Source organism: Miscanthus floridulus, chromosome 6, assembly GCF_019320115.1.
Source record: "Miscanthus floridulus cultivar M001 chromosome 6, ASM1932011v1, whole genome shotgun sequence".
NCBI classification, from domain to species: Eukaryota; Viridiplantae; Streptophyta; class Magnoliopsida; order Poales; family Poaceae; genus Miscanthus; species Miscanthus floridulus.
In genome coordinates this window covers 10,910,809-11,054,399 of record NC_089585.1, presented here as the reverse complement: position 1 = coordinate 11,054,399, position 143,591 = coordinate 10,910,809, and the positions used below count along the sequence as shown (strand labels likewise).

At 47.7% G+C, this 143,591-nt stretch overlaps 5 protein-coding genes, 1 long non-coding RNA gene, 1 other non-coding gene and 3 pseudogenes across 11 annotated transcripts; 3 read left to right on the top strand and 7 right to left on the bottom strand.

Moving 5' to 3' along the window:
- Positions 1 to 26,587: 26,587 nt before the first annotated feature.
- LOC136460209 (AAA-ATPase At3g28610-like) lies at positions 26,588 to 35,281 on the bottom strand (annotated as a pseudogene).
- Positions 35,282 to 36,238: 957 nt separating this feature from the next.
- Positions 36,239 to 44,078, bottom strand: LOC136457623 (ubiquitin carboxyl-terminal hydrolase 14-like). The gene is made up of 19 exons (XM_066457648.1): positions 43,888 to 44,078; positions 43,607 to 43,784; positions 42,725 to 42,837; positions 42,314 to 42,650; positions 41,386 to 41,480; positions 40,784 to 40,917; positions 40,636 to 40,692; positions 40,467 to 40,544; positions 39,908 to 39,962; positions 39,465 to 39,545; positions 39,121 to 39,319; positions 38,991 to 39,048; positions 38,791 to 38,913; positions 38,064 to 38,152; positions 37,531 to 37,620; positions 37,280 to 37,453; positions 37,031 to 37,155; positions 36,728 to 36,854; positions 36,239 to 36,612 (listed from the first exon to the last, which is right to left on the bottom strand). The coding sequence occupies exons 1-19, from the start codon at positions 43,981 to 43,983 to the stop codon at positions 36,434 to 36,436; spliced, it is 2,388 nt and encodes a 795-aa protein (XP_066313745.1). The 5' UTR covers positions 43,984 to 44,078; the 3' UTR covers positions 36,239 to 36,433.
- A 1,093-nt stretch (positions 44,079 to 45,171) lies between these two features.
- LOC136457622 (transcriptional corepressor LEUNIG-like) lies at positions 45,172 to 47,486 on the bottom strand (annotated as a pseudogene).
- Positions 47,487 to 56,769: 9,283 nt separating this feature from the next.
- On the top strand, positions 56,770 to 80,941 carry LOC136460208 (uncharacterized; annotated as a pseudogene).
- A 633-nt stretch (positions 80,942 to 81,574) lies between these two features.
- LOC136457621 (uncharacterized) lies at positions 81,575 to 84,859 on the bottom strand. The gene has a single exon (XM_066457646.1). It carries the CDS (start codon positions 84,857 to 84,859, stop codon positions 81,575 to 81,577), a length of 3,285 nt encoding a protein of 1,094 aa, XP_066313743.1.
- A 7,560-nt stretch (positions 84,860 to 92,419) lies between these two features.
- LOC136457620 (transcription factor NIGTH1-like) lies at positions 92,420 to 95,098 on the bottom strand. The gene is made up of 4 exons (XM_066457645.1): positions 94,645 to 95,098; positions 93,904 to 94,536; positions 93,728 to 93,804; positions 92,420 to 93,558 (listed from the first exon to the last, which is right to left on the bottom strand). The coding sequence occupies exons 1-4, from the start codon at positions 94,895 to 94,897 to the stop codon at positions 93,022 to 93,024; spliced, it is 1,500 nt and encodes a 499-aa protein (XP_066313742.1). The 5' UTR covers positions 94,898 to 95,098; the 3' UTR covers positions 92,420 to 93,021.
- A 6,858-nt stretch (positions 95,099 to 101,956) lies between these two features.
- LOC136457619 (uncharacterized) lies at positions 101,957 to 104,071 on the bottom strand. 2 transcript variants are annotated; one of them, XR_010759768.1, is made up of 5 exons: positions 103,664 to 104,071; positions 103,016 to 103,209; positions 102,786 to 102,889; positions 102,469 to 102,519; positions 101,957 to 102,281 (listed from the first exon to the last, which is right to left on the bottom strand). It is a non-coding gene; the product is annotated as an uncharacterized lncRNA (long non-coding RNA). The 2 variants fall into 2 exon arrangements; XR_010759767.1 differs by having other exon boundaries at positions 103,016 to 104,071.
- Positions 104,072 to 111,610: 7,539 nt separating this feature from the next.
- On the bottom strand, positions 111,611 to 114,478 carry LOC136457617 (synaptotagmin-5-like). 4 transcript variants are annotated; one of them, XR_010759764.1, is made up of 7 exons: positions 114,405 to 114,478; positions 113,473 to 114,053; positions 113,319 to 113,383; positions 112,568 to 112,715; positions 112,326 to 112,476; positions 112,024 to 112,251; positions 111,611 to 111,937 (listed from the first exon to the last, which is right to left on the bottom strand). XR_010759764.1 is itself a non-coding variant. In XM_066457644.1 (6 exons), exons 4-6 carry the CDS (start codon positions 112,639 to 112,641, stop codon positions 112,078 to 112,080), a joined length of 399 nt encoding a protein of 132 aa, XP_066313741.1. In that variant the 5' UTR covers positions 112,642 to 112,715; positions 113,319 to 113,383; positions 113,473 to 114,053; positions 114,405 to 114,478; the 3' UTR covers positions 111,611 to 112,077. The 4 variants fall into 4 exon arrangements, 1 of the variants encoding a protein (XP_066313741.1); XR_010759765.1 differs by having other exon boundaries at positions 111,611 to 111,930; XR_010759766.1 differs by having other exon boundaries at positions 111,611 to 112,251; positions 113,468 to 114,053.
- A 45-nt stretch (positions 114,479 to 114,523) lies between these two features.
- Positions 114,524 to 134,118, top strand: LOC136461640 (2-hydroxyacyl-CoA lyase-like). Its single transcript, XM_066460931.1, is given in 3 exon segments — positions 114,524 to 115,575; positions 115,578 to 116,243; positions 133,706 to 134,118. Coding segments are annotated over 3 exon segments (1,743 nt in total). The 5' UTR covers positions 114,524 to 114,813; the 3' UTR covers positions 134,021 to 134,118.
- An 8,788-nt stretch (positions 134,119 to 142,906) lies between these two features.
- LOC136461969 (small nucleolar RNA R71) lies at positions 142,907 to 143,013 on the top strand. Its single transcript, XR_010760502.1, has one exon. It is a non-coding gene; the product is annotated as a small nucleolar RNA R71 (small nucleolar RNA).
- The last annotated feature ends 578 nt before the right edge of the window (positions 143,014 to 143,591 follow it).

Here is a 143,591-nt window from a genome sequence, read left to right as displayed (position 1 = left end):
CCAAGATCGTAATAAGTATAGCGGTCACCATCACATATTTCATAAAAGTTTACATCTCAGATACATCAGAGTTTAAACATAGTTATTACAAAACGAGTTCAAATAAAAGTAGCGGAAGCCGTTTGTTCAAACCACACACACTCACACGGAGTTCAAATACAGTGCCAGCTAATGATCATCTCCAACAAAAGCATCAGACGAGATGTAAGGAATGACCATGCCCATGGTCCTAGGCATCACCCATCGCAGGATAAAGGCAGTTGATACAGTAGCCGTAATACATCTGCCCATCTACAACAAGTGGGAATAAAACCCTGAGTACGAGAAGGTACTCAGCTAGACTTACCCGACATAACCGAAAATAAGTGACACCAAGGATTATGAAAGCTTTATAGTAGGGTAGCTGACTCATTTACAAAGAAAGCATTTTTAGCATTCCAAAAACCTTTCTAAAAACATTATTGCCAAGTTAATTAATTGTAACCTGTCGACTAGATTTGCACCTATACTAGAGCAAACATGTGATTAAGCCAATAATGATAACCAATGATCATTAACCACTTCCATATTGTCATATGCATTATAACTGTCCAAGTGTTCCATTAACATTACTACGATAAAGTAACTCAAGTCAAGTGCTCACTATCCAGGAGCGATGACGATTCGAATCGATTCCTAACCAGCTGGTGATTTATTCCTTACACAAACCTCACTCACCCGCTAAAGTGAGATATTGATCACCGAGTCAACTATCCAGGAATCTCGAGTTTGCCAGGAACCACATGTACTCGGGGGCCGACTGACTGCACTTTGGTCTTATCATCTCGCCCCCATGTCCTACCACACCTGCTCCGGCACAGTGCGCTGTGGGCAATCTACTCGGCCCGAATAATCTCCCAGCTTCGCGGTCGGAAGGTACTTTATCCGGCCAGCTAAATGTAAGGCATGCGTTCAACATGACTCGAGGCCCAACAACGGTCGGTCCTTAATCGACACAGACGGAAAGCACTACAGTCTAAAACTCTATAAGTCTCCGTCCGGTCTCAACTTCATTTAACACTTAGTTATACCATGACTACATAGTTATCCAAGCAGATCCAGGTAACCACCTATAGCTCGCAGGTGACAGGAAATCACCCGACTTCTACCGGTCTAAACCAGCTAAGCATTGACTTGACTGCGGATACTAGGGTAACAAGGATATAGTATAACAAAGGTAGACAAGGTATAATGCAGCAACGGTTGCAAACAACTCCTGAACGTAATGCATCAATTAAAGCAAAGCATTGAATTAATAATTGCAAACCGAAAGAAAATGCTCCAGGGCTTGCCTCTCTCGAAGGAGCTCGGGCGGTGATTGGGGCACTCCGGAAGTTACTCAACATCTTCCTCGTCGGCTTCGGGTACTTCCTACGGCTGCACCTCGAGCTACTCCTCAGGCTCCTCGGGTATGACGACTGGATTCTCGGTTTGCGATCATGTATGATGTAATGTGCGTAAGTGCTTATGCCATCGGTGCATTGGATGAGATGAATATAATGGATATGCTTGAATGCAAGGTAGTCAACATCATCCAAGAACATATACTACAAGCACATGTCATCTACTGCATTCTCTTCTACTACTAATATGCTAAGTCAACACATCTCATTAAATGCTTCAAAGATACACCAAAGCTTCACTAATTTCTTAATCACACATAAAGCAACACTTGATTAAACCCTAATTAATAATAGGTTTGAATAGTAACATCTATTTTTATTACTTAGAAAAATCTTAGAAAATTACCATAGCACAGTACTACCCTAAGTAGTTTACCATCAGATTTTCATGGTATTTGAATGAGTGGATTATCCTACACAAAAATAACAAGCTATGGCATGATTATGAACATGAAAATACTTTGTACTGTGAAAAGTGTCCAACAACAGAGGAAATATTTTTCCTATGTTCTACACAGCAAATAACCACTGTACAAAAATTATCACATGCATGTTTTATACAAATTTTGTTCTCTAGCAAAAATAACAAAAATCAGCCATTAAAGGCACTTGAACTACACCTCATACTTTTTCTATAGCACATGCATGACACATATTTTTCCTAGGAAGTACATTACATAAGAATATTAACAAACTTGGAATCATATTTTTCTGAAGCCTATAGGTTTTTCTACACATTTTTTAAGTTATTAGCAATATCAAGGATTAAATAAAGCTCTACAGAAAAGTATCTCAAAAATGTCATGCAATATTTTTATCATGTAGATCTGGTGACAAGGAACGTAGCAAAATTTGTTTCAATAGATTTTGAGTAAATTTGAGTATACAAACATTTTCTAATTTATTTAAATAGAAATATGAAAAATCATTTCTGAAATCCTTTTAAACTTCATGCTCAAATCTGCTAGATCCGCCCGGTTCTTCACCCAAAACCCGCTCTAGATAGATAGACAGGCGGGACCCAGCGGTTCAACCGGCCCCACTGGCCAGTCACCCGAAGGCAGGGGATGGCCTTGACCGGTCGGATCTCACCGGCGGTGAGGTTGCCGGTGGCATGGTTGGCACTGTCGGACTCCACACAGCGACGCGCACCCGTTGGTACAACTTGCAAGGCCAGAGGACCACCGGAGCAAGGTGGCCGGTGGTCATGGCATGCGGCGGCGCTGCAGAGCGATGGCATGGGCTCGTTCCGACGCAAGGGTGGCCGAAGCGGCGTCGTTGACTCACAACCGAGCTCCGCCATTGTGAGGCGGGCACGATGCGCGTGAAAATAGGAAGAGAGGGAGGCGGAGCAGGGCTAGCCACGGCAGGGTGAGCTGCAGCCGAGCTCTAATGAGCAACAGCGCGGAGGAAAAACGCGCGATTGGGCCTCACCTCCGGTCGAATCACGTGGCGAGCTGGTCGGCAGCGTGGTGCACGAGGTGGCGGTGCTGCGGGCGAGGTGGAGGGTTCAACGGCAAGCTGTGGTGGCCGGGCGAGCTAGTCGGCAAGGCACGGCGCGCGGTGGCGATGGCAGGCACGCGCACTGCTGTCGCTGCTGCTGAGTGAGTGAGTGAGGGAGGGAGTGGAGAGCACAGCGCTGCTCGACAGGTGTAGGCGCACGCGTGGAGGGCGAGGCAGACTGGCTACGACGCGCGATGGGCGTCGCTGGCGCATGGCCGCCATGTGGCAGTCATGCTATGGCGCTGGTCGGAACGGCGAGCGGGAACGGGTGCGGCGTGGCACGAAGCAGGCCGGACGCGGCGCTGGGCTGGGCCGAGGCGAGCGCAGCGCGGGAGGCGGGCGCTGATGCAGGCCGGGCCGACTTCGGCTGTGGGCCGAGAAGCGAGGCGACGGCCCGTGAAGGGAGAAAAGAAATTTTCAAATTATATTTTCAAGAAATTTTCAAATACCAATTTTCAAATATCATTTTGAGCAAGAAAATGACATCTTTTGAAAATGTCCCAAAAATGAAAGTTGCTTAGAATTTAATCCTCTACATCTTTTCTTTTATGACCAAAGTCCAATTCTATCTAGACTTTGAATTATAAAATTAAAGTCAATTTTAACTCAAAACCCTAATTTTTGGAGAATTATTTTTAAAGCAAAATTTGGCAATAATTTGAGTACAAACTTTGCTCCAAAAATTGTGCTAAATAACTCTAGATGATTTACAATCATTGCCAAACAAGTTCTACTAACCTAGCAAGCATAATTAGGGCAAAAACAACCCTAAACAAGTGTATGCAACATTTACGTTTCACAAGCATGTTTCATATGTTTCGAAGCAGGGTTTCAGTTATTATTTACATGATTAGGTATGTATGATTAGGATGCTTGATGATGCATAATATGCATGATTGCAGTGCCTAAATGCTGGCATAACATCGGGGTGTTACAGCCCTCCCCCTTATAAAAATCTTGTCCCGAGATTTGGGTTACGAACCATTTGTAAAAAAAATCTTCATAAGCTTTTTGTAGATATTCTCCTGTTTTCCAAGTTGCATCTCACTCATCTTGATGATTCCACTGTATCTTGTATCTTTTCACCACACTATTCTGAGTAGCACATTCTTTAGTGTCTGACACATGGACCGGTTGTTCATGGTACATCAAATCTGATTTGAGTTGGATGCCTTGAGGTTCTATTCTTTCCTCCAGAACACGCAAACACTTTTTAAGATGTGATACATGGAAAACTGGGAAGACGATACTCATTGTCTCAGGCAACTCTAACTTATAAGCTACTTGACCTCTTTTTTCTAAGATCTTGTATGGTCCTACAAATCTCGCGGCAAGCTTTCTTTGGACTCCAAACCTTTTCTTCTTCATTGGCGTGACCTTCAGATAAACATAGTCACCAATTTCAAACACAAGGGGTCTCCTTCTTCTGTCTGCATAACTTTTCTGACGCGATTGGGCCGCCTTCATATTTTACTGAATAATATGAACTTTCTTCTCAGCTTCTTCTACAAAGTCAATGCCATAATACCTTCTATCTCTAGGCTTGACCCAATTCAATGGTGTTCTACATTTTCTGCCATACAAAGCTTCGAATGGAGCCATCTTGATGCTTTCTTGATAACTATTATTATAAGAAAACTCAGCTAATGGTAACCATGACTCCCATGATCCCTTAGAAGCCAATACGCAGGCTCTTAACATATCCTCCAAAATAGCATTCACTCATTTAGTCTGACCATCTGTCTGAGGATGATAAGCGATACTACGAATCAAACTAGTTCCTAAGCCTTTGTGTAAATATTCCCAAAAGTGAGCTATGAACTATGATCCTCTATCAGATACTATAGTCTTTGGTATACCATGCAACCTCATAATTTCTACGATATACTTCTTGGCATATTGAGGTGGTCGATATTCTGTCTTGACAGGCAAGAAATGAGCGGTCTTAGTAAGACGGTCCATAATCACCCAAATTGAATCATATCCTTTTTGAGTAGTGGGCAAACCCGAGATAAAATCTATACTTATATCATCCCACTTCCAACTAGGGATTGACAAGGGTTGCAACATACCGGCAGGTTTCATATGAATGGCTTTCACTCGACAACATGTGTCACATCTGGCAACATATGCTGTAATTTCTTTCTTCATTTTGGTCCACCAATAACGAGGTCTTAGTTCTTGATACATCTTACTACTTCCTGGATGGATAGATAGCTTAGAAAGGTGAGCTTCATCCATGAGTTTATTCCCAAGCTCTCGATCCTTGGGAACCACAAGACGGTCGTCAAACCACAACACGCCCTATTCATCCACTTTAAAGTGCTGAGACGGCTTTTCTTTTATTTTCTCTTTGATGTGGAATATTCCCTTGTCGGTTTTCTGGCCTTCTATTATCTTACTCTCCAAAGAGCAACTAATCTTCAAGTAATGGCTGCACACTCAAGTAATGTGACTTTCTGCTCAAACCATCTGCCACTACATTGGCTTTTCCAGGATGATATTGCACATTCAAGTTGTAATCTTTGATCAATTCCAACCATCTGCGCTATCTCATGTTTAGCTCGGGTTGGGTGAAGATGTACTTGAGACTCTTGTGATCCGTGAAAATGTTGCACACATTACCAAGTAGATAATGTCTCTAAATTTTTAGGGCATGCACAACTACAGCAAGTTCAAGATCATGTGTTGGATAGTTGACCTTGTGCTTTCTCAATTGACGTGAGACATAAGCAATGACTCTCCTTTCTTGCATAAGAACACAGCCCAATCCAGTTTTCGATGCATCGCAAAACACATCAAATGGTTTCTCAATGTCGGGTTGTGCGAGAACAGGAGCAGTGGTCAACAGTTTCCGCAAAGTGTGGAAAGCTGCTTCACACTCCTCTATCCACACAAACTTGTGATCCTTCTATAGCAGACTTGTCATCGGTTTGGCAATCTTCGAGAAGTCTGGTATAAAGCGACGGTAATAACCGGCTAGTCCTAAGAAACTTCTAATCTCAGGAACTATGGTCGGTGCTTTCCAATCCATAACCTTTTGCACTTTACTTGGATCGACTGAAACTCCATTTTCTAACAGAATGTGACTAAGGAAAGGAACTTTCTTCAACCAGAATTCGCATTTGCTAAACTTAGCATACAGTTGATGATCTATAAGTCTGGTCAAGACAATTTTTAGATGCTCTTCATGATCCTTTTTGTTCTTGGAGTACACCAGAATGTCATCGATGAACACGACCATGAACTTATCCAATTCTGGCATAAAAACTATATTCATCAAAAACTTAAAGTATGCAGGAGCATTTATCAAGCCAAAGGACATGACAAGATACTCATACAACCCGTATCTGGTGGAAAAAGCAGTTTTCGGTATATCTTGTGGCCTAATCTTGATCTGATGATAACCGGATCTCAAATCTATTTTTGAGAACACCTTAACCTTGGCTAACTGGTCAAACAGAACATCAATATGAGGCAAGGGATACTTATTCTTGATGGTTACAGCATTAAGTGGCCTATAATCTACGCACATTCTCAATGTGCCCTCTTTTTTCTTCTTCACAAACAAGGCGGGACATCCCCATTTAGACTTGCTTGGTCGGATAAACCCCTTTTTCGATAACTCTTCTAGTTGCTTCTTCAGCTCAACTAATTCATCTAGAGGCATCCGGTAGGGTCGCCTTGAAATTGGAGCTATTCCAAGGATTAACTCAATTCCAAACTCAATATCCCTATCTGGCGGAAGACCATGTAGCTTATCAGGGAATACATCCGGAAACTCACACATTACCGGAATCTGCTGAATAGGAATAACTTCAGTAGCACATGTAACACTTACAAGGTCTGTTCTCTAAGGCAATGGTACTTGGAAAGTACCCTCACCCAGGGGATCCTTAAGGGTAAGTACTCGACTTCTAGTATCTATGACTGCTCCCCAATCCTTCATCCAATTCATCCCTATAATGACATCCAAAACTAGTCCAGGCATAACTATCAAGTTCACTCAGAACTTCCTGCTACCTAATTCAAGGGTTGCCCCTCGAAACATCAGCCCCTGCTAAACTTATACGGTAACCATAACCCAATTCTGTGCATAGTTGTTCATGTTTCTATGCAAATGCTTGACTCATAAAAGAATGCGATGATCCAGAATCAAATAGAACAACTGCAGGGTTTTCGTTGACAGAAAACTTACCAGCGGTTATGGGCTCTCCCTCAGGAATTTCATCCACAGGTGTACTATGCACCCTAGCATTATAAGTCTGCTGCTTCTTCTTGGGCGGATAAGGACAAAACTTCAAGAAGTGGCCAAGTTGATCACAGTTATAGCAGGGTCCCCTCACTGTCCCAGCAGATCCCATAGCTCCCTTGGAACTACCTTGTACCGCGGTTGCGGCTGCCTTGTTAGACTATACTACCATCTTGTAAGGCTTCTGGGGTCCACAGAAATTCTGACTTCTCTGCTGAGGTGGCCTGAACCTAGCGCCAGGTGCAGATGAACGATAGGGAGGATGACCTCCCGTAGGTGCTCTTGCTTGGGACGGACCACCCTCTAGGGCTCTCTTGCGAGTCTTGGCTGCGGTGCTGGCGTTGTTGTTCTTTTCCTGCTTCAGACAGTCGCTGATGAAGTCATTGAATCTGACACGGTTGTTGGTACCCACATGCTTTATCATTTTTGGATTGAGTCCCCTCTTGAAACTAGCTATTCTCTTAGCATCAGTGTCAACCATGTCGGGAGCATAATGACACAAGTTGTTGAAGGCATGCAAATATTGCGTCATGGTCTTGGTGCCCTGATTCAACGCTAAGAACTCTCCCAACTTCATCTCGGTCAGCCCGGATGGAATATAAACTCCACGGAAGGCCTTAGCGAACTCTCTCCACGAAATCTAAGCATTTGGAGGGAAGGTGGTGCGATGGTGCTTCCACCACATTCCCGCTGGTCCTTGCAACTGATGTGCAGCATACTCCATTTTCAATACCTCAGTCATCCTCAACACACAGAATTTATCTTCCATAGTGTTGATCCATTCCTCAGCATCGAGTGGCTCTGTTGCTTCCTTGAATACTGGCCGTCTGGTGTCCATAAAATCTTTGAAGCTGCTATATTGGTTCACCCCAAGGCCACCACCCTGATTGTTACCGCGTTGAACGTTGTTGGCGATGGTACGCAGAAAATCCTCCATGTTCTTCTGGGATTGTTCCGCGTTGCGCTGACTCCCGAGCAACTATGCGAGGAACATCTCTGGGGTAAATGGGGGAGAAGGTGGCAAATGCGGTTCATGGAGAGGCTCATTGTTGTTGTCGTGGTTTCCACCACCACCACCGGTCCCCGCACCATTAGCACCGGTCTCAGCGGCCTCATACGTGGTACGATGAGTGTTTGTCATCTGCATATTTCAGCAACAAGTAATGATTGAGTGAAGCTGTAATAATTGCGAGTGAAGGAAAAATTATGTCGTACTGAATTTACTAGAGAGAATAAATTCATACAATAAAACAGAGACACAACAATCGCATCCCAATTAAAACAACATCACTTAATCAAATTACTTCAATAGCAAACATCGCGTCCATACAACCAAATTGCCAGCATACATACACTGGACTTTTATGTGTTCAGATATCGCATTCTTAATCAAGTTCCAACCACATGCCAAGTCTCATAAGTTCGAAGCAAAACACATTAGGTTACATGCCAACAAAAGAAAAGTCATCGCGATAGGACCTAGATACTAGCGCAAGGTAACTAGCCTACTCCTCGGGGCCATCGTCGGGATCGGAGACGTCACCATCGCCCCTAGGTGAAACTACAGGCTTGTCCTCGTTGTTGTCGTCGATGTCCATGCCAGTGGCGTCTGGTGGAGCATATGGGCCAACCCCATTGTAGAGCGCGTGAAACTCCTCATGCAGGTTGCCGTTGTACTCCTCTAGCTCATCGACCCTCTGCAGCATAAGGTCCCTCTCGTCTCAGGCTTCATTCCTTTCCTAAACCAATTGTCCAATCATGCGGTCTGCATTATTGTTGGCTTGAGTCAATGTATGCACCCGCTGCATAGCTCTATCACCTCTCTCAACCGCCTGGTCTCGCTGTAAGTTCATATCAGCCAACTGCTCCTGCAAACTAGCTATAGCACATGCCTGTCTCTTCTTCTGCTTTCTCCCCTTGAGCTTATCCTGACCACACAAGCCAGTCAAAGTCCAGTATGTACTCTCAAGACCCTCATACGCTCTGATGGCGGCGAACATCACACTTATAGCCTGATTATCGCTAGCCTGTCCCTCAGCTGGACCTCTGACCAACGCACTTCCCTAAGGCTAAACCCAAATAGCATCACGAAGATCATCCCTAGGAAAAGTGCCAGCTAGAGCTGCTGCAAGCTCACTGGGAAATCTGCTCATGATATCCCTGATGACACGGAAAGCTGCTCCCTCTGCACCCTTAGTAGGGGTGCAACCCTCAAACTCCAAGTGCCAACCATCCCAATCTAGAGCATCACCGAGAGCAGAAACCATGATCTCTACCACTGCAAGTCCATCCTCTGCTAACTGGCTCTCATTTCAAGAGTACACCGGCTCTTGACCCTCTAGGTACCCCACATCATGGAGCACTCTCCAAAGCAAGGTCGACATGCCAAACTCGCTCAAGAAGGTGTCCGTGGTGTGGTGCTCCCTTAGGGCCAATGGACGTTGAGGTGCTCTTCCTCCGGTGGACTTACAGGCGGTCTGCTTCGTGTGGGCCATCTGTAGCAAAAGTTCTTTTATTACCCCGTAGAAACATATTTTAGGTGATACAACTTTTATCAAAATGAGATAATCAATTTATAAGGGGAGGAATGCATGATATGAATGAAATGCACAATTAATATGATGTATGTACGTGTTGTACGTTCTCACAAACTTATGAAATAAATAATTTCTAGCGACGAATTCGGTGGCATACAAACGATCTCTCAAATACGTAACTAATACGTTCTACACGATAGCGTTGTTATGTGCCTACAGAAGATTTATTTCAGCCCAATTCCTAATGAATGCATAAAAGCAGTAAAATTTTATCTACACGCTCTACACGAATCCCTAGATACATGTACAACGGTAGTAACTACCCGAACCATCGTCCTATTGACGGCATCGCCTCAACAGACGGAATACCCACACATGAGATACCTTTGTAAAACATGCGTAGAACATATAATTACTCTAGCATCATCTAAGCATTCACCCTAGATCGGTGGTGTATCCGATCATGCTCTCACAACTCACACTTACCGAGGCATAGATGCAAATGATCCATACATTACCACTCAAACAAGTGGCACTCATACAATAGCACGCCGTATAAGCGACGAAAGAGAAATATGATGCAAGAACCCCAAGTCAGTACTTAATTAAGCCACCTAAAGTCCTTAACTGGGCATAAAGGATATGACCACTGGCATACTTTATAGTTTGGAAATCACATTTTTGAAATGCCTTTTTGTTTTAAATACACTTGTAAACAGTAACACGCTAAACCATGCTCTGATGCTAACTATAACAGAACCGACCAATTATACGAAATTAAGTAAGAAAATCATCCGCCAGAGCATACAATTTAGCAAACTTAAGCCCGTATAACCCGGTAGTCCATGAAATCATGAAGGATTTCAAACCAACTTCCATTCTAGCCAAGATCGTAATAAGTTTAGCAGCCACCATCACATATTCCATAAAAGTTTACATCTCAGATACATCAGAGTTTAAACATAGTTATTACAAAATGAGTTCAAATACAGTGTCAGCTAATGATCATCTCCAACAAAAGCTTCAGACGAGACGTAAGGAATGACCATGCCCATGGTCCTAGGCATCAACCATCGTAGGATAAAGGTAGTTGATACATTAGCCTTAATACATCTGCCCATCTGCAACAAGTGGAAATAAAACCCTAAGTACGAGAAGGTACTCAGCTAGACTTACCCGACATAACCGAAAATAAGTAACACCAAGGATTATGAAAGCTTTATAGTAGGGTAGCTGACTCATTTACAAAGAAAGCATTTTTAGCATTCCAAAAACCTTTCTAAAAACATTATTGCCAAGTTAATTAATTATAACCTGTTGACTAGATTTGCACCTATACTAGAGCAAACATGTGATTAAGCCAATAATGATAACCAATGATCATTAACCACTTCCATATTGTCATATGCATTATAACTGTTCAAGTGTTCCATTAACATTACTATGATGAAGTAACTCAAGTTAAGTGCTCACTATCTAGGAGCGATGACGATTCGAATCGATTCCTAACCAGCTGGTGATTTATTTCTTACATAAACCTCACTCACCCACTAAAGTGAGATATTGATCACCGAGTCAACTATCCAGGAATCTTGAGTTTGCCAGGAACCACATGTACCCGGGGGCCGACTGACTGCACTTTGGTCTTATCATCTCGCCCCCGTGTCCTACCACACCTGCTTCGGCACAGTGCGCTACGGGCAATCTACTCGGCCTGAATAATCTCCTAGCTTCGCGGTCGGAAGGTACTTTATTCGGCCAGCTAAATGTAAGGCATGCGTTCAACATGACTCGAGGCTCAACAACGGTCGGTCCTTAATCGACACAGACGAAAAGCACTACAGTCCAAAACTCTGTAAGTCTCCGTCCGGTATCAACTTCATTTAACACTTAGTTATACCATGACTATATAGTTATCCAAACAGATCTAGATAACCACCTATAGCTCGCAGGTGACAGGAAATCACCCGACTTCTACCGGTCTAAGCCAGCTAAGCATTGACTCGACTGCGGATACCAGGGTAACAAGGATATAGTATAACAAAGGTAGACAAGGTATAATGCAACAACGGTTGCAAACAACTCCTGAATGTAATGCATCAATTAAAGTAAAGCATTGAATTAATAATTGTAAACTGGGAGAAAATGCTCTGGGGCTTGCCTCTCTCGAAGGAGCTCGGGCGGTGATCGGGGCACTCCGGAAGTGCCTCAACGTCTTCCTCATCGGCTTCGGGCACTTCCTGTGGCTACACCTCGAGCTGCTCCTCAGGCTCCTCGGGTATGACAACTGGGTTCTCGGTTTGCGATCCTGTATGATGCAATGTGTGTAAGTGCTTATGCCATCGGTGCATTGGATGAGATGAATACAATGGATATGCTTGAATGCAAGGTAGTCAACATCATCCAAGAATATATACTACAAGCACATGTCATCTACTGCATTCTCTTCTACTACTAATATGCTAAGTCAACACATCTCATTAAATGCTTCAAAGATACACCAAAGCTTCACTAATTTCTTAATCACACATAAAGCAACACTTGATTAAACCCTAATTAATAATAGGTTTGAATAGTAACATCTATTTTTATTGCTTAGAAAAATCTTAGAAAATTACCATAGCACAGTACTACCCTAAGTAGTCTACCATCAGATTTTCATAGTATTTGAATGAGTGGATTATCCTACACAAAAATAACAAGCTATGGCATGATTATGAACATGAAAATACTTTGTACTGTGAAAAGTGTCAAACAACAGAGGAAATATTTTTCCTATGTTCTACACAGCAAATAACCACTGTACAAAAATTATCACATGCATGTTTTATACAAATTTTTCTCTCTAGCAAAAATAACAAAAATCAGCCATTAAAGGCACTTGAACTACACCTCATACTTTTTCTATAGCACATGCATGACACATATTTTTCCTAGGAAGTATATTACATAAGAATATTAACAAATGTGGAATCATATTTTTCTAAAGCCTATAGGTTTTTCTACATATTTTTCAAGTTATCAGCAATATCAAGGATTAAATAAAGCTCTACAGAAAAGTATCTCAAAAATGTCATGCAATATTTTTATCATGTAGATCTGGTGATAAGGAACCTAGCAAAATTTGTTTCAATAGATTTGGAGCAAATTTGAGTATACAAACATTTTCCAATTCATTTAAATAGAAATATGAAAAATCATTTCTGAAATCCTTTTAAATTTCATGCTCAAATCTGCTAGATCCACCCGGTTCTTCACCTAAAACCCGCTCCAGATAGACAGACAGGCGGGACCCAGCGGTTCAACCGGCCCCACTAGCTAGTCACCCGAAGGCAGGGGATGGCCTTGACCGGCCGGATCTCACCGGCGGTGAGGTTGCCGACGACGTGGTTGGCACCGTCGGACTCCACATAGCGACGCGCACCCATTGGTATAACTTGCAAGGCCAGAGGACCACCAGAGCAAGGTGGCCGGCGGTCATGGCGCGTGGCGGCGCTGCAGAGCGGCGGCATGGGCTCGTTCCGGCGCAAGGGTGGCCGGAGCGGTGTCATTGACTCGCAACCGAGCTCCGCCATTGCGAGGCGAGCACGGTGCGCATGAAAACAGGAAGAGAGGGAGGCGGAGCAGGGCTAGCCACGGTGGCGTGAGCTGCGGCCGAGCTTCGATGAGCGACAGCGCGGAGGAAAAACACGCGATTGGGCCTCACCTCTGGTCGAATCACGTGGCGAGCTGGTCGGCAGCGTGGTGCGCGAGGTGGCGGTGCTACAGGTGAGGTGGAGGGTTCAACGACAAGCCGTGGTGGCCGGGCGAGCTGGTCGGCAAGGCGCGGCACGCGGTGGCGATGGCGGGCACGCGTGCTGCTGTCGCTGCTGCTGAGTGAGTGAGTGAGTGAGGGAGTGGAGAGCGCAGCGCTGCTCGGCAGGTGTAGGCACGCGCGTGGAGGGCGAGGCAGACCGGCTACGACGCGCGGCGGGCGTCGCCGGCGCATGGCCGCCACGCGACGGTCGTGCTCTGGCGCTGGTCGAAACGACGAGCGGGAACGGGCGCGGCATAGCGCGGAGCAGGCCGGACGCGGCGCTGGGCTGGGCTGAGGCTAGCGCAGCGCGGGAGGCGGGCGCTGATGCAGGCCGGGCCGGCTTCGGCCGTGGGCTGAGAAGCGAGGCGACGGCCCGTGAAGGGAGAAAAGAAATTTTCAAATTATATTTTCAAGAAATTTTCAAATACCAGTTTTCAAATATCATTTTGAGCAAGAAAATGACATCTTTTGAAAATGTCCCCAAAATAAAAGTTGCTTAGAATTTAATCCTCTACATCTTTTCTTTTATGACCAAAGTCCAATTCTATCTAGATTTTGAATTATAAAATTAAAGTCAATTTTAACTTAAAACCCTAATTTTTGTAGAATTATTTTTAAAGCAAAATTTGGCAATAATTTAAGTACAAACTTTGCTCCAAAAATTATGCTAAATAACTCTAGATGATTTACAATCATTGCCAAACAAGTTCTACTAACCTAGCAAGCATAATTAGGGCAAAAACAACCCTAAACAAGTGTATGCAACATTTACGTTTCACAAGCATGTTTCGTATGTTTCGAAGCAGGGTTTCAGTTATTATTTACATGATTAGGTATGTATGATTAGGATGCTTGATGATGCATAATATGCATGATTGCAGTGCCTAAATGCTGGCATAACACCGGGGTGTTACACAGATGTTTCAAAGGTATGTTGCAAGTATTTCATATGTATGTTGCAATGGTTGTATATATATGTTGCAAGAGTGTTTTATGTGGATTTTGTATATGTTTCACACATATATTGCAAGTGTTTTATCTAGATGTTGCATATATTTGAAATGGTTTCTAGTTTATTTCAGGTGTTCTTGCAAGTGTTTTCGATACGTGTTTTAAATGTTTTATTTGTCTTCATACGTATGTCGCAAGTGTTGCATATAGATGTTTTAAAAGTAGATTGGGTGTTGCATCTCTCTCCTCGTCTTCTGTTGCCTCGTTTCGTTGTCTCCTCCTCACCTTTTGCTGCTTTGCATCCTTCTCAGACTACGGAGGGGGAGCGCCATGGGATGGCGGCGTGGACGCAAGCGCGCGCTCTCCCCTTCTCTGTTACGCGGGCAGGGCAGGGACACCGCTTCATTGTTCTGTAACTACGAGCAGCCTGAGATCGGACTCCATTGGCGGGCCGCGATGCCAGCCACGGTTGGTGGAATCGTTCAACAGTTGGCTGGTGGGAGCTGCGTACGGACACGTCATGACGCCGAACGTCCGGGTGCTAGCATCTCCATTTCACATACACCCACCCACCCTTTTACATGTATGTAAAGCAAAAATGGTAACAGATTAGTGATGTGTTGGTAGAGTAAATATCCACCCGTGACAAGATCCGTAATATTTTACCATAACCACCAGGTGTATTAATGGCACAAGTAATACATTATTATGACCATATCAACAAGGATAGAAAGTTTAAACAAACATTTATTTTGTATATTTATATTAAGGGAAAATCGGTTGTGGGACACTAGAGAAAAACGTAATTGGCCAGTGAACATTGTCAAAGTCAAAATTTGCTGGCAGACATTTACAAATTCGTGGTTCTTTGCCGGAAGACACCGCACCGATTATTATATTCATTTTTTAGTTTAGAGGAGAGAGAAGGTGGGGGGAAATATCTAAACTGCTCTTGTCTTCTTCAACCTCTGGTCGTTCACTGGCCGGTCAAGCAAGCCAGTAGGGGGCTGGTTGCCGGCGGTGACCTGGGCAGCGCCCCGTGCTAGCAAGGTCGGTCGTACGCCATGGCCGCGCCACCGGCAAGGTCGCGCCCGTGCGTCCGCGCGCCGCCTTGGCCTCCGCCGTTTGCCATGCTCGTGCCTCCGCCCGCGCGTTCGTGCGCCGCCCTGGCCTCCGCCGTCCGCCATGGCCATGCCTCCGCCCACGCGTCCGCACGCCACCTTGCCTCCGCCCGCGCGCCTCGCTCGCTGAAGCACTGCCCTAGCCAAGAACCGGCGAGCAGCCGTTGCGGGATGCTCCTGCCCGATGCGCCACCAAGGCCAGAGGAACTGGAGCGGCTGCTGGCGTGCTACCTGTGCAGGGGAGAGAAGAAAAGGGAGAGGGAAGAAGAAGAAGGCTGGGGCAAAAATTACATTTCGCCGCTCTTCTCCCTTCTCTAAAGTCAGAAATAAATATTTTAATAGGCGCAGTGTCCGCCAGCAAATTTTACAAAAAAATAGAGTGTCTTTTAGCAAATCTGATTATTTTCGGTGTCCGCCAGCTAAGAGAGGTTATTTTCGGTGTCCCGTGGCCAATTCATATCTACTCCATCCAAAAAAAAGGGTTATTCTCGCTTCCCAAAAAGTCAGCAATTTTTAACTTTGATCAAATATATTTAATAAAATATTAATATTCATGGTACATAATTAGTATCATTAGGTAAATCGTGGAATATGCTTTCATAATAAACTTATTTGGAGATATAAATATTGCACGTATTTTCTACAAACCTAGTTAAAGTTGAGAAAGTTTGACCAGCATGATTCCTATAGTGACTCTATTTTTTTTTAGACGGAGGGAGTAGTCATTTAACACCTCGGTATCAAACGATTATATACAAGTTTTCTTGAAATGGACTACACATCTAACACCTATGTACCGTGTACCGAGAATAGTGTAGGGAGCTAGACGTACGTGGGGTGCTTGTTTACATAATGGACTTGTATTTCATGCCCTTGGAGATGATTTAGCACCCTCACCCAACCTGCATTCTTAGAGCGAGCACAATAAGGGGTTATAGATGAGCTGTGTCCTAAGGTGGAGATACCCATCATTACTGTATGCGACGAGCGATAAATCCAAGGGTGGAATCCTTCAAAACAAGATGAGCGAGAGTCGTCAGTGAATAGAACAGCCGGGTGAATGAGCCAAGTTACAGTACGGGGCGACCGGGCGAGTAAATGGAGAGCAATTAATTCTTCATCATCACCTGGAGGGCTGGACGGACGCGTTACAGAATTCGGCTGTTATTAGTTTGGGTGAAATTTGACAATTTGACTACTGTAGCACTTTCGTTTTTATTTGGCAATTAGTATTTAATTATGGACTAATTAGGCTCAAAACGTTCGTCTCGCGATTTCTAATCAAACTGTGCAATTGGTTTTTTTTATGTCTACATTTAATGCTCCATACATGTATCATAAGATTTGATACGATGACTACTGTAGCACTTTCTGGAAAAACTTTTGAAACTAAACCTGGCCTCCCCTCGTTCTCTCCATTCCTCCTCGCTGTCAGCACTCAGCTGCAGACCACAGACGAGTAGCCATTCAACACAGCACAGGTGGTGGTGTAGAGCCTTTGCAGGGTCAGATACTCAGATGACAGAGGCAGCAAGTAAGCAACCAGCTACGGAGGAGTATTGTTTGCACGGATCAGTGAACAGTTCGATCGTGCTCTCCGGCCGGGACCGACCGGCGATTAAATTCGTCGTCACCGATCAAGCTTGTTCTATGCGTAGCAGCTTGCATTGTTGCCACTCTGACTGACTGATCACTGATGAACCCAATCCTCTTCATCCCGTGGAGTGGAAGGATTGTGCGGGAAAAATAAAAAATCGTTAGGATTGGATTCACGAACGACCTGCGACTGCGAGGCGCCTGAACTTGAGGCCCTGGCATGGACTAGCTATAGGGCGATTGATCGTGGGACGGTGTACGACCTGCGACTCCGGTTCGTTTGGACTGGTTTGGCTTATAAGCCATGACTAAAAGTACCGTTAACTGGTTTGGTGTGAGAGAAAAAATACTGATAAGCTATGCTTATAAATCAAATACGATCGAGCGAACAGGCTGGATGGGTGTTGGCGGCGGCCACTCCCCCCCTGTCTGGCGCCTGCCGGGCCAGCCCAGCCCAACCTAACGCAGCAGCGCCCCGGCTGTCGTCGCTCGCCGGAGCCCCCTCCCCGGCACGGTGGGGCCGCAGGCGCCACTCCCCCGCTGCCCGTTGCGACGCGATGAGGCCCGGGTGGGGGGACAGGCGCGGCACAATAATGCACCAGATCCGTCGTGCCTGCCCTCTTACCGGCCCCGCGCCATCGTGATGGGTGGTGGTGGCGCCGCGCGCGCGCGCCGAGGACACCCCAAGCGAAAAGTACGGGCGGGGGCAGGCAGGGGTGGGTTCGTTCGTTACGGGAGGCCGGGAGGAGCATCGGACGGACACCGGAGGGCCCGCCCGGTTCGGCACTCGGCGGCAGGACGTGTGGAACGGGACGAGCCACCCAGCTGCCGATCGATCGGATCGGTTCTGCCCGTCAAAACCACCGCAATTACGCCGCGAAAAGGCCTGGGGAAAGGTCTCGGTCTCGTCCGATCTGATCTCCGTCTGGTAGTTATCCGGATGCCTGCCTGCCTGAGCCTGACCGACGACCTAGGAACCGAATGAAGCGAGCGTGCGCGCGCGTGGCCGGGTGGGTGGCTTTCACCTCCGACACCGCGCAACATGAAGGAAAGCGACGCCGTCCGTCCGGCCGGTTCGGCCTGCGCGTCGCGTGCGCAGCCGCTGCCGCTGCCGCTAATATCTAGCGGGCGGCCTAATAACGGGATGCCTGGCAAGGGGCACCCGGCACCGTGCCGTGCCGTCACCTTCGTGGGCCGTGGCTGTCGCGGCGCGGGGGCGCGGCGCCACTTGTACGGTACAGGGGTTCTCCCAGCGCCGCGGGCGGGCGCGCCGCTGCGCCACGGCAGGCAGTGCGCAGCCGGGCAGCCTGGTGGTGCTGGTGCCGTGGTGGATTCATTTCGTTTCATTTAACCTTTCTGCCCGCTGCTGCCAGGCGTGCAACTGGCGGGCGAGCAGAACAGAGCAGGCAGCAATGGCGGGGAGCGCGCGCAACCATGCCAGCTGACCGATGAATAGAGGGAGCAATCGGTATATATCAACAAGGTTTCAGCCTTTCAGGGGTCCAGCTAGGTGGGATTCTGAAGCTCTGAACTGGGTAATCAAGGCGAGGGCGCGACGACGACGACCCACATTTATGCCATATGCCGACTGCCGAGGAGGAGGGGAGGAAGGGCTCCATAGATGCCCTCCCGTTGCTTCTTTTGAAAAGTCAGGGGCTCGCTGGACGACGGGATGCTTTTGCTGCCTGCGAGCGCGCTTCAGTTATTGATGGCCGCGCAGCGAATTACTGGCCGGCCCATAACTCCTCCGGTTTGGCCGCTTTGACCTTGGCTCCGTTCGGCGGCAACCAAGACGAAAGAGCAGCCCCCGGCCGCGCGCGTCGCGTCGCGCCGCATGGCATGACGACCACGACCACGACCACGACCACGACCGCGCCGCATTCACAAGTTGGCGCCGACCACCAATCATTTCCTTCCAGATGACAATCAGAAGAGTTTACTGCTATGCATGAATGACTGAATGCTGTTTTTTTTAAAGTACTGAATGCTGAATTATACATACATACTCTACATTATTAGATCCAGCCTGGTCCAGCCTTGTGAGATTCTCCATGATGAGAGAGAGATTTGATCACGTTCGCCTAGGGAACAGCAGTGCTGGCTGGCTCGCCGCCCTGCAGCAGCTGTACGCGCTCCATTTCATGGTGCTCAGGGCCAGCTCGAGCTCGAACGGATCAGAGGGGGCCACGGGATCAAGTGCTCGCCACCCTCCGTCCGTCCCCATCCCTGAAATGATCCGCGGCGGCTAACCAGGTAGGGGCAGCCGCCGCAAGCCCGGCCCGCAAGAAACGAGAGCCAAACAACGTGGGAGCTTTGCCACTTTTTCACCGCGGCGCGCATGGATCGGTCGCGCGCCAGCGCACTGTAGCCGCCTCGTCCTGCGCCGACCGGCGCCGCGGCGCGGACTGACAGGCTTGGCGGCTGCCTGAGTGCCTGTCTGGCTGGCTGGGAACGGCTGTCGTCCAGTCCAGGCATGCAGATCGGATCGAGCTTTGCTTTGCTCGTGTCCGGATTCAGATGTGAACAGAGCCAACAGTGGAAGTGGTTAGCGAGCGAGCGGCATCGTCGATCTGCTGGCCTGCGGCTGCTGCTGGTGGTGGTACGTTGGAACATCGAACATGCCGCATGGCGGGAAAGCAGGGGAGAAAAGTCGGCGGTCACACTTGCACTGCGTGCGCTGCTCTCTCTGGTACTGATAGTAGTGAGCTTTAAGGAAAAGAGCAGATGCAACAGTTCTGCACAGCTCCCAGCTGAGCGTTTGTCCCCGTTCGGCGCTTACCTTATAATTCACGCTATTCAGCTTATTTTTTCAAATAGAACAGTATTTTTCTCTCACAACAATTCAGCTAAAATAGTATTTTTCAGCCAATTCAGCTAAGTTTCGGCAAGCCGGACAGGGCCTTTATCAAGTTGAAGACGAGACTCTAGCTAGAGTGAATTATTTGTCTCGCCTATCTTCTGTCTGTTTTCCCCCCTCTGTTCCTTGCTGTTATTTTTTCTTCTGCAGTTTTTTTTTTCACCTGCTCAAACTAGTTAGTGACCAGGCACTACGAACGAAGGACTTGGTGATAGTAGACCCTTTTTTTCTACAAAGCAATAAAATTTAGAGTCTCGGCCTATCAGTGGTTTCATATGGCATGATCTGAAAATCAGCATAAGGAATATGATCTACATATAAAAAAGGAACGGTCTAGATAAGGTATTTCAGATCGAATATTCTACTCTAAGTGTAGTTCTAAGGTTCAAGATTTATTTCACGGTTAGTGCAATTCTGGCTCTTGGCCCACCTATAACTAGTAGGTTTAGCTATTTCCAGTTTTCAAAGTACAGTTATTATACGTCATGACACCTTTTGTACGAGCACATGCGCCATTTTTCCCCTAACACTAATTTATCCAAAAAAAATCCTAGAATTACATTTATTTTGCGACAGTGGAAGTACGTTTTCTTCTATGTTATATGCCCAGTAAATATTTTCTTGGTTGTTTTTCAAAAGGGAAAATACTACACCCCACCTATCCACGTATAATGCAATCCTATTATCACCCCCGTTGCGCGCACTTCCGTTTCCTCCTATTGTATATCGCCACCATTGCCCTTCCCCCTACTCCTGCACGTCTTTTTTCCATTCTCTCTATTCATTTTCTTCCACTTGATTGTTTTTACCATGTGGTGTTGTTTGAAAAGGAGCACGACGAGTAAAGCTCTAAACAAAAAAGACACTATTTAGACGTCACTCAAGCATTATAGGTCTAATGGCCACTTGTCCATGGTTGTTGATCAAGATCCAACACTCTACGTACCAAACTTTGTTTCCTACCTCTAAAGGAAATTTTGCCCTCAAGAATATGTGCTCTCATGTGATCCGTCGTTGGATATGATTTGAGATTCATGAAGAGTATGACATCGATAGATATTCTCCGACATAGATCTAATTGTGTATCAAATGAATGCACATGCTCATAAAAGGCGTATTTTACTTTACCCTGGATTCCCTCCCTCTTGATTGAACTTGCCCCTACTATCCTTACTTCCTTAGCATTGTGCCTCCACTTGACCACTTATCGCTTGCCTAACACCAGCAAGCCATACTTAACGAAACCAAGTGATCTCTCTACTCCTAAAACAATATTTTTAATTAAAATAGATTAGTCCTCTTTCAGCGTAACAACAATAATCGACTATTCCATCATGTTGACAAGCGTGCAGCTGCCTCTTGGAGGATCGCATTTTGTAGGATGGCATCAATTGAACCATTTATGAGGATAACATTTAATTATGTGAACCATTTTTATGGCATCAATTGGAGTACTAGTTAGTGCTCGTCTCCCCCCCCCCCCCCCCCCCCCCCCCCCCCCCCCCCCCCCCCGCCTCTGATTATAACCTTCCAGGGCTATACTATTAGTTTTATTATTATTATTATTGTTTGCTATACGATAGAAACGGACACCGTCCTCAAAATTAAAAAAAGAGTGCTGAAGTGAACCTAAGAGCTTCTTCAAAATAAAGGTTCAAAGAGGAACAAAGTGCAGATTTCCTACTAGGCCAGCTTGGATCGGAGAGAGTTATGCACATGTGCCTGACTAACAGAAATGGCAAGAAAGTTGAGGCGCGGAATATGTACGATCGATCTAGTGGATAATAACTACTCGCTGTCACTAGAAAAACAAAAACGCCATGCATGCAACGTCTGGGACTATTTCCAATAAGGCATCGTTCATTTGTTTGGGAATGATGCCCTGGAAGTAGCCCATGGCAAAATTAACCAAGAACCAAAAACTAAACCAAAATAACCGGAACGAAAAAATTCGGTTCCTTATTCGGTTCCTGATATTGAGGAACCAAAATAACCGAAGCGGGTAACTGAATTAACCGAAAAACCGAATTACATGAATTATACTTCACTTACTTGTATTTTGTAATATTATGTTTGGTTTATGTGGGGTGTTTTATATTTGACCTGCTATATATTTGTGTTACTATATTGCTATTGTTTTCTTATAAATTATTATTATTAAAAATTAATGTAGTGTTACATAAATTTGCCTTACAACACGTATATTTATTGTTGTCTGGAGGTCTTCTCAGAAAATTCGGTTAGTTTGGTTAGAACCGGAACCGAACCGAAATAACCGAAAATCAAAATTATCAGTTCCGAGAATTTTTTTAGAACCGATCGGTTCCTATTTTCTAAGAACCGAATTTATTTAAAAACCGAGGAACCGATCGAAACCGAATCGAGAACCGAATGCCCAGGCTTACCTGGAAGGATTCCACAAGGAATACTAGGCTTATTTACGTAGCCTTTGATGAGGTGGAATGAATCCTGGACAGGAATCCGCCAAAACGAACGAGCCCTAAATAAAATGCAAGATGATTGTTCATAAACAAGCAGGAAAATAAAAAGAAAAAAGTGGATTGGAGGCGTCACCATCCATGTATTAAACCTGCTGGGCATCGCCCTTTAATTGCTGTTTGTTAGTGTGAACAGATTTAGCTGCGTTGATGAGTCTGTTGCTTTCACATCTCGGCAAGCGTAGGCAGGTCCACAACCACAATCTAGGCGCGCCTTAGTTTCAGGAACCTATAACTACGTCCTCAACGCTCAACCGCTGATGCAACCGGCCGGAGACCTACAGTCCGCTAGTCCGCTGCACAAAAGCCATGATCCCAGCACGGTACACGTAGCCCCGCGCTGCTCCCATGGACTGAGCACATGCGTGCTGATGAAGTGATGAGTGATGATGCCCAGGGATTCAGTTAACCAGCGACCTCAACACTGCTCTAGTACGTCTCCACTGGTAGCTGCTGGTTAGCTGGTACGTGTATAATAGACTAATAGTGCATGGTGCCTGATCCCACAACTTGTATACTCCATGTCGCTCGCACGTCGCACGCACATAGGAGTACAACAACGGATCCAGCGTCCACGTAGTGTAACCAGGCACCATATATGTACATACATGAGAAATTGTCCTGGTCCCAAGTTCCTGCGGCGTCCCAAAGGGGTCCTCTGTCCCTGTCCGTCCCTCGTGCCAATGGACACGGTGGGTGACAGCAGCCCGCGGATCGATCGCAAAGGTGTGGAGATCGAGTTGTCTAGCTGATTGGCTTCTGCTGCTGCCTGCCCCATGGCAGTGTGCAGTGTGCAGTGTGCGTGCCATGTCAAAAGCTGAGGAGCGCCTGAAACTGCCCCGGTGCTTGCAGCGGCGGGGACTCGCTTGCCTGAAAAGGGATCCAAGCCCCAACCCGCACCGGGGTCATCTCCTCTCCCTCCCTGGTGGGTGTGGCCTGCCTGGTCCTGCCACGAACACAACACCACGCCGGGGCCTGGGCCTGGCCGACTACGACGTGAACACCAGCCGTCCCACGCCCACGACGACGGAGAACGTGACGGCGAAACATATCCATCTGTTCCCAAGTCCGAAGTCAAAGCGGTAGCTATCACCATTCATCGCTGCATCCTCGCGGAGTCGCGTTCACCACGTTTCAGGCTTCCAGCTGCATGCATCCATGGGTCAGCGGGCCGGGCAGCGCGCCGCGCACGTGTTTGTTTCTTGGCCGTTGGCGCCCGCGCCTAGCATGCGCGCGTGCACGCTCACTATTTTTCCGGGCGGGAAGGATGGATCATGTAGGCATTGAAGGGACCGGTGCCGAGAGCAATATATGCACCGCCGCGGCTCCGACCTAACGCGCCGCTGCTGGCTGGCTGGTTGACGATCGGCATTGATCCACGTATAGCCGGCGTGACGACTCCGAATTCCAGCACGTGCTGCCTTGCCTACACTGCCACTGCTACTGCGAATTACAAACGGTGCCGACCTGCTGGTCCGAGCGCTCTACTGGGTAAGGTAGGCAGCACAGCAGAGCAGCCTTTAGTCTGCCGCCTTGATGAACGGGGAGGGAGGGCGGCGACCACCACCACGTGCGTGGCTGCGCCGACTCTCCAGCCCCGGTCCGGTGCTCGTTAACGCTGCCGGAAAGCGCGTACCGGTCCTTCCCCGGCCGCCCGCGCCCCCCTCTCGTCTAGTGTAGTACTACTAGACAGAGGGGGTGTTTGGTTCTTTAGGCGCTCCTAAAATTTATGTCACATCGAATGTTTAGAGGCTAATAAGGAGTATTAAATATAAATTAATTATAAAACTAATTACATAGATGGAGGCTAATTTCCGAGGCGATTTTTTTAAGCCTAATTAATCTATCATTAGCACATGTTTACTGTAGCACCACATTGTCAAATCATGGACTAATTAGGCTTAAAAGATTCGTCTCGCAAATTAGTCGCAAGTTATGCAATTAGTTTCGTAATTAGTCTATATTTAATACTTCATGCATGTGTCCAAACATTCGATGTGACAGAAATTTTAGGAGGTGGGGAAGGAACCAAACAGCCCCAGAGAACACGTTTTCCTCGGAGAAACATTTTTTTTTGAAACATTTGTTGGGGTGGGCCGGGCCGGGCTGGCGAAAGCCAAAGGCAAGCGGGATCGGCCGGGCGCATGTCCAGACAGAGACAGCGGCGGCGTGCGATCGACACGTATTGACGCGCATCGGCACGGGAGCGAGGCGGACAGGCGGCTTGCCCTGCCCTGCTCCGCGCGGACGACGGGACACGGGACGGGACGGGACAGCCCACAGCCCGAGCCCGACCGAACCACGCCGTGTGGGCGTCTCCGCGGCAGAACGACGAGACGAGCAGTCGACCAAGCAGCCAGCAGAGCAGGGCTCTCACGACCACGACGCGATGGGGCGCTTGCGGAGCGGAGCGGAGGGCATGTGCGCGCGCCCCCGTGTCGCGCAGCAGCTGAGACGACAACGGATGGCCGGGCCAGGGAGGACCAGGGTCCAGCCGCAGCACCGCGCGCAGCACCAGGCCAGCAGCGCGGCGGCGACGCCGTCAGCGTCAGCGTCAGATCAAAATTGATCGGCTAGCGATGGGGGCTGGGGTTGTGCGCGGTCATGCGGCCTGGCCCATGGGCGGCATCGTGGGCCTGGAGTGCGCGGCTTTTAGTGGGCCTCACGTCTTGTTTTGCTTTTTGGCCCACCGGGTCCAATAACAGCAGAGCTGCCTTTTGCTGGCCCACACAACTCCACTGAATTGTGCCGCGCCGCCTCGCGCAACCAAGTTTTCTGAATTTTAGTCCATGTATATTGAAAAGAATATCGTTGTCCGAAGTTTAAATACAGTTACTTTACGAAAATTATAAACGCGAATAGTTTGGTTGGAGGAAGATATGAAGTAGTTCTAAAAGCTTCAACCCAAGATCATGAAATATGTGAGGCGACTAACTTACATGGTATGTCATTGCTCTATCCGTTCAAAATTGTAGGTCGTTTTAGCTTTGTTCTAAACTCTTATTTCTTTGAACAAAATCATAGAAAAATCCACAAAGATCTACAACATCAAACAAGATTCATTATACACCCCCATATAATATATTTTGATATTATATTTAGTTGACATAGTAGATGTTAAATATTTTTCTATAAACTTGGTTGAAGTTAGAAAGTTTTGATTTAGACAAAACAATTTATAATTTAAAACAGAGAGAACAGTTGTTTGTTGTTGCTTTTTTTTACGTTGCTCCTTTTTGTATACTATCTTTGTAAGTCATTTTAGTTTTTTTCTAGATACATAACTTTTGTTACGTACATAATCTAGAACGTTCAGATTCAGATCTTTATGGAATCTTTATGGATTCTTTGAATCGGGTGAAACTAAGGTCAGACTATTTCTCTTTTGCAGTACAAAAATAAGAATCAATTCTGATCGTTTCTCTTTGAGAATCCGAAACATTTCATGTTTGTCTAGCACTGATTCTGATAATTTTGCAAAGAAATCCGAAATGTTTCATGGTGCCAAAGGCACCCTTATAAATCTCTACAAAACAAGTGGTGAGCAAAGTTCTCTCCTTACAAAGAGAAGGCACTAGATGTCCAGATGGATCACGGTGAGTAAAGCTCCAGTAACTGTTTGCATGAACTGTCTCGCACCAGTCATGGTTGTGTGTGGCTTGAATGCTTGATCCCCTCCCGGGGTCTGTAACCAGATCGCGATGAAGCTACCTGGACTGGTGACGAATGAAACAAACAAAAGTGCGTTGCTCGAAAAACAATAACCAATTGTTTAAAGACACTATCTAAAGTTCAACTCCGTATAAACACACCATCAGTCAGGACTGAGCTATCTAGGAGTACTTCTCATGAAAAAAAATTAGTCAAATGTTTGTTGGTGTATATGTATGTACTCCATCCGTTTCAAATTATAAGTCACTTTATTTTTTTTTGATACATCCATTTTATTATGCATCTAAATAAATAATATGTCTAGACATATAGCAAAATAGATAAACAAAAAATCAAAATGACTTATAATTTTTAACGGATGACTACTCGTCGTCCGATTCTTCCGAGGACTCCGAATTTTTCATCCTCTTCTCCTGAATCTTCTGACTTTTGCTCATCATCTTCTTGCACGGTCATTGTCCGTTTTGGCCGAGTTTGCCTCCGCCGAAGCCTTGGCCTCTTCCTTTTTCCTCTTCAGCTCCTCGATCAGGTACTCAAGACTGGCATCCTCCTCGGAGCCGGCGTTCTTGGCTGTGATGAGGCACTCGGCGACGTCGGCCGGCGTGATGTCCACCTCCTTCAACAGCTCCTCGACGGCGTCGAACAGCGGGTGCGCGTCGATGCCGAGGTAGTTCTTGGCCAGGGTCCTGAACGCGTCGAAGCCGCAGTAGGACATCTCGATGTGCATGTCCATCCGGCCCCGCCGGATGAGCGCCGGGTCGAGCCTGTCCACGTGGTTGGTCGTGAAAACGACGATCCGCTCGCCGCCGCAAGCCGACCACAGCCCGTCGATGAAGTTGAGCAGGCCGGATAGCGTCACCTTGCTGTCATCCTCGTTCCTGCGGTACGATCGATTCTTCTTCTTGGACCTCCGGTCGCCCGTCAGGTCCAGGGAGCAGTCGATGTCCTCGATGACGATGACGGACATGCTGGTTGTCTGGATGAGGAGCTTGCGGAGGTTGTCGTTGTTGTTCACGATGGTGAGCTCCACGTTGTAGATGTCGTAGTTGAGGTGGTTGGCGATGGCCGCGTGCCCGGCGGGCCGTAGAGCAGGTTGTAAGCATCACTGTTGACCTCTAGACCATAGATTCGGGGTAGAGCCTCTATTAGATGGGAAAAACATATGGTGTACCTTTGTATGGGTTATCCTTTTGGTACATGGTCACCGGTGTCGTGGCAGCTCTGGCGTAGACACTCGTACTGTGGCGTTGTCCAGTGGCGACGTCGTGGATGTCCAGTGGCGACGGTGGTGACCCTGCAGAGACAGCGACGGTGTGGTGGGGCATCTCGTCGCTGGCAGCACACTGTAGATCGGATTAGGGTTTTTTTAGTGTATCACAGTGGCTCAGACCAACCTAATGACTCGAGCTGTGATCCACACCTATCTTTATATGTGCTGTGCGACAGGGGCCCACCAACCTATTAAGATTGGACGCCCCGATCAGGGCGCAGAGGCAAGGGCCCAATAGGCCGACATTCTCTCCCTTGATCTCATTCCATCTTTCAATTTTATATCATTTATTTTTGTTCATTCCATTACAGATTACCGCATAGAGCATGTCTCATCGTCACGGTCCATTGCCGATAGATTTAACAGCTACAACACACTATTCTGTTCTGAAATAAATACTTATCTTTGGACATTCTTTTGTTCAGGAATTTTAGGTCTTCCTTAAACCCATGCTAGCTACATGTTCTCTGAACACCATGTTCTCTGAACACGTTGGGTGGTAAGCCTTTTATAAGCGGATCCACGAGCATCTTTTCTGTACTTATATGCTCAAGACTTATGACTTGATCCCGGACTTTATCTATCACAACATAATACTCTATGTCAATGTGTTTGGCAGCACCACTTGACTTATGTTGTGAGCATACTGTACTGCCAGATTATAATCGCAGTATAACTTAAGTGGTCTATAGATGTCGTCAACCACCTTCAAAACGGGTATGAACTTCTTTAGTCAGTTCACCTGTCCCGTTGCCTCATATCACGCTACAAACGGTCATACATTGTGGACGATGTAGTGACGGTTTATATTTGAGCTTTTCCATAAAATAGCTCCCCTTTTCGAGAGTGAATACTATCCCGTCGTGGATTTTTTATCATCTCTCACATAATCAGAATCTGAATTTTTCACAATGTGGAGTGAATAAGATCTTCTATACGTCATCATGTGGCCTTTCGTTCCTTGCAAATAATGCAAGACTTTCTTTACTAATTTCATTGCTCTGTTCTAGAATTGCTCTGGAATCTGCCAAGTAACCCGGTAACAAATGCCAAGTCAGGGCGTGTACATACTTAAGCATATTGTAAGCTTCCGATAGCTGAAGCATATAGAATTACTTTCATTTGATTGAGCTCATATTGGTTCCTGTGGTATTGAAAATCCCCATATCTATCGCCCTTGACTATAGGAGCAGGTGAGGGACTACATTTATGCATACTGAAATTCTTTAAGATTCTTTCTATATATGCCTTTTGTGACAGTCCTAATACCTCTTTTCTTCTATCTCGGTGAATCTCGACCCCTAGAACGAACGAGACTTCACCAAGATCTTTCATATCAAGTTTTGAGGATAAAACTTCTTTGTCTCTTGTAGTAGACTGACATCACTACTAGCAAGTAAGATATCATCCACATACAGGACAAGGAAGATAAACTTCCCATTCTTAAACTTTGTATAGACACAATTGTCCTCTACATTCTCTTTAAAACCCAAAATTCTTTATTGTCTGATCAAACTTCAAGTACCACTGTCTTGAAGCTTGTTTTAATCCATAAATGGATTTCTTTAGACGATATCCCATTCGTTCTTTTCCTTTCATGACAAAACCTTTCGGTTGTGCCACGTAAATATTTTTCTCCAAGTTTCCGTTGAGAAATGCCATCTTTACATTCAACTGATGTAATTCTAAATCGTAATGTGACATTAATGCTATTATGATTCTGAAGAAAACTTTACATGAGACTAGAGAAAAGATCTCATTGTAATCAATCCCTTCTCTTTGCATAAAGCCTTTTACCATAAGTCACGCTTTATATCTCTCTATATTTCCTTGAGAGTCAAGTTTTTGTTCTGTAGACCTATTTACAGCCTACTGTTTTGGCTCCTTTAGGAATTATTTTTAAGTCCCAAACTTTATTGGCATTCATTGATTTCATTTCATCTTCCATGACCTCAAGCCACTTTGATGAATGATCACTTCTCATGGCTTCTTCAAATGAGGTGGGATCATCCTTCATTTGAAATTCCTCAGTGTTGTACACTTCATAATCAGCAGGAATAGCTGATTTTCTAACTCTTTGAGATCTTCTAGGGGCCTTCACATTTGGCACATCTTCTGTTTGAGGCTGTTGTTGCTCCTCCTTATGTGTGGCAATAGGTTCTATAGAATCCTGAAGAACATGTTCCTCATCGTCATTTATTGTTGCCACAGGTGGGATAACAACAGGTGCTGGCACCATAGTATCTAGCACTATCGGTGCAGTGACAGTAGGTAGTGAGAAAAATGGCTCATGAATCATTGGAGTTGGCGCATACACCAGCTTCACTTCAAGATCAATTTCTCGAGCTACCATGCTCCCCCTCATCAATTCATCCTCTAGGAAGGCAGCGTGTCTCGTTTCCACAAACTTTGTATGTCGCTCTGGACAGTAGAAAACGAAAAACGTTTGACTTTTCTGGTAGCCAAATAAATGGCAACTTACTGTTTTGGGATCTAACTTTCCAATGTTTGGGTTAAATACTTTAGCCTTAGCAGGGCTCTCCCCCACACACGCAAGTGGTTTAGTGAGGGTACTATTTCTGTCCACAACTCATACGGTGTTTTTGGCACCGACTTTCTTAATACTCTATTGAGAATATGAATGGCGGTTTTTAATGCCTCCATCCATAGGCTCAACTGTAAGATGGAGTAACTTATCATATTGTCTACCATATCCATCAGGGTACGATTGATTCTTTTAGCTACTCTATTCTGTTGAGGTTTGCCTAGTGTAGAATACTAGGCTACTATGCTATTCTTTTAGGGTATGCCGACCGTAGTACTCCCTCATGGTCAGACCTAACTATCTTAATCTTTAATATCTTAAATTTATCCATTGCTTCTGTTCTTTCTTTGATTGAATAAATGTAGCCATAATGAGAGTAATCGTTTGTGAATGTTATGAACAAATCATAACCATCCACATTCTTTATAAGAAACTGACCACAGATGTCTGTGTGAATAATCTATAGAATTCCTGCGCTTAGTTTGTCATATTTCTTTACATAATTTCCTTTTATGCATTCTGAGAGCTCTAATGGAGGAAGAATATTATTCTTAACTAGTCTTTATATTCTCCCCCTCGAAATATGGCCTAAACAACAGTGTCATAATTTCGATGATGCATCGTGAGCTCTCTTATGCCATTATTATCAGAGTAACACTCTGTCACCAGCTGCTTTATCAGCTAGGTAGCATATGTCTTTGAAGAGCCAGTGAACTGACTTTTTATTTTATCGAGGTACTCGGTGACCGTGTCACACTCTGAAATTGAGCCCACAATTGCAGGCTCAATCGTTTTCTTTATCACAGCCAAAAATTTATTGTTGGCAGTGACCCACTTCCTATGCTCAAAGTTATAGGACATCTTTTGGGATTCAAAATCCCTCTCTTTAGTTGCCCAAACGGCATCAGCCTCGTTTATCTCCCTCACCGGTGCCATAGACTCAGTGGAACATGGTAAGATGACTACCTAGTTCACCTTAGACAAGATGAAAACCAGGACAAACATTTTCTTAACATAAAAATAACACCATTTGCATGCCTTGATTCCAACGTTGGTCAAAACCAAAACATACAACTGTTTGTATACACTCTGTTCTTTCTTTGATTGGATAAATGTAGCCATAATGAGAGTAATCATTTGTGAATGTTATGAACGAATCATAACCATCTACATTCTTTACAAGAAGCTGACCACAGATGTCTGTGTGAATAATCTATAGAATTCCTGCGCTTAGTTTATCATCTTTCTTTACATAATTTCCTTTTATGCATTCTGAGAGCTCTAATGGAGGAAGAATATTATTCTTAACTAGTTTTTCTATTCTCCCTCTCGAAATATGGCCTAAATAACAGTGTCATAATTTCGATGATGCATCGTGAGCTCTCTTATGCCATTATTATCAGAGTAACATTCTGTCACCAGCTGCTTTATCAGCTGGGTAGCATATGTCTTTGAAGAGCCAGTGAACTGACTCTTTATTTTATCGAGGTACTCGGTGACCGTGTCACACTCTGAAATTGAGCCCACAATTGCAGGCTCAATCGTTTTCTTTATCACAGCCAAAAATTTATTGTTGGCAGTGACCCACTTCCTATGCTCAAAGTTATAGGACATCTTTTGGGATTCAAAATCCCTCTCTTTAGTTGCCCAAACGGCATCAGTCTCGTTTGTCTCTCTCACCGGTGCCACAGACTCAGTGGAACATGGTAAGATGACTACCCAGTTCACCTTAGACAAGATGAAAACCAGGACAAACATTTTCTTAACATAAAAATAACACTATTTGCATGTCTTGATTCCAACGTTGGTCAAAACCAAAACATACAACTGTTTGTATACACTAATTCTATATCACCGTTGGGTAGAAATAGAATTAATACATAAATCATTAACTTTTACAACTGTTCTTATACACTAATTCTATATCACCGTTGGACAGAAATAGAATTAATGCATAAATCATTAAAATTACGATATTGTTATTAACAACGTTGGTCAGAAAATAACAACATTATAATCAAGTCAAAATCTATTTTTCTCCAATTAAATATCATGTTGATTCAAAATAACTGGAGAATAAACATTTCTTTAGCAGCAGAAAAACTTTCTTTTTCTCCAATTAAATATCACGTTGGTACAAATTAACTGGAGAATAAACAATTTCTTTAGCAGCGAAAAAACTTTCAATTTAATAGATTTTGCCCACAGGACAAATCTTTTTTCTATTTTCTTTAAGCCATTTATTTATTTTCCAGGAAATAAATATTTGCTGGAAAAAGAAAAAACAAAAAACTGAATCATTTCTTACTGTGCATTCAGCCCAGCCGGCAAAACGGCCCGGCCCATCTCCCTTGACACGCGCGCTGGGGCTCCCAGACCGCAACCTGGGCCTGGGCCGCCAAAGCTGCGCGGTCGCGCGCCCCCGCCTGGGCCGATCGCTGGCCCGCTCGATCTGAGCCATCCGATGGAGATCGACGGCTGCACGTGCTCTTCGGCCAAACAAAAACGGCAACAGCGCCGCTCTCCTAAAACCCTATCTCATTCTCCCCTCCCTCTTCTCTCTCTTCGCCTCGTTCTTTCTTCCTCAACGCAACCAACAACGACAGAGAGCGAGCGAAAGCGGTGGAGCGAGGCAGCCATGGCGCCGTCGCCGACCCCCTCACCGACGCGCGTGCTCCCCAACGGGTGAGCACGCTGCCGTCGAGCGGCTAGGCCATGGCGCCCCCTTGGCCAAGCCCAACGAAACATCTCCCCTGGCTCGGTCTTCTTCTCCCGCGCCGGCGAAGGGTCATCCCGACGCATGGCGAGGTAGGTTCGTTCCCCCTTTCCCCTTCTCTGATCTAGATCTGCTTTTCTCTTATCCAAACCAGTGTTGGAGATTAGGGTTTAGCTCTAGGGTTAGGGTTTCTTTTCTGATTCGATTCGTCCGATTTGGTTTTCTCTTCTTTTAATTTCTTTTCTTTTCGGAGTTCATCCGAATGGGGATCTTGGGTTAGGGTTTCGCTTTTCTTTTGATTTCTTTCTTCTTGGAGTTCATCCGAATCGCTCTCTACCCCTTCTTTATTCGAGTTAGGGTTAGGGTTCGGTTGAACCCGATTTGGTTTTTCTTTTAGTTTGATTCGAGATCTCCAAGATTATCCCCTTTCTCTCTTCCCCTTCTTTTCTTTTGAATCTGCTTCTTTTGAATCAAAATCGAGATGGGGATTTGTTCTAGGGTTCTTGAGATCCTTTCCCCTTTCTCTTCTCTAGTTTAGGGTCCGGCTTTGATTCTGTTCTAGGCCAAATCCTTCTTCCTTTGTTCTTTCTTTCACCCAGCTAGGGTTAGCGGTTTGGTTGAACCTTTTCTTTTGATTTCTTTTCACGGTTTTTATTCCAATTGGGATGAGGATGGGTTAGTTCATACTAATTGGGTTCATAGTTGTTCTTCCCCTTCACCCAGTTAGGGTTAGGGTCAGGGTTCTTGAGATCCTTTCCCCTTTCTCTTCTTTGTGTTTCACCCGATTAGGGTTAGGGTTAGGGTAACCCTCTTTATTCTCAGATCCGAACGGGGTCATTTCTTTTCTTGTCGTGCGCTGGAGAAGACGGCGGTGCGGCATCTTTCCCCACTTGCACGGTGGCGGTGGTGACTGGCAGTCAGTGACGTCCGCCACCCTCGGTCTCTTTTCAGTTTCTTTTACCCAGTTAGGGTTAGAGTTTCAATCCGAAACGGATTTAACCCATGTTCTTTCTTTTCTATGCTCTACCCAATACCGTCCTTTGGCTATGATACCATTGTAAGCATCAGATTTGGGGTAGAGCCTCTACTAGATGGGGAAAAACAGTTGGTGTACCTTCGTATGGGTCACCCTTTTGGTACATGGCCACCGGTGTCGTGGCAGCTCCAGCGTAGACACCGGTACTGCGGCGTTGTAGGTGTCGTGGTGGCGATGCCATGGATGTCCAGTGACGACGCCGTGGATGTCCAGTGGCGATGGTGGTGACCCTGCAGAGGCAGCGGCGGTGTGGTGGGGCATCCCGTCGCTGGCAGCACACTGTAGATTGGATTAGGTTTCTCTTGGTGGATCACGGTGGCTCAGACCAACCTAGTGACTCGAGCCATGATCTCCACCTATCTTTATATGTGTTGTACGACAGGGGCCCACCAACCTATTAGGGTTGGGCGCCCCCGATCAGGGCGCAGAGGCAAGGGCCCAATAGACCGTTGGGCCTATTGGTGGAGATCAACTAACATAGGTACCCCTGTTTCCATGGCTTGCCGATGCCCCGGTAGAAGTCCCAGTTGTTCTGGAACGCGTCGAGGTCATCCATGATCTTATTCTTCTTGGCCGGGTCCATGGCCAGCGTCTCGAACGTCATCGGGTGGTCAAAGTTGACGAAGCTCCACGCGTTGTCGTCGTCGTAGCACGAGAACTGCGAGATCATGTTGTTGCTGTATAGCCTACGGCGGCGGTTGCCGAAGAGGACCTCGCAGCCTCTCCGGCGAACGTGCGGCAGGTACTCGTCGATCACGAGTCGGTAGTGGCATTTGTGGAACGTGAGGCGCTGGACCTCGCGCCAGCGGCTGCTGTTCTGCTGCCCCTCCCTAGACGCCTCGTCCGTCACGGACGACCACATGAACGTGGCGCCCCGGAACTCGTCCGACACGTCCTGGTCGTCATGCATGCTGATGACGAGGCCGTCGCCCTCCTTGGCTCCCTTGTCGCGGAGCTCGCTGGCGTCCTGCGAGCACGAGGCGCTCAGGTACGCCTTCACCTCCTCGAACGTGCTGTCGCTCGTGCCCGCGGGCTGGTGCCTCAAGGACCATGGGGCGACGCCTGGCTTCTTCGAGATGTCGAGGTTCACGTAGGGGTCGGTCGACGACAGTGAGGACCCGCCACGCGTGGCGCCGGAGGAAGACGTTGAAGTAGGTCAGGAACAGCCGCCGCGGCGCGTACGCCGCCAGCAGCGGTGCCAGGAGGAACCACGACGAGGCGAAGTTGGCCAGCACCCACTGCCGCAACCGCGCCATCGCGCCGGGCTCCCCCGTGGCCGTCCTAGATCTTGCGTGTGCCGACGCTGTTAATCGCCCACCGGACGTAGATTTATACGACGGGAATCGCCCGAGTTTGTTTCGAATTCTCACACCCCTGCTAGGGCAGCGAGCATACAGGAAGATCAGAAAGTGCCCGGGTTTTCCAATTAAAAATTAAAATTAAATAAAAAGGGAAAAGTTTCCGAATTTGTTTCGAGTTGAGAACCCATTGGCCACACGGGTGGCGTTGCGATTGCAACCGGAGCGCGGCCGGCGGCGCCACGGCCCGACGCCGACGGCACTGTCCACTCCCTGATGGCACTCTAGTGTTACTATGCTAGCATGGCACCGCTAGAAGAGATCTGAATGACATCACAACTCGAAAACAAATTTTTTTTAGTGATTAGTAGCTTTGAAATCACAGTAGCAATTACTAATTTCGAATTGAATTCCATTTTGTCGGTACGAAGGAATGACATGTGATTGCGTTGTTATATCCGTTCCTTTATAACTGCCGTTATCACTTTCGGGAAAGTCTGAAAGTCAAATTAATCAAATATTATACAAGAAAACATTAATATTGATGGTACATAATTATTATTAATCTATTTTCATAATAAACTTATTTAATGAGATAAATGTTGTTAATATGTATATAAAACTTAGTAAAACTTAAAAAAGTTTTACCTACACAGATATCATAGCGGCCATGCAATAGCGACACTTAGAAAGAAACATGAGTATAGTAGAGTGACGATTTACAAGTAGGTCTCAATTCCTTTTTATTTATTGTGAAGGATGTTACAGCCCCTTCAAAAATGGACATACTAACACAGTAAGATAGCAGACTAGCGGTGATTTCGATTTTTCTAAGTGATTAAGGCCCTGTTCGCTTGAACTGTACTTTTCAGCGAACGAACGGTATTTCTCTTACAAGCATAAGCCAAATTTCAACGCAACGAACAGGACCTAATTCATTTGATTGACGATGTCCAATGCCTGCAATTAGTGTATAACCAACATTAGGTAGAAAAGCGTAGCAAATAACCGATGAAGTTGCCACCGTGAAAATGAGGTAGTGGTGGAGGCACCTATTTCCAATCTATAGCTATCAGAAGAAAAGTATGGAGCGAGGCAGAGACAAAAGGCAACCACCAATGCAAATCAGCAATAACGAAGCACAGATGTAACCAGAAGTTGCCACTCGCTGTCTCAAGGAAAAAGCAAATATCCCAGTTGATCAGTGGGTAACAAGCATGGCAGGATGTGAGCAAACAGTCGCTTTAAAATCAGCATGACAGCATCCTAACAGCCCACCATTCTTTTCACTGTGTGCATGAACTATGAATTCAGTAAAGACGGTATTTGCCTGTGTGATGTGCCTAGTTGCTAATCCTCTGAAAGAAGTAGAGGTAGCCCATTTCCTTGGGCAGGTCAACAGATGCTGCGACCTTGCTGTCGTTGAAGATTGTCCACCTCCCATCTTTGAGGACATGAGCTACGTAGTGACCGCAGTGGGTCGAGGTGCCCATATGGCTCACGAACGCCATCAGCTTGTATCCTGTACATGTCAGAAAGCATTGTTAAGGTAAACAAATCTCAAACGAACGCCATCAGCTTGTATCCTGTACATGCCACTACACGGGCTAACAAAACAAGGGGTTAGTGAAACTTACTGCCACTTCCATCTGGAATGTATGCGTCATCAGCATTAGCATTGCTATTGGAAGAATCAGCAGATACTGAGCTCGATGCTTCGGGGTGGCTGAAAATCCAGTCGGTAGCTTTCTCAATATTACCGCCCTAATACGCATCAAAACAAGAATCCCACCAGAAAAGAGATAAGAACATTGCAAGGATGATTGATAACGTTGGAATCAGGAGACAATAATTAGAACAGATAAGCAATCGCTAACTTTCTGAAGGTTAAGAATCAAAATAGTTTACTCAGAACAACAAATCATAAAAGAGAATCTTACAGAAGCTTTCAGGGCCGTTATGGCAACATCTTCCTGAAATCCAAAGGAAACGAGAGTTTGAACGCTTGCTTCATCAACAGATGGCTCAGAAGCACGTGAATCTTTTGATATTGGGTCATTTATATCTGCATCACAAAATAATTTGATGGAAAACAGTTTCTTCTCTCAAAATTTCGACTTGGAAGTTGCAAGTTGATTATTTCATGATGAAAAGCATGATTAACTACAAAACTGCAGTGGCAAATCAACCTGGATCATCCATGTGAGAGAGGAGCCAATTCATCGCCTCCTCAACTCCTGTGTTTGATGTGTTAATAGCAGCTTTCTGACAATGAAGGTAGTTGAAGCCCATGCTTGCAAGTTGGGACACAATATCCTCACTGGCAACGGGGTGAGCAGGCTCGGCACTGTTGTCACCAGAACCTAAAGTGTACATTGAAAGTCACAAAAGCTGAAGAGAAAAATTTAGGGGAAAAAAAACTAATGAATAACAGTCTGACCTCCTTCAGGTAGCAGCTCTTCCCCAGGCTGTACACCTTTGCTGCGCATACGTGTGATATCAATCATATCTGGCACATCTATATAAACATCTGCGAAGAAATAAACTGTCAAGACCAAGTGATCCTAAATTGAAAGAAAAAAATACCCAGACAGAACGAAAATTATTAGAGTTGTGGGTCATGTAAGTAAGCACAACTTGGAATCAGTACTAATGCTTACTCTCAGACGAACAGGAAATGATAAACCAGAGCTGAAATACTAGCAAGATATTGCCAATATCATTATTTGTAGATGATATTGTTGATACAAGCTGATTTTTTAATCAAATTCAGGACCAGGTCTAGTTGAACTGAGTTGTAGGTAAGGCTAAGATGGATTACTTGCTAAGACCAGCCTGAAAAATGTCATGTGGACACTGGACATGTGCTGTGCCAGAAGCTCTCTACTTAGTCTCTAATGGATTTGATCATTTGAATACCTTTATTTCAACATGCAGCATTTATGCTCAAATAAACAGCGATGGGGGTATTACCGAGTTTCTTTGGCACCCATCCTGCTTTCATTACAAATTTGCGCATGTGCAACACAAGGTAATCAGGAAAGGTGTTGAAACCAGCAGTCCTGCATGAAACATTTCTTCCTTTAATTAAAACCCGATTCATGCTAACACGATAACAAGCAGCTATCACATAGTTCTTCAGCATCAATTCACATAAATAACACAAACATGTCAAACACCTAGTAGTCCATACAAATAAATAAAGTGTTGTCATCAGTGCATACCACCAGTGTAGAAATAAAATATGCTCTTTGATCAAGAAAACTCAATCAACAAAGGGATCAATTAATGTCAGGAGGTTTTCCGCAATTTATGCTACCTTCAGGGAGGTCAAGCATTAAAATAAATGCAAATACTAGGACTGATCAGGGAAGTCAAGCACAGGTGTGCAGATCATGAAATTAATTCATGGTACCTTCATTGGTCTGAGGTGCCATGCTTAGTTGCTAAAGTATTACACAACTACACTGCATTTTGACCTAGTTAAACTGGTCTCCAATGATTTTTCATGTACAAATGTGCTTTACTATAGCCACTGATGAACATTGATATATAAGGTTATCAATAATATCCAAATATTTATTAATTCATTGGAAACAAAACTAGAACATTGGTCAAATAGCAACAAAGCATTGTTCTTCGATACGAGAACCTTATGTCATGCTATCCTTGAAAATTGAAGAGCTCAAATTGTACATACTTAGTGGCGGTAGTCTTCGAATTTAATGCAGTGCTATAAAAATCCGGGATTTCCTCTGGCCCCGAAAAACTCGCTAAGCAAGCCTCCAATGGGACTCTAGGCCTGACAATATCCTCGTTAGACCTGTTATGGAAACACAGTAATCCATAAGCCGACACTCACTAGGTACTGGATGAACTATAAATGATTGAATGCCTTACACTTCTTTTCCATCCAAGTCCATTGCAGCTTTCTTCTCATTAAAAGCTTCTAGCTGCTCTGCACATCCAACAAATGTCAAGGATCTAAAATACATTATGTTTAATTAGAAGTCAAGATTTTAAAAGCTACCTTTATTAGTTGCCTCATGCAGTGGTATGCTCAAAGAAAGAATATAGTCAGACCGTTTGTTGTAAGAAACTTTCCCAGAAGGGCATTGGACCCTCTCTTCAACAACGAACTTGAAACCGGAACAAGGATTTTGCTCATGGTTCCCAGGGTTTGCCTTCTCAACTCTGTCAATAAGGTGAAGGAAGAAGTCGAGGGCATCCTGTATGAACACATTTCAGACCGAATAAGATTAAGACACTTATTTCAAACAAAATACTGTAGTTATTGATATAAAATAGAAAAAAAATGATCCTTAATCAGCACAAAAACGGTTGTTGTAGCTTATGAGTTGAAAAGAACATTACCTGTTGTCTCATACTAGAAAATTCAGGATGGTTAGCGGCAATAACTGACTTAAACATGCGAGGACGTATCCCTTCCTGCCCCTATCAAATTGCACGCACAAAATAGTAAAAACAATCAGAAACAAAGAACCAGATTTGCTTATTAGAACACATGTGATGACTAGATAGGGCTTGTAATCTCAATAAACTAGAGGTGCAGCAAGAGTACATGGTGTTTCACTATCAGTTGAAAGAGATAAAAGCCAATAATAAAAAAAATGTTTAGGCCCGCAATAGCATTTGTACAATTGAGCAGAGCAATAGACATGTCAAAAGAAGTCTACGCAAGACAGAACCACCAAACCATCATTAGTGACATGCTGAGAACACCAGGATAGCAAAGGGTACGGACTGGCAATTGGAAGCCATAACAACAAATCAATATGAAATGAAATCCATTATACCTCCTTTGCTGGTGCAGAATATTTACCAGAGAGCAAACCATGTCCTAGTTTTGTCCTATAAAAAAACAAGCATAAGAGCAAATAAATTTTGATCAGTTCGTGCATAGAAAATATAACTGCTAATTATAGCTTGAATGGAAGGTGGAACAAATTACATTTTCCTGTGAAGTGCTATATGATTGATTTTAACATCGTTTAACACTTGTGACAAGACTCTTAACTAGCATCCTGCCCAGGTGATAAGGCTTGTGTTGTCCATTGTGATGGCAGAGAAAAAAGGGTTGGCTCAATGAAATTTGATTTTAGAGGTGATCATTTCATTTGTAATGTTGTTGCGCACGTAATGCAATTATATAGCCATTTTATGACACTTTCAGCATAAGGAACAAATGATCAAATACTAGATTAATGTATTGTCTTGTTAGGCATATCTTCAGCAATAAAAACTAGAAAAACAAAATGTAGACAACATATACTAAATAAACATCAACATTTATCACACACGCACATCAACAACAAAGATGCATAGATCGGTACTTTAGCAAGGCTATAAACTTACATTTGCATGTTTAGGCCTACTGTTGGATCAGCTGGTGCAGTTGCAAATGCAGCTTTCAAACTCTGTTTCTCAAAGTATCTGAAATGAAAAAAAGAAGAGTAGTAAAATAAAAGAAAAAAAATACGAATGTAACAATGTATCAAAAACAAATGTGAAAAGTAAAAGCAACCTTGATATGAAAGGATGGGTTGAAAAGATGACTTGCATTATAGAAGCCATATAGCAACTGTAAAAGAGGAAGAAACAGGAGTGCTAAATTATTTGTTACAAGGAATTGTCAGAAAAGAAGGGTATTTCATGAAGTCAAATCATGCTACCTATTCCCAAGATTCGCAAGACCTGTATAGCCAGGTCCAAACAAAAGTTCAGCATCTTTTCCACTTTCTTGTATTCTATTCCAGTCATAATTTGTGTTGGCATCAAGTTCTCTCTCAGCAGTAGTCATCTCAGTCTGCAAGAACAAATTTATAAACCATGTGGTCAAGCATAAAATTGCTTCTATGTATATGTTGAACAAGAAAAATACTGTATTATGCAACACCAGCTGTAACATATATCTGCCTGACGAATATTACGTTGAATGATATCTTACTCACTGTTTCCAATAACTCCTAGAGCAATAGCATCTACTGATAATCAAAATTTTCAAGGGTTCAAGAAAACAGTTAAGAAGTTGGCGAGCATCCTACAATGCATACTCAATGTGATCTAAAGCCTAGATCCTACAACCACAAAGTACTTTAGATATTTGTCATTACTATTATTCAGATCTGATTCTTCTACATTTTTTCAACACACAAAAGGCTCCATAAAACAGAGCTAAATTATAATAAGCCTTTTAGTCCATATCAAGTTCGATTAATCTAGAAAACTATCACAGATAAATCATAAATGACATAAAATTGATATAATAACTCACCTTTTGAAGTGAAGAAAAATCGATACCGAAATGTGATAAGTGCTGAGCTAATAGCGGATCTTCAACGCTATCATCTTCAGGGTATGAGAAAACATCTGAGCTGTCACAGAAAATATGGCATCAATAGGTATTTTAACAAGCAACCAAAGCGACCACAGCGATTGCATATATTAGTGAAATAAATTAAGGTGTTCAATAAAGAGAGCAAGATAAACATGTGCTGTTTTTTAGAGATTAGTGTTTGCAAAACTACTTTAAGGGTGTACCCAGTGCAGAGAGCGCCCGCTGTGTGCGGGGTCTGGGGAAGGGTGTCAGTGGCAAGCCTTACCCTCGCCTGTGCAATGCGAGGAGACCGCGACTCGAACCCGGGACCTTCCGGTCACAGGCGGTAAGACTCTACCGTTTGCAAAACTACTTTCCTTCAGATAAATTCTTTTTTAGTTTCCATGCCCCTGAAGGCAACTTTGAGCATTAGTTTATGACACTGCATTTATTAAACTATTTAAATATAACAATCAAGATAATTGGGTTGAATCTATCAATATTATTTTTACATGATCCACGAAGATATTCAAAATTGTACTAATTGGTAATTGGTATAATAAGAAAACAAAAGGCTAAGTGTTTGTTTCCACACATTAAGCTTTGTAACTGAAACTAGTAACATGCAAATACTAAGCAGCCATTTAGTTGTATCCCATTATCCAACCTTAAAGTGATAAACAGCACAACCAACCAGTGACTCATAACTATATCTATATGAATGCTTCAGCAAATAAATAGAACTGGGTAGTGTTTTTTTGTGTTTTTTTCAATAAAAATCGCAATACAGGTTTGATACATAGAATGGAGACAGAATTTCATTTCCTGGAATTTCCGAACCAAAAAAACAAGAAAATAAATTGTAAAAGTTCAGTTGTACAATTACCTGCTGCTTCCAAATCAGCAGTAATTGTCCCAAGCTTTACCGCAAGAGGGTATTTAGTCTGTTCATAGTGTTCAATGGCATGATTATTCCCACCGCTCCCATCCCAAAGCTTCCTCCCACAAAGGATCATACCATCAGTTAAATTCAACCAGAGGTTCTCAGTTTTATCGCATTTGCTACACTTCCATCCAGTAGGAGGCACAATAACACCATTGTCTAGCTGTTGCAGGTCCATAGCATATGCACTAATGTTCTTCTTGTCAGCAACCCAAGCAGCCAATTGTTCTTTCCTATCAGCACTTTCAGCAAGTAAAACTTTATCAACCGCAAGCCTAACCTGCAAATACGCATCCTAAATTAAAGTACATACAGCTTTGGTCTTTTGCTATTTGCATAAAGGGTAAAGACTACCTTCTCTGGCAAATCAACTGACGGAAATGGAAGAGAGATAAAATCAGGTAAGATGACAATTTCAAAAGTATCGTCATATTCTGGTTCTTGATCACCAAAACCTCCTTCCACACCTATCATTTGTGGGAAAAAATCATTAATACAAACCGAAACGGTCATTCAATACGTAGATTTAACGCTAGTGTTTATTAGATCCACATCCTAATATTTGTAAGCCAGGAAACACAGGAACACACTGTAGAACATCCAGTTCAATTATGAAATTTCAGATTCAGATATGGAGGACATTATAGTGTACACATACTAATAATAATAAATAAATGATGCAACAAAATTAGGAACCACCCCCATAAGGCCAAAAGTACTCTAAATTCAAAAGTCCACCAGTCTTCATTTTTTTTAATAGTAAACAGCATAGTGCCATACCCCGACCTTGCTTACTAAAACGGCTTCAACAACAAAGCACAGAACGAAAATATATTCTACTAGTATTCCTGTAGTATTATGGCGACACTGCTACACAATTGACACATTTCATATGAATCCAGATGCAATGCACCCCTTTCTGTCTATCATAGTTCAACCAATAATCATGTAAAAATTAAACACACAATTCAGTTACATAGCAGACAATGAAAAGGATTTAAAGCATCATTATGCCGCACGATCACCATAAGTACAGCATACCCATTTACATAGAAGGATTTAAAGCATCATTGTGCCGCGCGATCATCATAAGTACAGCATACCCATTTACATAACAATATTTACTATCTGATGAACTGTTGGCGACACTGCTACACAATTCACTCAAGCTAGGCAGAGCATCAAATATTTACTGCCTGAACTGTTGGCTTCAATCAAGCTAAGAAGAACACATACCTATAGCGAGGAGGGTGGGCTTCTTAAGCGGGCGATCCGCCTCGTCGGGCTCCGGCTTCCGGCGCTGCACGATGTGGAGGTACACGGGGTTCCCCGTCTTCTCGAAGTTCCACTCCACGTACTCCCTCCCGAACCCCAGGAACGAGCTCATGTCCACATACAGGCCTCCCCCTGACCTCTGCGCACACGCAAGCCACACATATTCAAGTCGCCTCAAACCCTAACCCTAACGAATCGAGTTGGAGCTGAGGAACGGGAAGGGATGGGGGCATGGTTGTTACCGGGGTATCGAAGGAGACGCAGCACTCGTCCTTGTGGATGCGGTTCGTGGGTTCCGGGATCCGGACCTTGTGGAGATGAGAGCGCAGGAGATCCATGGCCGCGGATGGCGGCGAGCGGCGGCGGGAGAGGGTGGCGTCTAGGGTTTTTGGGGGTGGAGACGGCGAGACGAAGAATGGGTGATTAGATGAGGGGGAAGCGAGTTATTAAGAGGAAGCTTGATGCGTGTAAGCTAAACCCAAGCGCTCGGCCGGCCTCCTCAACCCAAAACCGGAGCAGTTGTCCTCATTTGCGTTTTTTTTTTTTTTGGAATATAATTTGAAGGAAATATTCGAAAGCTTTTTGAAACATTATAGTTCTCTTGTGTTAATGCTAGGATAATTTTTCTTCGTTTGAAATTATGCAATTGTCACTCGATCTGAGAGGGCTCTTTCGAACAATTGATACGTCTGCCTCGGCAGCAGGAAAAAAACATATGAAATGAGTTGGATGGCTTGCCAAATCCTACGAATTTTTTCTTTAGAAAAAACACATGGTTGCTCACGCTCACGGGAAGTTCATTCATGTATATACATGTACACCCTTACGAACACACTCACGCATACATCTCCAAGACACCGTAATAATTGTATACAACACCCTACTTACGAACACACTCAGGCAGATTTCAAGTAGTAAACCACAGGAAAACGGAAAACGCTTCGCAGGAAAAGCATACAGATAGATTCTAGATGTAGGTTTCGGTAGTATAGTAATAATAATATATATATATGCAACATCCAAATTCCAGAGATATGAGAGAACTATCAAAGAACTTACGTAGTGATCTTACCTCGAACAAATTTGCAGACGAAGATGATTCGACGCAGGCATAGCAAACAAGTCCATAGAACTTGTATGACCGGAGCTATAGCTGTTCTTCCTGGCATTGGCGTCGAGGAATCGGAACTGCAGCTCTACATTTTCTAAGTACGTGTTGAATACGGGAATCTTGTTGCATTAGGCATCACGGGCAATGATTCCTTTCTTGTAAGTTGGGACTACCAATCTTGCATCTTTCTAGACTTGAAGCATCTGCTTTAGATGCAACACTACATCACACACGACACAAGCACAGATTATCCCTTGCCGAAGCCGAGTTGCAGGCTTGCAGCAGCAAAAGCTTTCGAGCCATGGCCATTTCAGATGTCCAGATAGTGACAGACATTACAGACATTTGATACTTAATATAACCCGTGTTCTAATTTCCTATACAAAAGCTAATGTTAAACCACTTGTTCAGGGTTTACTGCATGCTACTTCCACGGCCACATGTTCAGTCAGGCGGTAGAGTAATATATGTAGTCACCATCCTGAGTGCTACTGCAACACACCAGCAGCATGCACAGCTGAGCAGCTGGCAGCTGATGGTGCCAAAAGCAAAAGGGTTGGGCGTCCAACGTAGTTAACGCCAGGGCGCGCTAAGACTCAAGGCAAGCTCATCTCCACAGCTTGACATACTTGTCATGGCTTGTGGAAGCAACCAGGCCAGAGCTTGACGAGGCCAAGGCTGAGACGAGGCTGTCTTTCGCTGCAGTGGTCCGCTCCGGTTCTCTGACATGTCCCACAGCTCCAGAGACTGCATTCAGCACAGGGCCACAAGATATCTCAGAGATGAATGAAGGGTGCAGAAAAATAGCAGTTGCAGTGGTCATGGAATTGTGCTAAACTATTATTCACTCATATATATCAGAGATACTTCATGGCAGCAAATGTTCAGAGTTGTCCTACAACAGCTGCGACATACAACAGATTGATATTTTTGTGACACTTCATACAGTATCACTTCTTTTAGAAGACCGGCATTTCTCTATCCTTACTAAAAGTGGAACTAGTAGCAGTTGAAATCTAGATATTGAATAGTTGAAGGTCAGTGTATGAAGTTGAAAACCACCATTCGAAGACAGGCACCATAGGTCCATGCAATATAGTTTTGGAATGAACAGTCAACAGTGAGTAAAGACATGCAAGGGAAAGTAACTTGCCTGGTAACAGCCAATGATAAGCAAGGATGGATAAGTAGGATGGAAAGTACATGAAGTGAACTTTCTCCCACTGCAGTTAAGCTCATTCACAAAGCTCTCATCGTTCAAAGACCACACCTTCACTATGTCTTCACTGACAGACACCACATATTCGCCAGTGGGATCCCAGCACACGGAATCAACACCCTGAGTGTGGCTCTGCAATTTCCAAGAAATCAGATTATCAGGGTTGCTTTAAGTGACCTCTTCTCAATAACAGGGGAACTATAGTGATTAATATATAAATGAATGCTGACTACAGTTAGCAAGATTATTTTTAGATCAAGGATTGTTCCTATAATAAGGTTCCAGCCTCTGCATCAGTAGGGGCGCACAGCTAGCAAGGTGTGACTTGCAAACATATTCAAGTTAAGCAAACTGTCCTTGAGTGCACCTCAGTCACTTACGAACCTCAAATCTCCTCACGCAAGTTTGTCTCCACATCCAGGATAGAGACTACATTATCTGAAGCTGTTGCAAGATATCCTCCATAACGTGGTTGGAATCTCAGCTGGGTCGAACCTCCCTACAAAAGGTATAGCATACAGAAAAATCCTCTTACTACAATGGCCGTGCAGCTCTCTACATGTTCAAGGAAAAAAAATAGAAAAACACAGGAGATAGTATTGTCACATTTGAGACAAGTTGCTGATTATGCCTGGCGATAGCTTACTATTTTACAGCATGCTACTCACAACGGTATACATATATTATCAATGCTTGCTACTCAGGTGGACAACTCTTTTGTGTGTTAGCAACAAGAAGAAAATTACAGGTCGGCAAAAAACTAAGTCAAGCTGAGAAACCTTGAAAATTCGGACAACATTTCCATGCTTGATGCTCCAGAATCGTATCTCATTGTCCCCATCACAAGAACAAATGAGGTCATCCTTGTTTGGGTGGAAATCAAGTGACATAACAGATGCTGAGTGCCCAGTGAATGTACGAATTGAATAATCATGCTGCAAAAATCAATTCCACAGAATTAACTATGAGATATAGAAAACTGAAAAGCAGTAAAACGCAAACATACTTTGCTGCAATTACAGGGCAGGCATCTCTCATGTAACCAAATGTTTAGAATTATCATGCATGATGCACATCACCTATTAACTCCATTTCATAATCATGAACAGGATTGCTAACTGCTTTCTTTGTGGCTTCACACCATAATCAATACACATAGTTTCAGTGGAAAAGGGCAATGTAAGGCATCCTTAGATTTCAAAATAAAAAATGAGCAATGCAACATATCATTGAATGTTACTGGCAGGTGTATTAATATACCATAACTGCATTTCTCGCAAAAAAAAACATAACTGCATATTACATGACAGAATGTGATCATCAAGAGAAAATTATCACATATGTGAAGCATGAACTGCAGAGTGAAAGAACCTAGAGCAAGAAAGAAAATAAATGCAATGACATATATTAGTATGTGTTAATTGACAGTTGTGCAATGCAGCATGGTGAAACACACGTCACCTGACATAAGGACATGATCATGTGGGGGAAAAAAGGCAGGAAAACCTGGACTGATAATAACACTTACGTTAGCGGCATCCCAAACCCTCACAGTTTTGTCAAATGAAGAGGTGGCAAGGCGCGGAGTGCTTGGGCTGAAGCGCACATCAGTTATGAGCAGAGAATGCTCCTCTAGCATTGATTTTTGTTTCACATTGTCAGCATTCCACAGGAAAACCTGCATTGCCAGATACAGAAGGTAATTAGCAATTACATATTACTACAGCATTAATGGTGATTTTGAACAAGTTTCACAGCTATCAAGTCCACTAAATAGCTTAGCAAGCACAACAACACGTCATTTTACCTTCTTATCATGACCTCCAGTAGCAACTAATTTTCCATCTGATGAGAAATGACAACACAGAACACTGCTTGTGCTTGCTTGGGCTGAAGAAACCTCTCGAAGGATATATCCTGATATCCTGAATACATGTAAGAGAAAATCAAAGCATATACTACTAGCCATTTATGACAGAAATAAATATCCCAAATCACTAGGATGTCCTCAAAGAGTTTGTGTCAATTTTTAAGAATGGGGTTTTTCTGCGTAGGTCTAGTGCCGACAGTTTTTGTTACAAAAACTTACACAACTGATTGTTAGGTTGATGTATAACTAAACAGATAGTCAGATAGCATATGCCACAAACCTTTTCCAGAACTGATACAATGGCTGCCAGCAGCTCTTGGGTTTGTGCCATTATGTGACAAGAATGGTTCTAAATTCTCTTCCATGGAGCCATCCTCCACGTAGCGATCCATATCAACCTAGAGTTAAGAAATATCATAAATAAACAAAAAAAAAAAGGGACGTACCTAGTGCAGAGAGCTCCCGCTCTGTGCAGGGTCTGGGGAAGGGTGTCAGTGACAAGCCTTACTCTCGCCTGTGCAATGCGAGGAGACCGCGACTCGAACCCGAGACCTTCCGGTCACAGGCGGTAAGACTCTACCGCTGGCACTAGGCCCACCCTTCAAATATCATAAATAAACAAATAAATAAAATTCAACAAAACAACAAACTTCCCAGGCTTCCACATAAATGTATGTGCAGCTACCTCACCGAAGAGTGTACTAGCATAGAGCAACTTACAAGTTGGTTGGTTGGCGACCCTATTGGCAGCACCGGGCCCTCAGAACCATAAACAACTAAAGCTGTACATGAGCTCGCATTTTGGTGCTGCAGTGGCGTTGATATGGTCTCCTGGAGAATGTGCGGAAGGAGTTGAGGGTGTCGAACTGGGGGAAGCACCAGCAGTATTTGTAGTACCAGAGCTATTGGCTTGGGCCAGAGGAGGAGATAGGATGTTTGCGCTTTCGCCCATTTTGATTCTTAGAAACCTGTGAGACAAACCATAGGAAAATATGGATTCTTATGGTTTTGACAGAAACTATAAAATTAAGAAAAGAACAGATGAATAAGATTGTGATCTGACGGAGGGAGGAGGGAGAGGGATGTTATGAACGACGTATAGGAATATTTAACGTGGAAAACCCCTTCGATGTGAAGGGGAAAAATCACGGGCACCAGCCAGCCACAATCTCACTATCTCAAGAGTTTTGGGTTACACGCCTATGGCGGCTTACAAAAGAATCAAATCTCCACGAAACCTATATACGCTCCGGCCCAAGCCTCCGGCGACGGGCCTCCGCTTCGCTCCATCAGAAGCCCGGCCTAGATCCTGGAGTGAATTTGGAACAACTCCAACAAGGAAGAGAGGGAGGGGTGGAGAGACCTGTTCATTTCCAGCAAAAGCCACGGTTACAATTCCAGCACCCATTTTTTCCTGCTCGCCAGCAAGATAATTTGAGCTTTGTTGTTGCTGACTCAGTAATGGATGTTAGAGTAAATATTAGATTAACATAGGTTTTAACTAATATGTGAACTATGCATATGTTAACCTTGCACTAAACAGAGAACTAAAGTATTAGTGGTTATGAACAGCAAATGCAACATTTGAATACTCATTCAGAAGAAATGTGAAATTAAGAATTCATGCTATTTCAGCACTATACTGTAGAAGGGTGAAGCACCTTGAAATTATTGCAATTGTCTTCCAAATTTGCCTCATCTGCCTACTTTTCTTTTCATGTTTACTGATAACTTCTCCATTCGATTCAGTTGCTCCTGCAGTAGCAACAGAAAGCTATACTATTAGTGGTAATTCTGAATAACAAATAGATATTATTTCAGAAGAAGGATGATATACCTTGTCTGGGTGGATGGTACCTGAAATATAACCATTTTGAAAGTGAATAGGTCTCGGGAAATTGTGATAGATTGATATGGGTACATGGAGTACATTATATTGACAAGGATCAGGAAGGGTTTATAGAAACACCCAATCAACGATGATTCTTGCCTAATCAATAATCATCTACCATAATCCCTAGAGGCAGCCCAGCCGATAGGCTTAGGCGCCAGGTCCATGACCAGCCCATAGGCGCCTATTCTAACACGCCCCCGCAGTCGAATAGTCAGCCACTCTGTACGTTTAGACTGGACCTGTCGGTGCAGAAAGTGACCAACTAGTAAATATTTGTAGTTTTGTTGTACGTTGTGATCGGAGGTGGCCTAGCACTCAATGACACAGAATTTATACTGGTTTGGGCAACATGCCCTACGTCCAGTCGGGGTCGGTCGGTGACTTTATTCCTGAGCCCAGGTGCTCGAAGTCTGTAGTGGGGTTACAAACAAGAAGGAGAAAGGAGAGGTGTTCAAGAGGCCCGGTCGGGTCCGACCGGAAGGGCCGAGGGCGACCGGAACTCCGCTATGAGCTAGAAGTCCAAGCGTATGCTTGAGGGGTTGTCAGCTATCGATCTAGTGAGTCTGAACTTGAAGAAGTCGACCTCTCCTTTGTTGGAGGGAGCACATCCCATTTTATAGATAAAGAGGATGGCTTTACAAGTGAGAAAGAGAGAGTACGGATGTTTCTAAGCCTTGTTGCCTACGCTGATGAAGATTGGATAATGGTAGTGCCCCCAACACTGTTGATGTCGCTGTAGAATATCAGATACACACGGGAGGTCGGGCTATCTTCTTCAGGAAGGATGGACACCGATACCTGCAAATATTATTTGATGCCTAGTGGCATGTGAGGAGCCGCACTATGTTCACCCGGTACGGCAAATCCTAGTACCCATACTGCGATCGATGTCCAGAGACACGCGGGGGGGCTTACCGTATGGGAGTTTTAACGGCCTCTACAATACTGTAGGGGGAGATATCGGCGCCTACAATACTGTTTGTGTCAGGGTGGCTATAGAGTACTATTTCGTGCAGGGTATGGTCCCTGGTACAGTGGTTTTGACTTGTGAGCCTTGCCTTGCCTTTCTCCGCACGTCTTCTGGTTCCTACCAAACGGGGCGCCCCTGGTCGAATGGCTCTAGTCGGCTCTGAGTGTGCCGGTCGAAGAAGAGTGGTGAGTAGGGTTCCTATGAGCCCCGGTCGTGGGGTCGGAGTAGGAAGTAGGGCTCGGGGCAGGCCTTCTGATCGGAGAGGCCGTCCGGAGGCAGCTGGAGCATGAATTGAGTGCTCCGGTCGGATAGGTGGGCTAAAGTAGCCGATGAGCGGGCATTGCTCTTCCTGGGCCTGGCCTTCCGATCGGTTGCTGGATCGTTCCTTTGCCCTGTTGTTTTTAGACTCTTGGACCGAGCCTTGGCGTAGAAGCCGGTCCCTGAGGGACCTTGGGTTTATGAACCTGACAGGAGCCCCCGAGCCCCCGAGCGATTCGGGTAGAATCATTCGAGGGGTTTTTGTCTTGTGGACGGGTGTAGCCCCCGAGCCCCCGGGCGGTTTGGGCAAAAATGTTTGGGGGGTTTTATTTTTAGCGGGCATGTGTGCGTGTTTTTAGTCTGAGATGGAATTTTGTCAACCAAGGTGATGTTGTGTAGTCGAGGCGTTTTTTAGGCATGAAGATCGGATTGAAATAGAACTTACTGATCCCGGTGTCGATGTGTGCCATGGATCGGGTGAGGAAGTTAGTTTGGACAGACCCTGGCATTGGTGCGCGTCGTGATTTTGAAATGGTTAGTTCTAGAGACGGACGAGACAGAGCCCGTGGGTCCTAATGTTGGTACGGCCTAGGCAGCCGAGGTAGTTAGTTCAGTTAGTTTTTTTAAGAGTTTGGAGTTGTGGTCCCTAGCCAGGGTTTCTTGGAGTGCAGTCGGAAGTGAAGCCGTTATGCGAGTTCGGAGTTGTGGTCCTAGGCCGTAGCCGGATGTCGTAGATCCTATCGACGTGAGTTTGGGGTCACAGTCCCAAGTCATAGCCAGATATAGTAGATCCTGTCGATGTGAGTTCGGGGTCACGGTCCTAGGGTTTTTGTCGAAAGTGAAGCTGTTATGCGAGTTCGGAGTCGCGGTCCCCGGATTTTTGTGTAGCGTAGTCGGAAATGAAGCTGTTATGCGAGTTCAGAGTCATGGTCCCAAGCCGTAGCTAGATGTCATAGATCCTGTCGACGCAAGTTCGAAGTCGCAGTCCCAAGGTTTTGGCATTTGAGCCCCCGAGCCTTGTTGGGCCTTCGTGGGGGTCGATGTGAGTTATTTTGCGCTACCCCATCCGGTTCCTCACAACCAAAGGGGCTGAGTTTCATCGCCTATCCCAATCGCTCGGGCTCGAAGACTAGCCCAGTGAGCTCGCTAACGGGTGCGATCGAGCGGAATCTAGGTCCGTCATTCATGACGGGGTCGACATAGCCCTCTTATGGCATTCCACTACTCCTTTACCTGCAACCCAGCAGATGCCTAGGTCATTCTAGAGACCGACCCGGGTGGCCTAATGGCCTCCCCTCGATGGAGATTCTGTGGGCTTGGTAAGAGGTTCACGATCGAACGAGAAGGTTGAGATGACCCGGTTTGCCAGACTAGGCGAAGGCCGCACGATGCTCATCTATGGTTTTCTCCCCTGGCTCTGTTGTTTGCTCATGTCGAATGAGGCAAACGCCGCTTCGTGACGCAACACGGAGCGTTCTGGTGTATTTCACTGCACGTGCGATGCTTAGTTCCCGAGCCCCTGGGCGGTTCATGCCCTAACCATACGAGGGTTCAGGCATATGAAATGAATGCATGTATGGATGTATGAATGATTTGTAAAGAAATAGAGGGGGTTTTTAGCAATGTTTACCTTGACAATTGGAGTGACAGGGCTTGGAGAGCCTTAGTCAGAAAAATTCGACTAGGACCTTGACGACCTAAGTGATGGGGTTCGGAGAGCTTCAGTCGGAAATGTTCGATCGAGACCTGTGCTCGTTGTCCGCAATGGAGTCGGCGTGGCCTACATGGGGTGCCCCTTCGCTTCCTTACCTATCATCCGATGTCAATCCTTACCTGTCATTCGGGTTCCTTTAGGTCTGGCCTGGGGAAGTGGGGAGCCACCCACATGCGGTGGCACTTCAGTTCCTATGCCCGTCATGTGGTAGTGGTTGATCGTGCGGTAGTGGTAGGCCATGGCCAGGCCACGTCCCATCCGATCAAGAGCCGTTCCATCGAGCAGGGCACGTCTCATCGGTTCAGGGCACGTCTTATCTACATTAAATGAAAGAAAGAGAAAATCTCGCCCCGTCGTTCAGGCTTCCTCGATCGGCGTGTCCCTCCGTAACCGCTGCTCCCTTTTCCTTAAGTAGGAGAAGGGAGAGGGTTTTCGTTCTGCTCTTTTGCCTGTTCTTCATCTATCACCGCCTTCTCTTTTCCTCTTTACCGTGAGCGTTCCTGAGAGCCGTGGAGGTTTCTGGGAAAGAAGGGGAGAGAGCGAGGGAGAAGAGAGGAACTCATCGACCTTTTTTCGATCCGGAGCGAAATGTCGGACTAGCAGACGTCCAACGTGAGGAAGTCGGTGCTAGAGGCTTTCATCGCGAAGGGGTTTCTGCCACCATAGGAGGTGGTGCACTGGAGGGTCCCTAGAGGGGAGGAGTTCCCACAACCTCGTCCCAATGAGGTGGTTTCTTTCCTTACCTTCCACAAGCGTGGATTAGGATATCCCACGCACTGGTTCCTATGTGGGCTCCTCAATGAGTGGGATCTGGAACTGCAGCACATCAATCCGATGGGGGGTGCTACACATTGCTGGTTTTGTGACCATCTGCGAGGCTTTCCTCGGGATGGAGCCGCATGTGGATCTCTTCTGGCTCTTCTTCTCCGAGAGAGCTATGGTGGGCTGGAGTTCGGCCGAGATCACACCGGTCGGAGGCTTCGCCATGCAGAGGAAGCCGCATGTGGGAGGCTCGTATCCCACATATTCCCCCTGTGACTCCAACCAGGGATAGCATGGGGAGTGGTTCTACATTAGGAATTTGGCAGGGGCACCGTTTCCAGCGTTTACCAACGGGAGGCCGGAGAAGCAGAAGAGTTGGTCATGGGGCTATGCCCACACGGAGAAGCACAAGATGGAGGCCATCGAGGAGGAGCTCTAGAAGCTCATAAGGGGCGGCCTCGATGGGGTGTGGGTGTTCCACACCCTTTACCATCGCCGGGTTGCGCCGTTGGCGGAGAGGACGCACCCGATGTGGATGTACGGCGGTCGGTCGGACCTAGACCACGCATCACCGGAGGAGCTATCGGACGACAAGATCTGGAGTCGTGTCGGTCGAGTGCTGCAGCTGAGGTCTAGAGAGACAGTGGTGGGAAAACCCATACCATTTAATGCCTCGATCGTGCCCATGCTGGTATGCTCCCTTATTTTGTTCGTGCTTTTTTCTCTGCTCCCTTCTTTTTTTTATTTTGGTTCATTCGTTCCATAGGGGCTTGGGAGGTACAAGTCTCGGCCGCACGTTCCCGAGGGACCGGCTGGCCGGGCCCGGTAGGTAGCCTAGAAGGAGGTGGTAGACGCCCGGAAGAAGAAGAAAACTAAGGAGGTTCAGCGAAAGGAAGAGAAGAAGAAGGGGGTCACCTGGCGCGTGAGGGCCGGGGAACGTATGAGCGACGTCGAGTTAGAACTCACGTCGGATGATCCTACGGATTTGGATGACATGGTCTTCTCCGATGAGGAGGAGAGTCAGGAGGTCATTGCGACCTTGGCGGTGTGTCGTGACCCTACGGCGACATCCACTGGTGAGGAGCAGGAGGCCACGCGGTGCACGGAGGTTTCTGCGTTGAGGAAGCGTGCGGCGAGCGCGGACGCCGTTGGTGAGCGAGCGACGAAGCGGACGCCATCACCGCACCTCTCGACGATGTCACTGGTCCCGTTGTCACCTATGGCGGACATGGCTGGGGGAGCCGAGCGGTCCGAGGAGCGGATCGACGCTTGTGCGGCGATAGGGTTGGTGCCAACGCCAGACTTGCGACCGAAGGAGGCCCTGCCTACCGTGGGTGCGGTCGAGCAGTCCAGGTAGTTTGAGGGGCAGACTGGCGACCGGTCGACGCGTGACTCACAGTCGGGGGACGCCCCACCTGCTGCTTCGGTCAAAGAGCCCTGAGCCAGAGGCCGTAGTGACCTGTAGGCCGGGTAGGAGCCGGTTGAGATGACTCTGACCCCATCTAAAGTGAGGGGGTGCGTGTCACAGTCCGGGAGCGGTCCTCGTCCTATGGGCCCATCATCATCAGAGCCTACCTTCAGAGTAGTGCCACTCGCCACCAGGTATGTTTCCTTTTGCTGCTTCTTTGACTTTTGGTGGTTGAGTCTATTTTAGAGTGTGGCTTACCCATGATTTTTGTCAGTGGCCGGGGGATGCCAGGGTTGAGCATCGCCCCGACCCTTGTGCGAGAGGTTTGGAGGCCCACTCTACAGCATGTTGCGGCAAGCGAAGGGGGCAGTAGGGTGGCGGCGGTGAAGCCTTCCCTCCTAGGGGTGGTGCCCCCCAGGGTGGCTACTGATAACATGACAGCAGCGGCGACGTTGTTGGCGGTAATCCCGGTGTCGATGGTGGAGGTGGCGTTGGAGGTAACTCTTATGGCCCCTCCTTCACCGGTCGTGGTGGAGGAGATGAGGGGAGGTGAGCTCCCCACCTCGCTGGGTGGAGGGCTGCACGACCCATCCTTATCGTCAGAGCCAAAGGCGCAGGAGGAAAGCATGGCCGGGATAGAGTTGGGATGCCCGACGGCGTCTCATGCAAGCAAGGTGGTGGAGATCCCATCTGACGACGAGGCAGATACCATGGCAGAACCGCTGGTGTTGCCACGGGAGCTGGCAGTGGTCCGGTCGGAGGCTAGGCCCTCCGGTGGTTCATCGGAGGGTGACCTAGAGTGGCCCTGCCCTGAGGACCCATCGAAGGCATGGTTCGTCCTCTAGGATTCCTAGGAGCATTAGCTCTGGGACATTTTTGGGGGGCAAGGGCATGCCGCGGTGTCTGAGCTCACCAAGCTGTCCACAAAGCTTGAGAACACCCAGAAGCAGGCTCCGTTTGCTCGGCAGCTGGTTGATGTCAACCTATAGGCTATAGCTCACCACGGAGGTGAGTTTCTAGTACTTCTCCTTGCCATTTGAATCTTTCATCGGTTGTTTTTAGCATGCCTATTTTTAACAGGAAATAAGGAAGGTGTCGTCCCACAAGTCTTACTTCCTACAGGTGGAACACGCCCGGATGGCTAAGCTTGAGCATCGGGTGGAGTCCGCTTGCCACGAGTCCTAGGTCCGGGTGGCCGAGGCGGCCGCGGCACGGGCGGAGGGGCAGCGTGCAGCAGAGTGGGCGACTATCGCCGAGCAAGGGCTCGAGGCGACGAAAGCCCGCTAGACGGAGACTGAGGCAGGGCTATAGACGTCCCTGGTGAACACCGAGGCAGCACTTCAAGAGGCCTTGGCAGCCCTTGAGCCAGAGCGGGCTGCCCTAGAGTCAGCACAGAAGGCCCTGAAGGCAGAGCAGAGGGCCCGGTTGGAAGCAGATCGGGAGGTGTTCGCGCTCCGGGACCAGGTGATGGGGATGGAGGATGTGAGTGCCTGGCTGCACGAGCATGTGGCTTGGCAGGCAGAGGATTTCTCCACACTTGAGGCCTCTCGCATTAGTGCGTACCTTTTTGTTTTCTCGTGGTGTTGATTTTTTCCCCTAGTCTGTTTCTGAGCTTGTCACCCTTCTTGCAGAGCTGGGTGAAAAGGTGAAGGCGCTGGAGCGAGACCTGGAGATGACCAAGGCGAACTTTAGCCAAAATGTTGAGGAGCTGGCCAAGTCCCGTGAAGAGCGACGTGCTTTTGAAGGGGAGCTCAGCTAGATCCGCAATGCTGCCTAGCTCATCATCTCGGAAGTCTTCGGGTCGGCACCAAGTACTAGCGTGCCCGCAATTCAACTGGCGGAGGTCTTGGACGTGGTCAAGGACCTTGTTAGGAGCGGGTTATTTTATGGAGCGTCGGGGGTGCTGACCTTAGTGGCAATGTACCACCCAAATCTAGACTTCGTCACTATCTACAGTGGATATGCTAAAGGACTGAGCATGGAGGACATCCAGTCAATCGGGGAGAGCCTGCTACCGCACGCGCGGTCAGTGTCAGAGCAAGTCTCCACAGAGTGGGTGATAGATGTTCGTCGTCAAGACATGGCTCGAAGCATGCATGGAGAGGATGCCTCCAAGCCTGCAGATAGCACGGAGCCTGGTTTGAGGGGGAACGTCGCCTCGGCCCCGATCAAGCCCAACGTCGTGCTGTCGGGAAGTGAGCAGCCTACACCTTCGTCGGTCGCGCCGTCAGTAGATGCCACCAGGTCGGATTAATACCTTGATAAATATAAGTAGTTAGTAAATGTAAGAAGTTTAAGTTCATGGGGGGGAACCCCTATGTAAAACGTTCGTGTGTGTTTTAATGACTGCAATCAGTTTTTGTTTTTGTAATGGAGTTGCTCCGTTCGGGGAAGCTTGTCCCCTTTCATTCCTTAGTTCTCTCTTAGCATAATTTTGTTTCAAATTTCTTTCTCTCTTGTACCTGCCCGTTTGTTCCGTAGGCTGCAACCTTGTGAGCCTGGGCGTGGCCCACGAGGCTCGGCTGGTCATAGCCATAGGAAAAGGCGGGGTGCGATCAGTCTGAATGTTCTAAAGCAAAGTTACGTAAGGTAAATCAAAGGAACGAACTGCCCTTTCATTCGGGTAGGAAGGAGTTTCTCCATATGAAAGTAAAAGAGTACTTAAGGTAAAAACACAAATAGAGGGGTAGTAGAGCCCCCTAGTGGAGCCCCTAAGCACCCCAAGCCAAAAAGTGTTCGGGTCAGGGGGCTCTTACAGGAGCGTTCGCTAAGTAAACAAAGGTAAGACTGAAACTTAGGAAAATAAGAAATGACATAGTTATTCCAAGGTCCTTGGAGAGAGTGTCATCGTCATTGTCCTTCAGTTGGTAGGCTTCTGGTCGGATCACTTCATCCTTCAGTTGTCTGGATCCTTGCCCGCTGCGCCCCCTTCTTTGGTTGCTGCTTCCTCGCCTTTTTCTTCCTTTGGCCTACCGGTTACCTCAGCAGGCGCTTGAGGAGCTGGCAGTCCTTGTAGAGGTGTTTGACAGGGTAGTCATGGTTGGTGCTCGGGCTCTCCATGAGATCATGGAAGTGGCCCAGAGGGTCTTGCTAGGGCTATGTGCCCGCATGATCGGCCACGGTGATCGACACAAAGTTAGCCGGTTGGCGGCGATCCTTTCTATTCTTTTTTCCTCTTTGTGTGGAGAGGCCCTCATCTTGATCCTAGTGCTTGGCCTTACCTTTGTTGTGGCCTCCATTGAAGCGCGATGGGAATGGCGCTTGCTGGAGGTGTTGGACAAAGGTCCGTGGTCCTAGGCGGTCAGGGCTGGGACTCCGGTCGACGCTGCGCGTGTCTCAGTTCGACCCGAGCCGTGCGTAGATAGGCGATCGGTATGGGGCGGTCGTCAAGTTGAGGTGAGGTGCCATTGCGGCTTCCTATGCCACACTCTATGGCTGTTGCGGTGATAGGGTGTAGTGCCCCATCTGCTGTGTCCTTGTTCCCTGGACAGGGAGCGAGGTCACGAGTCAGTGTTGCGATACAGAGTACTCCGCCTATTGAATGGCGGCAGTCTCTAGCAGTGCCCGGAGGTTCTGGTGGATTGCCTATTTCACGAGGGTCATTTGGCTCGGGCAGGTCGCGCAGGAGCATTGCCGCGGCGGCAACGTTCTGACTAGCACAAGCGAACTACGGAGGATTAGTCCCCCGAACTAGGACATTGCGCTAGGGCTGACGGACACGACCCCAAGCATCGTTCGCTGGTCTATGCACACAGGGCGCAGTGTGGTGCACCGAGCGTGCTAGTGCAGTCGGTGGCTGATGCAGCCATCGTTGTCATAGTTCCTCCCTGTGCTCAGGTGTGAGCTCAGGGGTCTCTGCATGAGGGCCTAGAGGGGCGTGAGTCCGTGAGAACTCCGCTTCTATCGGTGGGTGTCCTAGAGGGTCTGCCATGGTGCACTCCCGGGATGGACAGTGGCTAGGTGCCATGTCACCGATGTTGGAGCTGTCACTCTCACCATCGTCATCCATGAGGTCGAAGAAACAGGTGGGAGCATAGCTCGCCATTCTCACAAATTTAGATGCGAGAGGAGGCGGCGCGAGCATCCTTCGGAGCCCTGGGCGTATGCCTCCATGGAAGACGCGAGGCCATAGGGGAACTGGTCATACGGTGGTTGCGTTAGGGACAACGAGGTTCCATTGGGTAATCGGTGAAAAATAGAGAATAGTAAGTACATAACAGCATGTATATTACTCACAACAGGGTTTGAGCAGAGAGTTTACTCGGAATGAAGCGCAGATGCCGCGCCGTCGAAGTCACACATCCTGGAGTCGATGGAGGATGTCCCTTTGATGGGTGCCAGGTCACAAGCCTCCTCATAGAGGTGGAGTACGCCGAGTCAGTCGGTGACGAAGTTCAGGCTTCTGAAGAGGAAGGCCTAGGATGGCGCGAAGATGGGTGGAACCCGTATCCCAGCGGGCGAGAGTGCGGGAAACTCCAGTGAGCCAAAGCGAATTGTATCGCCCGAGCCCACCACGGTGGGGGTGGTAGAAAAATGGGCCATCCGATGACCAAAAAGTGTTGAACATACAACGTCTTCCCCACGAACAGCGCCAACTGTCGGTGCAGAAAGTGACCAACTAGTAAATATTTGTAGTTTTGCTGTACATTGTGATCAGAGGTGGCCTAGCACTCAATGACATAGGATTTATACTAGTTCGGGCAACATGCCCTACGTCTAGTCGGGGTCAGTCGGTGACTTTATTCCTGAGCTCAGGTGCTCGAAGTCTATAGTGAGGTTACAAACGAGAAGAAGAAAGGAGGGGTGTTCAAGAGGCCCGGTCGGGTCCGACTAGAAGGGCCGAGGGTGACTAGAACTCTGCTATGAGCTAGAAGTCCAAGCGTATGCTTAAGGGGTTGTCAGCTATCGATCTAGTGAGTCTGAACATGAAGAAGTCGGCCTCTCCTTTGTTGGAGGGAGTGCATCCCCTTTTATAGATAAAGGAGATGGCTTTATAGGTGAGAGAGAGAGAGTACGGATGTTTCTAAGCCTTGTTGCCCACGCTAATAAAGATTGGATAATGGTAGGTGCCCCCAACACTATTGATGTCGTTGTAGAATGTCAGATGCGCACGGGAGGTCAGGCTATCTTCTTTAGGAAGGATGGACGCCGGTACCTACAAATATTATTTGATGCCTAGTGGCATGTGAGGAGCCACACTATGTTCACCCGGTACGACAAATCCTGGTGCACATACTGCGATCGATGTTTAGAGACACATGGGGGGCTTACCGTATGGGAGTTTTAGTGGCCCCTACAATACTGTAGGGGGAGATGTCGGCGCCTATAATACTGTTTGTGTTAGGGTGGCTACAGAGTACTGTTTCGTGTAGGGTATGGTCCCTAGTACAGTGGTTTTGACTTGTGAGCCTTGCCTTACCTTTCTCCGCAGGTCTTCTGGTTCCTACCGAACGGGGCTCCCTTGGTCGAATGGCTCTAGTCGGCTCTAAGTGCGCCGATCGAAGAAGAGCGGTGAGCAGGGTTCCTACGAGCTCTGATAGTGGGGTCAAAGTCACAGGGTCGGAGTAGGAAGTAGGGCTCAGGGCAGGCCTTTCGATCAGAGAGGCCATCCGAAGGCGGCTGGAACCTGAATTGAGTGCTCTGGTTGGATAGGTGGGCTGAAGTAGCCGATGAGCGGGTGTTGCTCTTCCTAGGCTTGGCCTTCCGATCGGTTGCTGGACCGTTCCTTTGCCCTGTTGTTTTTTAGACTCTTGGACTGAGCCTTGGCGTAGAAGCCGATCCCTGAGGGACCCCAGGTTTATGAACCCAATAGGACCTGAACTCCATAAACACTGAAGAAGACAGCCCTTTGGTGAAGATATCCGCATATTGTGAAGAAGTGGGAATATGCTGAACACGAAGATCACCAATGGCAACTCGCTCCCGGACGAAGTGAAGATCAATCTCAATGTGCTTGGTTTGTTGATGCTGTATCGGGTTGGAGGTCATGTAGACGACACTGATGTTGTCGCAAGACACTAGTGTGGCACGCCAGAGAGGGGCATGCAGCTCTAGAAGAAGCTGGCGTAGCTAGGTGGCCTCAGCAACTCCATTGGCCACCGCGCGATACTCGGCTTTAGCACTGGATCTTGACACCGTGTTCTGGCACTTGGAGGACCAGGAGACAAGATTGTCGCCAAGAAACAGCATAGCTCGAGGTGGACTTGCGGGTGTCTGGACAACCAGCCTAATCAGCGTCGGTGTAGACGATAAGATCAGCCGAAGTAGACGATCATAGTAGGAGACCAAGGTGGAGAGTGCCTCGAACATAGCGCAGAATCCGCTTCAGAGCTGCAAGGTGAGGCTCACGAGGGTCGTGCATATGAAGTGTGCTAGAGGTAGGAAGAGTGTAAGCCGCTCAGACCTGAAAGGAGTGTGCTAGAGGTAGGCGTAGTGGATATAGTGGCCCAGAGCTATTGCACTTGACGATCTCGGTCCGAGATGGAAGAACCTTCACAGAACAACCAGCGGGGTCAAACTCAATAGAACAATTGTTGTCGATAGTGAATTGGTGCACAGAGATGAGATTCTTAATAAGTTGTGGCAACATAAGAACATTATTAAAACATAAAGTAGGGGACAACTCTGTGGAGCTAGTGGCAGTAACAGGAAGCATGGAACCATTACCAACAACAATAGATGAAGGAGTAGGATACCGCGGGAATAGAACATGTGAAAGGGAGGAAGACTGAGATATCATATGTGAAGTAGCACCTATGTCAAAGTACCACTCGTTGGATGAAGGAGGGGTCAACGACGTCGTGCTAAAGGCGGAGGCGAGGGTCATCTGGTCCCAAGAAGGGAGGCTGGCCACAGGATTGTAGTACCCCGGGGTGACCCACTGTCCTGAGCCATTAGGGGCAGCGATGACGGCAGGCTGCTGCTGGGTGATGAGTGTCTGCTGCTGCTGGGTGAGGAGGGCCTGTTGCTGCTGCGCCTGTTATATCCACTATGCCTACCTCTAGCACACTCCTTTGTCGCCAAGGCTCCCTCCCACTGTGGCATCGGCGTCTCGGTCACCCCGGTCATGAGGCGTTGTCGAAGCTTGCGTCTACTGTTTCTTGTCATATTCAGGACTGTTCAGATCTATGTCACGCTTGTCAGTTAGGGCATCATGTTTGTCTGCCCTTTCATTCGTCCACCTCTCGTGTGTCTAGCAAGTTTGATCTTATTCATTGTGACTTGTGGACATCGCCAGTTGTTAGTGTTTCTGGTTACAAATACTATTTGGTCATACTTGATGATTGCACTCACTACTTGCGGACTTTTCCTTTGTGACTCAAATCTGACACTTACAACATGCTTGCCCACTTCATCGCCCATGCCTCCACCCAATTTGGCACCCACGTCAAGGCTATCCAGTGCGAAAATGGGAAAGAGTTTGACAACTCTAGCACCCATCACTAAAGAGTTTGACAACTCTAGCACCCGTCACTTCTTCCTCACATAGGGCAACCATCTTCATATGTCCTGCCCCTATACCTCGCCTCAAAATGGTAAAGCCGAACGTATTATTCACTCCATCAATAATGTCGTTCGCTCACTACTCTTACAACACCGACTAGCAGTATCAAAGTGGTCATTAACTGCTGTTGTGTTAGGACGTCTAGCGTGTCCGAGTATTGCCTGTACCGCCGCTTCAGGTTCTCTCTAACTACCTCCGCTTCTTGCTAGACATACAAAGCAGTCGGTCCTACGTCCACGTGATTCCATGCCTACATTGAATATAATAGTCAGTCACAAGTGCAGCATCGAGTTTGAGGAAAATAAAAAAATCGATGCACTTATAGGTAAAATCATGAACAACGAGCCTCCCAATTGGCCATCGCTCCCAACACCAAACCTGTAGTAGGTGGGAGCAACCTCCTAGGATGGCACCTCCTATACTGCGTCGGTAGGCAACGCAGAGCTGACGATAGATCCATGATAGGACCGCGCTGACCCAGCTGTATGCTCCTATATTCTGCCATGGCTGGCTTAGTATGTTGAGGAAGGCCTAGCTGATGGTGTTACTCGGCATGTCGAAAAATAGGAAGGCGCCTAAGAAGTGCCACAGCCACACCCTAGCATACCTCTCGATCTCCTGCTCTATAGCGTATGGGTGCAGCGATGACCCAAAGTTTTCTGTTATCCAGACCGAACTGACACCGGATGTCTTCCTAAAACTTTTGAAGGACAATTACATGAGAGCTGAAGGAACAAAAATAAACATTAAATTAGACAAAGACAATACACATCATAAAAGCTATGTACTACCCCTCCATTTAAATAGCAAAATAATTTGCAAAATATGTAGATCAACGACAGACTTAGACCATAACATATATTTTTTGATATAAGAGACCAACCAAAGACTTACATATGCTGGTGTCAAAATGGTAAATGTTTGGAATATAGAAATTCTTACTTTGCTCTCTTAGCATTCTCGTCCTCGAATGGTCTTCTGCCACAGAACTGCTCCACCAAGTCCATCCAATGATTGTTATCAAGGATCTTAGTCACTAGAAGACCCCCAATCGTAGACATAGAATCATCTTCATGTCCTGCATCGTGATAGTCATCTCGCTGGAAGGAAGGTGGAAGGTGTGGGTCTCTGGCCTCCACCTGTGGGTTTTTAATTTAATACAAGAAGGTTTTTAATTCAAACAATGAGAGAAATCAATGCTTTGTACTTAACCAAACGTGTATCAAATCATACCTATCGACAGTAGCAGTGAGAAGTGTAGGGTCGAGGATTGATAGCCTAGTGTTGAAGACCTGGACGATCTCAAGTAAGCCGGCACGCTGTATGTACAGTCGGTATCGCTCGTCCCAGCGGTGCGGCTGGTGCGTGCGTAGTCTAAGAGGTAGCAAGTCCTCCTGAAGCTCCGACAGGTGCTTGGCTCGATGGTCCTTGTCGTAGTGCACCTCAAGAATGGTGTACTACGGATGATGATCCCCAATTCTGGTTCAAATTTCAAATGAATGTGTTAGAACAAACATTAAGAGTACTTTAAGATGATGAAACATTAGTGCATAAAAATAAAGTAAATGTAAAAGGAATAAACTATTATGCAAAATAAGAGAATAAACATATATCATAATTGATACTAACATAGTAGTTATAAATAGCATAGCAAATAATTAACATTAATATAATAAAATATATGTTATATGCACCTGCTGCCCTTGTCTTATATGTCTGCTAGCCTTGTGACCAGGTTCTTTACAAATAGAGCAAAGATTCCTACCACGGGACATAGTGTGCCATAGTCTTCCCACTATTAAATCTTCCCTGCAGTGTGAATTCACCGTCAAGCTTTGCATTCAAACGGACACAAAGGTCGTTGAAGCTAGGAGGTTCATCAAACCATTACAATTCTTCTTCCATATCCTGAAACATACCATCTTCTTTCCTAACACTTCCTCCGTAAAAACTCGGACATAACAATCTATCTACAAAAGCATTTGAGGAAACTTCATCAAGTCATCTAAATCGTTGTATCACGCACTACTAAATACCAACACTTCAAAACTAGTATCTATACTAACTACCATTACTACTAGAAACTAACTAAACCCTAACTACCTAACCAATCCCTAAAGCCAAAGTCCTAACTAACAATAACCTAAACCCTGAACCCCAAATCCTAACTAACAAAAACCTAAACCCTAAATTACTAACCAAACCCTAAACCCAAAATCCTAACTAACAAAAACCTAAAGCCTAACTACCTAACCATACCCTAAAACCTAAATACCAAACTATACCAAATCACTAACCCTAATCAATTAATTCAAAAATTAATCACCAAAATAAGGGTCTTGGAGGGGGATACCTTAGCAACAATGGGAAGACCTTCTGGGGGTCAACCTCGACGACAGAGAGGACCGCTGGCGTCCTCAGTAGCAGTGGCGGTGCCCGTGCGGTCGGCCACCAAGGGAGGGCGTGGCCGGCCAAGGGGCTGATCCCCACCCTCGGAGCGGCTGGCGGAGGTGGAGGACCCAAGGGAGGGTGCGACCAGCGGCTGCCGGCGACGGGCGTGGGCGCCGAGCTCGAGCGTCTAGCGGTGGCGGGCGCGTGAAAGGGAAAGAAAGGAATGGAGAGAGATAGAGGGAAGAGGAGGCCGCGTCGCGTTAGGGTTTAGTTAGTTTCTGCCGCGCCGTGCGCGATGGCGCGTCGGTGCCGTGTCAAGATCTGTGGTGCGGCAGAGCTAGGTCACGTCATTGGTCGGCGTCTAGGTCGCTGCCACGGTGATAGCCTCGCCGCGCCGCCATGCATGACGCGGTAGCATAGTTTGGCCGAGCCATGGCAGTTGGCACGTCCTAAAGCGTTAAATTTAAAAATAAAAAATAAATAGTGTCAAATCTAGAAATAGTTTTAAAGAAGTGTTAAAAATAAAAAAAATCCCAAGCGAGACTGCGAGGGAGACTTGCGCAAGGAAACACTTCTGTCTCTGCACCACGGAAGAGTCACAGAGATAAAGTGGTGTTTGGTTGCCCTTCCTAAATTTTAGTCGCTGTCCCATCGGATGTTTGGACACATGCATGTAGTATTAAATATAGACTAATTATGAAACTAATTACATAATTTACGACTAATTTGCGAGATAAATCTTTTGAGCCTAATTAATCCATGATTTGATAATGTTTTGCTACAGTAAACATATGATAATGATGGATTAATTAGGCTTAAAAATTCATCTCATGAAGTACTGACAGATTATGTAATTTGTTTTTTTATTAATATCCAAACATCCAATATAACATTATTCTGTACACCTCCTAAATTTTAGTAGCCAGATCCAAACATTCCCTAAGGAAAAAAAACACCATGGAATAAGAGAGGCTGCATTGTGACAGGCTGCGTGCTGCCCAGGCTCCGCTCGGGACAAAGGAAGAAAGGAGCACTAGTACAACAGCATTAATTGCAAAGGTGCTTGGTAAGTAGAGACGGGTCATGCTATCTCCAACGATAACATATAAAATATAAGATCTATTTAACTTTTAGTTATCTATATAGGTAAAGAGTTTAATATTTATTTAGTATCTTCTCCAACAATAAGATTTAAAAAAAAAATTTATATAAATGAGTTTTTAAGAGAGAGAATATTTATATTTGGGTTATGCTTGACAACTCAAAATGAATCTCCTGTATAGATCTGGTGGTATCGATTTGTGTTTACGTGCTCATGTAATTCTTTTGTCGGAGACAGTCACGTGTGAGAATCCATTCACTGGCCAGGGTCCGCGTTGCCCGCGCTAGAGCACAGCCCGGGCCAAGCCCACAGTGAAGAGGAAGAAGCATGTGCACGTGTCAGCGTTTAGGAGGTGGGGCGTTTGGTTTGGCTCGGTTGAACACGACTGCACGAGCATGAGCACGATGGGTCATGGGTGCTCGGCTGCTCGCTCGTTGGACCTCACCGTATCATGCAGGATGGGGGATGCCGGCATGTACTGTGCTCACCAGAGACGACGAGGACCGTGGACCGGGGTGAGGCCCGAGCCGGAAACAGTACGACGTCACGAGTTTCTTTCTCATCATGCTTCGCCGTCCTGCATTCATGCTGCCCAAAACAAAACACCAGGCAGAGTTGTACTCGTCCTCGGCCTTGTTTAGATGCCATCCAAATTCCAAGTTTTTTCACTCTCTCTCCATCACATCAATTTTTAGCCGCTTGCATGGAGTATTAAATGTAGGTAAAAAAATAACTAATTACACAGTTTAGTTCGAAATCACGAGATGAATCTTTTGAGCCTAGTTGGTCCACGATTGGACAATATTTGTCAAATAAGACGAAAGTGCTACTATTCATCGGGTTGAAATTTTTTCGTAATCTAAACGAGACCCTCGTCTTTTTTTTTTTATGAGTGGATGTACTCGCTCTCATCTGCCTGGTGTCGCGGGTCACGGGCAGCACGGCCCAGCAACAGCCCATGAAGATAGACCCGCCGCGACGCCAGTACGTAGCCCAATTGTTCCTCCATTCAGCCCAATGGACCGCACGACCCGGTCTATATCATCAGCTCACGGCCTCTCGGAGTCTCGGTGTCGGGATGGGCCAATATGAAGGCTGGGCTTCATTGTTCGAAACAGTGCAGGTGAATTTCTTGAAGGGAGGTGCTGTACTGCTGTGCAGGAGTATTCATTCCCCGAGTCGCCTGTCCCCTCCCCTGCACTTCAATGACGACGATCATTTTGGAAATGGACGCATTTCTGCTGGTCGGCGCGTCCAAATCAACAGAGGTGGTGGAATGGTGGATTGTAGCCACTAGCCCTGCATTGCCATGTGGTATGGGGCTTTGTTTAATCCGATAACTTATGGTACCATTTCTGTATGTTCTACTCTAACTTCTAAGACCTGTAACAAGGTGGCCGATCGCATATCTGGTACGTGTGTTCTTACTTCTGGCTCTCATGCGTTCATGGGCCAAGCACCGAATTTTGTAGCTGAACTAGTCTCCGGTGTCCTGGGACCTGGGTGGTGTTAATGGAAGCTAAAATTCCCGATATGAAAAAAAGGGCTCCCAGAATTCCCAATCCATTCGTCTGGTTGAAAAAAAAACGTCGTCAGAAACACGATGGTGCCGACGGCTGCTGTAGCGATGGCGAAACCGATGGATTCAGTCGGCCTTCGCCATGGCCCATGGTCCATCGACATCCACGGGCTCGCTCGATCATCACGGCGGCCTCGAACACACACCACCTTCTCCACGCTCATGCATCAGGCACATACTACAGTCCAGGCCACAGCCACGGGTGTCGGAATGTGGTTTCGCCGCCGGCAAGCACGAGGCGACTACACTTCGTTCGAGCGGACCGAGGAACGAAGAGCTTGACGACACTCTTTCCTACCTCGATGGCTCGATTCACCGGGCTGATCGACGCCTCTTGCTTGTACAGTTTGATGACAACTGAGCTGCGTCATCGGCAACGAAGCTCCTTGCAACGTCTACGGTCTTCCGCCACGTGCACGGCAGCGTCCCTGGGGCAATGCAGTGTCTCCCGGAGAAGGAAGCGGCGGAGTCATTTCAAATCCTGGAACGCAGCTCAGACGACGCACGACGCCCGCCGCTGGCCCCTTTTCCCGGTGGAACTGGAAGACGACACCAAGGTTGGTGCCTTTCGCGCCATTCCAAGGGAGAGCAGCAGAGCGCCGGAAAGGCTCTCTGCTGTGGGCGTCAGTTCTTTCCACTGCCGCACAGCACATATCCCGCGCGCATGCAATCATCACAGACCGGAAAGATTGGCCGGCGACACTGGCGGAGAGAGTGGCACACTGGCACCACACAACTCCACAGCAGTCAGCAGCCCGGCCAGTATTCTCGTTCACCGATATGACGGATGGAACATCCATGAGGACTCCTGCAGAGAATGGGAGGAGCCAATCCTTGTCTGTTGTGTGTGTGCAGAAGTGCAGTAACAATTCCATTCACCTGGCACAGCGCGTCAATATTCCCGTGTCTCATCCCAGGAATCAGGGCTGCCTTTGTGTGTCTCTGAACTGAACGTTTGAGATGAACACGATGGCGCAGCATGAGCTCTTCTAGTCTCTTCTTCTGTGCCTTTTTTGTTTCACTTTTCACCATCTTTTTCTTCCTTGAGTGCTGGACCTTTTTGTCTCCACCTGCTCGTTTAGTTGCTACTCACAGTCACAAGTGCCTTGCTTCTCCCATACCAGGATGGTTCTAAATTTTGATATGAAATGATGTGATTTTTTGGGTGAACAGAAGGTGGTTTCGTTTCTACTATTTATATGCAATCTCTTGCATTGCATTAGAGACATATTGGTTTGAGCATGTAAAGTGCAGCACATTAATCTTTCATTTAGAAGTCTGAGCAAGCTTAATTAGTTAGTTGGTATAGAGAGCCCCGAGATTACCTGCATTATTTATGCACTTATAAGAGGCTCTGAGGAGTTAAGGGATGTTTTCTGCAAATGGCAGCTGGATAAAGATGCCCATGGTATTTTAGAATATGCTATGATCTATCATGACATCAAGAAAAGTTTATTTCCGGTGATCTTCGCATGCACAGCGGTATCACAAAACTTACTGCCGGTCCAAACAGTAAATCGTGTCCTAAATTCCTAATACAGGTCTACAGGAAGCTCAGAAAGTTTTTGTTCCCAGTAAAAATGCAGCCGCATATCTCTGAATTCTCAAGCATGCCATGGTAACTTACTCTCATTTCCCTTTTTGATTTGCTCATTTGTTTGTACCTACCTGTACATACGCAGCTTTCAAAAATTCTTTACGGGCCTCTCTTCCTTCAGTAAAAATGCAGCTGCACGCATCTCTGAACTCTGAAGCACGGCATGGTTAACATATGGTATGTGGTGTTATTAATCCTGCATGCACATACACAACCGATGAGCCGATGAGCATGAATACCCTAGTCAAAAGAGGACCAGTGGCTGCAGGAGCAGCGTGGTGTGGCACACCTGACTGAACCTTGACCCCAAACGCATGTACGCCTACACGAGAATTTTGGGATTCTAAGGCAGATATGTCATGACTCATCAAAATATGATGCTCCTTAATTGGTCCTTGCATTGCTCCCGTTTTGAGTTTTGACCATCAAATTTTACTCAGTCGAAGCGAGTAAAAACTAACAGGAAAACAGAAGCGTTCGAAACAAATGCACGGATACTGAACAACCAAGAAATTACAGAAATCGGAAAAACCATCAGGAACTGATTCAAGTTTTCTGATCTCCTCATCAGAGAACGAAAAAAACATTATGTTTTGATCGCCGAAAGCTAGAGCCTGCATGCACAATTTGATGCGTTACCATGCATAAAACATTGTACTAACTTTCTCCAACTGCTGGATAGACGTCTGATCTCTAGGCACTACTCTGAAGCAGCCTAGGCAGTACACCAGCATCTGCGTGCATAGACATAGAGGCGGTCAGTAAAAGAGACGCAAAGGCATTCATGGCTGAAGACTGAAAAGGCAGGCAGGATGCAGAAAGGGACTTGAAACCATTGGTTGTATGTACTGCGGCGAAAATATTCCTCTTCTTCTGGAAATAGCCTGCAGCACCTCCGGCATCCTCTTGTAGAGTACAGGAACAGCCCCAGTGCTCAGCACAGATGTTACATGCTCCCAACTACATTATTCCTTCTCCGTTCTGGCGTTCTCTCACTCAGACACTCACCCACACACACACATTGTGAGTGAGAGAGAGATGCCAAGAAACTTACATGCACACAGCAACAAGAGCATTCCTTCATGAACTAGGAGCACTTGTTTTTTCGCAATGTGAAAGAAGCAGCAGTTTTTCAGTCCACAGGCACACATGCATGAACCTCCTATGCCTATAAATACTCGTGAGTGAGAGGGAGAGACCGATCAGTCGTGAGTTGAGTGAGCGGCCGGGCGAGAGCGAGCGTGCTGCGACTGGTGCTAGTGTAGGTTTGTGTCAGTGTGTGTGATCGATCGGAGACGACGGAGACCACGGAGCGGCAGGCCGGAGCTGGGAGAGAGGAGGGCGAGGCGGCGGCAATGGCGGTGGCGCCAGTGGCGCAGCGGAAGGGCTGCATCCGCTCGACGCAGGGGCCGTGGACGGTGCGGTGCCGCGGCCGGGGCGGCAGGCTGACGACGTCTCTGCGGCACCCGACGCCCCGGGAGCGGGAGAACAACCGGCAGCGCGAGTGGAGGCGGCGCCAGGTCGCCGCCAGGATCTACGCTGGCCTGCGCGCCAACGCTGGGTACGCGCTGCCGAAGCACGCCGACCAGAACGACGTGCTCCGTGCGCTCTGCGCCGAGGCTGGCTACCGTCGCCGACGACGACGGCAACGTCACGCGTCACCAGGTCAGTGCCGCCCATCCTCATTTGCTTCGTTCCCCCTTCCCCCAATGCATTGCATCGCGTCGTTCTCGGCACCACGACGTCCGCGCAGGGCAGGATTCGGACATGGCGGCGGCGGCGTTTAGCTTCGAGGTCAGGACCTCGGATGCGAGTACGCGACCAGCTTGGACACCTCGGCAGTTCATGGGGTTCGTGCGGTAGCTGCCGTAATATAGTCGTCCTCGGTGGCCGCCGCGGTGTCCTTGAGGAGGTCCTCGGACTTGGCGAGCAGCGCAGGGCTGTACGCTGCGTCCAGGAGGTCCTAGAAGATGTCCATGGCGTCCTTGCACGGGGACAGCTTGTCATGGATGGGAGAGCTCCCGAACGGGTGTTTCCAGGACGTAGAGGGGGATCAGCTGCTCCTTCTCGTTCTTTTTTTTTCTTGAAAGATCCATTACCGGCTAAGGGAAGAGCATATTATTTACAAAGGTTTGGCATAAGGATCATCAATTTGCATGGCTTTCACATCCTAGTAAGAGACTGAGAGTCATGCCACCCCTACGTTTTAGAGTTGTATCTTACATAGGATTTATAGCATCTATAGAAGGTTGTTCCAGTGGAGGCAACAGTCCTTCTAGTCCTCTATTTCTGGCTCGTATCCACGTCCTTGCTTCCTTCTGTATGGCTCTGAAGACGTGCTCCGGCGTTCTCGAGGATCTTTGAAACACCCGATTGTTCCTCTCCCTCCATATTTCCCAGGCTGTCAGCATGATCATCGAGCGTACCCCGTCTCTTGCATCTCTTGTTCCACCGTTGGCCATGTCAGCGTACCATTGCCCCAGATCTTCCGTTTGTGTCCAGTATGTCGGCCTTAGAGCAGCCGCCGAGATCCAAGAGCCCACCTTGTCCCAAACACTCCTCGAGTAGCCGCATTCCTGAAAGAGATGTGAGACCGTTTCCAGGTTCCTTACACTGAGTTGGCAGAAGTAGTCATTTGGCCATTGCTTAAGCATTAGCCTTGCAGCTGTCTAAATGTGGTTCTGCAGCATCAACCAAGTGAAGAATCGGTATTTTGGCGGCACCTTTGTTTTCCATGTGATTTTAGCTGTCATGGATGAGGCCATTCCAAGGAATTGTATTCTATATGCCGATCTTGCCATGTATTGGCCATCCGCTGTGTGAAGCCAGGTGATCCTATCCTCATTTGCCGACTGGACAGAGATTTCTTGTAAGCAAGTCCACAGTGATATAAATTCCTCAACCACCCGCTCCATCATGCTATAGTCGACATCTCTGATCCAGTTATCATCATCCAGGGCATCACAAACTGTTCTGTTTTTCCTCTTGCTATGTCTGAACAAGTCTGGGTATAATGTTGCAGGTGCTTGACCATGTAGCCAGCGAGAGGACCAGAACTTAGCCTTGTTCCCATTTCCTAGGACCACACTTGTAGCAACATTGAAGAGTGCAATGTCACTATTGTCAACCGGCAGCTCCATTCTTTTCTAGGGTCTGTCAGTGTCGTCCCACGAAAACCAGAGCCACCGAAGCCACAGTGCTCGACTGAACCTCTCAAGTTCGATGATGCCTAGACCACCGTTACCTGTTGGCGTACATACTTTATTCCATGCAACCTTGCATTTCCCTCCAGTTAGCTCCTTGTCGCCAGCCCACAAGAACCTTCTACGCAGTTTGTCTAGTTCTTTTAAGAAATTCTTGGGTACCTTCACAGCCGTCAGCAGGTAAACCGGGAGGGAGCTAAGCACAGAGCGCACCAACTCCCTGCGCCCAGCAACATTTAGCAAGCGCCCTTGCCAGCCAGCCACCCTCCCTTTAGCTCTATCTTGGATGTACTGCAGGTGCACCATTCTTAACCTTCTAAGTGTGAGAGGTAGTCCTAAGTATTGCATTGGAAAAGCCACTCTTGGTCCAGGGGAATCTTGTAGTATCTGTTCCATATCTAGGCCCACACATCTGATCGGGGCCACAATGCTCTTTTGCATGTTTATCTGTAATAATGTGGCTGCACCAAAAGCATTCAAGATCTCCATGATGCACGTAATGTCCTGTCATCTTGGGTTACTGAAGATTACCGCATCATCAGCATACATTGATATTCGGAGGCTTGCATGTCTACCTTTTAGTTTTGATAGGAAGCCTTGCTGCGTGGCAATGTCGAAGATGTTATTAAGTACATCGATTGCCAATATGAACAGGTAGGGTGATAGTGGATCACCCTGCCTAAGACCTATCCGGTGCTTGATGTTGTCACCTGGGCAACCATTGAGTAGTATTGCTGAGGACGATGTTCTGAGGATCGCTGCCAGCCAGTCCAGCCATCTTGTCGGAAATCCTCTTTTGTCAAGTAGCTCAATCATGTATTACCATGATACCGAGTCAAATGCTTTTGTTATGTCAAGTTTGATGAGGCAGGCAGGTGTTCTTGTGCGGTGGTAGTGCCGTGCGAGCCCCCTGACATACAAGACGTTTTCCTGTATGCATCTCCTTTTAATGAAAGCACTTTGAGAACTAGAGGTTAGCTTATCTATATACATCGCCAATCTGTTCGCCATCACCTTTGTCAGTAACTTTGCAAAGGAGTGGATCAGACTTATTGGTCTAGAATCCTTTGGCTCCATCGCAATTTCCTTCTTGGGGATCAGCACCACATGTGCTCGGATTAGGTGTTCCAGAGCCCCATTGTGGTGTATGTAGAAAGCGTGAAAAGCGGCGAGAACATCTGGCTTGATGATTTCCCAGCAATGCTTGTAAAAATCACTAGTAAAACCATCTGGGCCAGGCACCTTCTCACTGGGAAGATCTCTTATTGCCTGCTGAATCTCATTTTCTATGAAGGGCCTATCCAGTTCAAGGCCAGGCAGTTGGCCTAATGCGTTTAGCTGCAGCTGTGGCCATTGGAAGGTCTATAGCCTTTGTATCTTCTTTCCAATTAGATCTTGGAAATAGTCTTACAGGACCCATTGTTTGTCATCGTGAGCCCACACCAAGGCACCATCCTATTTTTTAGCAATGGTATGTATTGTCTTCTCTTCCTGGCTGCCATCTTCAGGTGGAAGAATCTTGTACATACGTCTCCTACCTTTATAAAGTTTATTCTAGAAGCCTGTCTTCTCCTACTCCTCTCAATCGACGCTAAGCCCACGATTCTAATTTTGAGATCCTGCCGTAGAATACTCTCTTCTTCTGATAGTCGTCTGCTTTCTTGGGCAACATCCAACCTGAAGATGACCTCATTTGCAATGTACAGCTGAAGGCGTGCATTACTGAAAAGCAGTTTGCTCTAGCTTCTTAGCGTATGCGCCGTCTCTGCTAGCCGTCTGCTCAGCACAGTTTGCGCTAAGCCCGCTTATGGTTTGCTCTAGGCATTCATGACCACGTCCCGGAAGCCATCCACCTTGAGCCAATGGTTTTCAAATTTGAACACCACTTTCCTAACCACTCGATCCTGTCGGGTGAGAAACAGTGGACAGTGGTCTGAGGCTCCCGTTGCTAGAGCATTTGAGGCGAAATTTGGAAAGGCCGCCTCCCACTCAGGGTTACAAAACACCCTGTCTAAATGCACCAAGGTAGGGTTGTCCCTTTCGTTTGACCATGTGTACTTCTTATTCTACAGTGCAATCTCCATGAGTTCGCATTCATCTAACGCTCTCCAAAACTTTCCCATCAGTCTTCTGTTGAGGTTTAGGTTGTTTTTGTCACTGGCTTGGTAGATTAGGTTAAAATCTCCTAGGATGATCCATGGTACCCTAGCAGCTGGCTTGATAGCATTCAGTTCAGCAAGGAAATCCTCTTTTCTGCCATCATCTACTGGGCCATAACATGTAGTCATTAGAAACTAGGTATCAGAGGAGGCAACTTTGATCATAGCTGAGATGGTGAAAACTCTGTTCACTGCATTTGACATTGAGATCATATCCTTATTCCATGCCAAGAGTATGCCACCTCTAGTCCCCTGGGCCCCCAGCTCAAGGTAGGAGTCCAGATATTGCCCAAAGGTCTCCATGGCAAGGGTATTGCTGAAACTGCTGAGTTTGGTTTCCTGTAAACACACTATCATCGGTCGCGGGTAGTTAACAGTCTCTCTGACAAGCTCTTGGTGAGCAGCATCATTTAGGCCTCTTACATTCCATGTCAATACAGTAAGGTCACTGTTATCCATAAACAAAACAAGTAGGCTACTGGGATTGACTCTTGAAGGCAAACACAAGTGATAGACAACAACACACACATACTCCCCTGGCCTCGTTCTTCAATCATTCCAAGGGCGCTAGTGAAAGGTCCTAATGGCTAGAGGGGGGTGAATAGCCTAATAAAAATTTCTACAACAACACTTAATTAAATGGTTAGACAATTATGAGGCGAAGCGAGTGTTGCGCTAGCCTACTCAAAATGCAAGCCACCTACCACAATTCTAGTTTAGATAGTGTCAATTCACACAAGATCAATGACACTACCCTATGTTAGTGTGCTCTCAAAGGCTAACTAAAGAGCCACACCAACCAAGCATGCAAGCTCTCACAACTAGCTACACTAAAGAGCTTGTCAACTAGTTTGCGGTAAAGTAAAGAGAGTGATCAAGAGGGTTATACCGACATGTAGATGAATGAACCAATCAATCATGAAGATGAATAACAATGATGACCAATCACCTCGGAATCAATGATGAAGACAATGATTTTTACCGAGGTTCACTTGCTTGCTGGCAAGCTAGTCCTCGTTGTGGCGATTCACTCACTTGGAGGTTCACGCGCTAATTGGCTTCACACGCCAAACCCTCAATAGGGTACCATACAACTAACACAAGATGAGGATCACACAAGTCACGAGCAATCTACTAGAGTACATTTTGGCGCTCCGTCGGGGAAAGGTCAAGAACCCCTCACAATCACCACGATCGGAGCCGGAGACAATCACCACCTCCACTCGACGATCCTCGCTGCTCCAAGCCATCTAGGTGGCGGCAACCACCAAGAGTAACAAGCGAAATCCGCAGCGAACCACGATCACTAAGTGTCTCTAGATGCAATCACTCAAGCAATGCACTTGGATCACTCCCAATCTCACTATGATGATGAATCAATAATGTAGATGAGTGGGAGTCCTTTGGCTAGGCTCACAAGGTTGCTATGTCAATGAAAATGTGCAAGAGAGCTCCCTTGAGCTGGCCATGGGGCTATAAATAGAGCCCCAATCAAATAGAGCCGTTATACCCCTTCACTGGGCAAAACTGACCGGACGCTCCGGTCATACTGACCGGACGCTGGCCCTCAGCGTCCGGTCGCCCGATGGACGCCACGTGTCATCGCCTTCAAACGCTGTTCGTCAGATTCCAATAGCTACGAAGCTGACCGGACGCTCCGGTCAAAAACTGACCGGACGCTGAAGCCCCAGCGTCCGGTCGTTTCCAGTAAGCTCCCCGAGGCATGTTTTTTCGACCAGACACGTCCGGTCCACCTTGACCGGACGCAGACCAGCGTCCGGTGCTCAACCCTACCCACTGTGCCGTCTGACAGCTCGACCGGACGTAGCCCTTCAGCGTTCGGTCGCTGAGTGACCCAGCGTCCGGTCAGTAGACCGACGCCAGCATCAATTCGATCAACTCCATTTCAACTCTAACTTCTTCACCCTTACTCCAATGTGCCAACCACCAAGAATTTTGCATCCAGCGCAATAGAAAATAGACATTTCATTTTTCCAAAAGCGCCCGGTCAGCGAGAGAGGGACCCAAACTCATCTCAACCCTGCAAACACCTTGTGCATATGTGTTAGCATATTTTCACAAATGTTATCAAGGGTGTTAGCACTCCACTAGATCCTAAATGCATATGCAATAAGTTAGAGCATCTAGTGGCACTTTGATAACTGCATTCCGATACGAGTTTCACCCCTCTTAATAGTACAGCTATCAAATCTAAATGTGATCACACTCTCTAAGTGTCTTGATCACTTAAAACAAAATAGCTCCTATGGTTTATACCTTTGCCTTGAGCTTTTTGTTTTTCTCTTTCTTCATTTCAAGTTTAAGCCCTTGATCATCGCCATGCCATCACCATTGTCATGCTATGATCTTCATTAGCTTCTCTACTTGAAGTGTGCTACCTATGTCATGATCACTTGATAAACTAGGTTAGCACTTAGGGTTTCATCAATTTACCAAAACCAAACTAGAGCTTTCAGCTAGGCACATTCCAAATCTGAGCATGACTCAACCTCAAGTTCTGACCACTACCAGCCACAATACACTGCAAATAGACCATAGCACTCTCCTAATCAGGACACAAACACAGGGCTACTCCCTTGATAGACTGCCCCAATAACAGGCAGGACATGATCCCTACTGACACCGCTCGACAGTGCTCCCTTACACATAACACTCTACCGATTAACATGACACAGCCTTGCCTTGCATAGGCTCTAGTGCATACCCCTTCAGGCTCCACCATCCTCCATGGCCTCAGCTCCCTCAACTGCCGCCAACTGTGCTGCTGCTTTAATCACCGGGCTGTTGTCCAGCGAAGTAAGCTTCCGCACTGCTGCAATCTGCTCTAGGGATAACGGTTCAGCAAAGTGGTTGGCAAAGGCCGCCATTGCCTCATCTCCAATCGGCTCATTCGGCCCCACTGCCTCGAATGCCTTAATCAGTCTGTGAGTTGCATGCTTGTGCACCGACACTGAGTAGCCTTTTGCTAGCTGCCTGGTGCTCCTCCTCAGGCCCCCACTGTAGTCTTCAGCACCTTTGTCCGGACAGCAGCCTTGCTGTTCTGCTCTGGTGCAGCCGGTGTCTCTAGGATAGGCTGCTCGTAGGGGACAAACATGCTCTCGACAATAGCATTCCTACGGTCCTCCAGTATTAGCTCCGCGACCTGCTCAGTGATGCCAGTGGTGATCACCTAGCCCTCAATCTCTTGCTGCACCCTAGGTCCGAAGTGGATCACATTGCCATATCCCAAGGCAGCCGCCTCCTTGTTCAACTCCACAATCTTGTCCTAGTTGGCTCCACAGTTTGCCACATACACCGGAGATCGCTGCTCCTCCAGCAATGGGCTTCCAGGCGGGGAGAAAGACAGCGGCCTGGTCATCATAGCCTCACACGCTGCCAGTGCCTCCTCGATCATTAGGTCGTAGTCACTAAGGGGGAGGGTGAGTGTAGACCAAAGGTCACCGGTGCACGTCTCCTTGTAGAAGTCCAGCATTGGGTCCGGGTGTCTTGGTGGTGGTGGTGGTGCTCCAACTGCCTTGGGAAGTGTCCCCAAGAGCAGGGCAGAGCCGAGGTCCCCTTTGCCAAAGTCCATCTCCGTATTAGCCAACATGGCCACCTCCCCGTGTTGAGATTTGGCCATAGGGGAGCATGATCTACGGCACTCCTAGTCAGCATCCTCTCATCGCAGCGGATCACACATGCACGGGGAGTTATGTCCGTCATGCACCAGCTGCCTACCACGACCGCCTCGTTCTGATGCCTCATCACCCACATCAGCATTCCATTGCCTGGTCGGTGGTGGGGAGCAGGTGCGCTGTCTGCTACCACCCCCATTGTTGGTGGAGTCTCCAACACAGTGCAGTAGGTTGAGTGCCTGCCTGCCCTGATCAAGGAAGCCCTGAGAGTGGCGCCGTTGGCCATCGCCATCTCTGTTGTCGCCATCATATCCTCTGGCAGGTGCGGCCCTAGGAGGTGGGCGGTAAGCATCTGGCCCTGGCCTCGCGTGGAGGCCATCCAGCACACTAGGAGACCAGTCATCAAAGTTGTAGATCCTAGGGTACTCATCCGATTTAGAAGAAACAGAGGAGGGAGCCCCACTCTGCCCCGAGCTGGGGGTACGAGTCCTAGGGGGCTCCAGTCTTCTACCAAGTCTAGGTGGATGAGCAAGTTGTGGCTCATGCCACGCGGAGGTGGAGCCACCTCCCTGGGCCGCGCCCCTATCTCGGCCACTAGCGGCACCTGGCCCACACCGTACTCGAAAAAGGTCACCGTCTTGGCGTGCGGTAGTAGGTCAGGGAACCACATCCAGGCCTAGCAGTATAGCATGTCCGAATCCTGCTGGCCGAACGTGGCGCGGTCAATCTTGTCGAAGAGGTAGACCTCGCCCAGCATCTCCCCGAGTGCCGTGAGGTTCCAAGCGTGCCTAGGCAGGCTCTCAATGGCCATCCTGACGTGGTACCACCAGGTGACCTCCCCGCCATGAGCATGCTCACGCCACGAAATGACATTGAAGAGGACGCCCCTCACCCGCACAGTGCCAACTCAGAGTGCTAGGGTCCTCTGGTGAGTCTGCTAAAAAACAATCATGAAGTCCTCCGGGCGGTGGCGTGTCGTGCGCATCTCATTCGACGGCATGCGAACGCAGCCGGCCACGACTCTGCTCACGTCACCAATGTTGATGTCGACATGCGGCAACCTGGCCCACGCCACCAGGAGCACAGCATTGGTGTGGAGCCTGGTGGCCTCCGTCATCATGTCTAGCGAAGTAATCACTGTCGCACTGCCCGAAGTCAGGCGGTTCTCCAGCATTCCCAGGTACCAGGCCATCAGCTCCTCCTTCGCCTGGGTCGGCGGCTCCTTGGCAGTTTCCTGTTCGCACCCCTTGACTGCGTCCAGCTCTCTATCCCCCTGCATCAGCGCAGGGAAGACGAGATGGCTCTAGATGCTCGGCGCTACTTGCTTATGGAAGGAAAGGCGGGAATGGATGGAGGATGTAGGGGGGCTTTAGTCTGGTTTGGATCAGTGGTAGATGGAAACCCGACCGCTTTGCAGGGCAGTGACGGGCAAGGTGGCCGCTGCGGCGACAAGCCAGACAGCGGATAGGGTCGCGACAATCAACGAGTTTATGGTCTTGCCCAAGGCATCGAAAGCATCTACCGGCGAAGGAGGTTTTATAGCCCACCGACGGGCCGGACCTCCCCGCCACGAGCAGCGGCCTCCATTGGGGTTTTACTCTGCTATGCAGATGGCTCTGTTGGGCATTAACCCGAGCAGATGGTGGACGCGAGCGCACCGCGTCGCCGTAACTCCGTTTCCCCCTCGGCGCACCCCGAATAGGATCGTTCGACGCCTCGGGACGGTGAAGCTCAAACACAACAACCCAATTTTGTGAAAGTTTCTCGATTACCTCACACTTGCCGTGGCCATCCATGCGCACCTCCGTCGCCGGCGCAGCAGCAGAGGGGTTAATGTCCCTGGCACCGCCGTAGCGCGTCGCGTCGCCTACGGTATCCAACCATGCTCCCTCCGCGCGTGCCAGCTGTGCCCCCTGGTCCGAGGCACGTGTCGATGTTGATGCCGGCTGCGGGCCATTGATGATGTGGTCTGCAGCGTCGCACCCCACGCCAGCAGAGTTCGGGGCAAGGCCATGAAGAGCGCGCTCTCCACCCCCTCCCGACCCACCAGCAGTCGTAGCCCGTCGGCTATTGAGGTAGCCTTGCCGCATGGATGATTCCGGCGCCTCCAGGGAGGCCGGATGTGCTGCTTGAAGAGTGCCCATGGGGGCTAGGCGGCCAGCCGCAGCAGTGCCACCGGCGCCGGCCAAGTCGAGGCGGGCGGCGGTAGTAACTGCGCCTGCACCCCCTGCATCTCCTCTCAGCCCTTCTGTATCGCCGCGCAGGTCTCCAGCACTCGAGATTTGCCGCTCGCCCGTCTGCATAGCTTCTGAGCCCGTCGGATCTGGATCTTGGACCTTGCCCGCCGGATCTGGATCTTGGACCTTGCTCGTTGACAGCTGGCCGAAGGCGCCGTCCTCGTCTTCAATGGGTCCTAGTCGAGGAGCTCCGGACCTGCCTCCTCTCCCATACCTTCCCCTGGTGGCAGCTTCTTGGGGTCTTCGTCCTCCGGTCTGTGGTCGTGCCCGGCCTGAGCCTCATCTTCCACTTCCTGCTGTCGAGCCCCCTCCTCGCGCATCTCTCCCTCCGCTAAATAAAGGTATTTGAAGTGTGCTGTATTCCTTCTCGTTCTCGTTGTTGGATTCCTAGCACTCCGCGGCCTCCAGCCCCTTGACGTCGGCGGTCTTGACGGCGTCCAGTTCCAGGCTCCAGTTCATGGAAGCATCTGATGAGACCACTGTTGAATCACTGATCTGATGTTTGAATTTGAATTTGCAGGGTGTCGACGATGGCGCGGCGGGCCGAAGCTGCAGCTCTGATCACCAGAAGTCTCCTTCCATCAGCGGAACGACGGAGGCGGCGACCCTCCTGCTGCTGCAGCCAGCGGGAGGAGGCAGTGGAAATGTCACTTGAGCTCACTCTTTCCTTCGCCTACATGTAGCTAGCTACCACAGTGCCAAAGTTGTCATCCCCTGCTTTAAGTCTCTAACTAAGGGCCTGTTTAGATTCCAAAAATTTTTACGCAGTATCCGTCACATCGAATCTTGCGGCACATGTATGGAGTACTAAATGTAGACGAAAAAAAACCAATTGCACAGTTGGATGAGAAATCGCGAGACGAAACTTTTGAACCTAATTAGTCCATAATTAGACACTAATTGTCAAATACAAACGAAAGTGCTACAGTAGCCAAAATCCAAAAAATTTTGGATCTAAACGGGGCCTAACTAGTGAGCCAGCCAGCGTGCTGTACTGTCAAAGAATATTTGGAAGGACGTTGTAAATCACCTCAGCGTCCTTCACAGTCTATAAGACATGCCATGCCGATTTGGCATGCAGTTCGTATGAGCATGACTACATGTTCACTGCATAGCCAGTGGACCAAAACTTTCTACATAAACAGATAAAATTTTATATAAGTATTAAAAGAGAGATTTTATTGAGCTACTAATATTAGTACACACATTTTCTGTTGTGAAGACAAGGAGGAAACGAAAAACAAAAACAAAGAGCATCACACACACAAAAAAGGGTAAAGCAAAACGAGCTAGCTAGCTGATCAACGGACGATGGTTCAGCTCAAGCTGGTGTCCCTCCGCAAGCCCACGCCCTCGTTGACGCCGGACACAAGCTCGGCCTCGAAGTTCCCCGACGACATGGACGGCAGCCGCTCGTACACCCTGGACCCGAGGTGCTGCAGCTTCTTCTGCTGCGTCTTCACGGTCTTGCTGATGATTTTGTAGTTCCACCGCTGCTGCACGTACACGGCGGCGCCCAGAGCGACGGCCACGAGCGGGATCGCCACGTCGCCGAACCGGGAGTAGAAGTCCAGGTTCGTGTTCACGAACTCGTACTCCTCGGCGAAGTAGGGGTTGATGGCCGGCGCCTTGATGTAGTCGTACAGGTGCGGCAGCAGCCGCACCGCCGTCACGCCGACGTAGTAGCTCTTCTTCAGCGGCCTGCAGTTGATCCGCCACACCACGTTGCCGATCACCTGCGGGAGCAGGAAGAAGTCCTGCGCCATGCCAATGTACTCCTCCAGCGTCACCGCCCACTCCCGCAGCGCGTGCGTCTTCCCGCGCGCGTCCATGTACGACCCGTCGTCCCGCACCGGCCGGCTGTACACGTTCACGTAGTGCGCCGCCAGGACCACCGCGAAGCCCACCAGGTGCGCTCCGAGGCTGTAGACGAGCACCTTCCGGTCGCTCGGCACGCGTCCGGGCTCCAGCGGCGACCGCGTGAGCAGCCGGATGCGCGACCGCGCTACCTTCTGCGCCAGCCGGAGCGTCAGCAGGAACGCGGCGAGGATGAGGATCTTGACGATGCAGTCGATGGTCCAGTACAGGCTGCTCTTGTCCACCTCGTACCACGGCGGCACGGCGACGTCGTCGGAGCCCGCGGCGATGCGGGCGAACAGGGCCTCGGCGCCGGTGATCAGGGGCACGCTGTATCCGACCGCCTGCACGCCCAGCATCACCAGCGACACGTACGGCATCACGTCCGTGTTCGCCTTGATGTACATCAGTTGGCTCAGCTCCACGGCGATGGCCGCCGCCAGCGTCGCGATGCGGAGGATCCCCTCGACGCTGCGCCGGGACAGGATGTCCTGCCGCTGCTCCCGGTACATGATCGGCAGCGTCTGGAGCTTCGTCGCGTTGAAGTGCAGCGGGTCGCCGGGGTCGCGCGTGCTGGCGATGTGCACCTTCACCGTGGGGTTGATCAGCCACCGCGCCGTCGTCGGCGGGTAATCCACCCTCATCTCGATCGAGCAGTCCATGCCGTCCTCGACCTCTTTCAGCGTCGGGAAGGCTTGCCGAGTCGCCTGAATGCTTCGGCAGCCGATCAGGTACATCCGGCCATTCACCGGATTGTACACGCCTTCCAAGAATACTCTCGACACGTTCGCATAAGGGCTCCCGGAAAGCGAGAGCTCCGCAGACACGTTGAGGAGAGAGGACTCTGCTAGCTGCGGCGACGTCGTCGACGTGGACTCTGGCTGCGACGACGTCCAAGAAGATGCTTTACCCCCTCCGAGCTCGCCGGGCATTCCGGGAAAGTCCACAGCCTTCGCCGCCAGCGATGTACGGCCGACGAGTGATCCGAGCGAGAGCACCTCCAGCTGAAAGAACGGCCGCTCGAACCGTTCACGAGGGAACGGGTCCGGCACGGCCGGGACATGGAGGGTGAGGTCGCCAGCGAGGTTGGACAGGCCCATCGCGTCGTCGGTGAGGCTGTCGTCTTTCTTCGGGTAGCTCAGGAGCGACTTGGCGAGGGCGGCCCCTAATTGGAACGTCTCACTGCGCCTGAGGAACTCGCTGGCCTGCCTCACCTTCGTGTAGTTGTACGCCATGCTCAGTGGCGCGCCGCCGGAGACTCCGAACCGGTTCCAGAGCTCCATCGGGTGCACGGTGCGTTTGATCGTGAGCGGGAAGTGGGCGACGCCGCCGCTGCCGTCGACGCGGGTGATCTGCCCCACTGTGAGGCTGCGGCGCGTGGCCGTGAAGGTGGACTGCACGTACAGGCACACGCGGGAGTGGCACGCCTTGGCGCCGACGCCGAGGCAGCCCACCATGCAGAGCTGCCCCGTGGACGCGCGCCACACTCCCTCGGTCGAGAGGGTCATGCCGCTGAGCCCGCTCCGCTTGCCCGCCGAGTACTTGTGCTCCCACGGGGGCACGGCGCGGAACACGGCCGACACCCTCGCCGAGCTCTCGCCGCTCGGGGCGTTCCTCGGCTCGCACCGGACGTCCTGCATCACGATGCTCACGTCCGTGAAGGCACCATCCGTCGCGTTGATCGCCTTGTCCGTCTCCAACGGCCCGAGCCTTCGGCAGACCGCGTCCGTGGAGTTGCACCGCCAGTTCGGGACGACGGCGAGCACGTCCTCCGACGTGAACCGGTCGAGGATGCCGCAGAAGGAGTTGCCCTTGTACAGGCCCCGGCCGCCGCCGAGGATGTCGTCGCGGTAAGGGTGCGCGCTGCACGCTTTGTCCACGAGCTTCTCGGAGCCGAACTTGTAGTTGGAGTAGGCGCCCAGCTGCGACAGCAGGTGCACGGCGTCGAAGTACGCGACGTCCGACTTGGCGTTCGTGCTCGTCAGCTCGCCGCGCACGGCGCGCGTCGTCAGCGTCAGCGTCATCGGGTACCGGAGCACGAGCAGTATGTTTTCGTCCTTGGTGACCGGCGGCTGGAAGCTGTCGCGGCCGGTGTTCTTGGCCCAGTCCCACGGGTTGCCGGCGTCGCTACCGCGCCTCGGGAGCAGGGCGTTGCCGACCATGCAGAGCACGCTCTCGCCGTCGCCGTTCTCGGTGTACACGCCCTCGAAGAGGATCTTAAGCTCGGTGCTCCCGGGCCACACCTTGAGCTCGGGCGACACGTAGGGCCCCATCACCGGGCCGGTGCCGTTGCGGGAGACGGCGACGCCGAGCACGCCGCTGACGTTGAGGGCCGTCTTCCCTCGGCGCCCCACGTCGACGTGCGTGAGCATGAACGAGGCCAGCTGCAGCGGGTCCGGCGCCGCGTTGTCGCTCGACACGTCGGTGCCGTCGAACGGCAGCAGCGGCACGCCGCCGTCGTCCTGCTTCCAGTCCCCCTTGACGAACGTCAGCTCCGGCATGAGCGCGTTGGCGCGGTTGGCGTCGAACGTGAGCTCGGTGGCGGAGGAGAGCACCGGCCGGCATTGCCGCTTGACGTCGGCGGAGCGGACGTACTCGTGCGGGATGAAGGGAGGCTGACCACCTCCCATCGCCATCTTTGGATCCATTTGCGGCATGTTCTGGTGGAAGGGATCAAATGCGGAGGCGATGGCAAGGAACGGCAGCAAGAACGCGACTACGAGCCGCAGTATTGTCGACATCATTGCTGCGAGAGAACAAACTGATACGTATCTCGGATTTTGATGGGGGTACTCTACTCCTTATTCAGAGATTTGGCAACCTGCATTTGGAAAACACAAGAACACACACACTGCATTTATTTGCAAGTTTTGACACGAAATTCTTGCTACGGCAGAGAGTACCTACCAAAGCTGATAGTAAAACGTGCACACTTCTTGGCTACTTCGACATCAACATATGCGAAAAATTGCAAAGCTGCAGCAAAACAAGATCAAAGAGTAAGCTTTGTTGCTGACCTCAACATGGAAATATCTTCGTTCAATCCCCTTCCGCGTCCAAGAAGTGGCACCGAAGAGGGCAGGACAGAACAAGAAGATCCTCTGCCCTGCTACAGTGCATTAGGTTTCTGGGCAGAATGTGTCAGATCTAGAACAATTCTGGACCAGATGGGATCACTCGGAATCCAATCTTATAACCACCCCTTGGATGCCTGCGCCGCATTGTTTATCGACCTGCTAATCCCTTGGGCCTCTCACCTCTCAGAATCGGCGGTTCTTGGAGGCTGCGCATATAGAATTCAGTTTGACTTCCGAGGGAAGTGACCCAGAAACAGAGGGCAAGCGTGCAGACTCCCAAGAACGCCCCGGCCCAGAGCAGAAGCAGCCGTGTGGAGATTGGAGAAGAGTGGAGAGGGGCAGTTCGGGTATTGGCGCGCAACATCCTGGGCCAGCGACAGCGAGAGATCGAGAGAGTTGACGAGGCTGCGCAGGTGGTGCCCGCGGCCGCCGCGGCGGGCATCGCGGCCGTTGCGCGGCAGTCCATGCATGGCATGTCACGCCGGCGAGGACGGCGGCATGTGTCCTCCCACGTGAACGAGGAGGAGCATACAGGTTTTGCCTTTGAGGCTCATGGTCGGATAACCCAGATTTCGTACTATTACTACTGCTGAACGTCCCATTTTCTGCTAGTTTTTGTGGATTTGGTAGCCCATTATAACGACAGAGATAGGCTGGATCCTTTTTCTATCTTATTAGTGCTACTAATCTACAGCTCCATTTCCTCAAAAAAAAAAACTAATCTACAGCTCCACTTCATTAGATCCGGATGCGACACGTAGTCATAACCATTATAAGGTGGCCACTGTGTCGGGTCAAGGTATGGCTCGAAGCTCATCTCTCAAATACTAACGGTGTTCGAACGAAGATACAAGTGTGACATATATGGCAGATCCTCATAGTTGTACCCGCGAACCCTGCAGACCGTGATCATATGAGAGCAAGGGGCATGCATGATCTGAGGGACGTTGCAACAGCACTCTATCTTTTCAAGATCAACTCGGAAGTTTCATCCACCATAACGTTCGCCGCCCAAGCTTGTGCCACCCTTGCCCCGTACACTAGAGATATGGCGGCGGGGTCTATATGGCTCGGCGGTGTGCCGCTTGGCTAATTCCTCGGCCTCCTTCAAATGTTCAGCTCCGGCCTTTCCAAAACGCCCCTGCTCAGTTATATTCCTCTGCGCAAATTTACACCTCTTCATAAAATATTCATTGCACTTATGAAAGGAGAACTCAACAATTTCAGACACAGACAACGATCAAACTCCGGTGAATACACGGTTGAAGGACTCCGGGGAGTTAGTGGTCATGATGCCATACCTGAAACCCCCCTCGTCATATGCTAACGTCCACTGAGTCTTCTGTTCCATCTGCGCCTCTAACCAGGCCTTTCCCGCTGTATTTATCATCTTGTCTAGTTTCATCTTTGTCTCCTTGAACTGGTGCTCTGTACGTATACAACATAGAGCCTTTACCTTGTCACATACCTCCTGCTTCCGCTGACGCCGCCAGAAATTAGCGGCAAAGTGTCTCATGCACCATCTATGTACTAGAGGCGGGAACCCATATATATGCTCAGCTGCAGCATTAAGAAGCCCTGCGTGACGGTCCGAGATCAAATATATAGTGCGAGTTGGGCCAAGCACTTGCACACGTAGAAGCCGCATGAACCATGATCACGATTCATTGTTCTTTCCCTCTTGAAAGGTCCTAATGGCTAGAGGGGGGTGAATAGCCTATTAAAAATTTCTACAACAACACTTAACAAACCAGTTAGACAATTATGAGACGAAGCAAGTGTTGCGCTAGCCTACTAAAAAGCAAGCCAAGTGTTGCGCTAGCCTACTAAAAAGCAAGCCACCTACCATAATTATAGTTTATATAGTTTCTATCCACACAATAGCTATGACACTACACTAAGTTAGTGTGCTCTCAAAAGCTAACTAAAGAGCCACACTAACCAAACTAACAAGCTCTCACAACTAGCTAAACTAAAGAGCTTGACAACTAGTTTACGGAAAAGTAATGAGAGTGAGCAATTTGTTTATACCGTCGTATCGAGGAAGGAGCCAATCAATCACAAGAATGAATACCAATGAAGACCAATCACCTCGGAATCAAATGATGAACACAATGATTTTTACCGAGGTTCACTTACTTGCCGGCAAGCTACTCCTCGTTGTGGCGATTCACTCACTTGGAGGTTCACGAGCTAATTGGCATCACACGCCAAACCCTCAATAAGGTGCCGCACAACCAACAAAAGATGAGGATCACACAAGCCACGAGCAATTCACTAGAGTACTTTTTAGCTCTTCGCTAGGAAAAGATCAAGAACCTCTCACAATCACCATGATCAGAGCCGAAGACAATCACCACCCTCCGCTCGACGATCCTCGCTGCTCCAAGCCATCTAGGTGGCGGCAACCACCAAGAGTAACAAGCAAATCCCGCAGCGAAACACGAACACTAAGTGTCTCTAGGTGCAAACACTCAAGCAATGCACTTGGATTCTCTTCCAATCTCATAAAGATGATGAATCAATGATGGAGATGAGTAGGAGGGCTTTGGCTAAGCTCATAAGGTTGCTATGTCAATGCAAATGGCCAAGAGGGTGAGCTTGAGCCGGCCATGGGGCTTAAATAGAAGCCCCCACGAAATAGAGCCATGGTACCCCTTCACTGGGCACAACACGGGGTGACCGGACGCTCCGGTCATATTGACCGAACATTGGACCTCAGCATCTGGTCACGCGATGCGTGCCATGTGTCCCCTCTCTTCAAATACTGAGCGCTCGATCTCAACGGTCAAGTGATGACCGGACGCGCTGCTGTGAAGTGACCGAACGCTATACCTCAGCGTCCGGTCGTTTTCAGTAAGCATCCATAAATGAATTTTCACGTGCTCGACCAGACCCACCCAGCGTTCGGTCACACGGCGACTCCCCTGTGTATGACCATGTCAGTGTGACCGGACATAGCCAGCCAGCGTCTGATCGACGACCGACGCTGCGCTTCTTCTGCTGCTACTGACCGGACGCGCCAGTCCTTCAGAGACCAGCGTTCGGTCACTTACAGTGACCACGCTCACCTGAGTTTAGGGCGCTGGTGGCATCGTCGGACTGTCCGCACTCTACGGGTGGACACTCCACCGGTGAAGTTTCTAACCCTTGCTCAAATGTGCCAACCACCAAGTGTATCACCTTGTGCACATGTGTTAGCATATTTTCATAAATATTTTCAAGAGTGTTAGCACTCCACTAGATCCTAAATGCATATGCAACGAGTTAGAGCATCTAGTGGCACTTTGATAACCGCATTCCGATATGAGTTTCACCCATCTTAATAGTACGACTATCAAACCTAAATGTGATCACACTCTCTAAGTGTCTTGATCACCAAAATAACATAGCTTCTACTATTTATACCTTTGCCTTGAGCCTTTTGTTTTTCTCTTTCTTCTTTTCAAGTCCAAGCACTTGATCATCACTATGGCATCACCACATCATGTCATGATCTTCATTTGCTTTACCACTTGGAATGTGGTACCTATCTCATGATCACTTAATAAACTAGGTTAGCACTTAGGGTTTCATCAATTCACCAAAACCAAACTAGAGCGTTCACCTCTACCAAAGCAAAAGCCATGGGTACTATCTGGTCCTCGGGATCAATAGCAGTAGTCATCATCAAGGTGCCCCTGTACTTTCCTGTCAGAAAAGTGACATCAACAAGTACGACTGGCCGACAAAACTGGAATGCATGTTCTGTTTGCGCGAATGACCAGAACATATGATAGAGGACATGCCTCAATGGGCCCCGAAAAAACATCCCTCCGGTGTCCACAAACCATTTCAAGCCAGGGTTGTAGTAATGCATTACACATAAGATGTGAGGCACCCTGTTGTACGCTTCCTTCCAAGTACCCCATCGAATCACCAGAGCAATTTGCTTAGCACGCCAAGCCTTTCGTACGTCACATCGTACTTAACGAATCTAGATATGGACTGTTGTAAAGAAGACACCGAGATGTCGTTATTGTCATCAACAAGCCCCAATATACGATGGGCAAGGTAACGTGCAGCGAGCTGCTGATGATTTTCCTCCCCCCTATTGTCTAGGCAAGTGTGGGGTTCGACAATTTTAGTTATCCTCCACTTGCCATCACTCTGTCTCTTTCGTGCATTTAACCTCCACATACAACCATTTTTGCATATCATGTTGTACCTCAACTCCTGGTCCGAATGAGTGACGGTATACAGCCTATGGTGGTACACAGCATAGTCCTAAAGGAAGAGTTTTATCTCTGATATTGTGTTGAATATCATCCCCTTCCTAAGGGTTTCTTTCTCATGGTTGTACAATGAATTACTACACATCTGGAGACCGGTGTCACAAACTGTCATATCCGTCATACTAACATCCCTATAGTTCAGAACGCCCCTGAAAGGTACGTTCTTGGACCTTAGTTGTTCAAGCTCAGTGACTGTGTAAGGTGGTGGTGGAACATACTGCTGCGCTTCGCTAATTCTGACCCATGAATCATTAGGTGTATCATCTGCAGCCAAATCTGTGACTAGTCTATCCTGAGCCTGGACACCATGCAAAACCTCAATTGGTACTAGTAATGGCATAGTATGAACCGGCACTGGCATGGCATCAGGCGGTGTTGGCACAACATCTGTACCTCCTTGGTCATCATCAGAATCGTCTGAATCACTGCTAACTACATCACCAATCCTGTCCTCCTCCTCCTGCTCCTCCTCTTCCCGTTCGAAATCATTCATATCGAAGTCATTGCTTATACAACCTACTACAGTTGAATGAAACTGCTCCTGCGTCAACTGACCGTCCAAATCCATGTTATCCTGAGTTGCTTCCTCTTCGACCCCTAATTCATGGTCATTGCCTCTAAAACCATCAATGGATGGGCTGTCCTGAACACCCTGCATCATGTACCCATTCTCCACTACCACCTCAGCCATGGGCATATTGGAATCTTGGAGAACCCTAGTGTAGCGGGACCAGTGAGCAGAGTCACACAAGGGCATGAGGACATAGTGTGCCGTAGTCTTCCTAGTATCAAACCTCCCCCTCAGTGTAAAATCACCGCCAAAGTTTGCATTCAAACGGACACAAAGGTCGTTGAAGCTATGAGGTTCATCAAACCATTCCAATTTTTCTTCCATATCCTCAAACATACCATCTTCTCTCCTAACACTTCCTCCATACAAAACTCTAACACAACAATCCATCTACAAAAGCATTTCAAAAAACTTTATCAAGTCGTTGAAATCGTCGTACGTAATATTCATAGTAATATTAATACATATTCTAACTATAACTATACTAACTAATCTAATATTAACATCTATACAAGGCTAACTACAACAACTAATTAGACTAAATCCAATGTATAACTAGATTCAATAATTGTACTAACTAAACTACCTAACTTTACTACCTATACTAACTTACTATATTACATATACTAACTAAACTAACTATCTTTACTAACTATACTAATTATACTTTAATAATTTTACTAATTTTATTAACTATACTAACTATATTAGGGGAGTACCTCGCTGCAGTGCGCTAGACTAGGCCGGAAGGTGCGGGCGTAGGCCTCGGCGGGCAGCCGACGTGCGAGCGTGGCGGCGGGCTGGCTGGCGCGGCCGGACGTGGGCGCGGCGGCCAGGCGTCCTTGCTGCGCTGCTCGGGCAACGGCGACTGCTCGGCCACTGGCAGACGCGGAACGCGGCAGGGGTTTTATTTGGCTCTGCCGCGCCAAGATCGGTGGCGCGGCAGAGCCCCGCCACGTCACCGATCAGCGATTCCGGTCGCCGCCACGTCAGCCCGCCGCCGCGCCACCATGCATGACGCGGCACAGGCATTTGGCCGCGCCAGGGTAATAGGCGCGACTAAAAGTGTTAGTTTAAAAAAAACCCGACCGTGTTAGATTTAAAATTAGTTTCCAAAAAGTATTAAAATTAAAAAAAAATCACCTGGGCAGGCTCGCTCTCTGCAATTGCAAGACGGAAATATGTAAAGGTATCGTATACCCCGGAACGTTTTCATTTTCTAAAAGTATTTTCTTCTTCTTCTTCACTTCTCCAAGGTTAAATTAAGAATCAGGAAACATTACTCCTCAAATTTTAATCAAGAATACTACCCCATCCTAAAAATGATACAATTTTAGTTTTGATCCTAGTCAAACTACCTAAAACTGAACCAAATTTATTTTAAAAGTATAAACATTTACAATACAACAAATGGGTATAGACGAAAATATATTCCATGATAAGTATAATAACACTTAGTATTTGGTATCATAAATATCTTTTTTTTTTTGTAAAATTGACAAAATTAAAATGGTTTGACTTGATAATGTTATAGAATTGTGTTTTCTTTCCAGGATAAAAGGAGTAATAACCATCGCTGTCGTCACAAAAGCACATCATGCAATGAGGCAAGACAACTAGAATTGAACTGCATTATTCAGATTTCAGAGGTCCTCAAAGTGCTTACTGCCATGATAGGATACAAAAGCATAACCACAAAAAATCACACATTAAACTTGAGTCCGCATTTTTATTTTGATTAAACAGGAGGGGTTGCCCCCTACTGAACTTTTATTATAATGAACTCAAAAGCATAGGTACAGAGGCTGAGTATGAGATTCATGATACAAAGAATGTAAAAAAGAAAATCATAAGAATTACACAAAGCCTTCTAGCCATTGATCTAACTTGGGTTGATATTTGCTTTTAGCTCTTAGCTTAACTAGAACTAGTTCTTTTCTGAAGGTGAACTTGCAGGAGGTCAGTGAATGTTGTAAGCCTATGAAGATACTGTCATTTCGAGCAATCCAGATAGCCCAACACATACATATAACAATCTCCATGAAGAAAGGCTGTTGCAGGTGAGACCTGAAGGCTGAAAGTGTATTCAGTAGGTCATCTTGAATGAGGGGAGCTAAGCCCAGAGGGCTCCAACAGCACACAACAAAAGGACAATGGAAGAAAAGATGCAGCAGGGTTTCTTCAATGTCAAAGTGGCAAAGCACACAGTTATAATTATCCAATTCCATGTTTCTTCGTTTGAGAAGGCCACGGGTGGCGAGCCTATCTTTGAGTTAAAGCCAGAAAAAGAATTCCACAACCACTTATATGCCAAGTGAACTTGCCTTGTTCCTGTAAGACATAAATAAGCTTTACTCGAAGCAAACAAGTTAGAACCCCAAATGTAAAGTCCCCAATGCAATTATCTCTAGATCCAAGAAGATCCAACCAAGTTTACATTACTGAATACTGATCCACCACAAATATATTTACTAGTACTAGTTCAAAACAAAAACAAAAGGCGAAAAAACACAGAGACCAATACGCCAAGCCTAAAAGCAAAGGTTGGGCCTCGCTCACATGCAGGGGCGGATTCAAAGGCGGTTGCCGGGGCTACAGCCTCCCAGGAGCCTGATTTTTTTCATTAAATCACGATTACTTAGCCTTAAATTACTATTAATCTCTAACCCTAACTCTAAATCTTTATTATTTAGCCTCGTTTGTTTCCATCCTGCATCCGCCGCTGGTCACATGTATCACATCACGAATGAGACAATCTCGGACACTCTCCCCACCGGCCACCACCTCCACTCCACCACATGCCTGAGTGGAGCGAGCTCAGGCCGATCGGCTTCCGTTCTCCGCGCGGGCGCGAACAAAAATTCACTTTCCCGATGATGCTACAGCACATGCGCTGCTTAACAATCCCGGAGCTAATGGCGATTAACAAGCTAGCTAATGGTGATAGAGTAGCAGCGCGCGCTAATTAATTTGTTGATTATTAATTAGTACTTGGCGACGACTCCTGCACCGGCGGCGGCCTCCTCGGCGTCGGCCTTGGCGGCCGCCATGTCGTCGTCGTCGTCGTCCTCCTCCTCCTCCCGCTCCTCGCCCTCGCCTTCCTCCTCGATGCTCTCCGACCTCTCCCTACCGCCTCCGCCGCCGCCGACACTGCCTCCTCCGGCGCTGCCCCGCCCCTCCGATCCCGGCGGCGAGCCCGCCATTGCCGCCTCCGCCTTGTACGCGGCCTGCTGCTGCGGCGGCGCTGCCGCGGCCGCACGGTGCACCATGGAGGCGGCGGCCGCCGGGTGGTGCTGCAGGTGGTGGTGCACCGCGGCGGGGGACGGGTAGTACTCCTGCGCCGCCGCCACCGCCGCCGTGTAGTGCGGCTGCGTCGCCGGGTGCGCGCCGTAGATGGCCTGGCCCGCCGCCTGCGTTGCGTACTCCGGTGGGACCCAGATGCCGCCCAGGACCACCAGCTGCGGCGCCGCGGTCGCCGGCGCCGCCGCTGGCATCGGCCTCCGCGTGTGCAGCCTGTACTTCTGCACGGCCACAAACGAAGAATGGAATTATGAATCATCATCGGTTTAGTTTAGATGCATACACTGTTGTCTGTACTCATCGAATCATAAATTCATAATGACCAATGATGAATTGCTGGGTATTCTACTATTACTGTATCGTGCATCGGTGCATGGAGATTATAATTACCTGGAGATGGCTTTTCACCTCATCATTGGTCAATCCATCCACCTTCATCAGCTCGCGGATCTGCTTCGGGGTCGCCACTTTTGCAAACAAGAAACAAGTATCATTCGTCTTTGAGCTCACGCATGGATGCGTTTGGCATTTTGTGCAGCAGATAGTACTAGTACAAGTGCTTGTACCTTGAGCGCCGCCGAGGATCTGGAGGGCATTGACGAAGCGGCGGTGCAGCTCCGGCGACCAGCACCGGCGCGCCTTGCGGTGCGTCTGCGGCGGTGGCGCCGCCTGCTGCCCTTCGGGCGCGTTCGGCGCCGACTTGACCCCGTTCTGCGCGACGTCTCTCCGTGCGCCCAGGACGCCGTTGTTGCTGCCGGCGTCGAGGTACGGCTTCCTGTCAGCGTCGGCAGCGTCTTTGTCCGTGGGCGCGAGGGCGAGCTCCGGCAGCGCCGCGCCTTCCGCTGCGGACGCGGTCTTGTCCTTGGCGAACGGGAGGAACGCGCCGCCGTTACGCTGCCCGACCGCGGCGTCGTGCGCGCAGAGCGTGTCGATCGGGAGCGGGTGCTCCGAGCTCTCCTTGGGCGTCTGCGGCCCCTTGGCCGCCACGTCCGCCGCCGCCGCGGGCCCGTTCCAGAGCTGCGCCGACTCCATCCAGCTCGCCTTCTCCGACGGCGGGTTCCCCATCTTGTCGGCGGCGTCTGTGTCGATCCGGATGTTCTTGAGCGGCATGAACTCCTCGAGCACCAGCGGCCTCGCCGGCGCGCCCTGCAGGCTCCCCATCTGGTACGCCTCCAGCTGCTGCCTGTACGACTCCATGGCTGCATGCATATGCGCCACCCATTTTAATAACACATTGCCACGACACTACGGCCATGCATCGATCGATGCATGCGATGCGCACACGACGACGACGTTACGCTACGCACCGTGGTTGAGGAGCTGCATGCAGAGCGGGAGCTCGCGCTTGAAGGCGTCGATCTTGAGCCGTTCCTCCTCCAGGCAGGCGAGGAACTCCCGGAGCTTCTGCGTCGCCTGCTCCGCCGTCGTCAGATGGTGGTGGTGGTGGTGGTGGCCGTCCACGAGCGGCTCCTGCGGCGGCTTCGGGATCGTCACTGCGTACGCGGCGCCGTTGCCGTTGGGCTTGTAGTCTAGGGTTAGGTCGGACGGCGAAGAAGCCATACTTCCAAGATCCGAGGTTGTACTAGGATCACTTACTGGTGCAACTATATTTGTCTGCGTTATTGTAGCTTACACTATTGGCTCATTTGGCTGTAGCTGCTACAACTGCAAGCTTCTAGTAGTATATTACTTCTACTTCTCAGATAATATGATCAAGCGTACTACTGCGTGTTAGAGAGAGAGGTGTGTAGGGAATGTGGATGTGAGAGTGTGTGTTTGATGAGGGATCAGAGGGGGATTCGGCTTCTTTTTAAGGGTGAGTTCTGGGATGGGAGGGAGAATAAAGGTGGATTTAGAGGTGGACGAAAGGAAAAGCCATTGTGTCTGATCTTGCAAGCTAGGAGTAGCCGCAGCAGGAGCAGCACAGGCACAGGGGAGACGAGGGAAAAAGTAAAGGCATGGTAACTTCTTGCAAAGATCAAAGGCATCTGCATGCAAAAGCTTCTGCATATGCAGGAGGTTTCATGCATCCTGTACATACCAAGGGAATCAAAAAACTTATCCCCGTCCGTTGTCCTCTGATGAGCACAACACAACGACCACATAGATGGGGATGGATGGGGCCATGCGGTTTTATCTCTCTCTCTCTCTCTCTCTCTCTCTCTCTCTCTCTCTCTCTCTCTCTCTCTCTCTCTCTAGCCTCTAGCTTGTCTAGTCCAGTCTTCCCTGATGATCACCTGTGTGTCAATCGTGTGTACTTCTTGTAGGTAACTCCATTCAAATCAAACTCAGCACTCTGCCGTTCAAAGTTCTACGTGCATTCATCTGAGCATGCATGCATGAAAAATTGGAACTTTTACATATGGCCAGATCTTCTCGTCGCAATGGGCATTTGCACATGTATATATGCATTTTTATCCTAGCTAGCTAGGATGCCAAATCTTTTACATGGATGCTCATTTATTTTGTGGTCAGTTTACTTTGCAAAGGCTTTTACAACCAGAATCTACCCGTGCTTGCATTGTATCCACCCATGGGAGAAAGCTTAGCAAGCTGCGTGCGTTTGATTCAAAGGAATTAAAGATGAGCCCAAAGTAGTCCAAAGAGAACCTTGCAAGTCTAAGGGAGAACCAACTAGGTGTCTTGGAGAATATTTACCTTTTACCTAATTTTGATCTCAAAACACGGGGATAATCACCAGATATACCTACCTGAGAATCACATCACCTCCTCCTCCATCTCCCAACTTGCATTACAAAAACCAAAAGAAATGTAGAAATTTAACTAATGCTATAAAACCGGCAATAGTTAAATACATATATCATAGATGCTCAAACGTTGTCAACTTTTGTTTTTTGGGGTTCTAATGGATGATTCCTGCAGGATTAATCAAAGGACATGGTAAAGCAGTAAAGCAGCATATACCACACATAATTCAAGCCTCCAAAGATATGAAAGGATTCCTCCATCTTTGCTTTGAAAAGGGCGGTGCATCCCTTCACACACAAGCTCTTCTTCGCTAGCTGTGGGAATAACACACATGTATGCATGCCTGTGTCTCCTTACTCCTATCCCTGCGTGCAAGAAGTACCGGCTCACTTTGCATTCACAAGGAATACATTAGCATGACTCAAGCAAGGAATATCTTAGGCTTTGGGGGATATCAATTTATATATCAAGCACGCACAAAGGAGGACACAAAGGAAAACATGGTGTGCTAGAGAGAGAGAGAGAGAGAGAATGTGAGAATCTCCCCTACTGCTGCTACTCTTGGCTTTTTAGGAAGTGGTAATTACTATCTCCAACATCATCACAAAAAATACAAGACTCATTCCACGTTTGGGTGGCGCTACAGGCAAAGGGTTAAATACCCATTTTTGGTCTTTTCCAACAAAAGGACCCAAAAAAGAATCATTTCTGTAAATAAGTCTTCAGGAGAGATGATACTCATATTTGGGTTGTGCCTCTGCTGTAACCCAAAATGGGTCTCGCATATTGGTATTCTATTGGAGGCTGATACAGTAACATCCACGGCCTATTTTGGGTTTGTGTCTCCATATGGGTCATCCATTGGAGACAAAGCTAAGAAGATTCTCTCTCTAAGTCTCTCTATACACTACCACTACACACAGATGTAGAGAGAAACTACAGAGAAGAGAGAGAGAATGCATGTATGGGTGTTGCTATACAGGGGTAGAGAGAGAAGGCCATGGAGAAAGGTGTGTATGTGTGTATTGGTGCATCGAATTCCCTGTGCAATAATTTGGGTTGGTCGCTTTCTTGGGGCAGTCTTCAGGTACAAGACTCCAATCCCTACCTTTCCTCTGGATTCTCTCCTTTCTCTCCCCTCCCTACGCGAACAGTCAGTTTGATACTACGTACGTACGTACTTTGATGCTCTACATGTGCATGTACGTATAACGTATATATATCACTAAAGTATGCATGTATACTTAGCTTGGTCCACATATACAATATATGTGTATATGTTTATATTGAATTTCAAAACATATATGATGTACTTTATGATTATTTATTTATTTACCATAATATATGGTTTACACTGATAATTTAGATGCAGATTTGAAAAATATTTAAGTTAATTTTTATAACCATAGAGTGGGGTAATTTAGATGCAAATTAAAGTGATTATTTCATAATGATAAATGCGGGTAACTTAAAAGTACATTTATAGGTTACTTTATATTATTTTTTGTAATGACAAGGTAAATAATTTACATGCAAACTTAGGGGTCTACTTTAAATTATCTTTCATAATTGTAGCATTGGATAATTTAGACTCATCATAGGATGTTATACATTTTATGTGTTTTAAATGCAAAGGTGGGCAAGTTTTTATAATCCGAAATAGATCCAATATAATGATTATTATTGGCGATGATGACTAGAGTCTACTACCTCCGCCTTGTAACTAAGTTTCTCGTAAGTTAAAAGGAGAAGTTTATTTTTGGCCATCTAACTATTGTTTGAGTTCATTTTTTGCGTAGAACTCTAGAATCAACTTTTTTACTACTAAACCAGTAATACTAGACAAATTTTGGCCATCCTGTGAACTTCAAAGGTAGTTCAATATTTTCCAGTTCATTTTTTAAAATCCACAAGTAATTAATATAAAAAACATGAAACCAATATAAAAATATTCATGGAAATATAATCTATATATGGTGCTCTACTTGAAGTTATTGATACTTATTTATACTGTTTCTAGTGGTTGCTCATAGTCACGTTTTTTTATTTATTTAAATCGTCATTCTGCACTAAATTATACCCCAGTTGATCAACAGAATCCATAGCTGACTACGAGTAAATAGAAGAGATCTTGATGATAACACCAACCCCGCAAAGTGCCATGCTCCACCATATATAGATCATATTCAACCATTGCAACTAGTGTGATAGTATTGCTAGCCCCACAAAAAAATAATTTGGTTAATTTAACCAACATATTTAGTACCGTCTTTTGAGTATGAATTCTCTTAGTCAATCTCTAGGTTTATTACAGCACATAATGATGACTGAAATAAATAACATTCATGACTACAAGGGATAAAACTCTAGGAATAATTATAAATAAGATACAAATACTGGTTTCATATTTTCTTATTAACTTACAATGATGCAATTGTGATTTTTTAGAAAAACAAACCAGTTTTTATTATTTCAAGAAAGATACAAAGCCAACTTTGAAACCAGCTAGATGACCAAATTTGTTCGATAATTGTGATTTTTTAGAAAAACAAACCAATTTTATTACTTTAAGAAAGATACAAAGCCTACTTTGAAACCAGCTAGATGACCAAATATGTCCGGTAATAATAGTTCACTGTGATAAAAGTTTCTATCCTAGAGTTGTATGGCTAAAAACAAACTCAGGCAATTGTTAGATGGCCAAAATAGACTTCTTCCCTAAGTCAAACACATTAAATTTGATTAAGTTTATATAAATGAGTATTAACATTTAATACATCAAATAAGTAAAGTAGTACAAAAATATATTTCAAAACCTATCTAAATAATGCTCATTTGGTATTATAATATTATTATTGTTTTCCCCTATAGACTTGGTGAACCTTAGGATAGCTTGAGTTAGGAGAATTCAAAGTCCATAATTGTCGGTGCGAAAGTGACCAACAAGTAAAATTTGTAGTTTTATCATATGTTGTGATCGAATGTGGTCTAGCACTCAATGACATAGGATTTATACTGGTTCAGGCAACGTGCCCTATATCCAGTTTTAGTCGGTCGGTAACTTTATTCCTAGCTCAGGTGTTCGAAGTTTGCTGTGGGGTTACAAACGAGTAGGAATGAGAATGGGGTGTTAGAGGCCCGGTCGGACTCTGAACCGAGTGGCCGAGAGTGACGGATGCTCTAATGTACGCTAAGTATTAGAGTGTATGCTCTGAGTAGCTGTCGAGTTCTAAAGCTATTGAGCTGTTCGAATCCTCAGGTCGTCGAGTCCTCGAGTTGTCTAGCCCTTTCTTTTTTCTCGAGAGAGCTTTTAGGAGAGAGCTCATCCCCTTTTACAGTTTGAAGGGGATGACATTACAAGTCAGAGAGAGAGAGTACGTGTGCTACCTAGTCTTGTTGCCCACACTGTTGGGTACGAGACGGTCGTCGACGCCCATAATACTGTTTATGTTCGGACACATCTGGCAGGCTCTACCTTGTTCGCCTGGTACGACAAACGTCGGCGCCTACAATATTGTTTGTGCTCTGATGCGTTTGGAAGGTTGTATAGTGCCCATCTGGCATGGCCTAGTGGCACCGTCCTGCAGGTGCGCAGGGCATGGCAGGGTACGGTCCTCGGTATTGCGGTTGACTTGAGCGTATTACCTTATATGCTCCGTCTTATCCCTGGGCCCTCACCGAGCGGGCGTCTCCGGTCAGTCGTTTTCCAGTCGGTCCCGAACGTGTCGGTCAGAAAAGAGCAGCGAGCAGAGGTCTGGCGTATCCTTGGTCGGAGAAGGAGGTCGGAGCCGGACTGCGGTCCCACCTTGGCCAGGCCTTCCAGTCGAGGACCGAATCGTTGTCCCGGCCTGTCATTATGTACCTGGGCCGGCCCAGGCACGCGTTGTTGCTGCGCCGCCTGCTGGGCCGGGTTTTAGAGGAAAGCGGGTCCATTGGGGACCCCGGGTTTATGAACCCGACAATAATATTTTAGGACGAATATAGTACCAAATTAACACTTAGATATCCTTGTTGTGAGAATTTCTAGTTATTCTCTTCCTAACGTGTCTCGTGAGGGCCAACGTGTATGCATCCTCACTTGACTACCGAAGATTCCAAACTTGGGTATTCCTACTTCCACGTCAATAAAAAAATCAGTTGTTTTTAACTGCAATGAGTGAAAATACTACAAAATATGAGCCAATTTGAGAGGCTATTTTTTACTGTTTTGGGCTTCAATGAGTGAAAATACTATAAAATATGACATTATACATATACATATACAAGTATATACACATATATACATAGAAGTGTGCTAAAATAGTTGGGTATTCCTGGGAATATGGGGAATACCCTCTGTATCCGCCCATGGTACCTACTAATATAGAGGGACGATTTTGTTCGTAAATCATGGTTCAAAATTAGGTTTAGATTATTGGGAGTTCATTTTCCATCAAAAGCATATAAAACAATTCCAGTTGCAACACAAAAGAACGTGGCACCTCCGAATATGTTCAAAATAATGTCTGCTGCGTTTGTCTTTATTTGTCGTTCACCCGTTCTAGAATGTGCAGTGCTGGCTTTCGAAATTAAAAAAAGAAAACTTTTTTCGGAATTCAAGAAAACTTTTCTTCTGTATGTTTGATGAAGAGTACTAGCAGTAGATTGATGAAGAGTTGTCCCTGTATGTTTGGCTGATGATATTCGTGGTCAAGGAGAAGATGTACATGGCCTATGACCGTTGGTGGACTGGGCAGAGCCGCAGGGGGGCTTTACGTACTTTTCTCCTCGTGACACGAGTCAGTGGTGGGCTGGCCAAATCGTCCCCCGTTCGGCTGGTTTCAATCCCTCCCAAAATACAATTGAACCATCTAAGATTCACTGTTCACCTTTTTGTCTGCCACCACGTGGCACGCGAATATTCCTTCCCCCCTCCCCTATCTCTGCTTAGGCATCACCTCCAAATTCCAAGTTTTTTCACTCTCTCTTCATCACATCAATTTTTAGCCGCTTGCATGGAGCATTAAATATAGGTAAAAAAAATAACTAATTGCACAGTTTAGTTGGAAATCACGAGATGAATCTTTTGAGCTTAGTTGGTCCATGATTAAACAATATTTATCAAATAAGACGAAAACGCTACTATTCATCAGGTTGTAATTTTTTGCAATCTAAACATGACCTTTGTTGCCATTCACTCAGTTTCGATCTCCGAGCTAAAGCCAACACATGCCTTGCTACTACAAACAAGCTAGGACTGCTCTGAACTGATCCTGAATGGAGTTTTTTCAGCCCTTTTCAGACAATATACAGTATAGTATAGTTTCCTCCTTCGGTCCTTCCTTTTCATCTTCAGAGATGCACACTGTGTTCACTGCATTCCTCTACTGAAACCCATGAACAACTGAAGGACAATACAAAGGCCTGGCTTCAGCAATGAAAAAAAAGAGAGAAAATCCACGAGGAAAAAACAGTGCAATGTGTGGGCCTGTCCACTTATTCGATGTCATGGCTGCCGAGAGATAGAGAATAATCAGGGTGTCATGGGCTAATAGCTCGCCATGATGTGCACTCAGAGTGGTGGGGTGTGGGGGGATGATTCTCTGAAGCCAATGCGAGAGCAGAAGAAAAAAAGCAGCAGGGATTAGGACGCAGGCGTAAAAAAGAACGGCCAGAGCTCATCAGGAATCTAATGGGATGCTAATTGTCTCCCCCTGCGTTAAGGTTCCTGGAGTGAAGGACCATCCTTGCATCCAGCCTTTCGTCTAGTGGACGGATCCGGAGGAAGGAAGGGAATTCACACAGAAAACCATATCTACTAGCCAGAACCCCGTGCGGGTAGATACTATGCAAGTGTAACAAAGATGGAGACACGGAAATCAAAGCTTTCAGGATAGGAAATACTGGAAAGGAAATGACGACACACAATGAGAATGATGAAGACGGTTTGCATAGTTATATTTCGAGTTTGGTTGTAACACCAAAATTACAGGGCATCTGAAACTGAAGGATGCACAAATATGGTTCTATTCAGCATGCAAACAAACTATTAACCAAACGGCACTATGATTTCCACTTCATGATGTGTGCTGAGGCATTACTGAAGATGCATAGGAATCTAAAATATGTATTTGACAATGAGGACTAAGCATCTGTGAAGAGCCAAGATGCAAGTTGTTGGTGCCGTTTGGAGTAGCAGGGCCACGACAACAGCAAAGTAACACTTCCCTGTGCTGAAGATGGGTAAACTGCTTTCCTGTTACAGGTAGGAATTTATCAATAAGAGTAGTCTAGGATTCACAGTAGTAAAGTGTGGTACACCTATGTGGCATGTATAAAAAATCTATTGACCATCAACGGGACAATTGATGGATGATTATAGCGCTATATGCATATAGGATTTTGAATCTATGGCTAAATGCAGGCAAGAACAATAACTCAACTGCATTTTCTTCTTTTGAAGTAAGGCTGGCCAATACAGTATTTCACTGCAGCTGCACGTAGACAGAGTCAAAAAGTTAACTGGAACATCATATATAAACTTGCGGAGGATGGCGGTCAGGAAAATGCAACGAACTGCGAATAAATTAGGAAGGAGTGTGAAACATAATTTGGGGACCAACATCTAGAGAATCCCAATATGTGATCTTGCAAAGAATAACAAATCTGGGTAATAAAAATGGCAAATTTTTTTATGAGACAGGAAAACATTGGTGCTTAAATCTGACCACACACACAAAATCAAACTGGAACGATGTACCTTGTTGGCATGGAGAGTAATCCGAGACTGCAACAGGACCATGAAAGAAGCTGTTCATTTTGCTATCATCCTTAGGCCAACATTATGTAAGCAGGTGAATATGCCTGTTGATAAATCTAAGCATGAGCCCAGAACTATAGCGAAAAAAATCCATTTGAACAACCATATTTACATGTCAGTATATACGAACGAAATGAGTCTGCAAAAATATAAATAAGATGACTTAGTACACGGTGGCAGGAATGTGGAGAGCAGAGGGGCAGAGACCGGGCTGCCGGCGAAGCTGTACCGCATGATCTCTTTCTTGCTTCATCGGAGAGGTGCATCATATTAACATCATGCAACTCAACAAAGGTAGCATATTTTAATGATTCAGTTTCAAACAAAAGGGAATCCATCATTCAGTTGACCTCGTCTGTCGTACCTGAAAAAAGCAATTGCAACCAGAGAAGGCAAATTACTCTAAATGAATTAAAGGAACTGCTGGTTTTAGGATTACTACGAAACTGGGTTGGTGGGGTCGGTCGAAGCTGGAGCCCAATCCTATGCAGCGAGGCACAGTGGCGGATCCAGATTTTTTTGTACAGGGTATGGTGGACCAAAATTTTTATATCCAAACCGGTAGAAACCATTTAGCAACTCGGTAAAGTGCCATAAAAATTGCCACAATTTGGTATAGAAATATTTAATATCATGATAAGTCTTAGATTACATCATCTGCTACCTTTTTTTTACCTATGCTTTGTAATGGGCTCTCAAATTCGATGTGGCCACATCTACTTTGGGCTACATCTATATCAAATTAGAAATAAGCTGTATTCCTATACGTTCTTTTGATCAGAGAAATCGAGGCTAATTTGCACAGTTGTACTACGTACATGTGGCAACATGGGTACATGTATGAAATCAGATCAGAGAAAGTTAGGGTCAGAAAACTTGTGAACTTGCAACGAAGAAGAGAAGGGAGATGGCTGCGGGGCGAAGGGGGCTAGGGGCGCCGCACTGGCGCTGCTGGGGTGGGCTCACGCGAACGCGGACAGCCGGCGGTCGCCGGCACACGGGGCGGCGCGCAGGCAGGGGGGGCGACGCAGGGTGGCCTGCGCTCGCCCAGGACTGGGTGGGACGGCACGCACGCTGGAGGTGCTGGCAGCGGCGCGAGAGGCTCGGTGGTGAAAAGCGGCGGCGTGAGGGCGCGAGGCGACCCGGCGAGGAGCGGGAGTCCGCCGAGGACGCGTGGTGGGGGATTTTTTTCTTTCTTTTCTCTTTGCTATTCTGTCCGAGGGAGGTGGGCTGGACGAGGGTGACGTCGTGACCCGGTCTGGGCAGGAGTGCATCGGTTGTTTCCAGAAACTCGCTTGCGTGGCTGACATCCGGTGGAGGCGCGTGTACAGGCGAGGAGCGGACCGGATTGGAGAACTGTAGAGCTACAGGGTTCTGAGTCTTGCGTGCGGGTTGGTACTATTGATCTACAGGAACGGTCACCAGAAACAAAGGTCTTTATAGATAGATAGATAGATATCTCCTTGCCGCGATCCGGATTTGCGCGGTGAATGTTCCTCCTATCCGCCAGCTCCATTCACATTCCACTGCCCACTGGATCGGATGGTGGCTGGCTTAAAGAAATGGAGCTCAACCTCATCAGCTGGATGGCCATGAAATTAGGTGCAGCCAGAGATTCGATCGAGCTCTCCGGTGGTCTTGTATTGAGCTGCTGTTAATCTGACTGCTATGCATGCATCGAGACATGTTTTCTCTGCAGTTCAGTTCAGAGCATGAGAGATGAAATCCACAGCCATCTGTCTATAAAGTTGAGTTTCAGGCAGATCAAGCCTCGTTCGCTGGTCTGAAACTTAATTAAAATTAGTTGGTTGTTGTGAGAGAGAAATACTATAACGACTGAAACTAGCTGGTTGTTGTGATGAGAAGGAGCAGTCGACTGGTCAGCCAGGCCAGACCAGACCAGCCAACGCGCTGCAGTTTGTCCTGTTCATGTGCCGTCAAATGTTCGTGTTCCTTAGTAATTAACATGTTGCACTTGCAGAACTTGAAGAACATTTTTTATTAAAAGAAAATAATACTTTCGCGGCTTTGGCATAATCGCTCTGTGTTTTTTTAACCCAACCGACAGAACGAGGGAGCCATTTGAAATTTCGCGGCTTTCACGAAGACAATAATGATTCATTAACAGTGTAACATTCCTAAAGTAGTCGGATCCGGCTTTCCCTTTTCTTCCTCTGCGTACATAAGCCTTTAAGTTTCTCTAATACTAACATCACGGCCAGTCTTCGTCTCCTTCCAGAAGTAGGCCACATGTGTCGAACTAAAGCTCCAACGACTGTCCCTCTCTTCCCTGACAGTTAAATTTTGCGTCTAATCCTTTCATTAGCGGTTCATCTTTTTCACCGACATGGAGATGAGTGATTCCATCTCCTTTCTCTCTCGGAACTAATCAGACCCTGAAATGGCACCTCAGTGACACGATTCCTTGTTTGCTTCTGAACTGAAAAAAGCCAATCCTCGTTCACTCGTTCTGCATAGATACGATGAGCTAGACGCTGCTCCTGGTAGCTGCATTGTTTTCTACTGTGCTGCCTGATGCGTTGCCATTGCAGACTGGACTGCATGAGATGAAACGGATCGATTCCTCCGTACCGCAAGGAGCCGTGAACAATCTATCCATTCACTGCACTTCTGGGTGCATGCAGGTAACAGGAGTCAGCAGATGCAATTATGCAAAGCGGGCACAGAAGAACCGTGAGATGTTTTTTCTTTTCAGAAAAAAAAACCGAACCATAACAAGCCAATAATAAGCGACATGTCTAGTCAGAAGAACCATAGCAAAGGCAGAAGAACAGTGACATGTCTAGTCACCTCAGATATTCTCCTGATGAGAAAGAAAAACCTTTAATCTCTCTCTATCTCTCAACTTTTTATCTCCGGTTATTTTTCTGTTCGTGTGATCGTTTTTGAGGTTTATAAGTTGATGGTTGTGAGAGAAAAATATTATATCATAACTGATACGATCAGAGTAATGTTTGCTGTAGAATTCTCCTTGATGGTTGTGAGAGAAAAATACTATATTACGATCTAAGGGTAATGTTTGCTGCAGAATTCCCCTGCAGTTTACTTCCACGAGCTAATGATAAGCGAGATGTCTATTTTAGCATGGCACGTACTGTAGTGGCCTAGCTTTGCAGGTCTTTCGTTAGCTCGCTTTACGCCCTTACAGTGATAGGAACAGGAGTAGTCTGCTCAGGCTCAGCTAGTAGGCGAGTCAGAGCCATTTGCTGAACTCTGACTGAAATCCTTTCCACCTGCTGCCCCTGCAGTTTTCCACGACGAGCTGAGTGTACTGCATACATATTGACCTGTGCAGCTCGGCACTTTCTCCCTCCCCAGCTTTGCTACAAACTCTTGTCTTTAGGTGCAGCCAACATCTGGTTCTGGCAGCAGAAGCTAGCGCGCTCCACTCCTGACCTGAATACAGTTGCCACGTTCTTCCGAGAGCGAGAGCGAGAGCGATGCAAATTGCAAACAAGAAGAGATCAAGAGAAGAGAATGGTGTGTATGGGCGATAAGCATAACACATGGGGGATAAGGTTAGGGCGCGTGCGTGAGCGATTTTGGAGAGGGGATCTATGCTCTTGGGCTTTAAAGTGGGGTTTAAGGCGGGGCCAAGGGAAGGTGCTTACGGGTATCAAAGACGACGAGGGATAAAGCGACAGAAAAGAAAAGGGACATCTTGGAGGAAGGAATCCGTCCGGTCCGTCCACGCCCCGTCCGTCCATGCAGAGTTGCAGACACAAGCACAAGCTGCTGCTTTCAAAGGGGCTTTGGCCTTTGGGGCTGGGTGGTCAAGTAAAGTGCCCTGCAAAAGGCTTCGCTCCGGCTAGTAGCGAGCCGAGAGTTTGATCCAAATCTTGGAAAGGGATACTGCCAATCGCCCACTGGGAGAGGAGAGCTACGACTGCAGACCACTGCTTGGATCAGGCTAGGTCAGACAGTATAGGTGGTGTTTAAATCGCTAAAGTTTAGATATGTGTCACATGGGAGTGAAGAAGTTCGACGAATTTATTAAACCTAATTACTTCATCATTAACATATGGTACCGTAGCACCATATTATTAAATCATTGAACTAATTAGTCTTAAAAAATTCGTCTTACAAAGTAGTCACAATCCATACAATTAGTTATTTTTAGTTTATATTTAATACTCTATGTATATATTAAACATACGATGTGATAGTATGCATGGTGGCCTCCTGCTGCTGCTGGGTGGGGGTGAAGGTGGCGGCTAGTACTTGGTGCTGCACAGAGGCGGACTGGCGGCCGCTAGACCTCGCCGCTGGCGAGGATCCCTTCCCTCCCCACACAGACTTTTTCTTTTTCTTTTTCTTCACCGGACGCTAGTGCCTGCCGGCTGCCGAAATTGTCTCCAGGTTCAAGACGAATGAACAAGATAATGCCTCGACGGTTGGACCTCACTTCATGGGCTGCTAACTGTTGTGGCAGTGGTGTTCCTGGGCCTAAAATGGGCTGGCATTCCCAGCCCACCAAGCAAAGCCGTTGGTTTCTTGATAAAAAAAGATAGCTCAGGTGACCAGGAAAATAGTCACAGTTGCTTCTAAAACGTTTCTAAAAAAATTGCTTCTAAAACAAAAAAGGAAAATAGTCACATTTTTTATTTATGGGCAAAAGCCTCTTTATGGCCGCGGGCTCATGCGACTCGGCCCGCACACTACTGCACGTAGCGTAGCACGTGATGGGTCCCACCGTTTTTATCCCCATCGCCTTCCTCCTTTCATTCCCCATCCATTTCTCCTCTCTCCCTCTCTTGCGCAGGCCTCCCACCTCCCGGCTGCTGCGCAGGCGCTCTCCAGCAGCTGTAGTAGCCTCCTCGACGGCCGCTCGTGCTCTCCTCAGTGACCAAGCACGCTCTCTCCATCTCCAAATCGTTCTAGTGGTACGTCATCTTCTCCTCTCTCTCTCTCTCTCTCTCTCTCTCTCTCTCTCTCTCTCTCTCTCTCTCTCTCTCTCTCTCTCTCTCAACTCCGGCGGGCTTAGAAGGGGCTCGGGGTAGGCAGGGCAACTAGGCGGTGAGGACGGCGGGAGGGTGGCATAGAGGCGGTCGAGCCAGGTTAGGGGCGGGAGCGCCCATGGCCATGGCGGCGACGGGAGGGGGGAGGGGAAGGAGGAGGTCACCAGGGGCGGTGGGCGTAGCGGCAGGGGCAAGGACGACGATGAGGGAGGGGTCGAGGGGCGGGGCCGAGAGGTGGGCGGCGCGGCCAGCGGCAAGGCAGCTGCTGGGCGGGAGCGGTGGGCGAGGAAGGCGGGGGTGGGTGCGCGAGGAGGAGGAAGGTGTGCGTTTCACATGCTAATCGCATGGCCGGCCTTGCATTAGCCGTGTCCTTTTGTGAGTTTAGTCACCGTTTGGTAATTGGCTAATTGCCAAAGGCAGCTTGCATTCACCATCACCACAATTAATGATTGATAGTGTGATGGATGCCTCGCAGCTATGTGTGTTCTGTGTTGGCCGACGCGACGGCTAACTACAGTCCCACGCCTAAGGGCCTGTTTAGTTCTCCTCCAAAACGCCAAATTTTTCAAGATTCCCCGTCACATCGAATCTTTGGACGCATGCATGAAGCATTAAATATAAATAAAAAATAAAACTAATTACACAGTTTAGACGAAATCCACGAGACGAATCTTTTAAGCCTAATTAGACTATTATTGGACACTAATTGCCAAATAACAACGAAAACGCTACAGTAGCGTTTTGCCAAAAATTTTGGCAACCAAACTGGCCCTAAGAGTTGTTGTCGATGCTTGGGTGCAGTGACAGTGTGAGTCTGTTGTACAGCGAGGTAAATAAAAGAAAGTGTTATTGTAGCATGACAGGTGACAGGTTAATAGTGTTTGATTTGGCCATACATGAATTTTGATCTACCACTGATACCACACACAAGTCTGACAGTGGCAAATTGACAGGGATAATTCAGGGATGGATTCTTCTTGTTATCCATTCTCCTTTGTTGAGCGATGTCATGCAGCAAATTGACGTCTTAGCCAAACAGGATCCATATCCCTTAATAATATGCAGAAGTATATAACTACTTAAAATAAACCAAAATGTAGAGATAAAAAGTGAAGGCCCACGCACATTTCCTTTTCGTACCTCTCAAGCCAGGAGGAGGAGGAAGCAGGCGCTGGCAAGGCCTTGAGCCCCAAGCCCCTAGCCCCCCAATCAGTTTTTTTTTTTTGGTCCCGAAAAAGAACTCGTGCAGTTTGAGGCCTGCTTGTGTCTCAGCCCGGCCCCCGCGGTTTGCCAGGCCGTCAACGAGAGAGGGCCCATTGAGGAGGCGGGGTCTAGAGTTTCTGCTTGTCGCTTTAGCCCTGTTGTATTCGAGTCCGGTTCTACCCACGATCGGACCGGACTCCGCATGCCTGCAAATAAAACATTACTTTCAATTGTGTTGTTTAGATTGAGGTAAGGAATCAGTATTTGACATTGTAGCATTTTTGTTTGTATTTGATAATTATTGTTCAGTCATGACCTAACTAGGCTCAAAAGATTCGTCTCGTAATTTACAATCAAACTGTATAATTAATTATTTTTTTATCTATATTTAATACTTCATGCATGTATTTAAAGATTTAATGTGATAGAAAGAGTGAAAAAACTTGCAATCTAAACCAGGCCGATATGGAGTATATTATAGAATATCACATCAACGCCACGAAGTACCGATGGAGAAGTTCTGCTGCTCCTGCTCCAGCTTCAGGTTTGTATTATCTATTTTTTTTAGCCTGGTTTGCATTATCTATTTGTCTTCCTCTCGAGTTTGTTTTCGGTGTACCTTGCTCTTTTCTTTTTCTTTCCAACAAGAAACAGTACATATATAGACGTTATACTCCAATAAACAATTTTGAAATACTTATGCCTCGCTGGCGTCATACACAAAAAACATACTCGAAAACAAACTAAAAAAAAAATCTGTGTAGGACATATACATGCTCATGCTCACGTGCATTGCATGATAATTTCCAGAGTTGTTTTTTTACTAACTTATAGGTTCCAAATTTTAGCTTAGTTATAAAATCAAAGACCTCTTATTCTAACTAACTTTACATGAGAAAATACACCAATATTTATGATATTAAATTAGTTTCATCATTTTCCTATGGAATGTTTCTGTATTTTGCAATTATTTAAACCTGTAGCTGTAGATGCTAATATTTTTTTTAAAAAATATTGCTAAAGTTGATTTTTTTTACTTTACAGTAGGTTTGGTTGGGTTCTAGATTATTATAGAAACATTTCAAATCTAGATTCTTTTTGTAAAGTTTTGTATGGTGAATCTGAATCACTTTTTAGAACTGTTTGGCATAAAGTTGGATTTTGGTCCACACATTTTTTTCCTAAATAAAAACGTAGAAATATAAATATGCTTCACTAAAGATTCAAATCTTTTTGTGGTTGATGAACAACTCAAACATAATCCATTTTAGTTTATTGCAACAAGAAGTATATTAACAAAAAAAGTGATTGCTAGTCTAGAGGGGAGGCGTAAGACTCCGTGACTGTTCGACATGCCAAGCCACAAAAATGGAGAATCCATGTTAGAATATAGTCATAGTCCCAAGGAAATTATTGAGGAACTTCACCCAGTTCCTCTGGAGGAGAAATCGTCATGACAACTTTATTAATTACAAAATGCTAGTTACATTTGCCATGATCTTCTTGCTAATAATAGAATCTAGGGTTTCGTCGACCAAAACACAAGCATTCTTAACGTATTAGAAAACAAAACCTAGGTATTTAATGTCTTCATCAACATATCAACAACATCCAACATCATATATTTATGTCAGTAATCTACTAATTAATTAATAATTGAATTCCTGTTGTAGGTCCGCAGCACACCATCATCAGAAAGACGATGAGAGGACGCAAGATCCGTAAGAGGTTTAGGTTCTATCGCCGCGATGTGTTTGGCACAAGGACTCACCGTGGAGGTAGTGACATGGTGAGGCTCACCCCGTTGGGCCTCGAGTTGTTGCTCCGCATGAAACTCCAGATCATCAACAACATATACTCCAAAATCCCAGAAATATACGAGTGGGACGCATACAAGCAACACCTGCCTGCCATCAAGGTGCACATGGCCGCCATCACCAAGGCCCTTGAGATGCACAAGGCACGCCGCGTTGAGCGTGGCCTGTTCCACTTCTGGCCTAAGCCCAACTCGCTCGGGTTTTGGATCCTTTGCACCTGGCGTGTTCGGGGTGGCGCTCAAGCTCGACGGGAAGGCCTTCGCAAGTGGAGGCGCCGGTGCAAGAAGAGGGCGGCTATTGAAGCGGCCACCGCTTTGCGCAATAGGCCAACGATGGACCATGTGTCTTCCCTCGCGGAAATGAAGATGAGGTTTATGAGAGCCAGCACAATGCTATACTTGGCCTACCTTGTGTTTGTTTCTATTTTAAGTTGCATAATTGTGTTTATGTGATGATCAACTACAAAATTAATTAGACAAAATTCTCAGTACTATGCCATTGAACTTAGGGACTGTTTGGGCAGCTGGATTCTGGATTATGAATTATAATAACAAGAGAGTTTGGATTCCTAGATTATTGAGGTTGATGACCAAAGGGAATATTTCAAATACCGCATTTACACACAAATTCTAAACAAGATATAATGGTTCTATAGTTGTACGAGCACATTTTAACCGTTCAATGTATTGATGACATTTTCATTAAGTATTTTAATTAGGGGCTCTTGCGTTTGTACCCTTGTTTTGTATCGAAATTGTGATTTTGCCCTTATTTTTTTGACTTTGTGAATTTACCCCTACTGTGCCATTCACGAAGCACCAGTTTACCCCTGCTCCGTCATCCACCCCTAACGGTGTTAAACTTTGTACAAAAGACATGAATGCCCATGCGATTTTGCCCCTTGTTTTTATGCCTAATTCTGATTTTGCCCCTGTTTAGCCGAAAGGATTTGGTGCCTCTTCCTTCATGTCAAATGGACAGTAGAGCAGCTCAAGGTGCACCTGTTTTAATCATGTATGCCACGAGGAAAATATTATGTACCTCTATGACAGCACCCCCGATGGATGATAACAAGGCATGGTAAAGCTTGTTCCTCAAAAAGAAAAAGAAATAAGACTATTTTCTAGGGTCAGGGAAAGGAAAAGTGAGCAGTGCTGCTTTCATGAAAATCAGGCTCACCTGACCCCGATCTTTCCTGTCCCTTTGAATCTCTAGATCTTTTACAAGTTTTAGCTAGACATCCTTCAATTTGCCTGGTTGTAGATCCTTCAGCCTGACTTGAGCACAGCCAATCAATTCAGATTCTTGAATGCCATCATCATAAATCTTCACGGTTACACTCTGAGTATCAGCATCTTCAACAGTAAACTCAAAGTGTTCATTCCAGATAGAGTTCAGATCATTGTTCTGTAAAGTAGTTGAATAAAGCGATTAGAAATAACCCCAAAAGACAGAGCTCACAAACAAGCAACTAAACTTACAATTGTTTTACTTCTCTTCATTTTGTCTGGTAATAGGCGTACATATACAATGGCAAAAGGATCCGATTTTCCTATCAGATCTTTGTTTGTCAAATCTCTTGCCTGCACAAGCTTGACTTCCAAGGTACCAACAGGCTTCAGTTCCAGATCACTGTATATATAATCAGTTATGAATTATGATCTTTCCTATGTGATTTAACAATACAGGCTAGAATGACATTAGGATCCACGAATCAAATTACCTGTAATCCCCAGGTATAATAGGAATGACTTTCCTTACTGGCCATGTAATCGAATCTCTAGAAAGAAACAACATCCCATATATGTCTCATCTCCTTTCACGATTCTCCACGATGATGCCAGTTTCTAGTTCTTGCTATGGCTAGCTACCTACACAATGTTCAGGAATATCATCATGCCAACAGACTCCAAACCCTACAGAAATTGCAATCCTCACCATTTGGCGGTTTGAGAATTGAGATGAATGGGTGAATTTCTATCTCATTGTACTTTTACATTGAAACCTCTAGGTCACATGATAGGAATATTTGAATACATCTATCTACATATATTTATACTTTTTGACAACAATTGATTGACGTCCATTTGACACCTGAGATCATTTCAACTTCAACACAACCGGACACAGGCCATATTTTAACCATACTGCGATTTTGATCTGCTAAAGTGCTAGATGCCGCTTACATTACTACAAGCATCTGGCTATCTGCTATAGGTTGAATGCCAGATTTTGCTGCAGACAATGCAGCTTTCATACTCCCTACTTCCAACTCACCTCGGATACCAGTATGGCAAAAGTTGCAAAACCACATTAGTCCTAATCAAGTCTGAGCTCTAGATATCAAAATCAAACATAACCCAAGGTGGAGTCAATTTGCTGGTTCCTCAGAAAACAAGAACCAATTGAATTGTTTGTTCTGTATGCATCCTGAAGCATCATTTTCGAACACACAGATACGGATATGGACTTACATTAAGTTCTTACGGTCTTGTCGGCCGGATTTGGACGCCACCGCGCTCTGCGAACCCACGCTCCCCTGCACACGAAAAATACAGTTCAGTACACCTGTCATATACACCAAGTTAGAATTGAAAGATGAGGAATGAGGAACGCATCGCACCGGACCTGGTCGCCCCGCCGCAGCAGCGAGTAAGCCCCCTAGCGCTGAGGAAACGGGAAACCACCCCCAATGTCAGCAAAGCCTCAAGCGCACCAGCCGTGCATCAGGCAGATCTGAGGCCGGAGGATCCCACCCGCACTGTGGGGCAATTGGCGGCTAAAGCCGCGGCACGCAACGACGAGAGCGAGGGCCGAGACCCGAGAGGGGTCGGAGTCGGAGTCGGAGGAGGAAGCAGCGCCGGGAGGAACGCGCGGAAGGAGCTCCTGCCGCTGAGGCACAGCGCGTCCACCAGCGCGGAGGGGTCCATGTTCGCGCACGCCGCGGCGACGGCTCGTGTCAGAGCCGACGTCTCTCCGCCGCTTGCGTCGTGCGGATGCTGCAGCCACTCCCCTTCCTCGGCCTCGTCCTCGCGGCGTTCTCTGTCTGCACCGGATCCGCGCAGGGAGGGGCTCGCCTGCCTGCGTCGGGAGGGGCTTCGCCAGATCCACGCCGGGGAGGGGCTTCGCCAGATCCCGCGCCGGGGAGGCCTCACCTGTCTGCGTCGGGGAAGAGAAGCCAGGGACGCCGCCGTTGCCACCCGGACTCGCTGTCGCGAGCAGATAGCAGCGAAGAGAACGAGCAGATAAGAACGAAGAGGAAGGGCATTTAAGTCATTTCGCATTTGATTTTATGTGTTTTATTTTTTTTAAATCGTTTAATCAGCCCCCTAATTAACGGACATCCAAATCAGGGGCAAACGGCTCCTTCGTTTCAAAATAACAGGGGTAAAATCACAAAGTTGAAAAAATAAGGGTAAAATCACAATTGAGCTTCCGAACAGGGGCAAAAACACCGTTTTCCCTTTTAATTATTAAATTAAATCTTAAGTACTTTGCTCAAGTCGTATTTGAATGGTTGTATTAGTAACGGTGATAAGTGTGAAAAAAAGACAGCGTACCCGTGAATAATTGAGACGTTGACCCGTTTTGACTGAAGAAGCATGTGGCCAAACAAAGTGCACCCGGCCCTGGCGTGGTGTGCCCGCTGCCCCGCTGCGCCTGCGCCTGCGCCTGTGCCTGTGCCTGTGCGGTGCGTCGAGCAAAGCCACAACGAAGACCATTCCGTCACTTGGGCAGGGCTTCACGCCTTCACCCCACATACACCTCTGCCCGCGCGCAGGTGTCATCTGCCCCGCCGCCGTCCGGCCGCACGCCTCCTTCCTCCGTGCTCGTGCCACCGCACGCCCTTATAACCATCGCACACTCCGTGCTCGGGGCACCGCACTCCCGAAGCAACAAACACCAGAAGTCGAGAAGCTCAACTCACCAACCACCGAACCGCACCCCAGAGCGGCATCAGAGCAAAGGATGGCCTCTGACTCTGCGGCCGCCGCGACGGTGGACGGCAGCGCGCTCGCGGGGCGCGCGCTGGCCGCGGAGGGCACGCGGCACATGTTTGGGGTGGTGGGCATCCCCGTCACCTCTCTCGCGTCCCGCGCCGCCGCGGCCGGGGTCCGCTTCCTCGCCTTCCGCAACGAGCAGTCCACGGGGTACGCCGCCGCCGCCTACGGTTTCCTCACGGGCTCCCCGGGCGTCCTCCTCACCGTCTCCGGCCCGGGATACGTCCACGGCCTCGCGGGCCTCTCCCACGCCACCGCCAACGCCTGGCCGCTCCTCATGGTCTCCGGATCCTGCGACCAGGCCGACGCCGGCAGGGGCGACTTCCAGGAGCTCGACCAGATCGCCGCCACCAAGCCCTTCGCCAAGCTCGCCGTCAAGGCCACAACCATCGCCGACATCCCGCGCCTCGTCTTCCAGGCCCTCGCCGCCACCGTCTCCGGTCGCCCGGGAGGGTGCTACCTCGATATCCCGTCCGACGTCCTCCACCAAACCCTCCCTGAATCCGAGGCCGCGGCTCTCATAGCAACAGCAGCCGCCAATTCGGACGCATCTGATCCTTCCCCGTCGAAGCACAAGTCCCTAGACGAGGGAATCGAGAAAGCTGCGGACCTGCTCCAGCGTGCGGAGCGGCCTCTGGTTGTGTTTGGGAAGGGTGCGGCGTACGCGCGCGCGGAGGAGGCGATTCGGAAGCTGGTGGACACCACAAGCATCCCCTTCCTCCCGACGCCGCCTTCCTCCCGACGCCGATGGGGAAGGGGGCCGTGCCTGACTCGCATCCACTCTCCGCCACGGCGGCACGCTCACTCGCCATCGGGCAGTGCGATGTGGCTCTGGTCGTCGGTGCAAGGCTTAATTGGTTGCTTCACTTTGGCGAGCCACCCAAGTGGTCCAAGGATGTCAAGTTCATCCTTGTGGACGTCTCCGAGGAGGAGATTGAGCTCCGGAAGCCACATGTGGGGATTGTTGGGGATGCGAAGAGAGTAATTGAGCTGATCAACCGGGAGATCAAGGATAATCCATTCTGCTTGGCAAGGTCGCACCCATGGGTTGAAGCGATCAGGAAGAAGGCCAAGGACAATGTTCTTAAGATGGAGGCGCAGCTAGCGAAGGATGTTGTGCCGTTCAATTTCATGACACCATTGCGGATAATCCGGGATGCGATCCTTGCTGAGGGGAGTCCTGCTCCGGTAGTGGTCTCAGAAGGGGCGAACACCATGGATGTTGGCAGGGCTGTGCTTGTGCAGAATGAACCAAGGACAAGACTGGATGCAGGGACATGGGGGACGATGGGTGTTGGATTGGGGTACTGTATTGCAGCTGCAGTAGCTGAACCCGAAAGACTTGTGGTTGCTGTCGAGGGCGACTCTGGATTTGGATTCAGTGCAATGGAGGTTGAGGTATGAATTCAAACATGCCAGCTTCACTTTGAAAGATTAATTACTTAAATCTCAGTACTTATTTGGTTTAGTTGTGTAAACATGTTATTTTCTTCTGCTTTTTTGCTATTGTCATGTTGCTGTGAGCTGAAATTAACACTCTTCAGGTTGATGTCAATAATACTAACGTACTGGCAGAGGCCGTCATCTATTTATACGAACTATGCTGCGGCTGCCATGTTGTAGAGGTTAATATGACACATAATAACATGACTGTAAGACATAATCTGCTGCTGATCTCTCTCTTCCTGTAGCAGAGTTAGTCTGTCCAGTCTCTACTGCTGTAGCAGTATGGCAATAGACCACCTCTAGTATATTAGTTGATAGCTATTACATCAGCCATGTCTTGGTAGTGGACTGATCTAAGCTTTGTACTGCTAGTACTATGAGTAGTTGGTGTACCTTAGGAGTAGGTAGTTGGTGTACTATGTACCTGGTAGAGGTACTAGCACTTGTATATATATCACACCTAAGGCAATACAAAAGAGCAGTTCAGTTTGCCACATCCAGAAGCAGAGTTTTCGGCCAGTGCTGGGCTTGTGCTGTGTGTGTGAGCTGTTCTCAACATCTTCTTCTACCTCTAGCCATAGTGAGTGAGTGTGTTGGTAAGCTTACTGCTTACCTGTGCAGGGCAGCCGATGGACCAACAAGTGGTATCAGAGCCGTACAAGCGTCGTCGCCGGACTAACCGCTGGCGATGACGGACGGTTCGAAGATGGACGACAGCAGCGGCGCTGCTGTGGCTGCCTAGCCACGACAGGAGGTCGTCGTGCGCACAGTGCGGGAGGTCAGCGGCACCAGTTGGCCGACGTTGACTCGCGCCAACTATGGCGAGTGGGCGGTGACCATGAAGGTCAAGCTCAGAGCCCGACGGCTTTGGAATGTCATTGACAAGGGCACCGACAACGAAGAAGACGACATATCAGCGTTGGAGGCTATCCTTGCTGTTGTGCCAGCAGAGTACAGGGAGCCATTGGGGGCGAAGAACTCTGCTAAGAAGGCGTGGGAGGCCACTGCAGCGATGCGCGTCTGCTTCGACCGCGTAAAGAAGGCAACGGCCTAGCTGCTGAAGCAGGAGTACGCCAACCTCAAGTTCAAGGATGGTGAGTCGGTGGAGGACTTCTCCCTCCGCCTGCAGTCGCTCATCAGTAAGCTGAGGAGCCACGGCGTCACCATCGACGAAGAAGAGGTGGTCTCCAAGTTCCTCCACTCCATACTGGTAAAGTACATCCAGATCGCTCTCTCCATAGAGACAATACTGGATTTGTCCGTCGTCTGTGGGCGGTAGATGGGCGCATGGAGCAGGCCACAGCAACGACGGACATTAGCAAGTTGCTGCTGACAGAGGAGGAGTGGGCTGTCTGGATGAAGGAGAAGAAGTCCGGAGAAGCCTCCTCTAGCCACGGTGATGATGGCAAGTGCCGCGGCAAGGCTTCTTCAGAGAAGAAGAAGAAGAAGAAGGTCGACCCCAACGCCTGCTGTCGACGAAATATGGTCGGCAGTCCACCGAGGGGGATGCCCGTGGTGGTAGATTATCGGTAGACGGTGCGTGTAATCAGGAACCAGATGGTTACAGAGACACAAGACACAAGATTTATACAGGTTCAGGCCGCCAGTGTGGCGTAAAACCCTACGTCCTATGCTCTGTTATTTGTATTGATCTGGGGTGAGATCTGTTGTCCTCTCTGAGGGGGACCCCTGCCTCTCCTTATATAGTCTGGAGGAGGAGGGTTACAAGTAAAGTATCCTATTTGGTATTATTACAATATCTGGTACAACTTGTAATCTAGTCGTGTACGCCTTGATCTTACGGGCCGGGCCACCTCGGATGGTGCGGCCCATGTACCATCTTGTGGTACCCGGGGGTATATCCCCCACAGCTAGTCCCCGAGCGCCATGTATTCTGATGCGACACGCCATTTTAACCTTCTCCGAATAGTGAGGCTTGAGTTCTTGACATCTCCGACCACCGTTGTCGCCGGAGAAATAGGTTGTCCGAAGAATGTATGGTGCTCTTAAGAAGAAAGAAAAAGATTTCCGTCCTGGGAAGTGTGCCCACTTGTATTTCTGAAAAGAAATGTAAGTGCGTCTTGAAGCGTAGCGTCTTTGATCATCAGAGGCGTAGGGGTCAAAAAACAAACACATTCACCACAAGGTGAAGTGTGCCCACTTAGTCCCCGAGCCTGGTAGTAGGTGACGTAGGCACGTGGTGCCAGGGTCTAAAAAGAATTCCCAGTTAAGTTGACAATCCAATCGTCGTACAGGCGATACGAGATGCATCGGCAGGTGCATCGTACCGATGTAGTCCCCGAGCTTGCTGGAAGGCGAGGTATGAGCCTTATAGCAAGGTCTAAAGGAGAAAAAAATATCCCAACTGTATGCGAGTTGCCAGTCGCATGTAGTCGAGACGCAAAGTCCCCGAGCCATGGTCGGAGAGTGGTCGAAGCAGTCCCCGAGTACAGGTCGAGGAGCGAGCGACGAAGTCCCCGAGCTATGGTCGGAGAGTGATCGAGGCAGTCCCCGAGCGTAGGTCGAGAAGCGAGCGACGAAGTCCCCGAGCATAGCTCAAAATTCCTGCAATATAAATATGTAGAATGGTAGTACATGATATATAAAATAATAAATTATGGAGAAAAAATCAGCGGTGAAGAAATAGCGTATGACGCTCAACAGACATGAGCATGATGTGATAAAGCAGTTGGTGCTTTGTAAACATCAGTGTTAATGTGAAGTTTGTGTTTATACATAATATAAATTGCCCGACCAGTTAGTATGTAGCTGAGTCTCTAGCCCTAGCTAGCCCGTTAACCATAACGCGGGGCGCGGAGCCCATGCACGTGTAGGATGAACAAAGCGTCGCTAAGGAGCTGCTGCCGACCACCCATAACGCAGAGGGCAGACGCTCGTGCACGTGTAGGGAGGAGCCGGAGACAGGGCCTTTTCTGGAGACATCGAGCGTCAACATGACTGGTCGAGGATTTGCATTAAGTATAGCTGTATGTTATATTTAAGATTGTATACATGGACAAACGTTATTTGAAAAATAATCATGACAAGGACGTTGTGGAGAAACGTCGTAATGAAAATTATATTAAATATAAATATTAGAAGTGTACTTATCTTTGATAGAAATCTAGTCGGTGGCGATGAAGTTGTCCGGTCCTCGAGCTTTTCGGCCTGTTGTGACGGTGGTCGCGGTTGTCATAGCGCCGTTCTTCGTGGCGATCATCATTGCGACGTGGTCTGGTGGTCGGAGCTCAGCGGAGCCGCTCGGGACGTGGTCTGGTGGTCGAGGTGTTTGGAACTCGGCGAAGCCGCTCGGGACGTGGTCGACGTGGTCTGGTGGTCGGGGCTCGGCAGAGCCGCTCGGGACGTGGTCGACGTGGTCTGGTGGTCGGGTGGTCGGCGAAGCCACTCGGGACGTGGTCGACGTGGTCTGGTGGTCGAGGTGGATGAACGCAGCTCGGACGGATGTGGTCGGAGCAGTCCGAGATCCTCCTTGCACGCTTCAGTTAGCTTGTACAGCATCATGCAACTCGACGGCTGGCCCCTCCGACGGTGAGTGCGTGCATTTGGTTGATCTTGTATGTGCATGTATGGCAATTGGACACCGGACGCTGGGTTCTTAGCGCTGCCAGGTGCTACCACGAGTACCGAGCGCTGCCACGCGTTGACCACGCAATCAAATACTATCGGCAATAATCATGATGAAGACAAATACACGTATATGGAGAGATACACAATAAAATTGCTAGATCGAACAAATAACTTGACTTAGCTTTTGATGATATGGAACCGGATTGGTTGATCTCGCGCTGGAGTAGGGCCATGAGAAAGTAGATGAGCTGATCTTTACGTGCATATGCATGCCTCATGCATACATGCAAGATCCATACTTGCTTGCAAGATGCGCAGATGCGTGCTTCCTCCTCATGTTGTCTAGCGATGACTCCGAAGCCAGACCCATAGGCATCAAGGCTACTCGCCGAAACACCGATCTCGTGGTGGTGTAGGAAAAATGCTGCTGCAGATGAAGTCGTCGGTCCTCGAATAGTCACCAACCGAAGTAGAGCCGCCAATCTTAGCAATTCCGAGGATAAATTAAATCTAGTTGCAAGCAGATTAGATCGAATATTGGAGAGTGAAACGGAAAGAATCTTCCCTGAGTATCGTGTGTCGTAGACAGGCTACTCGTCGAGCACAAGTCCCGCACGACGCTCGTAGGCTTCCTCTCGGAGAGATGGAGTTGATCGAAGGTTTGGAGCAGATCGCATCGTGTCGGAGTCGTGCTTGGTCTAGAGCTGTTGACGTCTCGAGCCCGTCCTTTTTTCTTCTCGGTGAAATTCCCAACGACAGCTTTCTCGGTTGGTGCTTGCCGATCGAACTTGGATCTGTTGGGCCGCATCTTTCCATCGTGCATTGTAAGGAAAATGGACCCTAGGCCCATTTACTTTGGATTTTGGTGTTTGATGACCAACACAACCAAATTGGACTAATGAATTTGCGAGTGTTTGTTTTGTAGTCCAACAGGGAGCAAGACATGACTTGAACGAAGGCGACGTGATGATCCGATGATCAACACCTTAAGCAAGACCTTAGGAGCACAAGAAAAGACCCAAGATATCAAGTAAAGTTCAAGCATGAAGATAGGAACCAAGCCGGACGTAAGATCGCGAAGAAGCGAGCTCACAGAGGGCACATGACGCTCCGATGCACAGGACGCTGCACCGGACGCTGCACAGAACACTACACAGAACGCTCCGATGCACAGGACGCTGTACCGGACGCTGCACAGGACGCTGCACAGGACGCTCCGATCAAGCAACAGCAGAGTCAACAGCAGCGACCGGATGCTGCACAGGACGCTGCACCGGATGCTCCGATGCACAGGGCGCTGCACAGGACGCTGAGTGCCAGAGTCCGGTCAACATCAGTAAGGTTCTAGAGAGCCGTTTTCGTGACCGGACGCGTCTGGTCAGTACTGACAGGACGCTGGTCAGAGTCCGGTCAGTAGCAGAAAAGCGGGATTTCGTCCCCAACGGCTACTTTCTCAGTGGGGCTTATAAATAGACCCCCCAACCGGCCATTTGGAGTGTGTGGAGCTGAGGAAACATACCAAGGGTGTTGGTACACCATTTTAGTGATCTCCACATGCATAGTGCTTAGTGTTTTATTAGGTGATTATCATAAGTGCTTTACGGAGTGCTTTGGTTGATTAGACCACCGCTTATGCGCTTGCTCTAGGTGTATGCCTAGTGTTTAGTGAGGTTTGCATACCTCTTGCCACCCCGTGCTTGCGAGCACAAGTGTTGTACATCGGAGGGGCTTGAAGTCTTGCGAGATCACACCAACCGCGTTTGTAGTGTGGCCGCCACCGTGTACCAAAGGAAACAAGGCCCGCGGCGTTTTGGCCGGAAGCTTGATAGTGAAGACGGCGGAGAGCATCCGGGAGAGGCTTGCCGAGAGGCACATCGGAGACCCACTTGCGCGTGGGGAAGGCCCGAGGCTATCCATGGAGTCACCCGACCGGGAGCTTGGCCCTTGCGAGGGATTCCTTGCGAGGGGCTCCAACGAGGACTAGGGGAAAGCTTGCGCGCTTCTCGATACCTCGGCAAAAATACCGGAGTCGTCGATGGGAGTTTGCATATCTCTACCTTGCTCTTTAGCTTTCGCATTTATATTGATTATTTTACTACGTTTGCGGTAGAGATAGCAACACACTAGCAAAACCATAGTTGCACATCTAGATAGCTTATCTATTGCATAGGTTTTGCTAGGGTTAGAAAAAGAGGCCATAGTTTAGAGTTAGATTTTTAAGTTGCCTAATTCACCCCTCCTCTTAGGCGTCACGGTCTCTTCAATTGGTATCAGAGCCGGTTGGCTCATATTTAGACCCTTGGCTTAACCGCCGTTGAGCCGACGTGATTGTAGAGTGGTTAGGATGGATACCGCTAGGCCTCCATAATTTGACGGCACTAACTTCCCATACTATAAAGCTAGAATGGCTTGCCATCTTGAGGCGGTTGATTTGGGTGTATGGAGAGTCACTCGTGACGGGATGAAACCCATCAAGAATCCTGAAAAACCCACAAAGAGTGATGAAAAAGAAATGCACTTCAATGCTAGAGCTAAAAATTGCTTGTTTGAATCACTTAGTATGGATGTTTTTAACCAAGTATTCACTTTAAATATGGCACATGAAATTTGGTTAAAACTCCAAAAGCTCCATGACGGCACAAGCAATGTCCGTGAGCAAAAACATTGTCTAGCAAAGCAAAACTATGATTCTTTTACTATGAATGATGATGAGCTTGTTCGTGATATGTATTCTCGTTTGAATCTAATTATCAATGAGCTCCATTCTATAGGATTATTAAAGCTAGATGATGCGGACATTGTGAGGAAGATCATCTCCGTGCTACCACAAAAGAAATATGCAAGCATCATCACCATCCTTCACAACATGGAGGACTTGAGCAATATGACCCCGGGCATAGCCATTGGCAAGTTAGTGGCATTTGAAATGTCACGTAAGATGGGGCAAGAAGAAGCTTCTTCATTAAGCAAAGGCAAAGCTCTCGCTTGTAGCGAGAAGAAAAAGATGAAGGGCAAGAAAGTTGAGTCAAGCTCAAGCTCAAGCTCCTCAAGTGAAGAAGAAGAAGATGAGGATGATGATGAACAAGAATCAAGTGATGATGATCAATCTTCCTCCTCCACCTCCGACCTTGATGAAGAATCAATCAAACTTATCAAAAAGATGGAGAAGATGATCGTAAGGCTCAATGTCAAGGGTGTGCCCATCCAAATTCAAGACCTCGTTTTCACTAATCAAAGAGACGAGCAAAGAAAGAAAGGATGCTATGGATGCGGCGAGTTGGGGCACTTTGTGGAAGTTTGTCCAAACAAGCCCACACCCAAGGCAAAGAAGAAGGCGTGCAAGAACAAAGCCCTCACATCAATAAGGTCATGGGATGATTCCTCAAGTGAAGAAGATCATCACAAGAGGTGAGGGCGCAAGCACTCATCATCAAGCTCTTCTCATGTGTGCCTTATGGCACGAGGTAATGAAAGCTCATCCTCTAGTGAGAGCGATAGTGATGATGATTTGCCTTCTTATAATACAATTGTGCAATAAAATCTTAAATATGCTAAAGTTTGCACTAGTCAACAAAAGAAGCTCAAAAATTTAAAAGAAGAGCTAGGTAGTTCACAAGAAGCATACAAAAATTTGCTTGAACAATATGAAAACTTTGCAAATCTCAATGTTGAACTATCTACTAAAATTGAGCAACTTGAGACTAGTGCAACAACAAATGCATGCACAATCAACGATGAGCAACTTTTAAAGAAAAATGAAAAATTAAAAGAAAAGTTAGCTAGCTCACAAGAAGCATATAATAGTTTGCTTGCTAAAATGGAAACCATGTGCAAACATTGTGATGAGCTAACTAATAAAGTTGCTAATCTTGAAGCCGTTAGCACAAACCCCACCAAGGCATCTAAAAAGAAAAGTTCTATCTTTAACATGTCTAAAAAGGATGCCTCTACTTCTTATAATGATTTATGTTTAGACTCATCTTTGTGCAACCAAGTTTGTGTTGAGAAAGTTATTGTAGATACATGCACACAAGAGGTTGCAAAGGAGAATGAGCAACTCAAGCAAGAAGTAGCTCGCCTCACCAAGGACTTGACTCAAGTGAAAGGCAAGGCGAAGCAAACCCAACTTCATCAAGATAACACCGTCAAGGGAGTGAAGAAGCTTGATGAAGGACAAACCATGGTTTGTTACATGTGCCACAAGAAAGGTCACAAGTCCTATGAGTGCAAGGTGAAGAATGGGGGAGGAGCAAAGAAGAAGGAGAAAAAGCAAACAAGCAAGCTCTCCAACACCTACATCAACAAGGTGGACAAGAAGGCCTCCACAGCTTATCTCTTGAAGAAGAAGAAAAATGACAAGGTGGTGGCCATCAAGGTGAACAAGCAAGCCAACAATGGGGTCAAACACTTTTGGGTGCCAAAGGAAATCATTTCCAACATGAAGAGCACCAAGAAGATTTAGATCCCGAAAGGGAAGTGAGAAGTTCGTCGGATTTTCAGGGAATTTGGAGACTTGGCAAAGTTTGGGTGCATTTCATGGGGTGCATCATGATGGACAAAGTCATTGCCAAGTAGGTTAGTGAATACTATGGACCCAAATTCCCTTTCCCATGTTAGGTAACTAAATGTCATTACTTACAATTAGTATCCATTTCAATTGGTTGTATCCTTCAATTGATAGACTCTTAAAGCATCTAGTTATCTTTCATGCCTATGTTTGCATTTACATGCTTAATCTTTTGTCATGCATTCAATAGGTATATCATATGGTAGGCTTGCTCGGTTTCTTTATCAACCCTTGGAGCAAACCTACATGGTTTAAAATTGTTTAGGAGCACGACACATAGCTTGTTTTACAATTTTTTATCTAATATGTGCCAAAGTCCAAATTGTAGATAATCTCTCCCAAATACCATTTTTCAAGTGGTATTTTGATACTTTAAGTCAATGTGCACAAATTTTACAAGTATTCAACACTTGTGTGCACAAATTTAGGGGGAGCTTATTCTACAACTTGGATGCTTTGAGACTAACACTTTTTCAAATGGTATCAATTTTTCAAACCTATCACATGTGTAATAGTCTCATTGTAAGGAAATTGGAGTCCCTGGAGTTAAGCATCATTCTTCAATTGGTATAATCATGTTGATTTCATTTCATATTTATATGCTTTCTCCATGCTTATATAGATTAAACTCTCTTGTACAATAAATTGCTAACTATGCATATGCTTTGCTTTCTACCATATGTATGCATATATTTAGGGGGAGCTTAGTCTATATAATGTGAGAGTCAAATTTTGTGATCCATTTCACTCTTATACAAAGGATCATGAAATATTGACCCTCCCTTGTGCTACTAATGTCTTCCTTTTCGGTGTTTGATGCCAAAGGGGGAGAATTTGAAGGACCAAAGGCAAGCATCAAGTTGATGTCTACAAGTGGTAATGGTCCGAGAAAGGAAGGAAAGTGAATTATGGATTAGTCTAAGTAATGGGAGAAATTGTTTTTTAGAAAGCTAGGCTTTAATCCATAATATCACATGGGGACATCTGCAAGGGCAAGACAAGCTTTTAAGTAAAAGTTTTAATTGGTATCTTACAATTGATTTCAATTGGTATCCCTAAATATCTTATATGATTTCAATTGGTATCTTTAAGTATCAAATAAACTTGCCCTTTTGCATTGCATCCTAGCAAGTAGCTAGTTTTTAACTTCCAAATTCTTATTATTTGCTTGCTTTGGTCGTGTTGGCATCAATCACCAAAAAGGGGGAGATTGTAAGGAAAATGGACCCTAGGCCCATTTACTTTGGATTTTGGTGTTTGATGACCAACACAACTAAATTGGACTAATGAATTTGCGAGTGTTTGTTTTGTAGTCCAACAGGGAGCAAGATGTGACTTGGACGAAGGCGACGTGATGATCCGATGATCAACACCTTAAGCAAGACCTTAGGAGCACAAGAAAAGACTCAAGATATCAAGTAAAGTCCAAGCATGAAGATAGGAACCAAGCCGGACGCAAGATCGCGAAGAAGCGAGCTCACAGAGGGCACAGGACGCTGCACAGGACGCTCCGATGCACAGGACGCTGCACCGGACGCTGCACAGAACACTGCACAGGACGCTCTGATGCACAGGACACTGCACCGGACGCTGCACAGGACGCTCCGATCAAGCAACAGCAGAGTCAACAGCAGCAACCGGACGCTGCACCAGACACTCCGATGCACAGGACGCTGCACAGGACGCTGAGTGCCAGAGTCCGGTCAACATCAGTAAGGTTCTAGGGAGCCGTTTTCGTGACCAGACCCTGATGTTCTAGAGAGCCGTTTTCGTGACCGGACACGTCCGGTCAGTACTGACAGGACGCTGGTCAGAGTCCGGTCAGTAGCAGAAACGCAGGATTTCGTCCCCAACGGCTACTTTCTCAATGGGGCTTATAAATAGATCCCCCAACCGGCCATTTGGAGTGTGTGGAGCTGAGGAAACATACCAAGGGTGTTGGTACACCATTTTAGTGATCTCCACATGCATAGTGCTTAGTGTTTTATTAGGTGATTAGCATAAGTGCTTTGCGGAGTGCTTAGATTGATTAGACCACCGCTTATGCGCTTGCTCTAGGTGTATGCCTAGTGTTTAGTGAGGTTTGCATACCTCTTGCCACCCCGTGCTTGCGAGCACAAGTGTTGTACATCGGAGGGGCTTGAAGTCTTGCGAGATCACACCAACCGCGTTTGTGGTGTGGCCGCCACCGTGTATCGAAGGGAACAAGGCCCGTGACATTTCGGCCGGAAGCTTGATAGTGAAGACGGCGGAGAGCATCCGGGAGAGGCTTGCCGAGAGGCACATCGGAGACCCACTTGCGCGTGGGGAAGGCCCGAGGCTATCCATGGAGTCACCCGACCAGGAGCTTGGCCCTTGCGAGGGATTCCTTGCGATGGGCTCCAATGAGGACTAGGGGGAAGCTTGCGCGCTTCTCGATACCTCGGCAAAAATACCGGAGTCATCGACGGGAGTTTGCATATCTCTACCTTGCTCTTTAGCTTCCGCATTTATATTGATTACTTTACTACGTTTGCGGTAGAGATAGCAACACACTAGCAAAACCATAGTTGCACATCTAGATAGCTTATCTATTGCATAGGTTTTGCTAGGGTTAGAAAAAGAGGGCATAGTTTAGAGTTAGATTTTTAAGTTGCCTAATTCACCCCCCCCCCCTCTTAGGCGTCACGGTCCCTTCATGCATGAATACATGCAAATCTTCATGGCCTTTACGGTTCTGTAGATCGGATCGTAGAGCCGCGGATAGTGTTGGCAAATGGGGCCTGCAGCAAGCTGTCGATGCGTTGACAAGGCGTGGGACCACGATGAGCAGTCAACGATGAGGGCCGGCACGAGCGTCAATGTCGTCGGAAGCCAGGTCGCCATGGATGATGTTGATGAAGAAAATCGCCATCTGATTCGTTGGAAGATCAGCACACACAACCCCTAAAAGGGGACCCCTACCTGGCACGCCACTGTCGATGAAATATGGTCAGTAGTCCACCGAGGGGGGTGCCCGTGGTGGTAGATTATCAGTAGACGGTGCGTATAATCAGGAACCAGATGGTTACAGAGACACAAGACACAAGATTTATACAGGTTCAGGCCGCCAGTATGGCGTAAAACCCTACGTCCTGTGCTCTGTTATTTGTATTGATCTAGGGTGAGATCTGTTGTCCTCTCTGAGGGGGACCCCTGCCTCTCCTTATATAGTCTGGAGGAGGAGGGTTACAAGTAAAGTATCTTATTTGGTACTATTACAATATCTGGTACAACTTGTAATCTAGCCGTATACGCCTTGATCTTACGGGCCGGGCCACCTCGGATGGTGTGGCCCATGTACCATCTTGTGGTACCCGGGGGTATATCCCCCACACCTGCCGACACTACGGGAAGACGAGCCATTGGGCAAAGGTGTGCCCAAATAACAAGCAGGAGAAGAAGGCTGAGGCTTATTTAGCGCAGGCTGACGAGGATGATGAGGCTACTCTCATGATGGCGACATTCTATGCACTGCACGACGTTGAGACCAAAGAGAAGGGAGATGTGATGGCGGTGGAAGGACACAGCAAGGCTCTGAAAGCTATCAACCTCGACGAACCGCGCGCCCAAGTCCACCTCGGACGTGTGGGCGGCAAGCAGGAGCAGCGATGGTACCTGGACTCCAGTGCCAGCAACCACATGACGGGCACCAAGGAAGCCTTCTTTGAGCTCGACGGCAACATGACCGGCATGGTGAAGTTCGGTGATGGCTCAAGGGTGGCGATCCGAGGCACGGCACCATCATCTTTAGGTGCCAGAACGGTGAGCACCACGCGCTGACGGATGTATATTACATCCCGCAGTTGCGTTCAAGCATCATCAGCATTGGCCAGCTGGATGAGCGCGGCAGCAAGGTACTGATAAGGACGACGTCCTCAGGATCAGGGACCAGGAGCAGTGGTTTCTTGCCAAGGTGAAGAGGTCCTGAAACTGGTTGTACCTGCTCAACTTGAAGGTAGAGCAGCCCATCTGCTTGGCTGCACAGCACACGGAGGAGCCGTGGCTGTGGCATGCCCGGTATGGCCATCTCAGCTTCGACGCTTTTGGTCGGCTGGAGAAGATGGTGACTGGGCTGCCTCATATCGAGCATGCAAGCGAGCTATGTGATAGCTGCTTGGTTGGGAAGCAAAGAAGGCTGCCGTTCCCGAAGACGGCGAAGTACCTCGCGACAGAGGCCCTCGAGCTGGTCCATGGTGACCTCTGCGGGCCGATCACGCCGGCGACGCACGGTGGGCGCAAGTACTTCATCTTGCTGGTGGATGACTGAAGCCGGTTCATGTGGCTATAGCTTCTGACCAGCAAGACCGAGGCGGCGGAAGCGGTCAAGAAGTTCAAGGCGCGCATGGAGGCGGAGAGCGGCAAGAAGCTGCGTGTGCTGCGGACTGATCGCGGGGGCGAATTCACTTCGATGGAGTTCACTGCGTACTACGCGGATCAGGGTGTGGTGCGACACCACACCGCACTGTACTCACCATAGCAGAATGGCGTGGTGGAGTGGCGGAACCAGACGGTGGTCGGCATGGCCCGATCCATGATGAAGGCCAAAAGCATGCTGGCAAAGTTCTGGGGAGAGGTGGTGACCACGGCGGTGTTCATCCTAAATTGCGCGCCCACCAAGGCCCTGAAGGGCAAGATGCCATTCAAGGCTTGGCATGGACGCAAGCCGAATGTGTCCTTCCTCAGGGCATTTGGCTGCATCGCCATGTGAAGAACACCAAGCCTCACCTCTGCAAGCTGGAAGACAGGAGTACGCCGATGGTGCTCCTAGGCTACAAGGAGGGCACCAAGGCGTATCGGCTCTATGATCCCAAGAGAGGCAAGGTGGTGATCTCTAGGGATGTGGTGTTCAATGAGATGGTGGCCTAGGACTGGGAGGGTCCGGGCACGGGGGAAGCTGGCAGCTTGACCAGCACCTTCGTCGTCGAACACTTAGTTATCCACGGTGGTGGAGACGCTGGAGAAGAGGTGCCGACCACCCCAGGAGTGGTGCCGAGCGGTCCAGCAGCAATGCCGACCACTCCAGAGGGGGTGTCGAGCACTTTAGCAGCAGTGCCGAGTGCTCTAGCAGTGGAGCCGACCACTCCAGGAGTGGTGCTGACCGCTCCAGCAGTGGATCCGACCACTCCGGCAGTGGTGCCGAGCAGTCTAGCAGTGATGCCGACCATTCTAGCAGTGGTGCTGAGCAGTCCAGCAGCGATGCCGACCACTCCGACAGAACAAGGAGGCCATGGACTACCAATCGAGTTCACCTCTCCACCCACCGACATCGACGAGTACATGGACACTTTCCACGACGGCGAGGAGGTCCGGTTCAGGCGGGTGGACAACATCATCTACGAAGAGGGAGCTCCTGGGTTGGCCAGTCATTTTCTCGACGACTCAGAGCTACTCCTTATTAGTACAGAGGAGCCACCGACGTTTGCAGTGGCTGAACGCGACAACAATTGGCGCCGGGCGATGTTGGAAGAGATGAAGGCCATCGAGGACAATGGGACATGGGAGCTGGTGGATCCACCGGTGGGCTACAGGCCGATCGGGTTGAAGTGAGTCTACAAGGTGAAGCGGGACGAGCGCGACGCCATTGTCAAGTACAAGGCTCGGCTCGTCGCCCGTGGCTTCGTGCAGCATGAGGGCATCGACTTCGAGGAAGTCTTTGCTCGGCGCGAATGGAGTCTGTTCGCTTGCTGTTGACCATGGCAGCAGCGAAGGATTGGCGCGTCCACCACCTCAATGTCAAGTCTACGTTCCTCAACGGCGAGCTCGTGGAGACGGTCTTCGTCAAGCAAGCTCCGGGCTTCGCCATCAAGGGCGCTGAGCACAAGGTGCTCAAGCTGCGCAAGGCGCTCTACGGGCTGCAACAGGCCCCTCGAGCGTGGAACGTCAAGCTCGACGTCACCTTGGGCGAGCTTGGGTTCACTCATTGCGCCACAGAGCACGCGCTGTACACGCGGCGATGGGGGAAGAAGGAGCTCGTCGTTGGCGTGTATGTGGATGACTTGATCGTCACTGGAGCGCGGGCGGAGGACATCGACGGCTTCAAGCGCGAGATGGCTGCTCGTTTCAAAATGAGCGATCTCGGCGCTCTCCTACTACCTCAGCATTGAGGTGAGGCAGGGGAAGGAGCACATCTCCCTGGGCCAGCGCGCCTATGCGGAGAAGTTGCTGGAGCGCAGCGACATGGCGGAGTGCAAGCCATGCGCAACTCCAATGGAGGAGTGGCTAAAGCTGTCCAAGCACAGCATGGCGGCAAAGGTGGACGCAACGCGCTATCGGAGCATCGTCGGCGGGCTGCGCTACCTCACGCATACTCGGCCAGACATCACGTTAGCAGTCGGGTATGTCAGTCGCTTCATGGAGGACCCACGCGAGGATCATTGGACGGCGGTGAAGAGGCTGCTGCGCTACGTCAAGGGGACACTTGATCAAGGGATCATCTTCCCCAAGAGTGGTGGCAAGGTTGGGCTGCGGTTCACGGTCTTCAGTGAGGCACCCCCCAAGGCAAAGGAAGGTGAGCCAGAGCTCACTGTTTTCAGTGACGCAGACATGGTGGGCGATATCGACGGGCGACGGAGCACCTTCGGCGTGCTCGTCTTCCTTGGAGCGCCCCCCTTGCTTGGCAGTCGCTGAAGCAAAAGATCATGGCGCTGTCGACTTGCGAGGCGGAGTACGGCACAGCAACCACGGCGGCGTGCCAGGCTGTCTGGCTACGCCGGCTGCTAGGCGAGCTGACCAGCGAGGAAGCTCACCCGCCAGCTCTGATGGTGGAAAACCAGCCCGCCATCGCCCTCACCAATAACCCTGTCCTCCACGACCGGAGCAAGCAGATTGACATCAAGTTCCACTTCCTCCGGGACTACATCGATGGAGGGCAGATCGTCATCGAGTTCGTCGAGACTGGTAGACAGCTCACTGACATCCTCACCAAGTCACTCGGGCGTCTGCGGTTCATGGAGCTAAGGAAGATGATTGGCATGGATGGGGTCAAGGCATCGGGTTAGCAGCAAGATTAGGGGAAGAATTGTAAGACATGATCTGCTGTTGATCTCTCTCTCTCTTGCTGCAGTAGAGTTGGCATTTGGTCAGCTCGATTGTCTAGTCTCTACTGCTGTAGCAGTATGGCAATAAGCCACCTCTAGTACATTAGTTGGTAGCTATTACATCAGCCATGTCTTGGTAGTGGACTGATCTAAGCTTTGTACTGCTAGTACTAGGAGTAGTTGGTGTACCTTAGGAGTAGGTAGTTGGTGTACTCACCAACGACTATGTACCTGGTAGAGGTACTATCACTTGTATATATATCACACCTAAGGCAATACAAAAGAGCCGTTTAGTTTGCCACATCTAGAAGCAGAGCTTTCGGCCAGCGCTGGGCTTGTGCTGTGTGTGTGAGAGCTATTCTCAATATCTTCTTCTACCTCTAGCCATAGTGAGTGAGTATGCTGGTAGGCTTACTGCTTACCTGTGCAGGGCAGCCGAGGGACCAAAAATGACAAATAGAAAATTAATCTAATGGATGTGCATAGATTGCATGGTCCCTGGATAATTACCCTAGGACTGTGTATGAGTCATCTTTTGCAATTGTGCTGGTTCATACTATTACTACAAGTATTCAAGGTAGCAAATGCTTTTATCAACATAAATGGATTATTGTTCGATTGTTGTCCTCAAATGGGCCCAGTCATCTGTTTTGGCTGATCCAGGAGCAATCGAATTATCCTAGTGGTTCAGCCTGGTCAGGATATATTCTTATAGTGTACATACATTCATCAGCAGAAATGTGTATGTTGCGATGGATTTGCGGTCACATAAGAATGGACCGAGTTCGGAACGATGATATACGTGATCGCCTAGAGGTAGCACCAATTGAAGAAAAGCTTGTCCAACATCGGTTGAGGTGGTTTGGCCATGTCTAAAGAAGACCTCCAGAGGCACCAGTGCATTGTGGAGTCCTAAGCCAAGCTAATAATATGAGGAGAGGTAGAGGAAGACCGAAATTGACATGGTGGAGGCAATAAAAAGAGATTTGAAAGCTTGGGATAACTAGAGATCTATGTTTGAATATGAGTACTTGGAAAACAACTATTGAAGTGCCTGAACCGTGACTTGGGGCTCTTGGTGGGTTTCAACTCTAGCCTACCCCAACTTGCTTGTGATTGAAAGGCTATGTTGTTGTTGTTGTTGTTGGACATACATTCAGCGATATAAATATATCAATATATATACTTCATTGTTTTCACATACCACGTCTCCCAGCTCCATACAGTTCACCCTATATGAATATTTAATTTTGTAGTATTTGTACACCTGTAATCTCAGTGGTGCTTCACAACATGAGCATTTCATATGGAATCACAGAGGAGACCATTACTCATAGATTATACATTTTCCAGCAAGCCTAAAATTTCATTGCCAACTGAATGATGGAATCATTTCGCTTTTATGGTGTTGTTTTTTAGATTACTGCACATTATTTTTCTATATGATCTGATGAATGCTAGCCAAACCATTCCTCGCCCTGGGGCATCTTTTGACTTTATCTGTTATCTTCTCAATGAACCGGAATATGTCTATACCCTTACTTATTATACTTATTATTTTACATTTTTACTCATTATAAGGGTTATTGGTGATGTAACTCTGAGTTGTAGGTGTTACTTGTTAGTCTCAATTCTTATACTAGGAGGCAGTAGTATTCTATTTCAGTTTTACAATATGTGTATGGTGGTGTACTAATCAAAATAGTAGGATATGCGAACTGCAGATGTTTGGATCAAACAATTTGATGGAAGTGTGTAAAGTACTGTATTTGGATCTGATCATTTGCTTGCTTAATTAACCCTTGATGGACTAGCTGCACACAGTTATGCCATAACTAGCCATCTAATTAGCCCACATTTAGGATTTCACTGTGGTTGATATATGGGATAAGTGGTAAAACTCCATAGACTGTTTGAAAGTCTATGCCTGGTTGACTAGGAAGTACCAATCCTCTGTTTAATTAGGTCAACTTTACTAGTTAATTTTTGTATGTCATTTTCATTTCTTGTAACTTTTAGTTATTTCCCTATCAATTTGGATTACATGATCTGTTTTTATTTTCCTTGATTTTCTTGCTTTTCTAGTAATTGGGCCCCTTAAACTATCTTTCCCTAAATTGGTTGTACCATATGTTTATCATTTCATTTTGCCACATTGTACCAGATAGAGATACCTAATTAGTTGCTTTTCCATTTTACAGACATTAGTTAGGTACCAGCTGTCTGCTGTTGTAATTGTTTTCAACAACAACGGTGTCTACGGCGGTGACCGGAGAAGCCCTGATGAGATAACCAGACCCTACAAAGATGACCCTGCCCCAACTTCTTTTGTTCCAGCAGCTGGCTACCATAAAATGATGGAAGCTTTTGGAGCGAAAGGTTATCTTGTGGAGACACCAGACGAGCTCAAATCTGCCCTTTCAGAATCGTTCCGTGCCAGGAAACTAGCAGTGATTAATGTTATCATTGATCCTTATGCCGGTGCAGAGAGCGGTCGAATGCAGCACAAGAACTGAGCGTGTTTGGTTTGTACCATATATCATAGCAGGATGCGGATGACGACTTACAAATAAGCAACAACCTTGAGTTTCGGTGTCCATCGATAAATCCATTTGTGCCTTACGACCTCGCTTTGTTGTCGTTGGTATACTCCTTTTATGGCATGTAAATGTGTTATGATTGTCTGCATGCCATGATGTAAACGAAAGGATATTAATGAGTTCTCCAACTTGCCCGTGTTCGGTTCCAACAAATCGAACTGCATCTCACTGTGCAAACGAAAGGGATGTTAATGAGTTCTCCAACTTGCCCGTGTTCGGTCCCAACAACTCGAACTGCATCTCACTGTGCACCTGGATTGAGATTGCTCCAACAGTGTTCCAAATCATTCCGCTGCCGGGAACACTTTAAACAAAAAACCGTACTTTTTTGTGTGAAGTTAGAATATTATTCTCTTTTCTTTTTTTAAGAACCCGTTAGCTCTTTGGTCGATTATATATATTATAAAAATAAAAAGAACCCAAACTGGGTAAACACCAACGATGACTCTAAAGGGTGGTATATAACAACGGCAACTAAAGACAACACATCTACACTAACGATTGAACACAACTATCTTAACTATCAACGACAACGGTCGGTTGTACTAGAACCTCAACATGCGCCGCAAAACACCAACGCAATGACTACTCCACACGAGCAAAGACAAACGCTCCACAAGCAGCTTACTCCTGGAAGCCCCATGCAGGAACATCATTGGACATCAATGTAGCAAGTCAACACACCATCATCACCGCCTACGCCATCACTGTCGATGATGTCTCACACCAAGCCAACCGATGCCATGTAGGGCTAACCGTCGCGACCCCTGCAAATCATGTAGTCATCTCGCCATCACCTACGTTTGCACCGCCTATCAATGCTGCCCCACACCAGACTAACCCTTGCCATGGAAGGCTAGCCACCACAGTCCACTACAAGATGTCAAGGCGATACACGAGCAACTGCCTCTGGTTGGCCAGGCCGACCGCCACCACCAAGATATGCTCACATTGCAGCTCCTACCAACCAAGCCACCTCATCAAGATAGCCGAATATCAAGCATCACCTCTAGCTGCCATCAGACACCACGTCGGACACCATGGCAAAGCACTTCTGCTGGCCCACCTCTCCCGCGCCGGCTTCCTTGCCAACTTTGTGGACACTCGTCGCCCAAACAACAACCACACAGACGCCAAGTCCTACTACGCCTATGACCTTGGCCGCCTTCCGCCACATATATATGACACTTGCAACTCGAGTCTACGACTAGTCCTTCCAGCCTCCTGGTGTCGGTGTTTCAAACCACCGGCTAGTAAATTTGTATCTGCATGTCTAGCCAGGATGGTGTGCTCAGAGGACACAAGGATTTATACTGGTTCGGGCAGAATGTCCATACATCGAGTCTGCTGCTGCTCATGTTACCGACACTAGTTTATAGTAGGGGTTACAAACGGGCAAGAGAGGGAGAAGGTCTCAAGTCTCTGGTGAAAAGGTCGAACAGAGTGGAGTCTTGTTGAGCTCATTCAGCCATGTGCTCGTGCCCCTCCCCCTCCATGGGGCGTCCTGCTTCCCCTTTTATAGGTGAAGGGAAAGGCGCAGGTTACAGAGAGAGAAAAGGAGAAAAGCGAGGGAGAAGAAGGCCTCCAGGTCGCGGTGTCCTTCATCTCCTTTATACGGGTCTCGTCGGTCCTATAGATGATGATGGGGACAACTCCACGTCGTGGACCTATTCATCACTGGCGCTATACGCAGGCGTTGTCAGCCGGTCGCAACGCTCCACTCTATTCCGACGGTCGGTGTGGTCAATAGGTACTCCTATCAGAAGCCGTACAAGGATTAGGTAGCACAGCGCCGGCACGCCCGACACTGTTGGCGATGTGAGCCCCCAGGTATGGTCCGTCGTGGCCACAAGTCACGTCAAGACGTACCCGCTTCCCAGTCGGTGTCAGAAGTTTCACCCTGGGGTCGTACTCTTAGACCCGTAGTGGTTGGAGGCGGTATGGATCCCCGTCGGGCGAGACTGAGCCCGCGCCCGAGGGGTTGGGCAAGATGGGGCCTGCGCCCCGAGGGGTCTGGTGAGACGGGGCCGCGCCCTCGGGGTCGGGCGAGATAGAGCCCGCGCTCGAGGGGTCTGGTGAGACAGGGCCCGTGCCCTTAGGGTTGGGCGAGACGGAGCCCGCGCCCTCGGGGTTGGGCGAGACCTTAAATACGTCTTGGACCATCCGAGTGAATTAATGTTCGTAGCCCGACAGTAGCCCCCGAGCCTGCGGAGGAGTAGAATACTCCTTTAGAGGCTTTTTTTAGGCGGGAGGACTCCTTCGTAGCCCGTGGGGTGTCTTGGTAGGGTTGCGATTCCCTTCTGTCACGATTGGACTCCTTGGGAACATGTAGCTACGGGATTCGGGGGGTTAGAAAAGATTTCCTTTAATTCTGATCCTCCTTAGGACCCGATCGATCCGCCATCGTCATGCGACCACGTATTCGGTCTCCTTACGAGTCCAACTTCCCTCGAGCCCCCGCGCATAGCAGGGGTCTGGTCGAGGGGTCAGCTTGTCTTGTGATCGTCCTCCCTCAAGCGTTTTTTCGATAAAACGGAGGGGCTATGCCGTGCCATGTTTTCCTTGATGGACGAATCATGGTGCTCGGTGAGTTGTTAATGGGCTAGTCCGAGTGGGGCCCCATCTTCCTGTTCACATGGGTTCGCGCATGAGTCAGCTGGTGACCGACTCTAGATTCTTGGCGACCAATCCATATAGTTCTTGGGTCCGTTCGACTGGTTCCAAGGGCTCGCTGCCTTTCTTCGAGGAAAACCCATGGACTGTGAACCGACCAAGACTCGAACATGGACCAGGATGCCTGCGGTGCTCGTGCGCCTAGGTACTGGCCACTAGGGGGCCCATCCCTTTCCACCCCTCAATCTAAAGGTGCCCCGGAGCGGTTGTGAACCCGTTGGTGGGCCAACCTTCGAACTCCTAGGCCTGAATGGGCCGTGAGAGCGTTTTTAGCTCCGTGTCCCTCCTTAACTATGGCGGTTCTCGGCCCATCGAATGGGGCAAACCGTCATCCGGTGCGTCCTTCGAGGGAGAGGCCGGAGGTCGCATGCGCATGTTTCTTGGAGAGGCGATGTGACGAGGTGTGGCAGGCACGTAGATCTAGGCGGATGGTTCGCCTCTCGCTCCACCTTTCCTTATAAATAGCAGCCTTTCCCTTCATCTTTTGATACGCCTAACCGTAGCCTCGCCTTCTCCGCTTCTCCTCCACTAGCGTTTGGACCTATTGCCTTCGCTCTTCCTCCGCTAGTGTAGCTCTCGTTCTCTGCCCTTGCCTCCCATGGAGTCGTGGTATCGCTCCAACATCACCCACGCGCCATAGAGGGCCTCGTCAAGCGCGGTCTTCTCCACGGGAGGACCGACGTGGTGGAGTGGCTCATGCCCGGTCGCGAGGAGGCGCCAGTGCTGCCTGATGGCTATGTTGTGTCCTTCACGCCCTTCCATGAGCATGGACTCATGATTCCTCCCCATTCGTTCTTCTGAGGACTGCTGCACCGCTACCAGATTGAGCCGCAGCATCTAAACCCCAATAGGATCCAGCACATCACGGCCTTCATCGTGTTGTGCGAGGGGTACCTAGGGATTGAACCCCACTTCGAACTATGGAGGTACTTCTCCGTTTCCCTGCTTAAGAAGAGGGATAGAGCTAGGGACCTCCCGGTGCCGAAGGGCTGCGTGGGCATCCACCTCTAGGGGTAGCGGTCCGCCGAGTACATGCCCTGCTAGCTATCGAGGTCTAACAAGGGGTGGCATGCATAGTGGTTCTACATGAAGAATGACACCGCCGCCCCTTGCCGGACTTCACCAGACACCTCATCGAAGAGGCACCACAGGTGTGGTCGTGGGGACCTTTGAAGAAGGAAAAGAAGAGGATGCGCGATATCCTTGACGCCATCATGTTCCTGAAGAGCCATGGCCTTCATAGGGCTGGTGTCATCGGGGCATATCACGCGAGGAGAGTGGCGCCGCTGATGGCGTGTGCCCTCTCGCTGTACGGGATGATGCCCAGCGCGCAGCTCGATGGGACAGTGCTCGCCCAGGGTCTGCTCCATGACAGTGAGGTTGCATAGTGCATCAAGGAGGCGACGGAAGAGTCCGACGCCATGTTCTCGATCCCGGGACGTCCCACGATGCGGCTGGACGCGGGCTTCGTCGAGCTACGTGGGGTTAGGCTTTTGGGCCTCCATCGCACTGCTGCCAGAGCACGTGGCCATGAGGGTGGTGACCCATGCCATGGATGAGAAGAGGAAGAAGGAGAAGGATGATAAGAAGGCAAGGCGGCAGGCAAAGTAGCGGGCGAGGCTGAACCGAGGACAGCGGCGGCAGGGTTCAGAAGAAGAAGAAGAAGGCAACGGTTCCAGGTCACTCGTCTAATGGGACGAGCTGGGCTGCTGGGACAAGGATCCATCTTTGATGTAGGTGGGGCCTTTCCCGTGGCATGCCCCGGCGCAGGACAGCAGCGAGTTGGTCGCACGACGTCCGTCCCGGTGGGCGGGCTGGGCGGCGTAGTAGAATGAGAGGAGCGCTGCGAGAGTGAGAGAGGAAAGGATAATGATGAGTGCGGAGACAGCGTGCGGGATGGGTGGATTGGGTTTGGCGCGGTTCGGGTGCGTCCGTCCCCATCCGGATACCCGCTATATATCATTATATCGTAAAAACAATCAATGAATCTCTCTTCTCTCTGATTGCCCACTCTTGCACGAAGGATGGAGTTGACACTTGATAGGAGGTTAGAAAAAACTGATTTCTTTTGTAGAGTGGGCCCAATCTTTATTTCTCTCACCATTGTGCGATGTAAGAGCAACTCCAAGAGAGTTGGTAAAAATAGATGGCTAAATCCATAATTTAGCCGATCTCTAAAATAGAAATCCCCGCAAAAAAAAACTCCAATAGCCTTTCTAGTATGGTGAGGCAGATGGCTAGCGGCACATGCAAGATATATTTACCATGCGAGAATTCTAGGATAGATGGCTTGCTATTTTAGAAAGCCAGATACAATAGCTGTTGGACTCTCTTTTCTTCCCAAAATAGTCAAATATAGATTACACAACATGGATGGCTCTTCTGTTGGAGTTGCTCTAACATAGCTAATGTCAACTTGATTGGACCCCACGCTTAATAAGGTTAGATTACATGCACATTGCACACGGCCCGTGTTCTATGGAGACTCCACCCCGGTGAAGGCTCTAGTTTGGTTTTGGTGAATTAATGAAATCTTAAGTGCTGACCTAGTTTATCTAAGTGATTATGAGATAGGTGGCACATTCCAAGTGGTGAAGCAAATGGTGATGATCATGATGATGGTGTGACCATGGTGATGATCAAGTGCTTGGACTTGGAAAAGAAGAAAGAGAAAAATAAAAAGCTCAAGGCAAAGGTGATATCCATAGGAGCTTTTTGGTTTGGTGATCGAGACACTTAGCGAGTGTGATCACATTTAGGATCAATAGCCGTACTATTAAGAGGGGTGAAACTCGTATCGAAATGCGGTTATCAAAGTGCCACTAGATGCTCTAACTCATTACATATGCATTTAGATCTAGTGGAGAACTAACACCCTTGAAAATGTTTGTGAAAATATGCTAACACACATGCACAAGGTGATACACTTGGTGGTTGGCATATTTAAGCAAGGGTGGAGAAGTTGGTGAAGTGAAGTTGGTGTTTTTCACTAGAAAATAGTGACCGGACACTGCTCCCGGTGTGACTAGATGCAGGCCTATGAGTCCAGTCAGTGTTGGGCTGAGGAGGCGCGTTGTCGATCTCTGACCGGACGCTAGCGCAAGTGGTCACCTGACGCGACGCTTGTGCGTCCGGTCAACGATGATGTACAGTGATGTAAGCGACTGAGTGAGCATGGTGGAGACCTGACGTAGTGGCGCATCCGATCGCGTGCACCTGACGTGTCCGGTCATGGTTTTGGTGCTCGGGGAGCTCTCTAGAGTCGACTTGACGCGTGGTGGCGGTTCTTATCGGCTCGTCTGGTCATTCTTTGGTGGTGCGCGGGCGTGTGTTGATCTGATGCTGTGGCGGTGAGTCTGGTCGCCCTTCTGGTGCGTCCGGTCCCCACTTAAGTGATCGCGCGGGAGTTCTTGACCATTAGAGATCGAGCGGCCATGATTTGAACGGGGACATGTGGACGTTGATCCACGACCGGATGCTAGGGTACCATGCGTCCAGTCACTTGGACCGGCGCATCTGGTCACCCCGAAACCAGTGCAGTGAGGAGCCCAATGGCTCTATTCGTGGGGGCTCTCTATTGAAGCCCCATGGCCGGCTCAAGCTCGCTCTCTTGGCCATTTGCATTGACATAGCAACCTTGTGAGCTTAGCCAAAGTCCTCCCACTCATCTCCATCATTGATTCATCATCTTTGTGAGATTAGGAGAGAATCCAAGTGCATTGCTTGAGTGTTTGCATCTAGAGGCACTTGGTGTTCGTGTTTCGCTGCGGGGTTCGCTTGTTACTCTTGGTGGTTGCCGCCACCTAGATGGCTTGGTGCAGCGAGGATCATTGAGCGGAGGAAGGTGCTTGTCTCTGGCTCCGATCATGGTGATTGTGAGGGGTTCTTAACCTTTCCCCGGTGGAGAGCCAAAATGTACTCTAGTGGATTATTCATGGCTTGTGTGATCCTCATCTTGTGTTGGTTGTGCGGCACCCTATTGAGGGTTTGGCATGTGTTGGTATTTCTTAGCATCACTTGTTACTAGGTTGTCATCCCTAGCATAATACCAGAAATGCATGGTTGGTAATTATTAATAACACTTGTAAACTTCAGAGAAAAATATATATATTAAAGTATCCGCAAGCACACAGATAATATACCATTGTAGCATTTCACCCGAGAGTATACCAGGTATCATTATTTATATTTTTACCACAGGGAGGAGCTTATGGAGTGGTGTTGGCATAGAGATATTGACAAATGTGTATACTTATGATAATAATCACTCTCATGCTATTGCAGGGGTAAGTAAAAGGGTAAATAAATAATAAGTGTAAGGTAATAGTGGTATTCTAGAGATAGAATTAGAGACTCATAAAATGTCGTACATGGGTTTAGATTTTTATAATGCCATGATGAGAATTTATATTTTATGATGCAAATGTTGAAAAGTAAATATGCTAAGATAAAATGATTAATGCAATATGAAAAAGTAATTATGGATAACTATCGAGTTACCTCCCGGCGAGGGTTTAGGATTTTGAGTCCTCTGAACCAGACTTCTTCGTTCAGGTTTATTCTTCGGATGCATCTGTTGGTCCTGGAGATGGAGACCTTAATGGCTGCACTTGCTTTTCACGCCACTCGAAATTAGAGCATTGTTCTGGTCTTGGCTTGAAGGCGAATCGCTCATCATTTCCATTGATATGGAATTTGATTTCTCTAGCTCTGACATCAATGTGAGCATTTGTAGTGCTCAGGAAGGGTCTCCCAAGAATGAGGGGTGTCTTCATGTCTTCCTGCATATCAAGTACTACAAAATCTACGGGAACGAAAAAGTTTTGTATTTTTACTGGAATATTTTTGGTGATTCCCGCAGGGTAGCAGACCGATTGGTCGGCTAGTTGCAAGCACATTGATGTTGGCATGAGTGTTGAATAGTTGAGCTTGTCGAAGACCTTTTTGGGCATGACACTGGCACTTGCTCCAAGATCGCATAACGCATTCTTGAAGTTCTAGCTCCCGATTGAGCAATCGATAGTGGGACACCCTGGATCCTTCTTCTTGACAGGTGAAGTATTTAGGATGGCCACACTACACTCCTCTATTAACTTAATTACCTCAGTGGAAGGCAGTGATCTTTTGTTGTTGAGGTGTCTCTGAGATACTTCGCATAGGTAGGTACCTGTATGGCATCTAGCAACAAAATATTGATATATAGCTTTTGAATTACCTCTACGAACTTACCAAACTGCTCATCATCCATTTTGGTTTTTTGATTTCTGCGTGGAAATGGTAGGAGAGTCGTGTCATGAAAATCTTGTTGTAATTCTCGCTCTTGTGGCCCAAATTCTTCAACTTCATCGGTTGTTTTCTCCTCTTCCTGCACTGCCACTGGTGTCTTGCCTATCCTTGTCAGATATGGTGGATCATGAGTAGACTTGCCACCTCTTGTAGTTATAGTGTTTACCTTCTCAAGGTTAGTGGCAAATGGCAGAGTAGCAGCCAACTGGGCTAATTGGGATTCTATCTTTTTATTATAGCTAAGTTGGTCTTTTATAGCAGAAGAAAAACTATCCATTGCTTTCTAGGACCTTATCATTAAAAGCAAGCTTCTTAGAAATATTCTCATTAATCCTAGCTTGTTCTAAGATCAGGTCTCTCAAGGATGGTTGCTTGGGAGTATTATAGCTATTACCTGGGTACTTACCTTGGTAAGTCGACCGTTGTTGTTGATTCCACCCTTGTCTCTGTTGTTGTGGAGCAGAGTTGTTGATGATGATGTTTGCATCCTCCTGATATTCAGGAAATTCAACCCCCAAATATTCTCCACATACATTCTAAGCATTGAATGCATCTTGAATAGCCTGACGATCTTTCTTGTAATTGGCTCGCTGTTCAAGCCAATTCAACAGTACGTCCATCTTGGTTGACAGTGCTCACATCTCTTCTGGTACTTCTTCACTCTTATTGCATAATTGAATGTTGCATGATGACCAGCCTTGATTAGAGGCTATCTTTTCCATAAGAGTTTAAGCTTTTCCAAGGGTGAGTGACATAAATGATCCCCCAGCAGTGGCATCGAGTTGTTCATGAGCTTTTTGAGTTAATCCATGGTAGAAACTTTGCATGAGCAACCAATCTTCCATCCCATGATAAGGACAATTTGAAATGTATTCTTAAAAATATTCCCATGCTTCTAGAATGGTTTATCCTTTCTGCTATTGGAAGTTTGAAATCTTTCCTCTTAAGGCATTGGTCTTGCCTATAGGGAAGAACTTTTCTAGAAAGGCCTTTGAACATCTTGCCCAAGTGTTGATGTGATCTTTGTTGATGTAGAACCACTGCTTTGCTCTTCCCACTAGTGAGAATGGAAATAGGCGAAGTAGTATGATGTCTTGAGCAACGTCCTTGATGATGACTGTGCTGCTAATCTCCAGAAAATTCTGAAGGTGGGCACTAGCATCTTCATGTGCCTTTTCGCTGAATGGAGTAGCTTGCACCATGTTGATGAGGCTTGGCTTGAGCTCAAACTCGAGATTGTTGGTTTTGAGTGATGGTCCAGTGTGGATGTTCTCAGTGCTTGGAGCAGAGAATTCACATAGAGTCTTCTCAGCCATGACTTCAGGAACTAGTGTTGAGCTTCCTCTTGATTCGGTTGATTCTAGTTGGAAATTGTTGGTGAATCACAATCAAGTCTGCAATACCCTGTATAAGATATGAACAAAGACAAACAAGGGTAAGCCTGCTAAAGCAGATGTTATGATTTTATCAATAAGTATTTATTTGGTCAATTCTCTTTAGCCATGTGCCCCTCCCCGGCAACGGCGCC

Coding starts and splice junctions, on each gene's coding strand:
- LOC136457623 (XM_066457648.1), bottom strand. CDS start 43,983: ATGGATCTCCTGCGCTCTCATCTCCACAAGGTCCGGATCCCGGAACCC. Junction 39,963..40,466: donor GTAGGCCTAAACATGCAAAT/GTAAGTTTATAG, acceptor GTTTTTTTATAG/GACAAAACTAGGACATGGTT. Junction 36,613..36,727: donor CATTCCAGATGGAAGTGGCA/GTAAGTTTCACT, acceptor TGACATGTACAG/GATACAAGCTGATGGCGTTC.
- LOC136457621 (XM_066457646.1), bottom strand. CDS start 84,859: ATGATGTCGACAATACTGCGGCTCGTAGTCGCGTTCTTGCTGCCGTTC.
- LOC136457620 (XM_066457645.1), bottom strand. CDS start 94,897: ATGGCTTCTTCGCCGTCCGACCTAACCCTAGACTACAAGCCCAACGGC. Junction 94,537..94,644: donor CATGCAGCTCCTCAACCACG/GTGCGTAGCGTA, acceptor ATATGCATGCAG/CCATGGAGTCGTACAGGCAG. Junction 93,805..93,903: donor GATCCTCGGCGGCGCTCAAG/GTACAAGCACTT, acceptor TGTTTGCAAAAG/TGGCGACCCCGAAGCAGATC.
- LOC136457617 (XM_066457644.1), bottom strand. CDS start 112,641: ATGTTGTTTCTTTCTAGAGATTCGATTACATGGCCAGTAAGGAAAGTC. Junction 112,477..112,567: donor ATTATACCTGGGGATTACAG/GTAATTTGATTC, acceptor TTATATATACAG/TGATCTGGAACTGAAGCCTG. Junction 112,252..112,325: donor TGAAGAGAAGTAAAACAATT/GTAAGTTTAGTT, acceptor ACTACTTTACAG/AACAATGATCTGAACTCTAT.